The 144,179-nt window shown below is 42.9% G+C and overlaps 1 protein-coding gene and 1 non-coding gene across 2 annotated transcripts; both read right to left on the reverse strand.

The window, feature by feature from the left end:
* Nucleotides 1-18,016: 18,016 nt before the first annotated feature.
* Adgra3 (adhesion G protein-coupled receptor A3) lies at nucleotides 18,017-121,110 on the reverse strand. The gene is made up of 19 exons (XM_041643773.1): nucleotides 120,680-121,110; nucleotides 89,330-89,401; nucleotides 81,635-81,706; nucleotides 78,182-78,253; nucleotides 76,368-76,439; nucleotides 74,259-74,419; nucleotides 71,931-72,144; nucleotides 63,966-64,130; nucleotides 62,251-62,452; nucleotides 61,341-61,496; nucleotides 52,266-52,427; nucleotides 49,330-49,533; nucleotides 41,757-41,970; nucleotides 41,370-41,578; nucleotides 33,229-33,353; nucleotides 31,982-32,105; nucleotides 23,747-23,892; nucleotides 20,078-20,173; nucleotides 18,017-19,937 (listed from the first exon to the last, which is right to left on the reverse strand). The coding sequence occupies exons 1-19, from the start codon at nucleotides 120,889-120,891 to the stop codon at nucleotides 18,695-18,697; spliced, it is 3,921 nt and encodes a 1,306-aa protein (XP_041499707.1). The 5' UTR covers nucleotides 120,892-121,110; the 3' UTR covers nucleotides 18,017-18,694.
* Nucleotides 82,299-82,427, reverse strand: LOC121442292. The gene has a single exon (XR_005973546.1).
* Nucleotides 121,111-144,179: the final 23,069 nt, after the last annotated feature.

Genomic DNA, 144,179 nt, shown 5'->3' on the forward strand with positions numbered 1-144,179 from the left:
ATGTTTTGAATACTGTACTCCTAATACTTTGAATAAGATTTTGTTAAAAATTGAGTTTTCATTTAAGGTGTAATTAAGAGTACCTGAATATTTTAGTATATTAAAAGTAGAGAAGAGGAGGAGAAGGAGACTGACAGATGTGTCCACAGGCCATTCCGGTAGGGGTATTTTTCAATTAAGGCTCCCTCTTCTCAAATGCCTCCAGCTTGTGTCAAGTGGACAAAAACTATCAAAGAAAGGCCTTGAAATACTCCTTCCTGCAATGACTAATCGTGCAGGTAATCACACTTTACCATGATTATTCTAGCCATATCACACAGATGAATAATAAAATGAAGGTATACAAAAGACCATTATAGCAGGTCACTTGAAGGTGTTTGATTAGAGTCATGCCAAAACCCAAAGGGGCTGTTCACATCTGGGCACCTAAATTCTACAAGACCTTCAAAGTATTTTCAAGATTTATTCTTTGTTTAACTTTACCTATGAAATAGCACCTTACTAGGACATTTTTAATACTGCCATTTCTGCGTGGTATAACTACAGATAAAGGTAATAAAAAGTTAACCACCATACCTATTTAGTAATAACCTGGCAGAGGTAACAAACCATAGGCCATTTGGGACCCATAAACTTACTGCTTCCTCTCCTTAATAATGGGATGAATTTCTTCCTTTGGGTGTAATCAACTTTTATTGATATCTTGGTAGCAAATCCCTGAATCTCTAGGCATCATCTTTGTCTGACCCTTTCTGCAGGGGATGTTAGGAGAAAGGACCTACGATTGCTGAAAAAGAAAGCCATATCTTGTTACAAGATACAGAGAAAACAAGCTAGAACCAAGCTGGAGGCTTCCTCCCTGCTGACTGCGAAAAAATGATATAAGCAATCTAACCCAACTGTGAACCCTATGAACTACAATATCAACCTGACAGATAAAATGTCTCCAGTGGTGAATTAATGGCATGGCAGTTACTAGGGAAACCAGTTCCAGCCTAATTGTATTTGAGGCTTGTTCTGCAGGAGGTATTTCAAGTTTGGTACTGTAAACCTAGTCATAAAATCCATAGTGGGGATGCCTGAGGTGAAGAGAAAACTTACTAGTCTTGTTTACCTAAATTGACATGGTATCAATCTGCCTTATAAATATTTGTATTTATGCACATAAGCCAACGGTACTCTCAGCATTAATCAAGGAAGCGTCTCTTTACAATGAAGGTGGTGAATGCAGAGACTCTTGGCTTCTCAAGGTACTAAGGAAAATGGACAGTTGAGCATAAAACAGTTGTAACATGATACTACACCAAACTACCTCAGGCTCAGGGAGAATAACTACGCTTCCAAGGCTCAGGGAGAATAACTACGCTTACAAGGCTCTGGGAGCATAACTATGCTTCCAAGGCTCAGGGAGCATACCTGCACTTCGAAGGCTCATGGAGAATAACTACGCTTCCAAGGCTCAGGGAGAATAACTACGCTTCCAAGGCTCAGGGAGAATAACTACACTTCCAAGGCTCAGGGAGAATAACTACGCTTCCAAGGCTCAGGAAGCAGCATGGAAGGAATGGAAGAATGTAAGAGCTGGTAGACTGAGAAAAGGTGGCAAAATCCTAGCTTCTCTCCATGAGACAGCCATTGCTGTCAGGATCACACAGCAGCAGCTAGGGTCCACACTGGGCCTGTCATGTGACCAGAGAAATAGCTAAAATGATAGTTTTGAAATGGAAATCATTTAGGGAATCTTTGGTGGATGAGTAAACCACCTTAAAAACAATTTCCCATTGTTCTTCAGTGAAACACAGTAACCTGTTTTTGTTTTGTTTTGTTTCTGTCCCTTTGGTTGCTAAGGCAGTTTAAAGGAAAGAGGTTTATTTGGAGTACAGTTCCGGATGTCTAGGCTCACAACTGCAGCCAGAAATGTTCTTTGTACTGGCAGCCTTGAGGTAGTACAGGGCTCACGTGGCCAGAGGCAGGATGCACATGCACATTTCAGCCTTTTTCTCCAACCTCTATAAAGCCATTGGGATTCAACTGCCACATTCTATCCTATAGTTTCTTATGCTTTGGTTTGTGATCCCATATGAATTTGAGGGTAACAGGTTTCTGAATGCAAAACAACCAAAAATTCATTCACAGTCAGCTACGCAATGAATTCAAGTTGTTCCTACAACCCTTGCCAGGATGTATCATATGATTTCAGATTGGTCTGAACATCCAGCACTTCTACTCTGAGACACCATCACACCACCCCATATGCAAACCCTGAAGCCCCTCTGGTCAGAGCCAAGATTAGAACATGTGAAGAACTGCCACATTTTTTACTGCACATACAGGGTTTTTCTGCTCTTACAGAAACAATATGTTTCAAATTACAGAAATAAATACTTTTAATATTTTCTTACCATCACTCAACAGCACATATCAAATTCTCATGCCTTAAATTGTTTTTTTTATTTTTTAAATTTATTTATTTATTAAGGATTTCTGCCTCGTCCCCGCAACCCCTTCCCATTTCCCTCCCCCTCCCCCGATCAAGTCCCCCTCCCTCATCTTGCTCTTCATGCCTTAAATTGTATTGCTTTGCAATATTTGGTTTAAAAAGAAATTGCTGTGTGAACAGCAGCTGAATTGAGTTTCATTTAAAAACCCATTAAATTGGGCCTGGAGACATGGTTCAGTAGTTAAGGAACACATGCTGATCTCGCAGAGGACCTGGATTTGCATCCAAGAACACGCATGGCAACTTACACCTGCTGTCTATAACTCCAGTTCCAAGGGGTTTGGCACCCACTACTGACCTCCATGGGCACTGGGTGAACATTCAGTGTATGTACATACATGTAGGTAAAATGTTAATACACAGAAAATAAAAAAAAATATTTTAAAAATCATTAAATGGCTCTTTTTCCCCCTTTGGATTAAGAAAGAATTTCCAAAACAGACATTAACACACTGGTGCCATTTTGTACTAGTTCTTCAGTGAAGCAACATTCTTAGCAATGGCTACAGCAAGGTCAAAATACTGCTCAACTATCAAGTAGTACAGGTGTTTAATGTCCTCCAATATTGAGTGTCAGCCATGATTTGGTCTTTATAGCAGACCCATTCCATCATACCCAACTCTCTTTGGCATTCAGCAAATGGTAAGAGTGTTATCTAAATGTTTAAAAGTAAAATTTCAATTATTATCAGTCAATAGTTGATTTCTATGCCTATTCCACAGAGCTGTATACTTGGGGATCACATAAATATTTCTCAGAAGAAAAGGGACCCAGGTTAGACAGAGCTCAAACCATTTTCTAATCCAATGACTCAGTCAATCCTCACCTCCTCCCAAGGGTCCCCACCTTCACAAACCCACTTAAAACTCTACCTCACAACAGGGGTTAAATTTCTACATATGAGTTCCCAGGGTGACATACAAACCATATTCAAACCAGAGCAAAATATTTATGCATTCTTCACAAAACTTAGATGTTATGCAAAAGTAGAGATGAATCTTACTCTCGCCATTCTTTTAAAACAATGTTAAAAGGAAATAAGGATCAGGAGATATATTTATTTAAAAGAATGTTTTCATAAAAAGATACTTTTAGAAGCTTGGACAAGGAGATGGAGAGACGGCTCAGCAGCTAAGAGCACTGACTGCTCTTACAAAGGACCTGGGTTCAATTCCCAGCACCCACGTGGCAGCTCACAACTGTAACTCCAGTACCAGGGGACTGATACCCGTGGTAAAACACCAATGGACATAGAATAATACATTGAAAAAAAACCCAAACCCATACCTAAATAAGAAAAAATAAGAAAACAAAAACTAACACTGCAAATTACAAAACTGAGGTAAAAATTAAATACTCAGTATTAATGATGAGAAAAAACAAAAAAATAATAGTGGCTTCATGATAAAGTTAATACCAGCAAGAAGATCACTAATATTAATGTTTTTTAAAAAGGCATTATGAAGTAAAACGTAGTGACAATAGTGTATATTTATAATGAGGAGACGATGCGGAAGAATTTTATGATAATATATCCAACTCGGGGAAAACAGATGTCTCAAAATATTATAGCTCAACACACTGAACAAAGACACAGAGAACTTTGATGGATTTGCATGAAAATTTTGGTCGAGGCTCATCATGTGAGAGACATCTGTCACCTTATATTTCCATGTATAAGACAGCCTATCTTCAAAATCTGTAAATGACACCAACATTTTTGCTTTGTACCAATTCTATTGTGAAAAAATAGTAAACTTATTTTAGCATCTGTAGTCTTGAGTCAATAACATTTTCCTTCAAGTGTTTAATTTTAGTATAATTTTTATTCTGTAATTTCAATTTTCTGAAATAATCTTAGATATTAACCTATTATTGCCTTAACAGTTCTTGAATATTCTTGAAATTTTTTAGTTTTAGAAATTTTTAACTTTGCTATCTTTCCTTCTGTATACCAATTTCTACATTCTCTGTTCTGAGTAATTTTTAATAAATTTTACCTTCCCGTTCCTTTAGTCTACATATTTATAATGTATGACAATTCAATATTTTTTCTTAGTTGTAAGTCTACTATTAAATAAATATGCTCATTTTGCTTCAAGTAGCAAAATAAAATAAAACTGATACTTAGTGAAAACTGCTCAAAAAAAAAAAAAACAACTTTTGGAAGCTCAAAATGACTTCACGTGAAAACTTCCACATACTCCCAAATACTATGTCCTAGTTCTAATACGATTTGAATCCCAGACAAGTCCCTTCCTAGAAAAAGACCATGATAAAAGCATTCCAATTCGCAATTCGGGGCCTGTAAATTTAGTTGTCTAAAGCCTAACGTACACATTAAAACGAAGGAAAAATGTATAGATTCATTTCTCACTCCCACGATATTAGACATGAAACTTTAAAAAAAAAAGCTAATTGAAAAACTGGATGCAGAAACACAGAAGAAAAAACCACAAAGTGACAAAATATCTCTTCTAAAACCAGGAACAAGGCATTTCTATCACAGCATTTCTCCAAGCATCAAAAGTTGGAATGGATTCACCTTCTAAGTCCTCGAATATAGCAACAGAAAAGGGGAAGCTCATTATGTTAGTCAGGGTCATCACTGCAACAAACACCTGGTACCCAACTTAGGAAGACAGGAGGCTTCTTTTGCTTGGAGGTTCCAAAGAGTGTACGTGGCTAAGCATGTGAAGGGCCTCACCTGAAGGAAGACAAATGAGGGAAGATGAAGAGAGCAGGGCCCCACAGTTCTCTTCAAGGGCAGGCCACCAACAACCTAACACCCTTGTGAAGCCCCAGTTCCTAGTATTCATCACCGCCAAGCTTAGGACCAAGCCTTTAAGTAGGTCTTTCCGGAGACATTCTAGATGAAAAAAATACGATATTCATTTAGTTATTTCACTAAATATAGAAGAGGTACATAATAAAATCAAAATCTCACTCACTAAAAACAAAAATCACAAAGTTCACATATACACACATACCAACACAAAGACAGACAAACACAAGCAAACAGTTACGTCAAACATTAGAATAAACAAGAGCTGGCGATGTAGTCAATGGTAGAGTCCCTGCAACATTCACAAGTCTTTGGGTATAGATGTCAGCCTAGGGAAAAAAAAATTTCAAAGGAGAAAACATGGATCACTAGCAATGCAAAGAAATTTTAACAAATTTCAAACAGAATCAAATAAACCATAAGTCCAACAACACATTAAAGATATTATATACTATAACTCATGTTAGAAGGAAGTTTCCATATATGCAAATCACTTTAATATACTATTTTAGGAAGGAAACATAGGAAATACACGTCTTATTTTTGATGCAGAAAAAGTATTTGACAAAGTTCATCATCATTTCAACAAAAAAAAAACAAAATCAAAACAAACAAACAAAAACAAAAATAAAAAAAAACTAATATCCCCTCAACAAAGGAGAAAGAGGAGGAAAGGGTCTTAACATAATAAACTCTGAATAACATATGTCACAGAGAACATGAGAACCTATTTTTGAATATCAGAAAACAAGATAAAGAATCCTGCTTTCCCTCCTTGCATTTTGTAGACATTAGATTTATCTAGGGGAGAATGAATATATGCTTTATTAGATGGGATTATAACAAATGGTCTGCATGATCCAATTATGTCTGCCATTACAGTGGACAAGCCAAGACTTTGTCCGGGAGGCAGTAGTGCTAGTCTGGTGCTGAAGACCTTCAGAATCCTTGGAGAACCTCTGGTCTTCATTCCACATTAGAAGTCCAAAGAATCTGTGTTCTAAGGCCAATAAAAAATGAAGCAGCGATAGTACTAGAAGCAAGAAGATATCAAGGGCAGGAGAACCAGCCATCAAGGCATGAAGGCAAGCAGGCAATAATCAAAGTTTCCGCTTCTTGGATTTCCATTTATCTGAGCTGCCACTAGTAGATTACTACCCACATTTAAGGTGGATTGTCACACTAAACCGATCAAGCAAACCCTTCATATGGCTTCTCTGTTAGGTGCTTCTAGAGCTAGTCAAGTTGACAACCAAAACCACGGGAGCACAGTGTAAAAGTCATACCACAGGTGATTCAGCAAGAACAAGAAATATGTCGTCCAAATTCAAAAGATGTGAAATTAACTGAAGTTTTTTTTTTTTCTGATCTCATATAGAAAAACCCTACAGATGAGAGGAAGGAAGAGCAACGGAGGGAGAGAGGAAGAGAGGGAACAAAAGAGAGATGGAAATAGCGATGGAAAATAACAGGAAGGGATGGAGTTGAGAAGAAGTGTGGAGGTGCAGAAGGGAGAGACAGAGTTAATTCAGCAAAGCTGAGGGATGAAAAAAAACCCATTAAATAAAGTCAATTGACTCTCTGTATTTGAGGAATGAACAATCTGAAAAGAAAATTAAGAAACCATCTCCTTGACGATAACATCAAAAAGACTAAAATACTTAAGAATAAGCTTCACCAAGGAAGCAAAAGGTATGTTGCACACTGAAAACTGTAATATATTTTTAAAAAAGAGATTTAAATACAACAGTAAATGGAAAGACAGGTCTTGACAGGTTAAATATTGTTAAAATGTCAATATTAGCCAGAGTTAAGCATACATGAAATATGATACTTATGAAAATCTCAGAAGCTTTTGACAGAAAATACAAAATCTCAAGGGACTCAAAATAACTGAAATAACTATATACATCACAGTTTAGGTTTTAATCCTCCCAAATAAATAACCAGAGCTAAATCCAGTACCTCAGAAAGTATTTGAAAGCACGTTCTAAAGTGTTAAGTGAGTTAACATAATGTTCCAAGGGTCCTGGTCCTATCGAACTAGCATTTTTTTAAGAGGAGAAACTCCAGACAGAGTGAGGCATCAGGAATGTGCACTCTTCATAAGTTCCCAGAGGCAATGTCACGTGAGGATATCCAGATTGGCCACTATAGTCATGGAGGAAGAAACCAGTAAAGACACCTGCTAAGACACCTTGATCTTCACCTACTGTTTCTGGAACCATGAGAAGTAAATGGCTATTACCTAACCCGTCTATGCTCTTTGTTCTAGCAGTCATGGCCAAGTAATACAGTAATCTCCAGAGTAACAAAACTGGAGCTGGGTATGGCAGCACAGGTCTAAAACACCAGCATTCAGGACACAGAGGCAGGAAGATTACACACAGATATGAGATCAGTATGGGAGACATAGTGAGTTCCAATCCACTCAGGGTTACAGTGCAAGGCCATGTCTCAAAATAAGTAAATGAGGAGCTGAACAGACTGCTAAGCAATCATGAGACCTGGAATTTGAATTCCAAACACCATGTGACAGGCTGGATCTCTCAAACATCTCTAGTTCCGGCTCCAAGGGATCCAGCATGTTCTTCTGGCTCTGTGCAGACTCAGCACATACACACACACACACACATACACACACATGCACGCACGCATGCACACACACACACACACACACACAGGCACGGCCATGTACACATACATTCATACAGACACATGTTCATACAGACATATACACACATAAATAAACAAAATCAATCTTTAATAAATGAAAGGAACTAAGTTGACGATTACACACTACCTAATTTCAAAACTTATCAGGGAGCTACAGAAATCAAAAGAGAAAACACAGCACCTTATTTCTTACCTCATTAACGCCATAAAAACTAATTTGAGGTAGGTTATAGACCTAGATGTGTTAATATAATTGACCTCCCTGGAAAAAATTTGAGAGTGCACATTCATAATTTTATAGCTGGTAATGACTTCTTAAACATGACACATAAAGTGCTAGTTGTAAAATATTTATAATGTGCTTCATTAAAATTAAAAACTGTTACCTAGCCGGGCGGTGGTGGCGCACGCCTTTAATCCCAGCACTCGGGAGGCAGAGGCAGGCGGATCTCTGGGAGTTCGAGGCCAGCCTGGTCTACAAGAGCTAGTTCCAGGATAGGCACCAAAGCTACAGAGAAACCCTGTCTCGAAAAAACAACAACAACAACAACAAAAAAAACTGTTACCTATCAAAAGACAGTATTAACCTAGGCAGGGTGCTGTGCTTGACTTGACTTGGCAAGCTGAGGGAAAAGGATTCTGAGTTTGAGGATGATCTGGGCTATATAGTGAGATCTTGCATCAAACAAACACACAAAACAAGTATGACCTATCAAAATCATAATTCTGGGAGCTAGAAAGATGGCTCAGTTGCTAAAAGCACCTCTTGTGCTTGCAGAGGACCTGGGTTTGATTTCCAGAACCGTATGCTAGCTCACAGGCAACTATGAGTAACTCAAGTTACTGGGAATCTGATGCTCTCTCTAACATGCATGGCCACCAGGCACCAAGCACACATGTGGTATACAGACACTTGTTTAGGCTAAACACTCATACACATAAAATAAAAAAAATTCTAAAAACATTAACTTAAAAAAAAAAGACAAAACTAAGAGATTGAAAAAAGCTAGCCAGAGGCTGGAGAGAAATTAAAATAAGTATGTCTGATAAAGGCCTTGTAGAAGAAAGACTGAAAATCCAGGTGTTAAAGATGATCTTGATCCAAGTACCTAACGAAAGAGAATATCCAGCCAATCAGTAAGAATGTGAACACACGTCAGCAAGAAAATAGAGATTACAGCATTGAGAGTTTGGCGTGCTTTGATTATGAATGCCCTCGCCCATAGGCTCATATAATTGAACACTTGGTAACCAGAAAGTGGCACTATTGAAGGGATCTCAACAAGTGGACTTGCTGGAGGAAGTGTGTCACTGGGATTGTGCTTGAGGTTTCAAATGCCTTTGCACAGCTGAGTCTCTTTCTCTGCCTATAGATTAGAAAATAAACTCTTAACTACTGCACCAGTTCCTGCCTGCCCTCACCATGACAATAATGGACTAAACCTCTGAAACTGCAAGCCACCCTCCAATTAAATGTTTTATTTTAAGAGTTGCCTTGGTCAGGGTGTCTCTTCACAGCATTAGAACAGTGATTAAGACAGAGATCAAGCCACCTAACCAGAACAGCTGATGGCAATGAGGACATTAGACTGGTGGGTCTGGAGTAGTCATAGTGATCACATACCTGTCTCATAGTCTCAGTGTACATACAAGAGAAGAGTGTTCTCACATCCACCAGCAGAAAAGGTGAGAATGTTCGATATGGAAGGATAGTAGTTCTGGGGGTTATTTAATGGAACACTGCACAGCAAAAAAAAAAAAAAAAAATGGATTTTCCACAACATGGGTAAATCACCCAAAATTGAACATAAGTAATTGAACATAAAAGTAGAACAAAAAGAAGTTCTACCTATAAAATACATAAACACAAAGTAAAGTAACAGATGGAAATGAAGCTTAATATGGTGATTATTTTGGGAAAACCCACTGGCTAGAAGGAAACATAGTGAACTTTCGGGTGGCAATTGGATCTTTACCCTTGTTCTGTCATGGCAAGATGCATACATAACATTCATGCATTTTACTGTTTTACATACCACAAAAGAAGCAATTTTAAATATAGCTCCAAGGCAATTATTTTTCATACTGAATGAATTATAGTACTTAAGCATGCTTATGAACAAGTCAAACCCTCAGGAAATGAACCTTCTAACATAACCATTTTAATATAAATATTATAGATATGCATACTTAGAATACATGCTAATTGTTCTTGTCACAGCTGAATTATTTGCAGAGGTGCTTCTGAATCTTGGCTACACTAGTATGGATTCTTCAAAGAATTGGGAAACAGAGATAACATAGATACAGAATAAATTTATTAAAAGGAGCTAGTTCATTGATTATGAAGGCTAGGAAGTCCCAATCAAGGCCAGAAGAAAACTATAACTCAAACCAGGCAGAGAGACTCAATTCTCCCCTCCCGACCTTTCATTCAATTCAGATCTTGGTGGATGTACAATGTAAGGCACACTTGGAGGACAAGTCTTTTGAGTCTACTGATCAATGCTCGTGTCTGGACATTCTCTCCTCAGACATCCAACCATGTCAACTCGACACTTTCATCGCCTCAAACTACGCTTAATCTCCAAATAATGTCAGGAAGACTAACGAACATACTGCCTTCCTAACATGACACATCCATCATGCACAGAACTGGAAATGCACTCATCTCTCTTCCCAAAGCAGTGGTAAAGGCTTTGAGTTATGTTAAATCTTGATAAACTTAAAACCTGACACAAAATAAAGAGTATCTTTACACTGTGATATAAATTTGGTGCCCCGTGTTAAAGGAATAAGAAGACAACAAAGATATGTGACATAAATGTCAAACATTTACAACAAAATGAGGTCATATCCACTAACAGTTCTCATTTCTGTAACTGGTCCCATGGCTGTTGCTGATATTTTCCACTCCTGTCTTTGCTGAAGGGTACGGACACTAGCACTTACCTACGAATTCGCTATTGATCATAATCACGGGACATAATAAAATTATTACAGGCATACCCTTTCCTCCGTAGGGTAAAATCTGATGCCCACTTGGCAATCCGGACAGCTAAAACAGCAGCACGCTTTTTCTTATCAATTCCAAGGCAGAAGGGGCCCAAAATCACCAGGGAGAAGTGTCATTCTATTAAAATGGCAACATTCCTCCCTGTGGGAGGAAAACATCTGGGCCAGTCAAACAATCGAGGAGAGGACAGGAGCAATAATTGTGGGTCATGAGGGTAATAAGTTAGCGAGTGGTGTCAGACTCATTTGGAGAGCAGAGCCACAAACTAAAGACCTTTCTCCGTCTTCAGGTATAATGTGATTTGTCTCATTAGGCTCTAGGCTTACTGAAGACATTCACTTGTCCATCGTTCCACGATTCCCTTCTGAAACAGAGCTTCATGTCCTGTGTCTATCCCACCATTGACTCCTGGAAGTACACACTGACTCTCATTTCAGTTCTGCCAGTGAAAATTTGATCTGTGATATATCCCACCTCATACCTAATGTGGACAATATCCAGATGAATATCTGACTCTGAAACTGAGACAGAAATGAAGACTTCTGAGGGTTAGGGGAGGGAATTAAATATGACTTATATTTGTGAAGGATGTGGGTTATGGGAAAATGCTTTGGACTATCTGTGGCTGCCCTCAAAATCCCTATCTTGAAACTACAGGCTTCCCTGTGCCGCTGCTTGGACGTGTTGCATCTGGGGGCATAATTACGTCATCAGACTGGAACACTAATGTGTTAGCTATGGTTTCTATTGCTATGAAGAGACACCCTGACCATGGCAACTCCCAAAGGAAAGCACTTATTAGGGCTGCCTTACAGTTCAGAGGTTAAGTTCATTGTCATCACTGAGAAACATGGTGAGACACAAGCAGACATGGTGCTGGAAAAGCAGCTAAGATCCAGATCGGCAAACAGCAGGAAGAGAGTGAGACACTGGGCCTGCTTTGAGTATCAAAGCCTAACCCCACACTTCCTCCAACAAGGCCACAGCTCCTAATACTGCCTTTCCCTATTGGTTTATGGGAGCCAGCTTTTTTTATCCAATCCACCAGACTCTAAGAAGAGACTTGAGATGTTCTTCCCACAAAATGAGAACACAGCAAGATGGAAGGGTCTACAAGCCAGGAAAAGGACCTCACCACAGAACCCAAACATGTTCACACCCTCATCTTGGACATCAAGCTTTTAGCAAAATTGTTAGTAATTCCATAATCTCTGGTTTATTTGCCATAGCAAAACCAATTAGGTAATTATAGTCTTGATCATGAAACTGACATAAAAACTAACATTTCTATTTGGGACCCATCCCATAATGGATTAGTACTTTAAAGCAAGACTGTGTTCTAAGGATGTTGTTTTCCTGTTGGCTTAGCAGCTCCAACTGAATTTACTGCTGGCATCTGTGGCCACTCCACCTCCCACAGTCAGTGCCCACCACTCAGGCTGCGGCTTGATGAGATTTCCAGTCCCACAGACACTCGTTCTGCCGCTGCTGCAAAATGTAGTTTTTAACTAAGTCTCTATCACTCTGTTTACCAATAAAGACTCAGGAGTCAGACGTTGGGGTGAAAACCTGGTAGGTAGCTCAGAGAGGCAGAGGAGCAACCAGCTGAACTTCCTTTTTGACTAGTACCCAGCAAGAGAGTCTCTCTCTAGCCATCCCAAACCAAAAAGACCATGAAACTCCAAGTCCCTCCCTACTCCTTCCTGTGCTCTTCTGTGGTCTCTATAGCTAATTCCTGTCAACTTGCTATTCCTGTCGATTTGTTGCTGGCTCTACCCCAATTCAAGGCTGATTTTAACAACACAGGCACAGGTTTCACAGTGCGATCAAATATCCCACAAAAAAGGGAAGACCAGGTAAGACCAAAGTTCAGGAATTATCCTTTGGTCATCTGTTTATGACATTACCAAATCATCTGCCTTTCCCTCTCACACGTAATAGCCGGAGTCTACATTCCCTGACCTTTTCTGATAGGGATGACTATAGTGAGTCCTAGTTAAGGAACTATAGGTAGAAAAGACCCAAGTCCAAAAGATAACACCCTCTCAAATGAGCCACTGTCTGTTCTCTAAGAAAGGTCCTATTGAGGAGGAGAGGCACAAAACCAGTGAGGGGAGCTTCAGGGTTGTATATAACACATATGGCAGATTATTAATTCACTGAGAAATTATGTTAAGGCACCATGATGCTGCATTATTACAGCAGACTGCTTAGGTCCAATGAGAAAGACAAAGCAACAAAGCCATCAGTAAAAGAACTTTCACTAAGCAATGAAAATAAGTCATAGTTCATTACTGGTATAACATTTTGATTCTGTTGAAAAAAAAAGAATGGGCATTGCTAACAAAATACCACTCAGTGCTGGAGTTCATACTTTCTTATGCAATGGGTTGCAGGCTGGGTTGGAACTCATGACTACTAGTTCTGAAAACAATCTGCTCTTGTGAATACATTGCCTCATGTCAACGGTCTATGTTTGCCAGGCCAGAGAATGAACACAATGGTTATAAAACGGAAGCTTTTATTAGTTGGGTTTCTTACTGTTCAGACAACTTTCTCTATACCTTTTAAAGATACCTGTATCTCTGACAAAGGTCTTCAGCATCTTCTCAGACCAGATGGCAGCAGCAGATAATGGATTACCCCAGATGGCAGACGCAGATGATGGGATAAAACACACACATACAGGCTCTCTATCACTTTATAAGTAGGACACAAGCAGAAGGTCAATCTGTGTCTTGATCAGCATGAAGCAAAAGTTAACTTTGATGATACTGAGGTAGTATGTAGAATTAATGCTAAACACCCAAGGCTATGAAGGGGTAGTGGATGGTCACTGGCTACAGAAACAATAAGAACCTCTTAATACTGAAGAGTCTTATAAGTTCACAGTCAGCGTATACTTATCCGCATCCTCCCATCTCCAGCGAGAAGAGACTTGAGCAAAAGCTGCTAAGTCCACAGAGCTGGGGCTTGACCTGACTAGAGTGACAAGGAATGAAAAAGGGGCAGACACACAGAGAAGGGATCATAGGGTGGGCTATACTTGCTCTGGGGGAGCAGCAGCAACTAGAACATAATCTAGACCCTCAGCCCGTTTATCATGTATAACAGACAAAGGGGATGGCTAGGAAGACTTTAGCATTAACTTTCGCTTCACCCTGGGGGAAGGCTTTGCTACTCTCATGGGTCTGAGACACTGGGATCCCTGACACAGGGGTGCCTATGTTAAACAATACACATTCGCTGGGAATACTTCTTCCAATCTTGACATACTCGCTCAAGGCTCCCTTGACTTCCACAAAAGGTTGCCTGGAACTTTGTGCTCCATCAAGATGGGTACACAATAAGGGTTGACATAACCTATAAAGACTAAATCAGTGCACACTGTACATGTATATGTATATGGATGGATGTCCCATATCCTAATACTCCTCTTAGCTAGGAGATCAATGGCCAATAAAAACCATAATTGAGCAGTGGAGATCTTCTAATACCAGCTTCATTTTTGCCTACGATGAAATTGGAACAACAATCACAGTCAAGATTATAGTACTGACAAATCATGAACAATTACAAATTTTTCTTCAGAAGTTTACTATGGGTATACAAAAATACCTGTTGGGCTTATTATTACTTACAGTTCAGTAAAGACAAGAGAATTTGATCAATCCGCACGAATGCATCAATATAGATGTTAATACCCCACAGAAAAATAAGCGATGGAAAATCTGAATTGCAAGACCTGGATGGAGGTGGGGGGGGTCCCTGGACTTCCCACAGGACAGAGAACCCTGATTGCTTTTCGGGCTGACGGGGGGGGGGACTTAATTTGGGGAGGGGGAGGGAAATGGGAGGCGGTGGCTGGGAAGAGACAGAAATCTTTAATAAATAAATAAATTTAAAATTAAAAAAAACATTAAGTAGTTACAAATACACCATTTCTTGTATAAAAAAAAAATAGAAACCTTATCCCTCTGTATCTTGGGGCTTGTTCCCGGAACCGTTCTCCCTCAAAAAGTCCCAGATACTCAAATCACTCACAGATGGCACAGTATTTGCATATAGCCTTGTCAGTGCCTCCCACTTTGAGCACCTCCTATCTCATGCTCTGTCAACAGTACATCTGCAATAGATGCACTGTACTATTTAGGGGACGATGAGAGAAGGCCTGCACGGCTCAGAACAAATATTTATTTAAATTATATCCTATTCATAGTTGGCTGAATCTAGATGAAGAACAAGTACCTAGAAAAAGAAGGCTGACTACATTAAAATTTAAGTAAAAGCAGGTATGGTAGTGCACACCTACAATCTCACTCCTCCAGTAACTGATGCAGGAGGACCGTAAGTTCTTGGCCAGTCTGTGGGCATGTAGGACACGCCCTGTTCTAGGCTCTGTTTCCTTCTTCCATTTTTATGTTCTCAACCAACGTTGGTTGGGGTGTTATGAATTCAATTCAAGAAACGCACAAGTCAGAATTAGCATTATTCCTCCAGAATGAGCCCAATCAGCATCTAGACATATCTTCCCATTTACATCCACCATTTATATAAATAAACTGAACATGATTATGCTGCTATGGATATGCAAAACAGCACCAAGCTGGAAATCAGCTAATCGCCTATTAATCATCTGAAATTTTAAACACATTTACTTTAGCATCTGATTCTAGTAGTTTAATGCAAAAGTACTCATACAAAGACCATCTTTCTAACATTTAAGTTAAAAAGTAGGTCACTGAGTTATGTACATACAGATAAACAGTTGGCAAGATGGCTCAACCGTAAAGAACGCGTCACTAAATCAGACAACCTGAGTTTGACACCCTGGGCCTACAGGGTGGAAGGAAAGAATCAACTCCTAAAGTTTCTCTCACTTCCACTCATGCCCCCTCAAGACAAAATAAAATGTAATAAAGTATATACAGTATTTTAACTCTTGTTAGATGGCATGGTTTAAAGATTTACTTTCATGGAATAAAAAAAAAAACAATTGTATTTCCCTAAATATTACCAACTATGCTCCAAAATAAAACTCAGAGCAACTAAAGATGTGTGTATAGTCTGATGAAATTATACATAGCAACCTCCCACAGAACCAAAGATGGCACTAAGGACAAGAGCTTCACCATTAGAAAAGACATTTTCTAATCTCTCATCCCAGAGATGGCATTAACTCAGCAGAAATTCAAAACCTCAGAAATTTGTCAATCTCAGTTGTCAAATCTTTTTAATAAGAAAAATGAAGTGCTGACCTCCATCTAAGACTGAATTACCTGTTAACAGGTTACAATTCTATGAAAAATACAGAAATTTCAGCCAGCAACCATAAATCATAAATGAGAAAAATGGGGGTAAGCGGAATGCATTATTCATATCCTATGCATGACAATCAAATTTTAATTCCATCAAATACAAAGGATGCAGAAAGTCAACACGCATCCCTTTCCAGGTGATAACAACCTTCCCCACTTAGGCCAGTGTATCTGAGCACTGAGTGCAGTGCCCAGACTGTCACTCAACACTGAAATCTTCCATAGCAGGCAGAGGAGGCAGGAGGAGCAGGTACCCAAGGTCATCCTTAGCTACACGCAGAACTCAAGGTGAACCGGAACTACATGACATAACACAGTGGCTCAAGAAAAAACAAAAACCAATTTAAAAAGTAGAAGCTCCATTTTCTCCAATTACATGGATCTTTTAGAATCCCTCCTTCCTGTTGTTTGAAGAAGGTTTGTTTAAATTAGTAATACCCATTGAACGGCAAGAGAATTGCCTCTTGTTTCTGACGGAGAGGTAGAGAAGGAACAACAGTGATGTTCTCTTCATGAGCAGAGCAGCAACACAGAAAAACTAACCTCACACACTGAAGGATATCGGAAAAGCACGACTGGTAACAGAAAAAGAACCATTCACTGCTCTTCGGCTACTGTAATTTTCCAATACTTGGCTGAAAAGCAGACAGACAGAATGTGCAAACAGCAATCTCCTGGCCGTTTGCCTTGTTTCCCCGCCAGAAAGACATGCAATAAAGGCTTGAACAGAAGTGTCAGTTGTATTATCGCAAACCAAAACCAGTTGTTTCTCTAGCCACACACCACGACGACAAAGAGTAGTGTGGTGCTGAGGAGTCGGTCTGGAATGCGGCTGAGGATGCCCACAGTGATGTCACTGTCTCCGTGGCCGACATCTAAGGGAAGCTGCTTGCCTCTTTTAGTACTTTCTTGACTATGTGCTGTTGAGTTTGATTGGATTCAAACTGGAGACTTCTATCGCTGAGTTGTGTGATATTTTTTCCCCAGCACCGTATTTCACAGAAAATGAACCTGGTAAGACTGGGTTCTGACAGCTAATGACAACTAATGATGTTTCTGTATCAGAATTGTTTCCCACTGCGATGGACTATAAAGGGCAGTACTTTAGCATGGAGCAAAAAGCACTTTCAGTGAGGCACAAAGCATAAGTCAACATAGGGCTAATCTTGGAGACTCCAGAGAGAATGTGAGTCTCACATGCGAGCTTTCTGTGTATTCAATGAAGAGCAGGCATGTGGGACCCTCAGGCACACCAAAACAACCATCAAAAAAGTTAACTCGCAGCCATGGATGTGACTTAGTTGGGAGAATACTTGCTCAGTGTTCAAAGCCCTGAGTCTGCGTCTCAACACTATATAAACTGGACCTGGTGCTATGCATCTGTCATTTCAGCAACTGGGAGGTGGAGAAAGGAGTTCAAGGTTATCCGCAGGTATATAGTAATCTGGAAGTCAACCTGAGACACATGAGATCCTTGCGTGAGTAGAAAAGAAGAAAAGGTGGAAAAGGAAAAAGAAAAAAAGAAAAGAAAGTTGAATTGAAATATAAACCATTGAGAAGCTATGGAAAATAACACCAATAGGGTAAAAGTGATATGGCAAAATTATGCGATTTACACACAGGTTCCTACAGTATTCCCATTCTTAAAAACCATTCTGTGAGATCTTTTCAACCCTTATAACTTTTAAAACTGTATTTATGAAGCTTCAACTCAGAAATCCCACAGACATAACCGCTTTAATCAGTACAGTTGAGCCAACAGTACATCTGATAATTTATTTATGCCTGATTCACCTTGAAAAGACACCACTACAAAAACTTTATTAAAATAGAGCTAAAAATGCTCTTAGAATGTATTACATTTATTTATTTGTGTGTATATATAGGTGAAGGTGGAGGCACCTATGGACCAGGGGAACACTTGGGAGACTTTCCTCTATCCACCCTAAGGGTGCTAGGTTTACAACTCACAAACTAACAGACTTGGAGGCAAGCACCATTAAACCATGGAGCTATCTTACCAGCTCCGAAAATGCTTTTCGCAATGTAAAAGTAAACCATCGGCACAAAACCAAGCTTCTATTTATTTCATTAAACACAAGCCTGAAATGTTAAGTAGACAGAGCAATCTCTAAGAAATTATAGTTTCAACTTCCAAAATATCGTATTGGTGCTTTGACAAGTCAAACAAGGTTTTAAAGGATTTTTTTTTTAATTCTTGAAGAGGACGGGGTGACAATTTAGGAATATAAAATAAGTAAATCCCAAAACTCACAAGCATATTTGGATGTTCTGAATCCCTAAGGCAGCTGTAAACAGTTTGTCTCTAAGAGTTCGTAGCTTAAAGGAATGTGAGTATCACATTTGGACCGACTTTGTGTGGGAAGCCCCCACAAGGCTACACAGTCGTTTCGTGCTTCCATAGTCCAGTCCTCACATTACCAGTACTGTCAGTAGCTAGCAAGGGCCCCTCCTGCGCATTGCTCTTAACTGGTCCATTCTGCACGGCTAAGTTCAGCCCGTAAGATTTCTGCTGACTTTCAAGGTCAGCTGCAGTTGGCTTCCTCGGTGTCTCCTTCTTACTACTAGTTGAAACAGGCTTTTCAACATTCCGGCTGCTTTTGGGAAGTGTGCTACAAGCATCACTGCTGTCTTGTTGGGGTGGGTTGTACTGTCTCTCTCTATAGGCTAAATAAGCCCTCCGACTCCTCGAGTGTCCTTCATTGTTTCCTGACCGGCTCTTAGACAAGCCATTCTGCATGCTTCCTTCCACGCTAGTTGGGACGTCGTAGGCGTACTCTCGCAGGACTGTGAGTCTGCTGGCCCGGTGTCCTTTACTTCGGTTTTTATGGTGGCGGTTTGGGTGCATGTTTGTTCGAAACTGCACGTCTAAAGGAGCCACGTGCATTTTAATGTCGTTATCCATCGAGTGTTCTGTCAGACTGTTATCCAGCTGGGGTGCGGCATTCACAGGTAAGGCGTTGCTGTGGTACTGCGCTGCGGCAGCCTGCAAGTTCGTCAGCTTGCAGCCCTGGGAAGAGTTTTTGAAGCTGGATGCACTTTTGTTGGTGCATGAAGACTCTGCACTGCTATTGGTGCACTTGGGTGCCTCTCCATTAGGACCGCTTGAGTTGGGGGGCTGGACATTGACTTGCACTGAGTATGAGCTCCGCCCTGGGCAGCACATCATGATCCAGGCAAGTCTCACGTCCTCCCTGTTGACACAATGGTGCACCGTGATGAAGGCACTGAAGCTTAAACACGCCGCTCCGAAAAAGAAGCTGAAAACCAAGTCCAAAGGGTAATACAAAGAAACAGCCATGGCCCCAAACATCCACAAGGCCACATACAAGAGCAAAGTAAGGCTGGCTCCCAAAAGCTGAGACTGAAAACTGTGCTCATTTTCCAACGTGGATGTCGAGATGAGAGACAAAGACATGGAGTCCTGATGATTTATTTCCCCATTCTCGTTGGCTGCCAATCTCTGCTGCTCCTCTGTGGGCTCCTTGAGCTCATATTTGCGCTCAGGGTGTCTTTTTAACTGAATAAATATGCTGAGAAAGTACATACAGTTTACAAAAGTAATGAAACTGGCAGGTCCATAGAAGGCTCCCAAGGACGGTTCCCAGGCCATCCAGCAACTAGGAGAGAACATGGGGAATGAGTTTAGACACTTTGTGTTTCAAAGCACTTAGGAGCTGCTACCAACTGCGGTGCCTGCAAACTGCTCCAGAAGCAGTGGGCTCGGCATACAGAGAACACAGTACTACACAGTACTCACTAGGGTGCACCGGGCCGGCTGCCATAGTTCTTGATGTTCGCTGCTGCAGTAATGCCACACACTATGATGGGAATCCCGCCACCAATCAGGTAGAACCTAGGAGGGACAGTGGCTCGTTATCCTGTCTATAAGACACACAGACTTAGTACGACATCGAAACACTTCACAGGTCATCTGTGGAGGCTAATTACTCTCATTCCAGGAACACACTGGGACAACTTTCAGTAACTGCTTTTTTAAATGACGCCCCCCCCCCCTTGACATTTTTGTTCTGCCATGCTTTTTTGTTGACTTGTTTCTTTTGCGGAAAGGCTCTGAGCTGAAGAAAGCTGGTCAGCTGCTGCCCCCCTGTGGCCACGCAGAAGAACACTTGGGTCTAGGTAAGGCTTTAGCTGGTAGTATTTTCAGGGAAAGAGGCTTCCACTAAATTCAGTTGCTGAAGCAAAAATGTCAGTCTATGACACGGCAACTTTTAAGAGTCACACACATAAAATATGGTGATGTGTTAGAGCTTGGTTCATGCTCAACCAAGACCTCTACCACAAACTGAGAACAGGGAGGGCATCAGGACCCCAGAAGCTTCCAGAGGACAAAAACCTCTCTCTTTCCCCATGAAGCAAACAGTTGAAAATAAAAACAAGAAAAGGTGGAGAGAACACTCTGTTGATAAAGAGTCTGTCTTCTAAGTAGGAGAGCCTACATTTGATCCCTGGCATGCATGTAAAAGCTGGGCATGGTGGAACACACTTCTAATTTCCATGCTGTTGATCTGGAAGCAGAGAACCCTTGGTATCCTGGCCAGTTAGTCTAGCCTTATTCCTGAGGATGACACTCACAGCTGTCCTCTGGCCTCTACACACACCGACACGCACACACAAACATATAAACACAATCATAAATTAGCTTCGTTTAAGGAACTGTGGTAGACAAGGCACTGATATTCCTGCCAAGGAAAGCTTTGTTTGTAGCTAGGGCATCTGAATTCTCCGACCTCCTAAAAAGGCATTGCTGTCCCAGGTCGAGATCACCCAGGACAGCCAGAAGCCTGTATTACCCGTTCCTGAAAAGCTGCTCTAAATCATGAGTGGCCCACGTGAAAAGCTTGTCTGAAACATTTTCTTCATCATACTCAGTTATAAGCATCTCTAATATGACGCCAGTTTGCTGAAGTCACGAGCTGCCCTGGAAGTCTGGAACTATGCCTTCCACGTTTCATTTACAGTGAATACCAAGAACTGTGGCCCTCCTATTCCTGCCACACCAATTCCCACTGGCTTTCCTGGAAAACAGTCTTCTTTTTGCATTTGCTTTGCCTCACTACCCCTCCTGTAATGTCCTGTTAACAGTTCCTCACGTGCAGCTATGGGTTTTCAGGTCTTCTTCACTGTCTCTTCTGCTCTGCTTATACCCATGTTCAAATGTCTCCATCTTCTGACTTTTCCTGCCTGAACTACTTTCTACTTTTCCACACCCATGGACGCACATACCATCACCTACCTCATTTCCCGCTTATAGTGATGCACCAACTGCCCTTCATGCAGCAGCACTGTGAGGCACCAGCTGCCCCTGCATGTAGCAGCACCGCAATGCACCAACTGCCGTGCATGCAGCAGCACTGTTACACCAGCTGACCCTCCGTGCAGCAGCACAGTGATGCACCAGCTGCCCCTGAAATCAACAGCACTGTGATGCACCGGTTGCCCCTGAATGCAGCAGCACTGCTAGGTGCCTTAACTAAGCCCAAGACTCAGAGCCAGGGGAGCAAGCAGCAGCCTTCCACGCAAAAAGCAGAGGTAATGCTTGTTGGCCATTGCAGGGGCAGGGTGTCCTAGGGTTTGGATCTCATGGTGCTTTTCCTTAAAGCTTCATGCTTTTCTTAGGACCCAGAGGAAGACCGGCAGAGGATGGGATTTGCTGGACTCTCACTCAGCAAGGTCAACATTCTTCACACAAAGACAGGTACCTGTCCTCATCCTTTGGTGACTCTGCAGGCTGACTGAGCAAACTGATGAGCTCTGGAGTTATCTACTCTGCCTGGTGTTTTCTTCCATTTCTTTCCCCAGCCCACCCAGTGAAAACAGATGCGGCCCAGGATCACTACACTTCTAACTCCTCCCTAGACCTTGTTCACTATCAGGGCTTCGGTGCCAGCAGCACCTAGAGCTGAACTGGGTTGAGCACTAGTAAACCTCCCTCGTGCTTGCCCCCATACCCACCACAGCTACTTTCCCTGCAGCATTTGCGGCTGAAGGAAACGCCACCTGCAGAGAAGGCCAACTCACTGGAGCCATCCAGACTCCTTCACTTTTCTGACCCTCACACTCTTCAGTCCAACCCCAGCTCATCGCCAGTCCCATAGAAGCTGCCTCACACACCTGGCTCACACTCCCTGGCTTCAGCCCTCTCAGGGCCAACCCCAGTGACTCACTGACATTCCTATTTTCAAGCATCCCAATTTATACTCCACACTCATGCCACACTGTCGTAAAATGACACGGTAAGGCCACCTCCTGAGTTAAAGATTTCCTGCAGCCGTCCATATTTAAAAGGACTTATTCACCATGAAGCTCTTTGCTCTGTATTGCAACAATCCATTCCTGGAAGAGGCAGGCATCAGATGCACGACATCCTCACGAATATACAAAACTCATGAAGTTTACACAACTTACACAACTCAGGGGTAAGTTCCCTGAGGTACGACAGGCAGTAAGGGATCCCTAAAGCAGAGCGAACTCTCCAATAAGTAGCCGCCTGCCTGTTCCACATGAATTCAATCACGTAGCTTTCCTATGCTGGGGTGGGACAGTTGTGACACTGCGGTCCAAGTCACCCATGCTCATGTAGGTAAATCTAACAAATGCACTAGTTCCCCCAGGATGGACTTAAATCATTTATTTGGTTTCTCACTAGCTTCTATCTGATGTAAATTAAAAAAAAAAAAAAAAGACTCTCTAGGAAAATTAATCTCAAAGCCCTCTACCAGACTATTACCGCCCGAATTCCTGCTCCTGCAGGCCACAGACCCTAGGCTCAGCAATCTACAGGTCTCGGCTTCCTCTGTTATTTACAGGGGACCTCTACCACTATCTTAACCCCAAAGCCAGGCTCATGCCAATGGCTCGGCATGTGCCCTCCTCCCACACAAGTGGCTTTTCTCTGTATGTGCAATTCTCTACTTTCAAGAGGCCTGAGCAGGTATTCCACAGTCCACAGCCAGCTCTGCAGACTCAGGGGCAGGGGGTGTTGTCAGCCTTCTGTGAACCCACTCACCGTTCATCTAGAACCATCAATCCGTTCACAACTCTTCTTATTATAATGGGCAGGAAGGATCTATAACTCCAAACTCATTTTGTCTTTTGCAGGGAGAAGAAATTAATTCTTGAGATTAATTCTTGAGATTAAGATCAATGACACATGACCTCAAAAAAATTCAAAAAGCTAATATTCCATGACAATAGAGCTAATCCCACCTCCGTGCTTGCAAGCAACCCACAGTGGAGACGTAGATGCTGAAAACACTCCCGGCCAGTCAGTCCGGCTTACAAGTCCTTCCTTTGACCCCTAAAAGCCACACCAATGTTTCTTGCTGTTACAACTTATGATTGTGCTTCAACTAAAGCAAACACAATACTTAATGAACACTTGAGATACAGCGTAGGTTCAGGATACCTGAGCATTGGTCGTGGAGGAGCGGGTGGCTCATCAGGATCCTGGCATCTCTTAGCTTTCTTAGTGACTTGTTTATAGATGTTTCTAGCAGTGACTCCAACCCACAACACCGTGGCAAGGGTAGAATAATGAAGAATGATCCCAACCTATAAGGAAGATTGGACGACATATGAAAATTAAAAGGAGAACTGTTTTCTCAAGTCTGATTAAAAAGCATATGAAGGTATATTGTAATCAACTCCTTTTCACGCTCACGAAGAAATTAAGGCTGTTAACAGATAATGCAATTTATCAGTTCATCTTCTAACCATTACAGAAAGAAGGAGCAGAGAAGATGGAGGCAACAGGAACATAACAGCACATAGTACGTTCTTGAGAAAGATACCTGGGCTCTGATTGGGAGCCAGGAATTCACCAACAAACAGCACTGGAGACCCAATGGGCACAAAACCAAGGGCACAGTAGGCACCTGACAGTGTAACTGCATTGCAGCACGTGACACAGATTAAACTCATTTGCTAGTGATGATAGGAAGTATGCTGATCACATGACCTGTTGCATCACCTGGCTGAGGATGAAAGGGGACACAAGGCTCCAACTATTTTTTTTTAAAGAAAAAAAACACTCTATATCACCAGATCAAGGACATAGAACGTTTTTTTTTGTTTTTGTTTCGTTTTGTTTTTTTTTTTTTTATGAGATGGGAGTAGGGTGTCAGACTAAGACTCAATCTGTAACCCAGAGTGGCCTATAACTCACTATGTAACTGATATTAGTCTTGAACTTACAGCAATCCTCCTGGCTCAGCTTCCAGAGTGCTAGATTTATAAGCATGACATCATGGCTAGCTTTCTTAACTAATGACTTGTTATCTTTTCCAATGGTTGTTGTTCTTGCTTCTTTGCTTCTTTTGGATGTCCAGATCCCAAGACTAACTTCAATATCACTGTGTGGTGGAGGGTGACTCTGAACTCCTACAACCCCCTCGACCTCCTGGGTTCCCAAGTACAGGGTGTTTCCCCACACATGGTTTTACGTAGTGCCGAGGAATGAATCCTGGGACAGTACTTTCCTTCCCACAGTTACTACAGGTAAAGTTATAGAACTGAAAAACATCAAGAAAAATCTAAACCACACTGACACTGCCAAACCCAGGTCAGCAACAAAAGAACAAGAGCTGATCTGCAGCTCAAGCCCAGGGGCACAAAAGTCCAAATGGCTCTTAACCAGGAGAGTCTCTGCCCAGAATAAACCCTGTAGACTGGAAGTGCCAGGACAGGGCATCCCGATGAGCTGAACTAGAAAAGTCAGAAGTCATGGAGATCTCCGAGGGACAGAAATAGCTCCTTGGTTCCCATCAGTTTTGCTGACTTGTTAGGAAAGCCAAGTTCACAGATTAAAAATGACATACCCCTTTGTGCCGTCCGAAAAATAGCGTAAGTAAATTTGCCGCATAGAAACCAGTATATTCAAAAGGAATCACTGAGCTTTTACTCAAAATGATAGGGTTTTTTACTGCTGGAAAGCAGAACTGTTAAATACAGTAAGTGGTAAACATTTCAAAACAGGGGCAAGGCAGAAACTTCTTCTAAGGAGAAAAAAAAATAGTCTCTGTTTTCTATAGCATTTCTAAATTTCTACAAAAGTGTTCATTCTTCAGAATATCTTACACTAAAACGATTATGAAAATAGAAGTGTTCAGCAAGTCACATAACAAATAATCAATCCACAAGAACCAGGAAAAGAGAACTGAGATCCAGGAGTTCCCTGGTTGTGTGGTACTTTTCATCCAACACTTGGGCAGTGCATAAAGTACAACCCAACTACATCGGAGAGCTGGAAATTTTCTAAACAGCTTAGAAAGAATTAATCCACGGGGCATGTAAAGGGCTCATTAAAAGTAACATGTCATTACTGAAGAAAGTTACCTTGGACCAGAGAGAAACACTACTGTGAAAGTTTGAGGACCAGAGTTTAGATCTCCAGAACCCAAAAGAAAGCTGGGTGGGCATGGCAGTCACCTGTGCTCCCAGCACTCAGGAGATAGGTGATCCCTAGAACAAGCGAGTTAGATGGACCAAGGAGCCATGTCAGCGAGCTTCAGGCTCTGAGAGAGACCCTATCTTAATAATAATAATAATAATGAGGAAGAGGAGGAGGAGAAGGAGGAGGAGAGGGAGGAGGAGGAGGAGGAGGAGGAGGAGGAGAAGGAGAAGGAGAAGGAGAAGGAGAAGGAGAAGAAGAAGAAGAAGAAGAAGAAGAAGAAGAAGAAGAAGAAGAAGAAAGTAAAACAGGAAGGCAATATCAACTTTGGGCCTCTACACACAAGGGGACAATGTTCACACACACAAGCAATTGTGGGGGTGGAGAAGAACAGTTATTTCCACACTACATATGGGTATAAAAGTATGAGCCTCAGGGCTGGAAGCTGAATGCTGCTCTTGCACAGGAACCAGGCTCTCTTTCCAGCACCCATGTTGAGTGGTTGGTTCACAACTGTCTATAACTCAGTTTCAGGGGACCCAATAATTCTGGCCTGTGTGGGCATCAGCCTCATACACACATACCCCAAAACACACATACATGCAGACACATAATTTAAAATGTAATTAAATCTTACATAGGAAGGAGAGGGGTAAGCCCCACTTACGTTACTTACGTAGTAATATATACTCTGAAATACGTAAGCCGCTTTTTAAACTAAGTCACTGTAGCATTCACTGTAGCAGACACAAAAATCACCAGTATGATGAATATAATCATATGTGAACAGGCAGAAATGAAAAGAAACAGCTTCTGGGCTGTGGTGTACACCTTTAATTCAAGTGGATCTCTGAGAGTTTGAAGTCAGTCTGGTCTCCAGAGGGAGTTACAGGATAAAAATTACACAGAGAAACCCTGTCTTGAAGAACAACAACAACAACAACAAAAAAAAAAAAAAAACAAAAACAAAAAACAAAAACAAAAAAAAAGGAAGGGAGAATGAAAGAAAGGCTAGAATAGAATAAAATAAATAGTTTCCAGTAGTGATAGTCACATGGCCACAAAGAAATTTCTGTAAGCTATCTGACTTATGGCTCCTGGCATCACCTTGAGGTCAGCATCACTAACCTAAAGCTGCAGGACCAAGGTCCCATGAAGCCAACAGGCTCCTCACACAGGTGTGATGGTCGACAATGCCCTAGGCCTTAGCAGAGCACAGTAATGGCGGTGGGGAGATCAGATCAAACGGTTCAGCATCTAGTTAGGCTCTGCTGTGACACACCCCTAGTGAGTGATCTGGGGGAAACTTCATTTCTACAGAATTTGGTTTGCACACTTACACAACAGGCAGAAAATGCCTCCTAGGGTTAATAGAAAAGGTTTGCACACTTACACAACAGGCAGAAAATGCCTCCTAGGGTTAATAGAAAAGTTAAAGTCACAGGTGAAAGTAGACAGTGCTTCCTGTTTCCTGATTAGATTTTCCCTTCTGGCTCTCCCAGGCCAGCACAGCACTTCTCCAGATAACAGATATAAAAGGACACTGGAGAAGGGCAGCTGGCACTGTATTTGTAGATAATCATGGAACAGTAGAACAACCAAACAAGGTCCATCCCTTAACACAAAGCTAAGAAAACCAAAGGCAGAAAATGAACAATCAAGCAATGACCCAGTGGTACATGGTGAAGTAGAACACAGATTCCTCTCGGCTCTGGGACAGGCCCCTTCTACCCCCCTCTTTGCTTCCTCCAACTCATTCTGAAAATCAGTAAAAGGCAGCAGAAAACTGGCACTGATCTAGGAAGCCAGCAGCTGGCACCTCTTAACACTCTCTACCAATCTCTGTGGGACAGAATTGTGGACACCACCATCCCATGGGTAGAGTATGTGATTCCTCAAAGGGGGAAGAGAGGGCTGCATAAATTATGTGCATATGCAAAATAGCACCTAGAAATGAACACATCAGGGCTCAGTGACTGGGTGGTTGGTCCACTCTGAGACTGTCGAGTAGGTCCAAAGGAAAATGGCTAACTGGGATCCCTTTAGCATCCTCAAGCCCATGCTGGCCTGCTGGCTTTCTCGGTGCCACAACTACCTGCGGTTCTTCTCACCTGATCCTCTACTCTAAGCTTCTCCAGCTCGTGAGCATCCCTTCCCCCAGCTTCTCATTCCTATATAACCTAGTCACCTCTGCCAAGAGCTCTTCTAGTGCTCTCTTTAGTTTCCCTCTCTTGGCTGCCTTGGCTGGCACGCTCTTCCTCCTCCCCTCTCGCGCTCCCCTTCTCTTTCTCCTCACCTCTCCCAGCAAAGTTCAGTCTCAGTCTCCTTTCTCTCTCTCCTCTGGACTTTTCCTTCGTATCTACAATATAAACCCTCTTCTCAACCACACCTTGGAGCGGTTATGCTCTTAGTTTATTCAACTGGTGCCAAAACACTCAGTTTATACAGAGACAGGGTCTCACTGTGCTGGCCTGGAACTCACTGTGCAGACTAGGTTGGCCTTGAACTCAAGAGATTTATTCACCTCTCCCTCCCAGGCGCTTAGATGGAAGGCATGCCTAGCAGGATTTTAGAGTTGGGAGAACATAAGGGCCATGCTAATTCAGCCAGCCTGACCCATATTTTACAAGAGGAATACAGAAGCCTCAGCTAGGGTGAGAGACTAGTACAAGTGGATGAGGCAGGCACAGAACGACTTTCTCCCCACCAGGACCTGAACTCTTACCGTGTTCTGCACTCTTCACGCTCCTCCCAGACCAACCAATGGACTCCTGTTACAATGCAAGAGTAAGCAAGGAGCCTTGAGTCATGAGTACCAGACAAATGCTGCCTTGAGTGCTATACACTGAAAGCGTTCTTTATAAAGCTTTAACTGGAGCATTTGTTCTGAGGTACTGGGAAGTCCATGCAATGCCTCTCCTTTTCATTGTAGAGAGATAGTAAAACACCATTGGGTCATTTTTACAATGGTCTCTCCCTATTCATTTCCTTAATGAATAAATTAACGTGTCTGCTTCAGGAAACCAAGAAGCACTTGGGGATGAAATTGAGGACAGTTGAATCAATGAGTGTGGCCAGTTCTATTTACAGGAAATATGCTCGACAAGGCCAGGGGTTTAATTTCTATCCTCAAACACAGGCTGCTGCTGCTGCTTCTGCTTCTTCTTTGTTTTTTAAAGTAACTGGAGAGCACCTACTATGGGTCAGATCCTGTGTTGGTTCCTAGATAAATTTAGGACGAGCCAAACTGATACAATTCTCACCGAGGGGAAAGTTAAGTATTCAGTGGCAGCTTAGAGTCCAGAGAAAAGGGAACGTAATTAGGCACTGTAGGATTACAGCAAGCTCTGATCGTGGGAGATGAGGGACAGTATCTCTAAAAACTGTTAGTGATGGTGCTGCCCATGTAAGCCAGAAGCAGTGGCATGAATAGGGAAGGAGCAAGAACAAAGAAGCTGTCTTCTGTCTGTGCACTGTGCTGATCCCAGGTTGATTACCTGAAAATACGCTTTCAAGGGCAGAGGAATGGCTGACACAAGCACATCACACCGCCGAGATGTGACTGTGTCAACAACACAGGGAGCAGCACTAGATAACACTGAGAAGTCAGTACAAGACTGCAGCTACCACTAAAACTCAGACACGCAGTCTTCGCGGCAATTCTTACAAACACTCAAATACCTTAAGCTAGTTCTCAGGAATGCCGTGATGGATTTATCACCCACAGGCCATAACACAGCAAGACTGGGCCAAGCACGGCCTCTGTCTGTGTTAATAAATTTGTTCATCATGCCATAAGCATCCAAAAGTCCACCAGCAAGATAAAACGCAGACTTGACACCAACCCGATCTAACCATATAACCCCCATTCAAGGTACCATCACCTACCCTCTGTTCTTACTCTTCTATTTTCTCCAACTGCCTATCTTTGTTGAAAGTAGGTTACGTTCATCATTTTTTATCATAATAAGAAGAGCTATCAGTGTGAATATGACTTCTCAGCCTGTTTTTACCTAAGCCTCGCTGGCTGTGTTCTTCACTATTCACTGCAGGCCTAAGTTTCTCACTGTCTGTGACAGGCACTCATTCAGTTCCTCCCAGGTTCCTGCTACTGAATATAACACTCCATGAATATTCATACCCACGTGTATACTCCCACCCACATGAGCAAGGTCATTAAATCTAAGAGTGAAACTGAGGGCTCCAGTGGTTTGCAAACCTTTTACTTCCCTGACAGGATATGTCTCCTCACATTCAAACAACAGCATACATAGGATCCTGGGATCCCCATGTCCATCAGTCATACCTGTGGATTAGATGTACGCTCTCAGACTGAGAGCAGAGAGAAGAAGGAGCAGACAGGGCATGGCCAGAGCTATCTGGGAGAGAAGGGAATATAGCAAAGGTGGGGAAGGAAAACCTTGCCACTATAAATGGGGCAGAGGAACTGAAATAACCTGTGGGAAGTAAGCAGGGCCAGGAGGCATGCATGGGGGCTTTGAAGCGTCTAACGGGTACTTGTGAATAAGGACGGAGGGGGTCTGGAGACCAACATGGCTTGGATATGCCACCATATGTATATGTCATTGGAGGATCATGTGTCCCTTCTGCCAAAAACAAGGGAAATGATTCCTTTTGGCAGCCGGGAAACTGTTTCTTAAGTTCCTGAGAAATGCTGGCTTTTATCTAACCATGAGAAGTCCTTCTAGTCCATATTGAGCTGATTTTTCTAGATATGTGTCCTTCCTGAGACTTAACCTACTCATCTCCAGTGTCATGCCCGCACAGCTGCCATGCTGGTACAGAAAGCTCCATATTCAATGTTTTCTCTTACAGAGCTGCCTTGGTCATGGTGGGTTTTTTGAGGGGGAAAGCTGGCCTTGAACTCACAGAGATCTGCCTGCCTCTACCTCCTCAGTGCTAGCATTAAAGGTGTGAGCTGCTATGCCCAACTGGTCATATTGTCTTAAGACTGTAATAAGCAAGTAACCAAGACATCATGTCTGCATACTGGCATGAGACTGTTATACATTAATGTCATACTTAGTCTTTCCTAAACTTTCATGCCATTTCTAGTAACATGTGTGTGAATTATTTTTGTTTTTTAACATATATAGTCACATCACCCAACAATTTAACTATCACCTCAATTTGCAGGGAATACGATAGACGCACTGACTATGGGAATCAGGACTTCAAAATGATATTTATATTCTATGTTCACTGCAGCTCTACAATAGCCAAGGGGTAGAAACGGTTCCTAAGTACTTATAATAAATACAAAAAGGCCCTAAAATGGAATATTATTCGACAATAATAAAGAAGGAAATTGTGTGATATTCAACAACATAAACTTTAAGGACATTATACAATGGTAGAACGTTACATAACCCTGGTAGTCAAAGACCATGAAGCGACGGGAGGGGGGGGGGGACCCGACTGCTAGCTGTTGGAGCAACAAGAATACAGGAGCAGCTGTTGGGTGGGTACAGAAAGGTCACTCCCAGAGTTACACGAAGCAGGAAGTTTCCAACAGAAGATGCAGGGGCAGTACTGCAGTACAGCACACCTGTGGACTATGCACTGGGGGCAGATTTCACATGCTGTGTTTGATGTCGCAATTTCAAGCCAGGCCAACAAACTGCCCCCACAACACAGTCAACAAGTGGTAGAACTGAGATGCAAATCCACATAGTCTGACTCGTCATTATTTTTAGGTAAGCAAAGTACAAATAAAGAAATAAAACTACATTATCTCCTATTCCTACGGGGAGGAGAATAAGGTAACATACCTGAAGGCAAGAGGTAACAATGTAAATGCAAAAGTCGACTATTTAATTCTTTACATTTACCAGACCTAATGGGTTTCTTTGTGTTGCCCAATTCCTCTTGTTTTCATCAGTGGATTAAGCTATTTAAAATCTACAGTCAGAAAAAAAAATGCCATTTATCTTTCTTACTCAAAGGGACTTTATAAACATTTAAATGAACCATTAAGCACTGCAAAGGGTTTGACAGATAACAGGCAATTGCCAAGGACAGAAACAAGCTTTTAGAGCTAGTCATTAGGCTGGGAATAGGTACTCAAAACCTCAAGAACCTTGGTAGATTGCTTAGTGGGCAGGCTTTAGGCCGGGCTGCAGGTAAAAAGACATCTCCAGGGAAACAAGTTTTTTTGTTTTACATTTAACGAAAGTTATTTTCTAGAATCATAATATTTTTCCACCCTAAAACCTTTCAAGTTTGACTTACTGCTTGACAGACGCTGGCATTTCTGGTCTGGGTTATTCCTCCCACGAAGACCACGCAGGTCAGGAAAATATGAAAACACAAGTTCACGAGCATGTGCCAGCTCTTGAGACTGATCCGAATCAAGCTGTTGGGAAAGAGAGGAATGTGAACAGTGGCTCTGTGACGCCGGCAGCAGGGCTCTGACAAGCACCGAGGGCTTAAGTCCAGCTGCACAACAGGGAACATGTAAACACCTTAAATTTAAAAACCTTACTTACGGAACACATACTATAAATACAAATACACACAAACAATTTGAGGACCCATTTAACTTAACATTGTTTCTTAACATTTAGCTTTATGTATTAAAAAGACACTACGGCATCACAGTGCCCTCTATAGCTATGCAAATTCTCCCCGTTGGAAGATGGACAACTGGCACTAATGTCTTAAGAAGACTGGATTATGTGCTCGGCTCTGTGGAGACGTCTGCAGTGTGCCCATGGGTTTGGGTCCTGACAGAGGAGGCTAGCACACACAGCCTAAATGCCCAATGCCTTTCCTCCTGGCCTTTTGTAATGAAATGTTGAAGTCTTTCTTTTTCTTTTCTTTTTTAATACAACAGAATCACCTTTTGTTTCCAAAGCAAATGTCAAGAAATGCCAGGCATGTCCAGCTTAAATAGGAAAATACGTTCTAACAGAATCTTTTGTGAAGCGAGTTTCCTGTTTCACAAATCCTTTTAGTTCATTACTTCCAATCAGAAAGTACGTTTCCATAGCTGTGCCTCCAATGAACAGAATCCCAATCCTCTGCTAAAATGTCACCAACTTCCTTAAAAGTGCCATCTTTAAAGCTATCACAGCATCTCTAAAGCTGTCAAAGACAAGTGCAGACAGTCTACGACCTAGAGAGACCTCTACAGGGACCGTACAGATTACAGATCCACTCTCCTTCAGGCCCTCCTGGAGTAATCTGGAGCAACCTGCACCCGCCACTCCAGCCTCCGACACACACACCTCTATTCTCTTCCAGGTACCTCAGCAAACTGGAAAGGGGAGGATGTCTTCAACAGAGGAGAGAGGGAATGAGAAAATTCCTCAGGGCTGAAATTAGCTCTGGTGTCTCAGGTAGTAACTTTTCACATTCCAGATTGGCATGGAATGAAGACTAGTGCGCAGTCTGTGGTAAGGGCGCCACAATAAAGCCACAACACAGCCCCGCTATCCAAGTGCACAGATCTGCAATGGTCGGGCGCACTCTCTTACCTGTGGTGGTACATGTAACTGATGATAACTGCCAGGAGACATAAGAGGAGAATGATAGCCGTAGTATAAATCACAGGATGCAGGAGACTGGCTGCTGGGGTATACAGTTCTGACCCTGTCAGATCCTACGGGGACAAAAACAGTTTATAGACTGTTATGAATATTTAGCTACTATAAGTTTCTTGAATGTCTGAAACACATTGTTGACTAAAACCTCTGGCCCTGACATCTATCTCTTTGTATCAATCCAAGGACGAATGTCCCTTGCTATACTTTTTTATTTTCCTTAGAAAGGAAGAGTTTATCTAGGCTCCCAGTTTCAGAGGACAAGAGTCCATTGTGGCTGGGAAGGCATGGCACGGCCATAGGAGCAGGCATCCGGCAGATCACACTTCCTCTACACACAGAAAGCAGAGAAAAACAGTAGGCAGTGAGGAGAGGATATAAATACTCAGTGCCTACCCCAGTGATGTACCCCCTCCACCAACGCTCTACCTCCTAAAAGTCCTATAACTTCCAAACAATGCCATCAACAAGGTATCCAGGGCTCAAATACATAAACTTAGGAAGCCACTACTCATTCAAACCACAACGCCATCTATGGTTCGTATCATATGGACTTGTGATGTTCAGCCAGTCACCAGAGAACCTAAGCCTCGTCTCTGTGCTTAAAAAAAACAGGACAAATACCGCATACACTAAGTAACCTTTGGTAACTAATAGAAAGAATACACACTGGTATCCCATAAGATTTTAATGATGCTTTTATTATGAAACACATTAACCAGCTTCCTGAAACAGTGACCAAAACAGCTACGATAAATAGTCTTACAAAGAGAAAAGTTTTCTCTGTCTAATGATTTCAGCCCTAACCACTTGCTTCTCTATTGGGCATAGGGTAGCATATCATAGTAGAAGTACTCAGTAGATAAAAGGTGCTCGCCTAATGTGGGCTAGGGTACAAAGGGGACATGAGGACCCTAACGTCCTTCACAGGGGCCCTTCAGTCACCTATTGACCTCCCTGCTCCAACCCACTCTTCACCAGTTCTTTCATCTAGAGTGGACAAGCTACTAACCCAAACCCTACAAAGTAGACCTTTGGGGGACCGTTCATACATGTACACAATGTATCCTGATCATATCCACACCCTACTCCTGTCTATCAAACTCCCCCACCCACCGTCTCTACCAACACAGTTCTTTCCCAAGTTTATATCCTTTTAAAAGAATAACCTGCAGAGTCCAACAGTCATGTTCAACACTGGACTACGTCCTTACTTGTGCTCCATCTTGAGCAGGGTCCCATAGGAGGTGATCGCATAAAAGTATAGACTCCACCCTCCCTGACGCCTTTCACCACTTACCACTCTCACAGCCACCAGCTGAGACAACATGCCAGAGGACAGTGTCTCCAAGACAACAAAAACATCAGACATTAGGTTCAAGTTCCAAAACCACAAACAGACCAGATACAATGCAAGATGTGATTTCTGCCCTTGCAGGTCATTAGCCACAGGGGGAGAGAAACAGAGTCAGTCACCAATGGCAACAAGCCACTTCACACACACACACACACACACACACACACACACACACGTCTCAAGCATAATACGGACATTCTCTTACTCATAAAGAACAGGCATCGTAACCCTGCCTCCCTCAGACAAGACACCTGCACCCTTGGTCGTATGCAGCAGGGGGTCAATCTGTAGACCCAGCAGGTATCCCTACTACATTCTCCTTCCACAATGAATTCCTGGGAGTACGAAACGGTGGCTGGATGTAGGAAGGCGTTAATAGTGATGTATCCATAATCAGAAAGCTCTTGACAATATCTAAAGGAAGAAAAGCTATATGGAAAAGGATGGGACAATGGACAAATACTCAAGACAAATGGACGGTATCCTCAGAGTAGGAAGGGAGAGGGTATCCTTAACAGAGCAGGAAGGGAAGGGGCATCACCAGCAGAGCATTAGGGGTTACCCTCAACAGAGCAGGAAGGGGAGGGGTGAACATCTTCAGCAGAGCAGGGAGCAAAGGCAAGGACACCCTGAATAGGGCAGGGAGAGAAAGAGCAAATTCTCTACAGATGAGGTGGGAGCTAAGAATAGAAAGCTGTAGCTTTAACAAGACAGTATCAGATCATCTTAAATCCAACATCTTAACAACAGAAAAGTTAATGTCAACAACAAAACAGCTAATGGGAAGCTACGGGGGAAACAAAGGAAACTGAGTTCCAACCTTAGAATTCACTGCACCATGACAAGCTCCCACAGGCGACTCCTCCATTTAGCTGACATGCATGAACTGAAGGCTCACCACAGACAGGCACAGTGCTGAGCAGATATGCAGCCAAAAGACAGCAGTCACTGGCCTCAGAGCACACGGGGTGAACTTGGTAGACAGAAGGAAACAGACAGACGCATGGCCAGTCTCTGGCCTCAGAGCACACGGGGTGAACTTGGTAGACAGAAGGAAACAGACAGACGCATGGCCAGTCTCTGGCCTCAGAGCACACGGGGTGAACTTGGTAGACAGAAAGAAATAGAGGCCTCACCCATTAGCCTACAGTGTACACTTGTAAGGGGCCCACAATATGGGTCTACAGAGTAGGGACTTAAGAATGATGCCGTGAGAGGGAGACTCTTTAAAGTATGGGTAATGAACATCAGTTAGATGCCCTGAAAAACAGATATGACCGCCACTCCGTTTCTAGGAGAAGCAGCCATACCGGCATAGAAGTTAAGAGCTGGGGATAGACTTTCAGTATCTTGACAGAGCCACAACACTCTGTTCAGGCACTGGTGGCTTCTGGGTCTACTGAGCAACTGTAGGAATTGGGGCTGTTTTCTCCTATAAGACAGAGAGACACCATCATCTCACAGGGCACAGGGATGGACTGAAGAAGGATACGCAAAGATACCTCTCACAGTCCTGGGCAGAGAGCACCACACATGGTCTCAGAAGCAGGTGATAACTACAGAATCTAAAAGTACCAAATTTTGCTCACGAAAGAAAACTGAGGAACAGTGAATGCTAGAACCTCTGCTCCACCCCGTTGGATGTTGCTCAGGGACCTGTCGAAATGCAAAGAAAATCCAGTGGATAGGAGACCCAGAAGAATGTTTAGCGGGCAAACAGTAAATACGTCAGGATGTGCAGGGTGTGCTGTAGGCACTTACTAACTATTCAACACAGAATCATCCAAACAATAAAATCACCCTTAGATTTTCAGCATTTAGGGGGAAGGCAGAGGGAGCAGCATGCTGGATTGAGTACTGTTAGACAATATAAGAATCAGAGGCCACTTTAAAGGTTAGGTTCGTAGGAGAGGAAAAAAGCCAAAGATCAACAAGCAAAAGAGAAATATGAGTGTAGTTATTATAAATTACATGTTACAGTAATACAGACTGTAAAATAAAAATATGCTAAATACAATGTATAAAACCAGCACTAAAAGGAGAAAAAGCAAAACTATCATTCCTGTTAATAACACTGTTACAGAGTGAGTACATCCCATGTTCCTCTTTTTGTGTCTGGCTTACCTCACTCAGGATAGTGTTTTCTATTTCCATCCATTTGTATGCAAAATTCAAGAAGTCCTTGTTTCTTACTGCTGAATAATACTCTAATATGTATATATCCTGGGATAAAACCGGACTCTCTGAACATAACGGACAATGAGGACTACTGAGAACTCAAGAACAATGGCACTGGGTTTCTGATCCTACTGCACGTACTGGCTTTGTGGGAGCCTAGGCAGTTTGAATGCTCAACTTACTAGACCTGGATGGAGGTGGGGGGTTCCTTGGACTTCCCACAGGACAGGGAACCCTGATTGCTTTTCGGGCTGAGGAGGGGGGGGAACTTAATTAGGGGAGGGGGAGGGAAATGGGAGGCGGTGGCTGGGAAGAGACAGAAATCTTTAATAAATAAATAAATTAAAAAAAAATAAAAAATAAAAAAAAAAAACACTGTTACAGAGGACTGAAACCCTTGAGCTTGGATCAATACTATTTCCATGTGTGATACGCCCACCCCTAACCACCATGGTTGCTACTCCAGCTTGTAGAAGCCCCATTTCTTTTCTCCCACCTTTCTAACATGGGGTGCCCTGGGCAAGAAGTGACTGGGCTCACATTCCACACTCGGCAAGCATGGTACTGCTTTGCGCATCCGCTCTCTTCCCCATCGTTACATTGGAAAGGGTTCTCTTTGTGTGTAGCCGCAGCTTATATACTTTAAAAGCTGTGTGCAGTCCACGCAAAACTTTTGTACTGATAATGGGCATTTGGTGACTGAGTAGAAGTTGATCTTGATGAATCGTATGTTTACTTTTGATTGGCTATACATCCTCAGGAGTGGAGGCCAGGACTGTAAACCACTCCCGTACTCAGTTTCAGTATTAATGTCCACAGCTGACCAAATCCTTGCTACCAGTTTCGTTTCAGTTGTTGGGATGTTTCTCAGTTGTTCCTTGTCCTTGTAACCATTGGTATCATCAGTCTTTACTGGTAGTGGTTTCACAGTCTGTGTCTTGTACTACAGGGCTGTAGTTCTCACTTGTACTCTGGTGACTGAGATCTTGAGCCTGTGTATGGATTCTTGCGGACAGCTAGTGAAGGCAGAGCCCAGCCTGAGGGTGCCTGGGCATTATGAGAGGAACAAGGAAGTGGCACTGGTCCTTACAACTAGAACCGTGGTTCTCAACCTTCCTAATGCTGCAACCATTTAATACAGTTCCTCATGTTGGCATGACCCCTCACCATACAATTATTTTCATTACTATTTTGTAACTGCCATTTTGCTACTGTTATGAATCACAATGTAAATATCTAATATGCAGGACATGTGGCATGAGACCCCTGTGAAAGGGTCATTCAATCCCCAAAGGGGTCATGACCCACAGGTTGAGAACCGATGATCTAGATGATACCAGTAACAAAAGCATAGCAGGTTTAGTGAGCACTTTGCCCTCACAACTATTACTGAATGAGCTACTAAGGTCCTACATAGTGTCTACTCATATTTGCTCCTATTGCCCAGTGCTCCTTTGATTCTTTCTAACCCCACTGGCTAGTTCTGACATCAACCCAGCAATCCTAACTTCCGCTGATTTCCCCCTCAGGCTCTGGAAAGCTTCTCCATAACTAAGTGTACCAGACTGATGAAAACCAACCAGGCTATCATCTACTCTAGACAGAGCAGCAAAAAAACATGTTTGCATCTCACTCTTTAAAGCACGGTTCTCAAATGGGATCATAAAAAGGAAGCACATGGCTTATCTCCCAAGAGAGAAGGGCATTTAGACTTCACATGAGGACGTAAGAGAACGTGGAAGAAAGGAGGGATGGCATTTATGGCTCAATGAAAGTTTACAAGAAAACAAGCAACTTTAAGGCATTACCTCTAACTTAATTGATATTGATTACTGTAGGAGAGGTCTAATTTTCTGTTGTAGTTCACATAATGGACCCAAAGGCTTCATGCATGCTACATAAGCACTCAGAGATATGCCTACAGCCTTAAGCAGGTTTGATTCTCTTACATGCCTGTACGATGGATGAAGATGCAACTCTGAATTTTCCACCCTCTACTGTAACTTTACAACTTTACAGCAATCCATGATGCGTTTCCATTTTCTGCCTCTAGGTGGCAGTTACATCTCATAAAACAAGATACCAGAAAATAGGGGGGGAAAGATCTTAGCAGTCTTTGAAAAACTGTGTTATACATTTTCTAAAAGATTAAAAGTCTGAAAGATAAAAGAATAGCTTATTCCTTCTAGAAAAGGATTATACTAATTTAAATAGTTTAGAAGAACAGTTAGGAAGTTCAAAAATAGAAGCTTTCAACTCGTATTAGATTAAACAAAAACAAAAGTTCCACATAGTGCAGTATCACAGTGAAGCTTAAAAATGCAGTATTTTTTTGTGTTTCACTTATTTTGCTCAACTTCTGATTAATACTATATACATTTCAGACAACCTTGTATTTCCTGCTGTTTCTCCTTCAAACGTTATCCTCAAGATGTGAGTGGAAGAAAAAAAATTTAAGCCAAAACCAGTCACAATGCAAAATTGTGAAACCAAGTCTCAACTGACACACCTACCACCAACTCTTGCTACCTGGGATCATTGAGGAAGAAGAGATGGAAAAGATTTTAAGAGTCAAAAAAAAAAACAGGGAGCTTGCTGGGAGATTGTGTGTCTTGGCAATGTCAGAAGCTCCATCCACAAAGTCTCACCAGCATGGAGGCCCAAACATGAGCTGAACCAGGTCACCAACACAGCAACTAATGTGAAGGGGAAGGAAAGGCACCAAGTCCCAACTTGACGCACAAACTGCAGGCAACTATGGAATGCTGCAAGGTGGGGAAATAATCTTCTCCAGAAGAGCATACCAATAGGTTGGCTATCAGCCCTTAAAACATACACACAAGTAACACTATACAGCCTGAGCAGGTTGTATTTATGCATTTAGAAGCGTGTATGCATGCACACATACACAAACAACAATAATTAAGGGAAAAGAAGTTGCAAATTTGAAAGAAAGCAGGAAGAGGTATACAAAAGTATTTGAAGGAATGATAGGACTGCATTAAAATCTAAAAAAAAAAATAGAGTTGGCTCAAACTTTAATTAATGCCAATCCAGGGAAGGGGGGATTACTTTTTACTTAGGTATCTTGCATGCATACGGGGGGGGGGGGAGTTGAATGCTATGTGGCATGAGCAGGGGTCAAAGGATAACTGGAGCCAGTTCTTTTCTTCCACCATGTATGAGCTCCTAAGCTTGGCAACAGTCACTTTATCCACTGAGCCAGCCCACAGGCCCATTACTGCTTTAAGTAAAAGACAGTTACAAAACAGTGAAATGTGAACTTAGAGAAACCAGACACCTCATGAGGAAAATCATTAGCTAACAACACTAACTTAAAACAAAAAAGGATAAATATAATAATAATAAAAGTTGGTTCTAAAGATACACACCCAGACACCAAAGTCCCAAGAGTAGGTACGCTGGAGTACGGGTATGTTGGATATGGTAAGTGTATTGTTTACAGCTGTGTGCAAAGACTCATGCGCCACTGACAAGACAACCCTATCCATCTTGCGGCCTCATCTGCCAGCGAAGCAGGAAAGGCATTAAAACAAAGCAGAAGAAAGGAAAATGAAGGAAACACTGAGGAAGATTATTATAATCTGGGCTTGCCCTAAGACCATTTCTAGTGGTAATTGGTACCATACTAAAAAAAAAAAAAAAAAAAAAAAAATCAGCAAATATAAAATAAACCATGTTTCAAGATCACTTACACTTGGATAAAACACTGTCTAGATACCAGATTCACAGTTGGCGCTAAATAAAACAGAGAAGGCTTGTTCATTTCTGAGCTATGTCTCTCAGACCGGCAGTGATTCCTGTCTGCTCTACACACACAACCAAGATGTTAGCACCATGTAACAAATGCAAAATAGCTACAGCAGCAACTAAGAGGAGTCATTTCAGCGGGATGTGCTCAGGAGGGAGAAGACCAAGCAAGAACCTCGGCTTTTAAGAGACCTGATCCCATGTATTAAGAGAAATTAACTTTACAAAAACTAACGGGCAACAGCAATGGTGAATAGTGGGCAGAATAGGGCTGACTGCCAATCAAAGTGAAGACCCTGCTTCGATACCGTTCATGCAGTCACAAAAGTCAAAGTCATTACCATTCAGCCCAACGTTCATCCTCAACTCAAAAGGTCAGCACTATTGGTGTGTGGTCAGAAAGCCAGGAACAGGCGAAGCTATACAGCAATCTTTTGATACCCACAGTGCATCCTTTGGCAAATGAATTGCCCTAAGTCGACAACGTCGAACTGCATAAACAAACCCAAGGTATCATCATATTTTAAGGTCAGAGCCTAGCTAATCTGATTCCTTACAGGGCTCACCAGCGCATCCCCCACAAAACAAGGTCTCGTTCATTTCACTTGGTACTAACTCAATTTCCCTTGAAATCCAGAATCACCTCTCCCATAATTAAAGGGAGCCATTTATGTTAAGTTAAAAAGTAAATTCTGCATCTGAGCTTAATTATGCATAGAGAACCATTAGAATATTTAGTATTTATGCATCAAGCTAACAACGGCCACACCATTAGCACAGCGTAGTTGCCCAGGGAGCCGCACTGAATGGTGGTGATGTTCTCATCCGAGTAGAGTATACAGCACCCGTCTGACTTCCAGCCTCCTTGTCCGTTCAGCAAATCAAAGTCCCACTGCGCGGCAACAGCATCTGCTCCATGCGCGATTCGTCGCAGCGTCACATTAACAGGGATGTGCTGGGTATCCACGGTCACGCCATCTGGAGAAAATGGGGAAGCACGGTATTTCTCAAACCAACTTCATAAACAATCAGATGCCAACTTACACACCGATGGGCACTCTGCAAGATCTTTTCTCACCAGTGACTCGTTAACACAACAGCGAACAAAAAAGCCATGGTGCCCCCGCAACTGTCGGCGACCATCTGCCACACAGACCTATTTTTGTGAGGATCACAGGGGTCACGACTGTCCGCCGCTTGCCATCATCGGCCAACTTGGTGGAGTTTCCAGTGGCTGGGAAAAGCTTCCCGTTGCGGAATGCAATGAGTTGAAGCTTATAGAGCGAGTCATCGGTTGCTCTCACTTCTCGCTTTTGTTTCGGTGAGAAAAGGGAAGAAGGAAGCTGAATAGAGGCCTCCATGATGGTATTCTGAGAACAAAAAGACAAAAAGACAAAAAAAAAAAAAAAAAAAAAAAAAAAACCATGGTTCAGCATATGAGTATATCAAAACATAAACGATGTCAGGAAGCTGTGAAAATGTTCAAGTTATACGCTAAACATTCTAAAGGTGTATATAAAAAATTAACATTTAAAACAACTGGCAAGTTCAACAAAAAAAAAGTCTGAGCGACATAGTATGGCTTAGAACAAAAACATAATACACAGAAAAATCCAAGGAATTCATCCAAGCGTTTAAGAATAAGAAAATTGCTAATGTTCCTATGACAGCACATACAGCCCTAGCAGAGAGCATTCAACAGACCAAGGACTTCAGAGGCCACTCACCTTTACAATGGACAGGAGCAATTAGGAGGGACAAACTCAGCCAGGTTCACACAACAAAAGAACAGAATTTTAGAAAGAAAATAGGAGTTTACATTCAACACACTCTTATTTCAGCATCCGTTTCCTCGAGACTAAGAAACTGGTGCTCGAAGAAACAGAAAAAAGCTCAAAGTGCTGGTGGCCGCAGAACGCACTTGATCTCAGCCAAAGAGCAAAGAGGCTCTTTCTGTGTTTGCTGCACATTTTAAGTTGCTCAACAAAAACAATGAGATCTATACATTCAAGAGCTAACAGTTAACTAATTTGAAAATATTTACTAATTGGAGAATTTATCACAAAGTCATTTTCTTGGCCGCCAACCACTTTTCCCTCAAAGCCAATCTTCAGGGCACCGCACGATTTTTTTCTTGAAGGACAGAGGTAACTCTTTTACTTTAATAACACTTTGGTTCTGAGCTGCTATCTAGAGAAGACTGTACCAAATCCTAAGTCCCCACATAATTGTCCTGCCATGCTTGCAGCAACACGATCTCCACAGCAGGAGTCCTCTGCTCTCCACACTCCTCATGCTGGGCAAACAGGGCCCTAACCACCATGCCCCGCAATTCTGTCGCCTGACAAACTCTTGAATCTATCCATTCGACTTGCTATTAACAAGGCAATTCTGTTGACAATGGGAAAGGCACATCAGAGCACACGGCTAGAGGCCAAGAGAAAGACTTTACACGAGGTTGGAGCAGCATGCTCTTTGGTGGCAGTCATTCCGCTAGCCTCCTAGGTGCTTTCCCCTCTTCTGGAGAGCGTGCAGCTTGCACACATGCCTCATGCCTCGCCCTCTGCTCATTAGCTAGACAGGAAGGAATTGGGGCTGCAAATAACATTATTCATTTTTTATCACCTATAGACTACTTCCTGTCACTTTCATTCACTGAAAATAGCTCAGTTAATACATTTAAACAAGTCAACATGGCATGCTTACTGAAAAAGAAACTTTCAAGGTTCTACTGAAGCAAATGACTGACTTTATAATGGCTTAAGTGCTCTGCTTACAATGAAGGCACAGCAGATATCTGACAATCATCTGTTGGGTGTTGAGAAATTTACATATTGCTTTAAAATTAAAGATATCATGAAAAATATCTGTGAGAATTATTGTCTAAGAAAAACCATGCAAAGATTTCTACTGCTCTTAAAACTGTAGGATGAAACAAATCTCCTCCCCAGAGCTCAGGGAATCCCGCGGAGAAGAGGAGGCAGAAAGAGTATGAGAGCCTGAGGGGACAGAGGACACCAAGAGATCAAGGCCATCTAAATCAACCCAGCAAGGCTCACAGGAGCTCACAGAGATGGGGAGCAGCAAGCACAAGACCAACATGGGTCTGCACTGGGTCCTCTAAATAATTATTTTAACTATTAGCTTAATATTTTTATGGGACTAAGCTTGAGAGGGGTCTCTGACTCTTGTGTCTGCTCTTGGGAGTCTTTTCATCCTATTAGGGTGTCCTGACCAACTTCCATATGATAGTTGTTATCTCTTAGGAATCTGTTCTTTTCTAATGAGAGAAAGAAAGTTGATTGTGGGGGCTGAAGGAGCTGGGAGGTGTAGAGGGAGGGGTAACCATAATCAGAATATATTGTATGAGAAAAGAACCTATTTTCAATAAAAGGGGAAAAATGAAAAAATATAAGATGACATAAAAACAAAGTTTACTATAAATCCACTTATTTATTAACCTAGTAAATTTCTATAAAATACATAAATTTATCTTGAGTGTCTAAGAAGGTACCTAAAGATGAAAATCAAAACATCAATAAATTAAAAGTTTATAATCCTATATAATGAACATCTATTCAAAGTAAATAATTATAAAATTCATAAAATAATTTTACTAAAGAACTCATATTATTTGAAGGTATATAGAGCTCTCCAGGAAGGTATTAGTAACAATAAACCAAACTGAATTTTAAAACATCAGAACTAACATTTCCTAAATGAAAGTTGAAAAGGGGAAATGAAATACCTTGAAATTAAGGTGAAAAAAGTCAAATCCTAAGTTTGTAAAACTAATCAAAAACAATAAACAAAAAGTCCATAGCAAGAACTACAGACCCAGGGCCATTACGTACTCAGAGCTGCTAAACTCCCTCTCAAGCCCAATAAAGAATATTACCAAATAATTATCACAGGTTCCCTGGGATGAGAGAGAGAACCCTGGGGTGCTGAGAAGATGGATTGCAGTCGTATCAATAATGTCCAGCATTTATAGTAAGGATGTAAAACAATGCTGCCCTCCTTGAAAAGCAGTGTTGCTCACTACTGTTAAGAAGGCTATGAATCTAATTTTAGAAATCACTGAAGAACATTTAGTTTGTTACGCTTCTCATGACTGTACCTTTTGTCTGCTGGCCTGAAGGCAGGAAGCACAGTTTATAATTTCAATTAATCATGTGTGGGTTTTAAAAATGTGTGGATTACAGTAACGAGGAAGATAATACACATACAAATTACAGCTAACAAACCAGAAATGTCTCTTAAGAAGCTTTGAGAAGTGCACGATTTTGGCTTCTTGTTATCATTGTTGGAAGATCCTTACAGAGGACAGAGGCAAACGTGTTTTAGGTGGCTGCTTCATGCTCGGGAGACAAAGTAACACTGCTCACTTTCTTCCAACTTCTGCATCTCAACTTCTGAGCATACCCAGTGACCTCTATAAAAAAGGATGGGCATGAGCAGCTCCAACACAGCCTGCAGAGCTGGGTGTTATGGTTCTTTTTCCTCTAGGAGTGGGAGGACAGTCGTCAGGGACCAGTAAGAAAGAAAGTGGTGACTTAACAATAAGACAGAAACTCATGTTGTAATATCTGTAGTTCTGTTTTCACTATTAATTTTAATACGAAAACAGGTAAAACATATGAAAGGCATGTTATCATGTGCCTTTTGATATCAAGAGGCATGACAGACATTAACTCAAACATGAAAGCACTTTGGATGGATGTCAGAATCTCATGAGAGAATACTGGCTTCATCCAGGAGTAAAATTCAAATTTTAAGTAATAACAAATTTTCATAACGTTTATAAAATTCTAACACTAAAATCAGAGTGAGTCAAAACCACTGAATTAAAAACAATGAAAATACCAATTTACTCATGCATGCCTCCCTATTTACACATGTAACTGTAAAATGGCATGTCTTAACATATTTTCTTTCTGTGGATAACTGGGGGGTAAGGGGTGCCTTTAGAACTCAAATTGACTTTAACCATTCAATGGTTATTAAAGAATAGGTTACTTTGTGCTGGGCCCCATGTAGAACCCAAGGGTATCATGTCCTTGCTTTCAAACACTCAAAATTTAGAATAAGCGAAAGGTGACAGCTGCCCCGACTAAGAAGCAACAATAAAACTAACACTGAGAAAGCACTGTTGTGAATGCCAACATATTTACCTCCTTTCATCTTTTCAAAACCTTTCCAGTTTGGTACCATGTCATGAGCCCCTGGCAACAGCATGGAACTGACAGTTGGAGAGGCTAAGACACTGGCCTTCATTTATGCAGCTGGTCAGCAGGGAACGAGAAGACAAACCCAGGCTACCTAGCTGCAGAGACCACACTCTTAAAGACGGTGCATGACCTCTGAGAACCAGCTCACTATCAGAAGTCTGCCAACTCCTCCAGCAAAGGGACAAAGCAGCTGGGTAATTCTGTCTGAAGAAAGAAATGCAGTCTGCAATGGAACTCCAGAGGGAGGCCCAGCGTGTCCTCCAAGCAGGGAAGAGCTAAGCACACAACAAAGAGCTGAATCAAGGTAGGAAGAATGGAGGAGCCTGATACTGGTGTGGGAAACGGAGAGGTCTTTTGCTGGGATAATGACCCAGTGTCTGAGATGAGAGACATGAAGGATGTTCAAGGAAAACTGGGCTTCTGTTCAGTTATAAAGAGTCAACACTTAGTTACAGTGCAGCTAACTCAAAACACTGACTTCTAGCATCCCTCAGTAGGTTATTGGGAATGGACTCTGCTCCAGCATATGAACAAATCTAGATTATGGTAACAACAGCAAAAGGGACCAGTGGGGAAGGTAGGTAATACAACAGCCTTGGGTGTAACATATAGCAGTGAATTTCAGGCACCTGGAAGTCTTATCCTGGAGCCCACTGGGGCCAGACTTCAAATCCAACCTAGAGAAGCTGATCTGCCTGACATGATGATTCTTGTAGCCCCACACATAACCATGACAACAAGCAATGAGTACGGTCTTCAAAGCGTGATGGGGAGAAACCAAGGACCCAGGTAGGATATGAGAAGACTGGTAGACAGTGTTAGCTGAGACTTCTTGCAGGTGACATTTGGTCTTGGTTTTAACGTGTAATAAAGAGCTGGAAAGGTGGGAAGCGGCAAGGAATTCCAGCAGAAGCATTAGCCTAAGTCTGGCCTCAAAGAGGTCAAGGGATTAAGAAACAAACCAAGGGAAGTTTGTCATCCCTAGGCAGAGAGGAGAAGCAGTAACAAAGGATATAGAACAGGAGAGCTGAGGGCAAAGACACAAGTCAATGGCAGACTCGTCCAGAGAGTTGCTGTTCTTATATGGAGTGCGTGCATAAGGTCAATTTTGCACTGAGGTAGATTCGGGGGTAACACCACATAGACATCACAGGCACTGACACCAGCCACTCGAAACAGAAAGGTCTACATGAGCCGCCCAACAGAAACATCACAGGGCCAGGAGGCATTCAAGAGTGGTGGCAGCAGCTACATGGCAGAAAAGCATCTCAAAACTGTATTAACTAGCAGGACAATGATGGTACACAGGATCAGTGTTCAGTAGCCCAGATAAGCAAAGGACTTTAAGGACTGTACAGTGGTCTTGTAAATACAGGCAGCTCCTAAAACCTAGGATGACTTGTTCACTTATGAATTTTGACCAAGAAATACACTTGGCACCAACCATTCCTTGGCCTTTAGTCTAGTAATTGGTAGTGCCATGCCTTCTTGTAACACTGGGAGGCAGTAGCAAGCACACGTCCCCAAGGACCATGATGTCACACATGACATCCAGACCACATGTGCTGTTCATCTAGAATATACAGTAACTCAAGCAAATCCCTACATTCTCCACAGCACTATTTGAAACAAAAATCATTTTATCAGGACAAGTCCACACTATAAGCCAGGAGAATCTGCATGGGAAGACTAAATCTAGCTAGGGTGAGGGCAGGCAGGGATGCACGTACACACACGCAACACACACACACAAAAAAAATCTGCAAGAAGCAAACAAGTCAGACAGACACCTTCTGCTAGGTAAAGGTACTTTTGTTCAGGTTCAACTCTGCCCACACTAAAGAGGGATGCAGTCAATGACCGGATGATCAAGGAGTCTAGTTAGTATATTAAAAGCACATTTTAAACCATGAATAGAAGGAGTAAAACAACTGCCCAGAATAAATGTTTTGGGAAGCAGAGAATCCTGTGTTTCAGTGAAAAGCTGAAGTGCATTTCTCACTACTGACATCCAACCACCTAATTCTGGATCACGAAGAACATGTTCCTTCCTGCTCTCTTCACCGGAACCACCCATGAAATGGAAATAATGACACGGAGTGCCTTGTTCTCTAGCCACAGGATGATCTTACAGGAGAATGGTCTGAAATGGGCAGACTGCTGTCTTCACCTGAAGCGCTCACTGCTAGCTGCGCACACTCTCCTGACACAGGGCCAGGCTGTGAAGCTGAGGATATGGAGAGTGGCATCATTTCTCTCCCTTTCGACCAATTGTAAGACAACAACCGAGTCCTCCTCAATCACATGCCTATCTCTCAAGGGCTCTACCTACTGCTGTCTCAAAATCTCTTTACAAGACTGCAAGAAGCAAACAAGTCAGACACCTTTTGCTAGGTAAAGGTACTTTTGTTCAGGTTTGTTTTAGCCAATAAAAGATGTGGTAAGGTAAGTGGAGGTACACTTGCAGGTGGCAGGCTGGGTAACACATACTATCATCAGGCCAAGAGTAATAGATTCATCCTCTGAGCACACCACATGGAGGAAACGCACGGCACCATCAGAGGTTCGCGCCCATTTCAGATTATATTGGACAGCTACAGTATTTCTACATCCAATGTATTTGCTTTCCTTATGAAAGGCACCAAGGTAAACCATGAGGAAGTACATTAATTATCCATTCTCTGACTGGACACATAGCAGGAACCTTCAATGTACCATAGCACCTCTGTGATCAATTTTTCTGAAGGCATTAAAAACTCTTTCCCACACCATCTACGGAAAGACAAAAACAAGGCTCCCTGTAACTAAAAGCCACAGAGAACACAACAGAGCAAAGAAGGAGACACGTGGGTTCATCAAGGGCTGCCATTCTGCCACTAGAGTTCTTTGCTTCAATGTAGCTGAGGCAAACTCCAAAAGTCAGGAAATAAGCTTTTCTTTTCACTACTCAAACAACAACAAAGCACTTTTAATATATATATACATCACAGACTTGGATTTTTGAAAAATACATGTCATATATTTGCAATTTTTTGCCAAAAATTTTGACACACATCATGACTGCCTAAACAGCCAGCTTCAAGGCTGACTTCTGTAGATACTGTAAGCACACTGCCAGGATCCCACAATAATTGTAAGGCTGCATGAAAATGCTTTAATGATTTAAAATCAAAAAAGGAAAACCTTTATGTGATAAAAAAATTTCAATATGTAGTATTAATAAACCTGCCATGGCAACCAGAAAAACAGTAGTTTTTGATATTTCCAGATGGCAAAAGGTTGGGTGAAAGCAAAAATGTATAGGACCAGTGAAGTCTTCTAGTTCTACTCCTGTCAAGAGTTTCCTTTAAAACAGCGACACAATATTCCAAATATTCTCACCACCACCCCCTAAAAATAAAACAAAACAAACCCTTTAAGGAGATTTCTGTGTAAAGGCAAAGACTGTGTTTAAATCTAAGCACAGACAATTTTAAACATGCAGTGAGCACAGCACACCTTCAGTGCCAGGCTTGAGAACGTGCTGGAAACATTGCACTTGAAGCTCAGCTGCTTGTCCAGGTTTCCATCAGGGTCCCGTCGTCCGTAATCAGAGAGGCCTGTGCGGTCGGAGGCAGCCACTTTCTGGAACACTGAGCAGGTCATCCCTGTGAAGCCAGCAGCCTTGATGACGTAAGCTTCCAGAGCAATATTTGGTGAATACTGCAAAAGTCAATCAAATAAGAGTTGGAAAATTTAGAATAAAGGGGGTTTCAAAGATTTCACGCAAACACTTTCTCTGTCTGTCTGTCTGTCACTCTCTCACAGATATACATACACACACACTCTCTCACACAGAACAGTCTCTTCACAGACACACAACACACACTCTCAGACACACACACTCTACACACTGTCTCTCATACCCACACATACACAACACACATTCAGACATTACATGCAGACACTCTCACACAGACACACAATACACATTCTTATAGACCCACACATGCATGAAGACATACACACTCATGAATGCAACAACAGAGACACACACTCACACACACACAACACATACTCTCAGACACGCACGCATGCATACAGGCACACACACACATACACAACACACTCTCTCAGACTCACAGACCCCCCCCCCACACACACAGTAACACTCACACTTGTTAAAGAAGAGGAGGAGAACACTGAATCTGGGAGAAAAGTGGGAGAGGCAGGTGTAGAAAGGGTTGGAGGGAAAAGGAGGGACTTATGTAATATTTAATTATATCAAAATGTAAAAATAAAAATAACCTGAGAGCAGGCACTATCGTTCAGTTAGAGAGCATTTGCTTAGCACACACAATGCCAGGTCTGAAACTCAGCATTACAGATAAAATGAAATAAAGTAAAAAAACAATAACAATAAAACAATTTTAAAAAATATTACAGCTAACAACTAAAAATAGAAGATTTTTACTTAGACAATGAGCTGTGAAATTAAAAAAGGGGGCTCTCAATGGCCCTCTTAGTAACTCCGGAAAGAAGAGAAGGGGACACTAGTGACACTCAGGCTACCCACAACGTCTCTTCATGAGAAGACGCAGGCTGCCTACACTTTATTCACAGAAAGCAGGGGGAAAAACTGACTTTTTTTTCCCCCTTGAAAGTAAGGCAGATGCTGATCCAAATGGCAGGAAATAAACAGAGTCAAAAAGGAAATTAGGTGAGAATAATTGCCTAAAGCAGATGGCACCTGCTGACCCTCCAGCTTTAAAGGAATTCAAAAGTGACCTGAACTTAGGTGATCACTAAGATGTAAGAGCTGTCAATCCATGAGCCACCACGTCTGTACCCAGGAGGACCCCCAGCATGACTGCCATCCACCACCCAGGCCAGGGAGGGCACAGGACATAAGAAGGTGACAAGCGGGATGACTCGCCTTGCTGTCAGGATAATTATATCTGCACATCTTTTGTTTCATACACTAACCCGGTGAAATCAGCATTAATAGCATAACAACATATACTCCAAATTATTGCTGGGTCACAACACACAAAAATCCAGTACAGCTGCTGGTAAGTCTCACCCACCACCGCTGATACATGAATCTTCCTATGAGGAATAATAAAGCTGTCCTTCTACAGACTCTCTTCTTGGTATTCTGGGAACAGACCATCTTATTAGTTTATTTCCTAGAGTTTCAGATACCCAAGGCCATCCACTGTCTTGAAGCATTAAATGGAAACTTCTGGAAATAAACAACTCATAAGTTATAAATAGCTTTCTTCACTGTAATAATTGTTCCACCTTACGACGAGGTGTTATTATCAGTCCCTTACTGTGCCTGATGTAGAAGCTGAGCTTCACAGGTGTGAACACAGAAGACAGCATGCACGGTGCTCTTGACTCTCCATGGCTTCAGGCATGCACTGGGGTCTTAGAATACTTTCCCAGGGCTAAGAGAGGCAGCTGTGTGAGCAGATGTGTAACTCGGGGAGCCCATTTTACATGCTGAAACGGCCTTCACTCATGCACCACCACTTCTATTATACCCTTCTCTGGCATCAGGACCTGTGAGGTTTAGCTGAGTAATAAGTAAGGCTGTAAGACGGGACCAGGTGGAAGCAGCTGGGGAGGCTACTGATTGACAAGTCATTCTCGAGTCAGGCCAAGCATCTAAAGAGCCAAACTACCGTGAACTTGCCTTGGAGACAGAGAGCTACATTAGGCCTCTCTTAATTATTCAGAAAAGAAATTCTAACCTGAATGGAGCTAAAGATGTAATAATGTACAGCAAAAATCAAAATAGGCTCAGGAAAATGTTTACAAAAAAATGAGACACGGGTCAAAGTATGGAGCACTCAACTTCACTGTAATGGTGAGGAGCTGAAACCCGTGAGTCAGATCCGAGGACGACAGCTAAGCAAATAACACACTTGTTTATCACATTTTTAGAACATAAGTAAGCGATACACAAGGAAATTTACAAGTTCAATTTAGCATGAACATAATTTAATACTGTTTAACAGGCAGATTATTACATCGTGCCAGTAGCTTCCCAAGCGTTGGAGAGCATCCCAGTACTTTAAGACGAAACCCTAGGCAAGCTATCAGGCAATCTCCCAAAGCATCCTTCGGGGCTCAGAACTGAATCTCACCTTGGATGGACATTGGTGATATGCCAATAAAGCCTTAAAAACATTTGTGTTTGTCGTAGAATTCATTTCAGCGGACAAGACAGTGATAGTCATTCAAATTACATAATACGGAAGTATTTCCCAGTTACTGAGAAAACAGACTAAGATTACTCAGAAGCAAAATTAACTTCTCAAACGTTTCAGAGGAAGATATCCTGCGCTAAACAGCAACACCATGTTGAGGTAGAGAGAAGAGGCCCCTCGAGGTTAGAGTGGACATAATCAAATCCTCCTACGGGCCTCGGACAAGGTTGCACTTACCGTGGAGTACACGTGAGCCCCGCTGGCCAGGCGGTGTGTGGCAATGCGCTGCAGGCACTGCACAATTCGACTGCAGGCTTTGGCTTCCCTCTGCGCCAGCCACAGGACCCGCTCATCTGCCAACATGATGTTGCTCGCCACATCAACCATCACATCCCCGAGCTGTTGAGCAGACCAGAAAGAAGAGAAAGGTGTTAAAAGGCAGAGCAAGCTGTTGAATAGACTCAAAATAAAAAATAAATAAAATAGACAGAAAGACAGACAGATAAATAAATAAAATGTAAAGAAAAAATTAAAGGGTGATATTGGTATATTGTCTAAATGTACTATAAGAAAGCCCCACTTGCTTCTCATTAAAGCCCTCAGATATGAACAGCACGTTCAATTACGGTCATTTGGTTAATATTTAGCTCAAAACAGTACTTAAGTAGCCACTACATCACTAGTGACAAGACTGCTGTGCAGCATCTCAGAGGGAAAGAAAGGCAATTAGTTTAATTAAGGAGGAGCTGTGACACTGTCACAGACAGACTTCAGCTCATCACGTAGAAAACCATTAGGAACACTTCCTGTGTTAGCTTAAACGCTTATTAAATGCATACAACCTAAAATATCTCTTCCGCCTCCTGGCAAGTTCAAAATACCACTCATGTCCACCACTGCAAGTACCCAACGCGGACGTTGCACTCTTGAGCATGCACACGTATGACTTCCCCCCACTGGGAAGGAACTCCTTTATAGATCCCAACTCAAGGGGCACCAGGAAGCCCAAAGCCATGCGACCAATGATCCAAGGAGGTGCTCACTTCTCTGCCACTCCTTCCTCACATCTCATTTGCTCTGTTGCTTGCTCACTTGCCCCTCACAGGTATCAGCATATGGCAATGCCAGGAACAGGTCACTTGCTTACTGGTTACTGCAGCAAGTTACCACAGAAAAGGCACTGGGCAGCCTCATGGCTAAGGAGACCCATTGAAGTCAAAGGTTCATGAGAAGGACATCATGGCAGAGGACAGAAAAAAGAAAAAAAATGAAAAAACAATTACTGAGGATGGAGCAGAGCTTTGCAAACCAGCTGGTCCTCATACCGCAAAGCAAGCATCAAAGGCCTTAAGCTGCAATGCCAAACCAGAAAGCCGGGCTCTTTCAGCACACAGCTTCTGATCATCCCAGAAGATCCCAGCTAAGGCCCTCAGCCTGCTCTGCCTCCAATACGCTGCACAGCAAGTATGCGTAAGATGGCTGTGGGGGATTAGGAAGAGGTCCAGCCCACCTACCCCACCATGGTCCACTTTACAAAGAAAATAGGTCGATGGAAATGCACCAGATCCCAGCTCTATGACCTTGGGGCAGTAAATCTCAAAGTCCATAGTGAACAGATCTGTCAGGCAAGGGGAAGAGGCAACAACAGACCTGTATCTTCTCAATGGTGAGCACTAAGTTCCAGGATACCAGGCTCCTGAAAACAAGCCTGGCTCACGGCAAGGACACAAACTATGTTGGCTGTTTCTATCATTCCTTTATTCTTCTAAGCCGGGCGGTGGTGGCGCACGCCTTTAATCCCAGCACTCGGGAGGCAGAGGCAGGCGGATCTCTGTGAGTTCGAGGCCAGCCTGGCCTACAAGAGCTAGTTCCAGGACAGGCTCCAAAACCACAGAGAAACCCTGTCTCGAAAAAACCAAAAAAAAAAAAAAAATACATTTTAAAAATCCCCAATGGAGGCCTGATTCCTAAAACAGAAAGCTTTGTACTGGGGAGGAGGAGCAAAAGAGGACACTTGGTATTTCAGTGTTATCCTACCTTTTAATTCTTTAACTGGAAGAGAAAGCAAACCTGATCAAACCCCCTAGACTGTATCATTTTGAGGGCTCATCTTGGATTTCTTTGGGGACCACCAACTCATCAAAATGCTCCTTCACTTATACAACAACGTCCACAACTGCCCACCATCACCAAAAGTCTGTCTTCTGCTCTGATCAGCGACACCGGTAACGTTTTCCTAGGGCCTTTTAAATAGAGCCTCCGCTAAAGTGCCTGTCTGCTGCCCCTCCATCTTGGACCCTTCATCAGTCTGAAGCAGCTAAGAGCTGTCTTCACCTACAAATGCCCTAATCGCAGTTATGGTGATGTCTAAGAGGGTGGGAATAAGAGACTCGCTGGTAAGCAGACAGACGGGGAGAAGAGCCATGGCTAGGGAATAAAAGTGGTAAATTTCCAAGATGGCCAACCTCTTCCTCATCCTCCTGACTGCAGATAAAAGCCAGGCAGTTTAAGGCAAAGGCTTTATAGGCTTTTGGGTCCCACTAGTAGCCCCCCACCACCCTCACCCCCCATCCCCTGCTAATGGAATGACTTAACCAGTTCAAGGGCAACTAAGGATACGTCACAGAAAAGTTCTGAGCCAATCAACCACTGTAACTTTCTTCAAACTAATCAACCCTAAATTAGGGAGGCCATCTCTTGAGAGGTTATAAAACTCCCAGGTCTCAAATCTGACTGCATTTTCAGCTTCTGACCCATGTGTGTTTCCTAATAAAATGCCTTTCTTCAACTGCTTAAAAAAAAAAAAAGGAAAGCAGAGGCACTTTGCATATCGTTTTCAGATATCAAGACTTAATGCCTCAAATACAACCCTAGTTCTAATTATTAAAATTCCTAACTTTGTAATGCACTTACCACAGAGCATCACAGTGGTGGCCTAATTTTAATTCCCTCCCGTCGGGGAACTAAAAAATGTGTTACTCACGTGTTTAGTCCCTGTACAAAGCTCAGTAGAATTGTCAATGGCGATCAGTGGTCATTTACTCCATGGTTCAATGTTCATTAGTGGTGTTCACTTACTTTATCACTGAATAAACACTGGCTGACCGTCCCTCACTACCCTGAGCAGTGGAGACAGCACGAGAAGAATCACACATGCCCCATTTTCAAGCTTATAATGCAGAAAAACAAAACAAGCATGGGATTCTTCCCATTGAGAGCACTGCAATGAAGGACTAAGCAGAGTAAAAATATTACAGAAAATAATGAAATACAAACAGAACATTCCATTTCAGCAGACTCACACATTCTCTAGGACTCTATCTCCTTAATGTAAAGCATTAAGAGGGTCAGTTGGCAGAATAATTAGGATTGGGACACGCACAGCCGTGCAAAATTACAAGCGAAGCACTTGGAGGCCAAGGCAGAGGATTCTGTGCCCCCAGAAGCAGGGTAGGAACCTGGGAAACAGAGTGAGATCTGATGTCAAATGGAAATGAAGGAAAAGAAAGAAAAGGAGGAAGAAGAGGAGGGAAAGGAGGAACAAGAGGAAGATGGGGAACATAAAAAAAAGGAAGAGGGGCAGGGAAGCAGGAGGAAGAAGTAGGGGAGGAGAGGGAAGGCCAAGAAGGGAGACAGTAAGGGGAAAAGCAGGAGAAAGAGCAAGAGCAGACAGCCACCAGTAACTTGTATAATTTCATTCATCTGGTTTCATGTGAAACAGGAGAATATCCTGTCTTACACTTTCCTACTAACAACAGGTACTATGGCAGCCAGGGTCCTTATTTCTCAGTTCATGAAGGTGCCTACTGACTCTACATGCACCTTTTTCTGTACCTGTGAATCAGACACTGACAGAAATAGACTAATGAACTCCATGTTTAAATGCAAATTAAGAACGGCTAGAATAATGCTTTTTAATAGTCTTTAATTCTGGCTTGCTGTTACTTCAGGATTTTAAGCAAAAACATAACAGGCAGTGTGATGAAGTCCTCAGATATGCTCAGTGACCACCAGAATTGAATTGTTTTTGATTATAAAAACCTCAGAGATACCACACACAAAAGCATTGATTGCATTTAGGACAAAACCACTATGAGCTACTACAGACTAACACGATGATAATGAGATGTATTTAGTAGGGTTTTTGTTGGTTGTTTCTTTTCTGACTTAAACACATGAACTTTCTGAGGATCTGACATGAGGCCTGCCAGACTTGTCACCCATCCTGAAAACCTATGATTATGACACGAACAAAGAACACCTGCTCTGGCCCTCCAGATAATGCCAGCATCGGACAGGAACTCGTGCTAAGCACTGTAAAGGGGGAAATTACCTTCCAAGAGGCACAGAGCAAACAAGAGTGACGTGACGGCTTCAGCTGAGAATGAGCAAGCTTTCTCATTATCCCGTACCGAATGGCTAAGAACTCAGGAAAAGGATCTGTCACCAAAATATATCCTGCAGCAGATAACCACAAAATGCCCCATGCGTCTATGGTTCCGTTATGAAAAGACTTCAGAATTTGTCACCGCAGCAAAAAAAGCTACACTAAATAAAAAAGAATTCCTGAAACCTGACACATATGTAAAAAGCAAAACAAAATTTCAGCCTGCGTTAAGCAGCATGACATTTCTCCTTGGGCTCATTCCCTTGTAGGCCACTCCAGTCAGAAAAGGGTCAGAAGGAAAGAGTTCTTCTCACACTCACCTATCCCACTGAACTCAGAGGACCGACCAGGAACTCTATCAAAGACAAAACACACAGACCACATGTCTGGTGGCAGTAAGGACTCAGAGCTAATTCCGGCGATACTATATTGAGTGAGTGGTGTGTGTGTGTGTGTGTGTGTGTGTGTGTGTGTGTACTCCTGAGTACACAGGCGTCAGAGCTCAACCACAGGTGGTGTTCCTCAGGTTATCAACTAACTCCTGGGTTGTTTTTCATTGCTTTTGCTGTTGTTTTGAGCCAGGCTTTCCATTAGCCCAGAACACATCAGTTAGACTAAGCTGAATGGTGCCCCAACAAGTCCCAGGGACCTCAACCTGTATCAGCTTCCAAAGTACTAGGATTATAAACACCCTTCAGGCTAAAAAACAACAACAAGTAAACCCACCATAAGTTTTAGGGGTTGACCTCAGGTCCTCATGCTTATAATGAGAAGCATTTTACTGACTGAGCTAGAGCCCCAGCCCTTTTAATACTAATTCTTTTTCATTTTATTCTTTATTTGGGCATGTCCATACTACCATGTGAGTCTTTCTGTGTGTGGGGGGGGGGGGGGGGGGGGGGGGAGAGGGAGAGGGAGAGGGAGAGAGAGAAGAGAAGAGAAGAGAAGAGAAGAGAAGAGAAGAGAAGAGAAAAGAGAGAACTTCACAGAGCTGCCTCATGACTTCTGCTACGGAGATCCAGGATCCAACTCGGGTTTTCAGGCTTAGCAGCAGCCTTCATCACCTACTAAACCATTCTGCCAGTTCTAAAGTTTCTTTTCTCTTAGAAAAATTATGTATAAAACACGTTAAGTTAGCTTTTAAATACTCCATCACTGAGGAAGAGGAGGATGCTAGGAGGGGGAAAGTGGGAGAGAAAACTAAATGCACACATAGGCCGTATAAACAAGATTGATGATTGAAAACTGTCCAAGTTAGGTGAGAGGATAAGACAGGAGTTAACTAACGATAACATCCTCAAGACTCCCTAAGGTTTCCAATAAAATGTTCACAGGAGCCTAACCTCTAAGCGATAAAGCTCCCAGGAACAACACAATGCACAAGTTGAGAACGCGGCAGCAGTTCTCAGAGCCTGGACTGAAGAAGGAAGGCACTTGCAGCAGATCCCCAGAACCCATCCCAGGATGACAAGACTCGGAGTCCGGGCAGGGGAAGGACCGGCAGGACAGGGACAGCAATCTGGAATTAAGAACCCAGCAGATGCCTCCTCCAGGAGGCTCACACCACAGGTACTGGGTCCTTGAAGTAAGACTCAGCAAAGGAAATGAGAAACAATGAAACAAAGGTATCCACAGCCACCAGAATAGATGTCATTACATCCGTGTGAGTGCAGCTGAACAAATGGGCAACTATGGAGGCATGAAACTGTGCTGAGCGCACTCACAGGAGCCTGGCCCTGGGTGTGATCCTGCTCATACAGTCAGCTGGAGCACAGCAAGGGACTCCAATGCCAAACAAAACCTGCTCTTTACGAACCTTCTCACCAATGGACACAGAAAATACTGGTTTCATAAGAAAAACTCTTCCAGTAAATATGGAACACACACTTACACCCAGACAGACAACACTGACTGCCTTTCCATGACCACTAAATGTACCTTTTAGGTCTGTCGGAGTGATATCTTTCAAGTAGCTATCCTGGTACAATGTTCCTAGCTCGGACTGGTGGAAATCAACCATCTTTATAAAAAGGAATCACCTCAAAATATATTAGCTATGTACAGAAGCGTGGAATCACCTCAAAATATATTAGCTATGTACAGAAGCGTGGGGGCATACCCACTGCAAAGACCTTGCTGAGTAACTGAGAAATTCACTTACCTACTTGTCCATCTTAGGTATGTGCATCTCAGAGTATCTTAGCATAATCTAATGCATCAGTTGGTGCGGGAGAATTGTCTGTATTCTGTCAATCATGTTTTAAATAAATGCTGATTGGCCAGGCAGGAAGTATAGGCAGGAAAACCAGGGAAGTAGAAATAACACAATGAGAACAGGAGAATTCTGGAAAGGAGGAAGTTGATTGCTCCCACTCCTGCCCAGACCACGGAAGCAGCAGGATGTGATCTGCTTCACTGAAAAAGGTACTGAGCCACATGGCTAACATAGATCAAAAAAATGGGTTAATCAAGATGTGAAGTTAGCCAGTGAGAGGCTAGAGCTAATAGGCCAATCAGCTTATAATTTATGGAGATCCATGTGTGATTTTCTTTGAGGCCAAACAGTTGTTGGGTACTGGGCGGGACAAAAACCCCAACAACAAACAGGACCCTCCATATTACAAGCAGTAATTAACTTAAAACACAGTCCTTAACTCCCACGATTTCTATTCACTACACTAATAAACAGTGAAAGGCAACGCCTGCAGTTCCCAAAGGATCACACGGGATGACAGACGCCACATCACAGGGGACTATATTTATACTTCTAGGATTCAAAACAGGAGTCTATTTTTTTGTTTTGATTTCTAATAAGTTGACATCACATCTTTTTAGCGAATATTATAAACTTTACTACATTATCCAGAAATTGACAGACATAGCCTCCAAGCTAAGTGTTCAGAGAAGTAACTGAAGCCCGGCAGAGTTTTGGAAAGGGCATCCTTAGATTGGGATAGCGCTGACAGACAGAAAGTCAGGAGGTCAGACCCACGGTGCTGTCTAATAAATGCCTTCTGAGATGAGAAAATTTCATAATCCTGTAAAACCAGACCCAAGCTTTGAAACCACTACACAACATGAATTCTTGTACTTGTGTGTAGAAACTGTGTAGGCTAAAGGGGACCGATGCCATCCTAGGCCCATGGTAACTATTACGTAGTTACCCAACAAGATGCTGCCACCTGTGACATGGAGGTAAGACTATACATCACAAGCACCAGGCAACAGTTATTTAATCCATGGTGCCATTTACTGTTGCCTACAAGAAGGTTATATTTATGATTACTGCTGTCTGTCTACACTATCCAAGTGTGAATGTGTGCCGTAGTGTGTGGGGGGGAGGGTGCACAGAGGACAGTCTTCAGCTGTTTCTCCCTCCTTCCGCCTTGTTATGGGTTCCAGGTATCAACCCGGTTTGCAATGCCAGCAGTTTCACCTGCTGAGCCATCTCACAGGCCTGCACGTTGCTCTTTCCAACATGAGTACTGAAAAGCAGTTCTGCACATTTGCGTACAGCACAGGAGGAATACAGTTATCATGTTGCAGTGTTCACATTCCAAACACCACGGTAATTATTGTGCTAACTCGAAGCACTCCGCTTTCAGGAAGCAGGAGCAATCATGTGGGCAGCTACTCTGTGATTATCAGCACCAGCAGAGAGTAAGAGCACCAGTCAGAACCCAAGCATTTTCTTCCAGGGTTAGCAAAACTTCCCCCAGCGGGAAGTAGCCCTTGCCAAAAGCACGGGACAGTTTGTTTGAAAACCAGGGTCCATGAGTTCAGACAACCACGCTGCAACAGTCTCAGTCTCCGGCAAACCTGCCTGTTACCCGAGTTCCATTTATATACATATACCATTTTCCCTCCTTCACTAACTATACCCTACCAAGTAAATGCCAAATCTCCTAGGGATAGACTCAAACTTACTAGCAGCATCCGAGATTAGAAAATGCTAAGAGAAAAAAAAAAGGAAAATTGTTGCAATGAACCTGGGGTGTCATCCATAAAGAAATATACAGACTCTGTTTAGCTAGCAAGTTCCCTGCAGTTACACAAGATAGGACAAGGCTGGAAGTGAAGGAGGTACTGCAAAACACACTTCTGGATCCTTCGTGAGGACTCCCACGGCCTGTGTGCAGCTCAGCCCCAGCCTAGCAGTGTGCACTGATATGCCACTTCATTTTCAAGAGGCTTCAGTTCACACTCGGCCTAAGCTCTTTCTGCCCACCTTCAAATCCATCTTAGTTAAATGGCTGCATCTCAGGAGAAACAGCATAAATAGTTCTTAAAGAGCTCAAAACCACAATTTAAGCAAACTTTATTTGTGCCTCAATAATTAAATGACTTTTTATTGGCTGCTCTGGAAATCTGGGTCCCCCCCCCCCCCAAGGAATGCCATGCTAGCAAACTTACCATAGTTTTAATGTTGTCCTATTTAAATACACACCTTCTCAAAAATCATTCTTTCCTTGAACTGACTCATACAAGTTGTTTATGTCTAGAGGTGCCACGGCATTTCCTCACTTCTGGTACACAGGGAAAGCAATAAGCAGTTCCAAACAAGGCCCAGTTGACTAAAACAAAAAGAGGGGCATGTGGCTGCGCAGACAATGGGAATTCTAGATGCTACAAGAAGAATCTGGCTAATACGCAAGATGGTGGAAGCTGCGTTCCCACTTCCTCTGCTATTTATGGTTCCTCGGTGTCTAAGAGCTAACAGCTCCCCTCCATCTCCCAGATACACAGGTCCTAATCACTACTGGCACATGAGATTCTCAAGGGCAAGTTTGGAAATCAAAAAGTGTATGGAGTTCAAATACAGAAAACATAAACCAACCCTAAAAAGAAGCACTCAGCTAGCTCTCTCTCATCAGAGCTTGCCACTGGTTGCAATGCACGCTGCAAGTCTGAACTTAGGAACATACCTCTTTTGATTTTTCCTCTTTGGTAAATCTTCCAAACTTTTCTATCATTTCAGCCACAAATATAACATCCATTTTGTCAGAAAAGTTGGCCGCCTCCACCGTGTAAGCCAGCAGCTGGCGAGCTGTGGCTATGGCATTTGTAAGATTGAGGGGCATCTATGGAAAAAGGCAAAGAACTGTACATAAGGACTAACGTTGATATCATTAACTGTCCTGCAAAATCTTCCAAGGAATTAAAACCCATAGATGTCTCAAATGATTTTTTAAATTCAAGAGAAAGATATATTTTGACAAAAAGAAAAACAAAAAAATTAAACTCAGACATAAAGTAATACCTAGAGACACTCTAGGCTAACATACAGCCCTATCGACCCTTTGCTTATCCAGATAAAACACACCACTACCACCACCACCCCCCACCCACCCCCCGTTGTTCAGAAAAGCCAGTCGCAGTTCTCCAGCTGCGAGTGGTGGATAAAGCAGGAACCACTTCTGTAGTCCTGATCTCTGTGTTTTGGAGCACGGCCAGGGGTGTCGTTCAGCTAATTTACTGACTGATACTCTGAGAGCAGAAAAGGTAAGCTGGAACTGAGGAGCAGAGAAAACACCCAACACAGACACCAAAATCTGGCCAGGGGAAGTTAAAGAGACACACAGAAGCAGTGGAAATGAGGCAAGAATTCTAGGCGATCCCTTCTGACAAGGGGCTTATGGAAATATATAACGAGAAAAACCCAGATATGTCTGGGACTCTGAATGGTCCAGCAGCAGTAGGGAAAAGATGGGATACCACAGAACACCCTGGTCCCAAAGATATAAAAGAATGTACACCTAACACTCACTATCTGGCATTTAAAAAAATACTGTATTTCATCAGCAACCCAGGTGAACCAGAATGTCCCATAGTTACCTGATTAAACATATACAGAACTCGGGTGACGTCGTTTGCATACTGGCAGCGAGAATAATCATCATCTGCCCAAAAGCCCCCTCGGTCACACCTGCGCCATGCCTTCCGTTCATCCTGTGTGCTTCCCGGGTAGATCCCACTGCCATGAATGTTCCGGCTACACTGAAGATACGCTGTGATGCCTGCCAGCGTCCTGGGCCATCTACACAGGTGGAACAAAACCGTCTAAGAAAACCTAGCATGGCAGAGGTTAACAAGGATGGGAATGGCACGGGGGGGGGGGGGGGGGGGGGGGAGACTGAGACATGAACATGATCGCAGAGAAAAATCACAAAGAAACAAAGTCCTGGGAGAGTAAAGATCACAATACTTACTAAAGTTACTACAGAACCATTTATTCAGTCTATCACCTGAGAGTATTTTGACAGCATAACACAGTAAAATAATTTTCCTAAAATAGAAATCTAAATGCCACTAGCAATGTTCAAGGTAATTATATATATCACAGCCATGTATCACATTATATTCCTGTTTAATCAATGTTATTATATCTTTGGAATTATAGAACAAATATGATAAGATTTTTGCTCAATGAAAACAGAATTTGGTCTTTTGGACAAGGAGGGCCAGGAAATGTGAAGAGAGAAGATGCCATCACAGGTCCCTCAGGACAACCCTGAGAAAACACTGCTTGCACAACTGACACTATCTGTGGCTGCTTGGCCACGGGAGGGGTAAACTCCTGTGATCTGCTGAACGCAGTCTGACTGGCTGAGGCTACACTGAAGCTCTGCTTCCCTCCTACAGTCCGGGAAGTTTGGGCTGTGCTAAGCAGAGAGAGACTAAAGACCAGCACTCAATAGCAGGCTTGGTGCTAGTCTCAGAGGGGTGTTCCTGGGTGGAAACACAGCACCATGGGTACCGGCTGCCTTCTGAGTCTCCCGGAGAAGTCACTGTGTGTGCTTTACCCACAGATTCCTGCAGAACCGGCCTATCCCTTATCATTAAGCTCCAACTATTTCTACACAGAGAGCCTATACTAAGGTTTCACATACGAGACCTTGGAGTGAATTTCTGACACCTCCATCACAGTATTTAATAGAATTTATCAGTAAAAAGTTACTCTGCCAGGAGTCACTCCAACCTGGCGCATCGCCTGTCAGAGCTGGGAGAAAGCTTTGTATCAGAACTGTTCTTTTTTCTCAAATCGAAAATGAAGTTGTGCATACTTAATACAAATTATAACTGATGTGTAGCAGCGGAACTGCTGAGAGATCACTCATATCAACATAGAAACCATGATCAAAAACTCCATAAACAAATCAAGCAACAAGCAAACGACTTTAACACAGCGGTGGTTTAATGCTGCAATACCTTAAGGAGAATCAGAAGATACATAATTCATTAATCAATTAAGCATGGAATACACTCAAGAATTGAATGAAAGACAAAACCCAACATAAATGTAAAACATGATTACTTGATAAAAGACGTTGAACGTCACAAAATTAACAAATGGAGCACTTTACACTTTCAAGTACTAATAGAGCGCAATGCTCGTGAAAGACTTATTCAGTGGCATTAATGAATGCTCACACACACACACACACACATTTATCAAATTTTACTACTGAGGATGAGCGACCAATTATGTGTTTGAGAACGCAAAGCTCTGGAGCAAACCAGCCTTTCCCAGTGTTTTCCATGCCACTGACCTGAAATCACCTTTGTTGTTCACAACCCTCTCTGGTGGACAGTACTGGGCAGAGCTTTCTAATACCACAATATCAACAGTTCTTGTGTTATTTCCACGTTTGGTCTGAACATGACAGCCCCAATTTCCAGTAGATCCAGCCTGAATATTTGAAATGGTTAGGGCGCTGCAGAAAAAAAAGGAAAAAAAATTGTTAAAAAGAGAAAAACATTAGTGTCCTACAGATAAAGCAGAGCCACGAGAGGAGCAGGAACAGAGCACAATGGTTCATAACACAAAGGGATTCCAGAAGCACGATGGGACACAGACCAGCCAGCCCAGAGGTGAAAACACTGTTGGAAGTCACACCTTTTCAAAATTCCAAACAAAAAAGGACCACTATGAAGTGGTTCTTAAAAAATAAATATGTAAGGGGACACAGCTGGAGAGATGGCACTCAAATAGTTAAGAGCACTTGCTCACAAACCAACTGTAACTCCCAGTGTCAGATGGTCTAATGACCTCTTCTGGTCTCCAAGGGTACTGCATGCACATTGCGAACATATGTACATGGAGGCAAAGCACTCACACACATATAAATCAATCAATCAATCATATGTTTAACAGAAAATACTGTGTCAAAAAAGACTATGCAAAAAAACAAGTCATTCAGTAGGTAAAGGTGTGTGCACCATGCTGGGTGACTTTAGTTTTGAGTCCCAGAACCCATATGTAGCAAGAGAGAATCGAATTGCTGCAAAGTCTTCTGACTTCTACATGCACAGTGTGACATTCATATAAGAATACATGTGCATATGCTGAATAAATGTAAGTCTCAGAAACGGTTAGTAAATGGCCAATTAATGATTCCTAAAGAAGTATCTATGGGAAGCCATGCTTCTCCTTAGAGCCGTATGTCTCCATACGGTAAATTTCCATCTCAATATGAAATCATAATTCTCTAATATAAACCTATTAATTAAAGACCAAGTGTCAAAGCCTTCAATTAACCTCCTTTCTTCTATATGATCCACCATACTTTGCTGTTATGTAGACACAAATGAAAAGAAATAATTAGACATAAAGCATGTATCATCTTAATTAACTTATCAAATTATGTATGTCTGGAAGTGAATACACATTTGCCTGGTCTCCTAAATCATCAAGGGCTAGCTAGCATTCCAATAAGGACTCTGAGGCACTGTTACATTCTGAATCATCAAAGAAAATGAATAATAGCTTCCCTAAGTTAAGAAACAAGTCAACAGCTGTAATAAATATTTTAATGATGAGTGACATAAAAAGGAAAATGCTTTATTAAATAATCATTAATCCAAAGATTCTATGTTGTGCAGCTATACTGAAATAGGATGAAATACACAGAAACTGTGATGATAAAAACTCTACATAATCCAGGTTGCAAGATCAGCTCAAATGCCTTCAGTATGACATTCCTTTACTATTTACCTAACCCTCAGAAGAAAAATGTGTGGTAGTTCCAACCGGTAAGACAAATGTCAAAACTGAGCATAGTCAACCACAGTGGCAAACCCCTGCAATTCCAACACAGAGGAGCTGAGACAGGAGCATCACAAGGACAGCCTAAGCTCATAAAAACAACAAAAATATCCTATGTATCTACATGCTAATAAATTAATAGTTTGGCCACTTGAAACACAGTTTAAAAAATAAAATTAAAACTTAAACAAAAAATTAAATTTTTAACTTATCTTTTAATAAACACTAAGATTCCACAGGGGATGTGACTACCTGCCAGCCACTCTGATAATAATTATATCTCGGTGATGGAGGAAGGTCATTGGCCAATAAAGAAACTGCTTGGCCCTGTGGGTGGAGTAAACAGAACAAAATGCTGGGTGGAAGAGGAAGTGAGGTCAGAGACTCCACCGCTCTGCTCTCTGCTCTCAGGAGCAGACACCTCAGGGAGACGCCATACTCCCAGCTCCCAGGCAGACACACGCCATGAAGCTCGACCCAGGATAGACTAGGCTAGAATCTTCCCGGTAAGACCGGTGCTCACCGATTATTAGAGATGGGTTGATCGGGATATCAGAATTAGCCAGTAAGGGTTAAGGCAGAAGGGCCAAGCAGTGATTAAATGAATACAGTGTCCGTGTAATTATTTCGGGGCATAAGCTAGCCGAGCAGGCGGCCGGGGTGCCAGGGACGCAGCCCCGCCACCCCCTATTACCACATATGGCGCCCAACGTGGGGCAACTGCTTCCACAAAAAGCCTGAGACAGCTTGGGAAGTAATTCTAGAACAAAATGAAAGCATTGTGCCTGGTTTCTTGGTAGCAGCAATTTCTCGGTTCTACTCTGCTTGCTAGAGACAAGCAAGCGCCTCATCTAAGAGAGGCTTCCTGACTCAGCTTTAGCTGCAAAGCCTGCAGCTCATTAAGAGGTCCTGCCACGAAACACTTAAACGGTGTTGATGAAAAGCTGAATGCATGCTTTTTGGTTTTCAGCCGTAGCAGGAAAAAAGCTGAGCCGTTTAAAAATGCCGGCTTTCTGGGCTGTCCTGCCAGGACAAACTCTGACTCTTTTATGCAGGCGGTTTGTGCGGTTTGCAAGCACAGGCTGCTGAAGCTCGCTTGCTGGCTACAGTCAGTACCTCAGCCATGAGGCTGGAAAGCTAAGGAATGGGCTGGATCCAGCCGGCAAAGCCATGCCTTTAATCCTACTGAGATTGTTTGGTAAATTAAAGATTCATGTGGTCAGAAAAAGAGAGATATACAGTAAAGAGAGATTCAAAGATGGAGAAAATTTCTGAATGGTTTAAAGTATGTTAAAAATATATGCAGACTAAAAGTTGAAGTTCTTAAAGTAAAAAACAAAAAAAAAAAGGAAGAGAGTTGTTATGTGTGGTAGCACACGCCTTTAATCCCAGTGCCTAGAAGGCAGAGACAAATAGATCTCTGTGAGTTCAAGGTGTAGTAGTGTACACCTTTAATCCTGAGTGCCTGCGAGGCAGAGACAGGCGGATCTCTGAGAGTTCAAAGACAGCCTGGTCTACAGAGTTACTTCAGGTCAAAGATACAGAGAACCTGTCTCAAAAAGCAAAGAGTTAAAAGAAAAAATAAACAAAATAGAGGTTAAAACAAAGCTGCACAAAGATGGAAAATACACAGAGAATTTTGATACTGTATGCTATTGTGCTCTCTTTAAATTGTTTGAATGCTGAGGAAAGAGCCAAAGCTACTAAAAGATATTTGTTTATAAATGCTTCTGAACTAATCCAACATAGATATTTTGAATTCGGATCTAAGGATATGGTACTTTGGAAAGGAGTTTCTTATTTTGTTTTCACAGAGGATGAGACGCTGTTCATTTCTTCTATTCCGATTTGGTATGATGGACCACGCCCTCCTGAAGGGTTGGTGTGAATGCCTTCAGAAAATTGCTTCGCTCAACTGCCAACTGAGATGAAACTAGCACACAGGTTACCCCCTAAATGATCTGATTAACAGCGCCCCCATTCAGCAGGAAGCAGTTTGGAGAGAAATAACTGCGCCCATGTTCCCAAAAAATGTTTATAAATGTTCTTTTACATTTAAAGGGGGATATGATATAGGTATGAATAATTTGCATTAGTATAGATTTTGCTTTATTGATAGAGATTTAAGGTCAATTTTGCTATATGTATATGTATTTCTGATATTGATTAAGGTGTTGTGATTGTGTAGTTCATTATTAAAATGTAATGTATAATTAGGAAACATAGGTTGTTGATGGATAATCATAAATAATAGTCAAGTTTGTAATCATGTTAGTTAATATTTTCTAGATGTGCGTAGATATATTTTAGATAGGCATTCTTCATATTTTTCAAAGATTATAGAATATGGCATTTTAAATGTTTTAATAACTTAGGACTTTTCATGACAATGAGACACTCTGCTCCTGGCAGCACCAATCTACTTCAAGAGGAAGATGGGCATCGAAGAGGCTCGTTATGGAGTTTGATAGCCATCTGGGCAAGAAACTGCTCTTGCCTGGACTATTGGATAAACTGGACACAGAGAACCCGCAGAGAGAGGACTACTGAACTTGCCTAAGGTGAGATGATCTTTCAGGGTTCCTGATTCATGAAAGAGTCTGCGAGGCATTCTGCAGGACACAACAGATAGTGACTGAACTGCCTTTGAATTTTCCTGCTTTATGGAAATGTCTGCTGGATAGCATGGGCCTGAAGGCTGAAGATGGATGCCCCAACGGTACAGAGGAACTTTGGGTGACTGTCCAGGCAGCAAGATGTCTCTGTCATTTCTAGAGTTTTAAAAGTTGCTTTTTTCTTGTTTGCTTAGGTAGTATTGTATCTTTCTGGAGTCTTTTGATGGAGTTAAGAATAGTTAGTTAAGCCGGGCGGTGGTGGCGCACGCCTTTAATCCCAGCACTCGGGAGGCAGAGGCAGGCGGATCTCTGTGAGTTCGAGACCAGCCTGGTCTACAGAGCTAGTTCCAGGACAGGCTCCAAAGCCACAGAGAAACCCTGTCTCGAAAAACCAAAAAAAAAAAAAAAAAAAAAAAATAGTTAGTTATAGTTTTCCTTAGTTATGATAAAGATTATTGTAACTTATACTTGATAACTGTTTTGTTATATGTAATTTTGCTATGTTAAAGTTAAAGCCTTTTTTTTTTGTTTAAACCGAAAAAGGGGAAATGATGGAGGAAGGTCATTGGCCAATAAAGAAACTGCTTGGCCCTGTGGGTGGAGTAAACAGAACAAAATGCTGGGTGGAAGAGGAAGTGAGGTCAGAGACTCCACCGCTCTGCTCTCTGCTCTCAGGAGCAGACACCTCAGGGAGACGCCATACTCCCAGCTCCCAGGCAGACACACGCCATGAAGCTCGACCCAGGATGGACTAGGCTAGAATCTTCCCGGTAAGACCGGTGCTCACCGATTATTAGAGATGGGTTGATCGGGATATCAGAATTAGCCAGTAAGGGTTAGGGCAGAAGGGCCAAGCAGTGATTAAATGAATACAGTGTCCGTGTAATTATTTCGGGGCATAAGCTAGCCGAGCAGGCGGCCGGGGTGCCAGGGACGCAGCCCCGCCACCCCCTATTACCACATCTCGGAGTCCAATTAGGCAAAAGACACTCTTTTCTTCTGTGATTTTGACACAGTACTCACTGGATCACAACTGCCTAAAGGCCCACATCTCAAAACATGGTACCATCAAAAGGGACATGTCCCATTTGGATGAAGACACAGTGCTGTACTAGCAGCTGGCACCCTGTGGTGTCCAACAAATGCCACTGCCTCAGAGGACTAATGTGCGTCCTGGTGTAGGTGGTACCTTTCTGGGAATCATGAAACTATATACTACGCAAAAGTTTTTGTGGATAATTTTTAACAATGCTTTCAATGTCTAAAAGCATCCACTGGATTAAAAGTCCCAGGAATCTTCCAGATAGCATGTCTGGAAACAGGAGATTCAGGAAGAAAGGCTCAGCTTGAGTTTCCTCTTATAAGAAAACTACAACAATCAAGTCTTACAGATGAAGGATGGGTGACATCAAGAGACCTCTAAGGAATCAATAAGCTTCAGCCTCACCCTCTTCAACAACCACATGTTGCCTTTCTCTACACATTCTGGGGTAAAGGGTGCTCCATCTTTATATGAAACACTGTCATGTCAGTCAAGTGTTTCTACCAAGAAAAATGGTAGGCCAAGTAGTTTCTCTTAGAATTAATGTTTTGTGCTGCTGTAAAAGAGATTTATATATTCTTTAAGCATGATGTTGGAAACAGATTTATAAAGTAAATCCACTTTAGCCATACAACTTAGACTTTTAAATTAACCAAAGCTCTTTGTATATAGAAGAATCTATTATGTTTAAAGTTTTGTTGTTGTGTTGTGTCAATTATTGCTTATTTATACAATAAACTCCCTAACAGTGTACAATTAGATGAGTTTTGACATATGTATATGCCTGTGTAATTATCACCACAGTAAAGACAGTATAACAATGAATACATCATTTCTTAAAATTAACAGCACCCCTAATACGGAGTTCAGAAGCTAAGGCCGAGCCCATATTAAGCTTCTTCCTGCAGTCGGCAGCCGCAGCTCTGAACACATTAATGAAGTGTAAGTATGTGGATTCTGTACTAGGATGCACAAAACGTTGAGCAAAGCAGACAGAAACTAAAGACGATTTGATGGAGGAAGAAGGGATTGGCAATGGGAAATAATGGCTTTGGCCCAAGGCTCCTCTAACACCAGAAATACACAACTTTTGGAGCCTGAAAAAATAGAATACCAGAGTAAAAGTAAAAGTTGAGATGTCTTACACAGGGAATATATTCAAGGGCTATGGATGGAGCTCCGTGAAGAGTATTTCCCTAGCATGTGTGCAGCCATGCGCTTAAACCCCAGTGACACCTGCACTAAACACGCATGTATTTCAGTCACCACCTCAAGAGACACAGAGCCAGAAGTGGAAGGTTAGCCAAGCTGACTGTCCAGCCAAATAAAATTTCATTCTCCTAAGAGGAATAAAACAGAACCAGAAGAATGGAGTCATGGAATATGTTCCATGATGAGAGTGTAAATATTTTAGATTCTGTGAGCTAAGAAGCAATACAAACATGATATTCCATAAATGCTTAAATAATCATTTGAAATGTGACTGCTGAAAAATGTCAATTCTCAGTGGGCCAGAGTAAGCCGCAATTTGAATACTTTATCAATATTTTCTTCATCACACATTTATAATAAAGTCAGGGGTTTAACTCAACATGATTACTGTACAAATACTTTTTAAAACTATATTCATGGTGTAGGAGTCCCTTCTGTTTGTGTGTTGCTTTCATTGGTTGGTTAATGAATAAAAAAAAACTGACTTGGCCTAGTTGATAGGGCGGAACTTAGGTAGGTGGAGAAGACAGAACTGAATTCTGGTTGAAAGAAATCAGAGTCACAGAGAAGTCATGGATCCTCCACCTCAGACAGACGCTGATTAGAATCTTGCCGGTAAGCCACAGTCATGTGGCAATACACCGATTAATAGAAATGGGTAAAACTGAGATGTGAGAGTTAGCCAATAAGAGGCTAGAGATAATGGGCCAGGCAGTGATTTAATTAATACAATTTCTGTGTTTTTATTTCACGTGTAAGCTACCTGGGCAGCCGGAATGAACAAGCAGGCCCTCATCCTTACAACATATTCAAAAAAAAAAAAAAGTAGTCAGGAGTGATAACCCCTCCCCATGCAAGATGACTCATATACTGGAGTTGGAGACCAAGAGTGTAGAAGCATCTATTCTAAACATTAGAAGACATAAAATGAAAATATGCTTCCAGGAAAGAGGTACAGGTTTTCAAAAAAGAAACTGTAAAATAAAAAAAAAAAATGCATTCCTAAAATTCCCTGAGTTGATTTTAGGTTCAAAGAACCGTCTTTCTCAGCAAGTTTCTCCCAGCATCCTTGCCTTGGCTGTGTGGAAACTGCAGCTTACTCTAGCAAAAATTCCAGGCAAACTCTAGGCAGGCAAGTAGGCAGTGAGCAAGCCAAGGAGAGAGAACAAAGAGGATCTCTCACTCCCAGGACTCCCGAGTGATAGTACACACAATTTTAAGCTGTTTTTATACTTTATTGAGTTCATTCAGACTAACAAGCCATGGGGCTGACAGCTCAGAATTATACTTACACTAACAGTAAGTAGGTGGGAAGATAAAGTATCTTAAAACATAGCATTAATCAGAGGATGAAGTAGTGGAAGTGTGGTGATTCCTCAAAGAGAAATAAAAGTTTAGCAGCAGAAATGGTTAGCAATTAAGTTTGGCACTAAAAGTTTACATTTTCCTCTTAAAACTTTAAAGAAAAAGACTTCGACTTTAAGTGGTGCTTCTCTTTTATATTCAGCTTTTTCTTCCAAAACCGGATGAGGAGATGGTTAATTAATTTCCAGTTAAGCACTGCAACTCCCAAAGGGTAACAAACCCAGGGACACTATACCTCGCAATCAAGGAGCAGTTGTGAATCATGTTTTTCTCCACAAAGATCCCTTGAGACTCATCAGTCTCGACGATGCGCCCATCCTGATACCATAGCACTTGCATGTCCTGGTCTATGTAAGATGCCATGCACTGGAAAGGCAGGCTATCTCCTTCAAACACAACCTGGCGATGAGATGGCGTCATGTAGAAAGATGGCAGTTCAAGGGGAGAATCTAGAGAGAGAGAAACAAAGAACAGAGTGAACGGAAGCTAAAGCAATTCACGTACTACCTTTAGAAGCTAGAGATGCTCTGTGGAAATTAACAAAAACAGAAGCACAAACATTCCTCAGGACCAGCAGTCTAATGCTAGTACCAATGTGACTACTGAATCAAATCATAGCAATGTGCTCCCAGGGTCCCGGGGTCATGTCCTGGAAACCTGGTACCCAGTACAGCAATGGAAAGATGATGAGTCTCCTGGGAGGGTATGAGGGCACTAGAGGTGCTGCCCTTGGAAACTGGTCTCCTGGATCGAGTTGATGAGAATGAGCTAGTATAGCAGCCAGAGCCTGACTCCTAACAGTGTGGCCTTCTGTTTGAGATGTCATCTACTCCCATCATGATGCCATTATCATGAGGCCTTCATCATAAGCCAAAACACTACAGAAGCCTGATCTTGACCCTCAATCCAAAACTGAACTAGTAAATGAACCTCTCTTATTTAGAATGTTACTCATCTTTGCAAATTTTGTTATAACAGAAACAAAGTAACACAAATAGATCACGAATGGGAACAAAGCTGAAAATGGAACCATCTGACATTCATGTCCGGTATTCAGAACCCCTCCTTTCCAGGGATGTCCTTAACACCACCCGACAAACACAGAAGCAAAGAAAGAGGCCAAATCACAAGGTGCTGAGGTCTAGAGACCGGAGCTGGGGGAGAATAAATGTTTCTGGCTATCATTTTAAGATACATTTTTGAAGATCATATTTCCTTGGATTAAAATGCTTTCTTCTGCCTATAAAGTTATGCATATAGTAGAAAATTTTAAAACATTTAAAGAAAAATTTTAAAAATAAGTCCCTTATTTCAATCACTATTTAAAAAGATTACAACTCCTTCCAGTATCAGAAAAAGGGATTTTATATGTGTGTGTGAGTCTGTGTGTGTGTGTGTGTGTGTGTGTGTGTGTAAAAAAGTATACAAATACTACTGATTCATTAAAGACCTTAAAATACTTAGTTCATTAATCTAACACAATTCTGCTGTCAGTGGTAATGTGTGGAAATCAAAATTAAAAATATGCGAAAATATATACAAAGAAATTAATCACTGTGTTATTAATGAAGTGGGGAATTATTAACAAGCTAAAAATGCAGCTGGGATAAAGCAGTTACATGACAGTTACGGCTCCATAATGCACCAGCGGGGCTCTGCGTTATACAAAGAAGTAAGCGTATGCTATTTTAACTTTCAGAAAGTTAGCTTTAGGAATATGATGGCTTTTTTTTAAAAAAAAAATACAGGAAAAGGTACAGAAGTCAAACACTAAGCTCTCAACACCAGCCATTCGTGAACAGCCTGAAAGCAGACACGCAGTTTGTTCTATCTTGACTGTAAAATGACAATACTATTGGTAATAAAGAGAAAGGGAAAAAGACGAGATCATTTATTTCATGTCCATCATGTGTCACATTCAGTTCCTATTGTGCATTTTATCATCTCACACACAGTAATTGTGCTGTTTCTCTCATGTCTGCGGACACTTGCAAAAATATCATGACTTTTCCAATAACTGCATGTTACACACACTGAATAGATATGCCCAAAGTCATTCAACTATTTCTTTATTATTATGAACTTCAGCATATGTTTATATATATATATATATTCCATTGATTTCACCCTAAGATGCAGACACATACTGTTGAACTGTAGTTCAAAGGTCACATTGTGTGACTAAGGGTGTGACATTCGGACACTGGCCTGCCGTGTGCAAGGCTGGATCACCAACACAACAAAACACAAACTACAAACCACAGCCACAAAGGCTCTGATGGAACCCCACTCCGACCAACAAACACTGTGAAAGCATCCTGTGCCTGGATTCCTCCCACCGAGTTCTCCATTTGCCTATCTGAAACGGGTTCGCATGAATCAAGCTGTTCAGAACCAAGAACAGCTTCCCTGGAGGCCAATGGAAGAACTGTTTTCTAATCTGGCTAGACTAATCACTGGTTTACACTGAGATTAATTGTTGTGCTGAGATTCTGTCCGAAGAACTTCAGAGTCTGTCAAGAAAAATATGGTAGCAAATCAAACAGTTTGGTTTCTCTCTTACCGCATGTTAACAGCTCCTGCTTCACCCCTGTGACTGGCTGGGCCTGCAGTGACTTAGGATAAACACACCTGGTGTCCCGCACAGTGATGTTCCTCTCCTTTACCCAGCGATGCATCCATAGTATATTACAGTCACACAGAAGGTACTCAGTCTGAAATTCTCTGTAACGCACAGATTAAGACAACAGTGAACGGCATCATGTAGCAGCTGGGCTCTGTTCTGGTTCCGTTGTGTTGTAACAGTTAACCGTTTTTGTGTAAAGCACAAGGCGCAGCCTGTCAACTGGTTATAGTCCGTTTCCAACGCCCTCTTGTCCAGCACTCCAATACCTCCCACAATCCTAGGACTACTTATGACCAACGTTGAAATAAGTCAACAGAATGACATACTCGTCAGGAATCCTGGTTATCCCTGTTCTATGCACCGTGTCTCCCGACCTTGAGGCCCTTCTTCCGACCAGGTCCTAACCCACCCTATCAAGCCCTTTCCTCTTACTGTAAAACACTTGATAATAATTTGGGATCTTGAAGCCTTCCCAAATTTTACCACATCACTGCCATGTTCTTGGCCTAAATGCTGCCAATTCTACTGCTAATACTGGCAATGAAATAGGAACATAAAGGACTAAAGGACCATTCTGTGGTTACATCCTGGACATCTGAGTAAACTGTGAGCTTTAGGTGGGGACCACTTTATGGCACTCTTCTGCTATGCACTGGGTGACTCTACATAGAAGGCAAGACGAACAATACTTTAAAATCAATATGAATGCAGAAACCATAAATTTAACAGAACACTCTAATTTGGCCTTGCCAAAAGATTAAGTTATCAGCCCATTAATGTGACATTCCTTTCATTAAACAACGGCTACCATTATAATGCACAGGATGATGACTCTAGCTAACAGAACTAACTGTGGAGACTATCCCTGCCACCCTGGCATATCTAATAGAAGCAACAAAGCATCAGTACGAACTCAACCCTATTTGAGTTTAAGGAATGTGAATCTTAAAATAAATCAACAAAGAGCATAAATGACCACTCTTCTAATACATGACTTGCTAGCACATGGGGTCATCTCATAATTTTAGCCAAAACATCAGGAGAGGAGAAGGATACAGTACAGCACAAAAATAATGAATTTTAAAATATTTTCAAAAGAATGGCTTGATGTATTTCTAATCATAAATTCTGCCATGTAAAAACACTGCCAATGTCTCCCATTTCCTTGATGAAATTACTTCCCAGATTCTTATAACTAAGGCTCAAAAGCAAGGTTATCCTTTGCCATCTTATTTAATGTCAAGGGTGTGGCTTGGTGGTAGGGCGCTTGCCTGCATGTGCAAAGGCCTAGGTCTAATTGCCAACACTGGGGCTAGGGGCCAACATATACTGAACAAAGGCATCTGGTAAAGAAACAGTTCCCTGGAAAATGACTCAACCCAATAAATTATACATAATGACAATGTGATAAACAGTTTGACTGTGATTCTAACAAAAATCAGTATAATTTATAGGTTGAAATAGAATAATGATTATCTGGAAACAGAGTTAATTTTCCAACATGATTCCTTTGCAGCCTCTATTTGCGACAGACAAAATAATCTATATAATTACAGAGAACTGTGTGAATGTGATCTTACGTGGAGGGACTTCTCAATAAACATTCCTAGGAATATCAGTAACAAGCTGGACATTTAATGTGGAGCAGAAATTACGGGACAGAATTAAATCCTTTATGTATAAAGTTGTCCCAGAATGAGTCTTTAAGGAGGAATGAATGGGCTATGAATGAGCTATACTTTAGGCATTTAGTTAGTCAACAACAAAAACTTCTGGATCTGAAAATTAAGTCATGAGACACAACTGCCACCAGTTCATTCATTTTTACTACAGTTGGGAGGGACACATTCTCAGGTGATGGTCATCTTGGTTTGAAAAATCCCTGAGATTCACCTCACGAGCTTCAGGTCAGATACTGGCTCCCGTAAAAGCAAAAGTTTTGAAAATTTGCAAGACATTTCTCATGAAACCTCTTAAGCTACAAAACCATTGTCTGCCCCCCCCCAACTGAATATAAATTAAATACAACAAAGAATTCTTACTTACAAAGATCGCAATGAGCCGAGATAATCAAAAGTTCCTTGAGACAGTGAAGTAAACAAATTCCCTGAAAGGTTTCTAGGGGAAAAGAGGAAATAGGTTCACTTTTTAAAATAATTAGCAAACACATCACTTACTATTTGATATTGTCTCGAATATCCTATGATATGAACAAAAAGTAATAAGGAATTCATGAAAGTTGCTTGAATTCTTATACAGAAGAGGGGACGTGTAAATACCTCCTGAGGAGGGCAATGGTCTTCAGTGTACACTACACATTGTACTAGGCAAAAGCCTTAAAAATACCTTAATGCTAAGTAAGATTCTTCTACCCAGTATCAGGAAAACCTAACATTCCTTATAAATTCCCCACTAGAATGCCTGCACCAATGTTCACTTGGGATCATTCAGAAAAGAAACAAACATTGAAAGAGTGGTCTTCGTGGTCAGCAGCAACCAACCACACACCAAGACTGGAGAGATGTGGGCAGAGTAATAAGCCCTGGGGCTGGGAGGACTCGGTGCACAGGGCAACTAGGACCTCAGATGAGGTCTATCTCCTCTCTTGGCCTGCTGCCAGCCAAATGCTACACAGGGCAAACGGAGTAAACTCAACAGCAGTAGTGTTATAGTGAGATGGGCTGCGTGCTGGCTGCCTGATGACATGCTCAGGAACTAGAGTAAAGATGACACATGTCTTACTTGGGGTAGTGCTTCTGGCAGGTAGAGGTAAAAATAGGCACCCCATGTTTCTTTAACATTTGTTTGTTTTTGTTTGTTTAAGATAAGGCATTTTTCCATGCATAGGAAAGTATCTTATTTAAAATTTGACAAGTTACGGATATGGCACACAGGTAAAAAGAACAATATGATATTAACTTGTACTGCTGTAACCGTCAAGTTAAAAAGAAAGAAAATGGGCACTCAATATTGGTGGTAAATCTTCAGGATAGACAGAACATGCTCCGTGGGTTTCTAACATTAAAGAAGCATGGTGGTCTTTGGAAAACCTGGCAGCATCATTCAAAAACCAGGAGATCTGTTCTGTGTACCAGAGACAGATAAATTTAGATTATCTGAGAAGGGGAGATGGGGCAGAACAGAAAGGGCACAGGACAGAAGTGCGGGGGTTGTGAATACGCCAAGCTCTCCTCTGAGGTATGGACTGAATCCTACAGTGTGGGAGGGAGTGCCACCTGTGGAGAGAGGGCAGAAAACGATGGTGGGGGGAGTCACTGACACCCACACAAGGGGTCCCTGGGTTGGGATGGAGTCCTGCTATCACACAAGCACTAACATTCAGAATCAGTACACAATGGTCTCCAGCGAGATGGCAGGACTGGTGTGGTGAGAAGATATATTATAAATCCTTAATCTGAAAATCTGAAATCCAACATGCCCCAAAATATTTGAGCTCCATGACAACAGCATGGAAAATTTTATATCATGAAACTTGTGTTTCATGCAACTGAGCATTTAAAATATTGTGTAAGATTATCTCCAGGCTCTGATTAGGGGGTGATTATGAAAGAGAAAAAATTCTGCATTTCCATTTGCACCTCACCTGCAAAATATGTCCTTGTGCACAGAAGATCTCCTCAAGTAGGAAACACTCTGGTTCTAAGCGTGTCTGCTAAGGGATTCTCAACCCATCTTCTGAGGATACAACATCCCATGACCCAGTAGTAAGCCTCCTGTCTCTGTGGCTTCTACAAGGCCTAAAGTTGCTACTTAATTAACATGCCACTGATGTTCAGAAATTCCTCGGTACCTACTGGTTCAAATATCTTAAATTTTCACAGAGTAGAAAAGGTACTTACAGCCGAACCAGACTGGTGAGTCCTCGGAAAATGTCTGCGTTCAGACAACCTATCCGGTTGTTTGTCAGGTCCCTAAGGGAAGGGGGAAGGGATGACTTTCTTTAGTTTTCTTAATTAATATAGCTCTGATAGATTCCGATTCGGGTCATGAATGTTAATTCTCTTCTCTTCCACATCCCCCCTCAAGTGAGATACAAACAGCACTCCAGAAAATGGTTCTTGGTTTACCTTCCTTCTGGCACACACACACACAGGATGCTATTTAATTATATTTCAACCACTTACTTTATGAAATTATTCAAGACAACACTGGAGTAGTAAAACAAGACCCACTCTATCTTACTATGTGCTAGAACTCCTGAGATGCCCTGCAGAGTCAGTCAAGGGAGAGGACTCAGGACGTAGCCCAATCATCAAATCGCATTAACAAACATGACTTTTATAACCCCATCCTTTAGATACTCAGACACTCTAAGTAGAAATGATGAGGAGAAACACTAACTTAGTTTTGACCTCACAAATCTGTCATTCACTCTCAAGCCAGATGATTTTAACAACATCTGGATGTTTTTAAAATTCCTAGGGTAACAGCCTAGCCATTCTGCCAGCCCACCCTAATGCCTAACGACTCCTAGCACCTGCCACCCTCGAAATATTTCCTCTGATAAATCTATAAAGTGTCCTCCTTTTTATTTATGCATACTTATTAACTATTATTTATGACGATGTGGGGGAGCAAGCATAAGCACAAAGCACCCAAGTGACACAGCATCACATGGAGGTTGACGGACAACTTTCGGGAGGCGGTTCTCTCCTTCCAGGCTGTGTCCGTGGATGGAACTCCCACAAGGCTTGCCCGACAAGGGCTTTGCCTGTGGAGCCCTCTCACTGGCCCTGTGAAACTCTAGCTAATACTTGTATTGCTTCTGTGCTCTCTTACTGAAATTCACACCTGGAACAAGGAACACGCTGGAGTTTCCATTTAACCAGGGTGCTAGTGAAAACTGTGTAGAAAGGCAATGTCAAACTTTTCCCCGGCATGACTGGCACACCTTTCAATCTTTGTTTCTAACGCTGGGAAAAAAAAAAAACCAAACCTGTGATGAATCATTCCTTTTATCGGTTGTTACACTTTGAGTAACTGAATTCACTTAGAATATTATGGAGAAATTAGAAACTTCTGTAAACCAAAATCTCAAAAATACTCTTCTATTTCTTCTAAAGTCCACATGATTTTCCAATACAAACAACATCCTTTGCTACACTTTGAGTTACACTATAAAAGGGGGGGGGGGGTTAGAGTGCTCATTTCCAAACAAATGCTGCTAAATTCACAACACAAAACACATGCATTTGACGGTAAATTCAAAGCACAGAGCATGAAACCTGGGTCCCTCCTCCGTGAGTTTGCCCCTATGCATTCCAAGGCCACCCTAAGTTATACAGCAGAACAGGATGTTTTAGTTCTGGTTTCCCTCTTTTATGGCTAAAGTAACCTTAAGCCAAACAAAGCTTGCTCTCGGCTTGGGTAGCTCAAGCTCCTTACAATCTTAAAGCCAAGCATTTAATCATGTGGGATTTTTTAAAGTGGATTTTCCTTTTATTTCTAGGTTTTGCAGTTTAAGAAAATGAGGTATCATCTTGTGGGCTGTTGCTTGAACAAGCGTGTTTCGGTCCTATTCATTATGCTAGCTCCACTTCTTCTGAGCTTTAAGTGATGTAATTACCATTGACTCTTTGGGAAACAATTTCATTATAGCTTCCCCTACTTAAATGGAATTTAGGTATTGATAATGAGTTTTCATTTCGATTGAGGATCAACTTAAATTCGTTGAGAAAGCAAAGAAGAAAGTGTGAATGGGTTCGAGTTTCAACTACTCCTGGTAGTTTATCTTTCTAAAGCTACTAAATCTTCCTGACTCCAATTATCTATAACTACAGACCAAAGCATGGACACTGACAAACACTTTGTGTGGCCACTGAAATGAATGACCTGAAGCTTTGCAAGAAAGAGAGTCTGGGTCTATAAAAAACAAAAAACAAAAAACTAGCAGCCGTTAACTACTAACTACAGGGCTATCTTTCCATCCCACTAAGTCCCACGTAGGACTCCTTCAGCTGCAAGCTGCACGCCGTAAGCGCAATTACAAGTCAGCTGCTTGGAATTAAGAATGTATTTGCTGGCAGGAAGGAGACTGTAAATGGCAATTACCTTCCAAGACAGGAACACCAGAAGAGCACTTACTGTGCAAAGCAATGCAAGCAGGCTAAGGCAGAACCCTGCACAATTACCAGCAATTAACTTAAACGCTACTGAACAAGATTGTTAAACTTTTAGATGGAGGTACTTGAGACATTATTTAGGATAAGGAACTAAAGCAGGAGCCAGAGGTTTGCTGAAAACGTTGTCACCGAACTGTCTTTTACTGACAGCCTACTTCCTCTGGTCTGTATCTTGGCATGGAGGTGTTATAAGCATTGACCTTTCTGCTACCCAAACGGCTGTGAAGACAGTGGTGTGGACCACACGGAAAGACAGAGAATATGTGACGGCAATAGAAGGAAGAAGTCGGAGGGAAAACATGAACTGTAAGCAGCAGTTACTGGGAAGAATGATTAAAACAAGCTTGGCCCAGATCCAGTTCCTGACGGGGCAGGGCTTATCGGGGCTTATCATTAATTCTTCATTTATCTAACTACGCACAGACTCAAGAGTCCCTTTCCTTCATCCTGCTTCTTCTCCAAAAATAGTATCATTCCTTCTTGAAGAGTCTCGGTGAAGCAGAGTAATAACAAGTCGCTGTCTGGCAGCCAATCATTCCTGACTCTTTGCCCACACTGTATAGCACATGCACGTTAACAAACCTAATTCTCTCTCTTTGGTCAGTATTTTGTCATCAAAGTCCAGACATGGCACTTTGGAGGTCAGTCCTCCGGTCCACCTTCTCACTCACATCGAGAGGCTGTGAGCTGTTCCAGAGAAGTGGGCGTGCGTAGGTAGCCAGTGCACAGTAGCTGTCTTTACAGGGAACAGAGTGGAGGATGGTCTACGTATCTTTAGTGCAGGCACCTTCCAATGTGAGAAACTAGCAGGAGGTGAGCTTTCAGAGCAATAAAACAGACTCTTTATGCTCCAAAGTAAAAACACACAAGGAAATGGCAAGCCATTACCCCATTAATGGAAAGCCTGGATTTCTGGGATTCAAAAGATATACAGTTTGAATCCTGCAGTCATAGCCCGAGGATTGCCTCCACAGTAGTTACGGCTACAGTGCTGACATGATAATGCGTTTGTTAGTGTAAGAGAAGCACCCAAAGCATACTGATGGAACACTTAAATCCTCTCTGTTCTGCCGGGGACCTGGCCAGATGAGCCTCTTTTGTCAAGCTGGAGTTCACTGCTAGCAATAAAAGGGATGGTTCAGACTTCCAAGCAAGCAATTCAAAACTCACAATCTCTTCAGCGATGACAGTCCCCAAAAGGCACCAGGGGCTATCCTGCTAATCAGGTTGTTCCGGAGGTCCCTGCGAAAGGTAGAGGGTCAAATGGTCAACGTCTCATGAAATATTTCAGCATACACTTACCTGCCACAGATACAACCACCAGTGTGGGAGAAAACCACAGCAAAGGTGGGTAAGCCAAGATCTCCCCAGCAGTGAGTGACAAAATGTGAACGCAAATTTGAGACCTCTGACCTCAAAGCTTTCTGTTTCATCAACAAGAGCGGATGTCACTAGAGGTCCAGGGTCCTAATAGCACTCAGAGTTCCATCAGTTCTAACCAGCTCTATTGTCCTTCCCTTTTGCCATGTTTATGTATGCACGGTGTGCATTATTTGCAAGCATGCGAGCAGACATGGGGGTGCAAGAGCATGTGTGCTTGCATGTGTAAGCCAAGCTCGATGTCATAAATTGTCCTCAACAGCACTTCCTCCTTATTCTCTAAGCAAGGGTCTTGCTAATGGTCTGTCTTGCTAGTCAGCTTACTCTGGGGATCTCCTGTCTCAGCCTCCCCAGACTGGAAGCCCAGGCAGGCTGTCGTGTCTCACAGGCATTTATATAGATTATATTCGGGGTGAACCAAACTCTGGCCCTCCATCCCCCCCCCCCCCGTTTTAAATGTTGGGTAGTATTGTCAGCCCCGTGGTTTTCTCCAGTAAGGACTGCTCTCTCTACCCCTTTGTGTAGGAGGAGTGTATCAGCCAAGTCTTGCTTCATCAGACTCAAGCCTTCTTGGTCCTCCAGAAAATTTCAGGATGTGTGGAATGAATTTAGATTTTTTGTTTGTTTGTTTTTGGTTTTTTGTTTGTTTGTTTGTTTGTTGAGACAGGGTTTCTCTGTAGCTTTAGAGCCTATCCTGGAACTAGCTCTTGTAGACCAGGCTGGCCTCGAACTCACAGAGATCTGCCTGCCTCTGCCTCTCAGGTGCTGGGATTAAAGGCGTGTGCCACCATCGCCCAGCAGCCCTCCCTCTTCCAAAGGTAGCATTTTAACCACTAAGTCAGTGTTCCAGGACCACACACACATTATGTCTGCAATTTCTTCCTTACTTTGGTTATTAAGCACATCGGTAGTTGTGCTTATCGCAAACATCATTAAATCGAATTTTTTCAAAATAATATTTTTAAAATACGTACTCTGAAATTCATGCTATGTTTTCCCTCCCTGGGATTCTATACTGAAGTTCTCCATAAACTGAGGTTATAAATAAACACATTATAAATCACAATGCATAGCCCAGAGCAAAGACAGAAGAAGCCTGTATCTCCTGTCATTTTAATCTCCTTCTCAAGCAGACGAACATCTCCATGCCAGTACTCGACGACAGGAGGGAAGCGGTGAGTTCCACAGCCATGTCTCCCTACCCATGAGAAGGTCAGGCCTCTGAAGATGGATAATCCAAGTATGAACTAGACCTCTGTAGAAAGGCCAGTACTTTCGATAATTTCCTAGTATCATGTTCTTTCCAGTAAGTAGCCCACCCAGATACCCTAAGTAAGCCTGTGTGTCAGGACCAACACATAGCCTTGTCCACTGAGTGTCGTCTGGTCATCTGTCAGCAAGACAGAGGGCAACAAGCAGAAAGTCTTCTCCCCAAGTCCATCTCATTGATAACAACCTTGCCCCTACAGAGCTATTCTTGAGTCTCCTGTGCCTCCTGTTTTCACACATGGCTTGGCCACATGCGCACTGATGACCAAACAACAGAGATGTGCTAGGTGAAAGTTCACCAAGTCAGAATGACAAGTAACCGATTCCAGAGTCCCTTCCAGTTCCCTCGGGATGTGAAAGGCCATCCTGTAAATGGATCCTGGACTTTGACAATACCCACTCCTACAACATGGAGTTACCCTGCACCGTTCTCATCTAAGAACTATGGTTCTACCAAGGACAGTTGAACCCATGCCCAGGAAGTCTCTAAGACTCAGACACAGTCGTCTGGTAGCCCTCTCAAACCCACTTCAGCTCAGAAATCACCAGAATCCCTTTTCTACTTATGTTCAAGAAAAGACTCCAGAGAATAAGTCTCACCAAGTTGAGCACAGTGTCCTGGGTTTTTGTCCATCCCGTCTGACCATCTGAGAGGCACACTCCACATCACTGCTCTCCTAGCTCATGAAAACTGCTGAGCGGTCTGACTCACGCATGCTTTTCTTCTTCTCTTCTAAAAGCTTATTCTAATTGCCAACGCAGCCAAAATGCAATACAGGGGCTGCATTCCGGAAAGGTTTCCTGAGAAAATTCATATTCTCTCTCTCTCTCTCTCTCTCTCTCTCTCTCTCTCTCTCCTCCCTCTCCCTTGTTCCCTCCCCCCATCCCTCTCTCCCTCTTTCCCTCCTCTCCCATCCCCCCCTCCCACACACACACACTCAATCTGATAGGCTGGTCTCTGCTCACCATGGCAGAAGTCATTCACTCAGGTACTGTGAGCTAGTAGCTAGGGGCAGGACTTCCTCCTTCTCTGCTTCATATCTACCATGATATGAGATGCTTTCTCATACCCACCCAATGCTCATGTGGACTGAAAGGGGGCAAAACGAATCATTGCTCCTCATAAACTCTCATGCACAAAGATGAAGAAAATTTGGTCAAGTTCTTGATGTCAGGATTTACGCACACCCTTCACGAAGCAGGAATTCATTAAAAGGAACTAAGTAAATTTACACCTAAAACAATTGAAAAATTGATAACCAAACACGCCATGAAGCTGGTTATCATTAAAGCAAAATGCTGGAGGGAAGATTCTTTCAGCCTCCCTGCATGTTTGAAAATGAAGTTGAAAAATAAATTATTGTATACAACAATAATGTTTGAAATTACTCAGGTCCTGTGCAACCCCCGTGGCATTATGTGGCACAGACTTTTAGACATGGTTTGCACTGTATATTGAGCAGCCTTGTTAAGCAGTGTATCTATCCCCTCAGCTATTCTCCACTGCAGGTCATCTTCCTGAGCACAGTCTTGATCGTGTCTCTCTGTTCAAACCTCCAAAAGTTCCCATTACTCAAGAGGGAGGGAAAAAATGCAAATTCTTGATCCCTGAGACCTTGATCCCTGAGACCCTGTCCTTGCCCATCTTTCCTATGACCCCTTCCTTTACGCTCCTGCATTCAATCAAGCCTTCCCATCTTCATGTACTGTGGTCACATTTTGCAACATGTCTAGAAAGGACCATTTTCACATTAGACATGTAAATCAGTGACAGGAAGCTTCTCTGGCACACTACAGGCACTGGTTTCTATCCCTAACATCAAGTCCCGTAGGACCAGGGACTTGTAAGACAGACAGACAGGCCATGGTCTACTGTGGCCTCGGGGAAATGGGATAATCTACCGAGAGTACGTTGGTGGACAGATAAATGAAGGAAACAATAACCAAAGCTAAGAGACAAAATTACACGAGCAACCCTTAACTTGACAGACACTTCAGGCAACTATGGGAGTCACAAAATCAGCCAGCTATCCATCAAGCCAGACAAGGTGAAGAACATGGCATCTCACATAACATGAACACTTCTCGGAAACAACAGTGTCATGATGTCCATCAGTGACATCCATGTGATAACTTCTAATGTATACATCATGTACTGCCATATTCCAATGGTAATGTTGGGCAGCAAACTGTTAATCATTATTAAATTGCTGAATATGAGCAAACTGCTGATTTGGGAGGGAACATGGTCCTTTTCATGCTTCAGAAGTATGCAGGCTTTCATAATAAAATTCCTTTTGTCCCAACTTTCTTAAATGCATCAGATCTTAACAGGAGGCACATAGATCAGAAGCCTCGCCTTTCCAGGTCCTGCCTCCCACTTTCACACTGCACACCACAAGGAAGACGAGTTTCAGAGTAAATGACTCTGATTCCCACTTATTTTGAATAAACAAAACAAGCAAAATCTCTGCAAATAGAAATATACAACAGCAGCCCTACTTTTATAAAGCATAAGTTTCCCTTCTCAGATTCTAAGCAGCTTCTACACGAGGAACCGAGCAGCTCATAAATCTGTGGTCAGTGATAAACTGTGTGTGTTTCTACAAAATACCTCGCATGAATAACTGAGTACTGTAATATGATTTAAAGATACATTTTTTTCTTTAACAATAAAAATTCTTGACATATTATATAATATTTAATAATAGCCATATTAATCAGACACTGCCAAAGGATATTTATAGTCAGACCCCCTCATTTAGTATTTCTCTTCCCAACAATGCAAAGTGTGTCTAGTACATAGTACACAGTGGTCCAACTTCAGGATTCAGGGCTAACTCCCCTCCCCCCCACAAACCTACTAAAAAGAAGCCCAGGACATGTTCTTACAAACCTGAATGCCTGTGTTAAATGCCTAGTCTCATGAGGGAATGTCCTCCCTTGTGTGTGTGGACACTTGATCCCCAGCTAGTGACACTGTTTGGAGAGGCTGCAGAAGCCCTCTACGGGGTGGGGCATAGCTGGCTGAGATGTGTCATTCACAACTGGCCTTTCAGGGTTACAGCCAGTCTGCTGCAGATGGATCTTTCTGTCTGCCATCACCATGTGACTGACCACGGACAAGCTCAGCTCACACAGCCTCCAGCAGCTGTCCCTGCCTCTCAGCCTGTCCTAGCTACCATGATGTCCCTGCCTCAGTGAACAGTATCCTCTGGGACTGTAAGCCAAAAGAAATCTCTCGACTCTCTCCTCGGCAGCAACAGAAGAATCACCGCAGTGGCCTGAATGAGAAATGTCCTCCATAGACATTTGAGCACTCGATCCTCAGTTGGTGGTACTGGTGTGTGTGTGTGTGTGTGTGTGTGTGTGTGTGCGCGCGCGTGTGTGGAGGGGGAGTTAGGTAGTGTGGCTTTGCTGAATCGCTGAAGAACTATGACATCAGAGGAGTGCTTTGAGACCAACTTCCAGGCTGTCCCCTCTGCTCCATGCTTACAGTTGTAGATGTGAGCTGTCAGCTTCCTGTTCCAGGGGCTATGCTGTCCTCTGGCTGCCAAGCTTCTCAGTCACAGCCGACTCTTATCCATATGGAACCAGCGACCTAAAGAAACTCTTCTCTAGGCTGCCTTGATCATGGTGTTTTACCATGGCAACCAGAAGGTGAAAGCACTGGCGTCTTTAGGAATGAATACATAAAATAAGGAATGAGGTACCTTTAAATGCAAGCAGCCCAAGCCTCACCTCAGCTGGGTAAGGCAGTGCACACTTGTCATCCCAGCACTCAGAAGGCAGCGGGCTCCTGGCCAAGTTCAAGGCCAGGACTACAAACTAAGTCCCCGTCTCAAATGTAGTAATAATAATAAAATTATCATCGCACATTAAAGGAAATGGAGAAGCCGAGCAGATGTGGCTGGCTCCATACACCTCTCAGAGCCACCATCCCCCACAGGGAAATGCATGTTCCTCATTCATGACGTGGTATCCCCGGTACCCAAATTCCTCTGGGCACAACTACAAGAAAAAGAACCAAGGAACAAGCACTGTATTCTTGTATCTCCTTAGAAACCAAGAGCTCTTTCTCCAAAGCCCCTATTCAGTTAGGGGCTAGAGAGACTCTGGCGTCAGCTGAAACCAGATGACAAGTTATTCCAGTGATCCCAAAGTAACACACAACATTGACTTCAGAATTGGGAATGAATCACACTGATCAGTAGGAAACTTAAGAGTTTCCCTAGAGTCTGGCTTGTGTATACGTGTATTTTTTTTTTCCCTCACAAAAGCATGATGGTATTTTGGGATTCAGGTATAAATAGGCCCCTGGTTAAAACATTTAACTCATCTTAATACCCACAATGGCAACTCAACTTGTTTCAACTATGTATAAAGATTTATTATCAACAAAAGGCAGAAAATACAGTCAAAGACAAAGGAAGTTAAAATGATGTGGATAAAAGGCATCCATCACAGTGCAGCACAGAGGACTAGCCGTGGTGACTACGTTGTTAATGGTGCACATAAACAACCACATGAAGCCAAGCAGAGTGTTTCTCTATACAACAGACACCACCGAAAAACCGCAAGGGCCTGTATCCCTTCCTTTAATAACATGAATTTCTCCAATTATCAGCTCAGCAAATACTAAATGCCTCGCATTGTGCTTCATGCTGGATATCTGCCAACAACACTGTTTTCCAAGGAAGAAGGGTCGATGGGAAGATGTTGCATTCTCCATTCTAATACCGACTGCTGTGGATTCAGTGCTGTCTCCCCACAGCTGAAAGTCACTCCTCACCCCCCCCCCCCCCCCCCCGCTCTCTGACGCCCTGGGTCCTAGCAAGCGCAGGTTCCTTCATTCCTCCTGACAGTAAGGAAATTCCTTCCCTCAAACCCCAGGCACATCTCCACTCAGCCAAACTTATCCAAACACCCATTGCTAAAACAACCACAGAATGTGTACGAAGGACGAGTTGGCACAGTCAGGTCTGGAACTGAGGATGCAGCCAGCATCCTCAAGACTCATGGACTGTGAGGACTATGCCAGGAATATGTCAACAGAAACAGTAGAAGAAGAATGTAAGCACTATAAGTCCTGAAGGGCCAAGAAAGATTTTATGGGTGTGTGTGTGTGTGTGTGTGTGTGTGTGTGTGTGTGTGTTTGGTGTGTCCCTGGATATTCACATGCTTGTACACGTATGCATAAAGTATAAAGTATGCATATACTTATGTATATGTAATGCTGCATATTATGGATGCTGATAATTATAACATAGTAAAATGAAAAGAACAAAGTCATGAACAAAAGGACACAGAACTCTAGATGGTATACACTGAAGCAACCTTAGCAACCTAAGCAATCAAAAGCCATGGGAGTTTGACTGTGGAAGCCACTGGATGAATGGGGAAGAGAAAGCTGGGAAGAGAAGGTAATAATATCAGGAAGAGCAAAAAGAATTGAGAAAATAAGGCTAGACTTTAACTTCCCAGAAAGAACTGTGCATGCACGGTGTGGCTCCCTTATGTACTTTAAAGTTTTATTGTAAACGAGTGTGTACCAGGTCAGTTTTAAACAGGATCCTTGAACAGCATTCAGAACACAAGCAAACAGCATATCCATTCCCCCAAATCCACCAAAATGAGTGACTGTTTTCATGAGAAAACTTCTAAGAACACATGACCATGTTCCAAGATACTGATGGAAACACCAGTTTACTTAAGCAATCCCCCTTGATACACTTGTACTCTGTTTTACTTAGAAGACACACGTCGTGTTAGGAGGCACCGTTTGAAACCATCACCCCTGTTCAGCCAGCAAGTGGTCAGCAGACTGTGGTCCACGGCTTGTCTAGGAAACAGCTTTATTGGAAGAGATCCACACGAGCTCCTTCATTACCCCCGTGCTGTCGTGTACAACACATCAGTAAGTACTAACTCACTGCTGTCTAGATTGCTTTACCACTTCACGGGCACAGTGCGGACACTGTGACCCAACGGAGAGCCCACAGAGGCGAACTGGAATTACTGTCTGGCTAGTCCCAGAAAGCGTGCTGACCTCGGACTATGTGATTGCTTCTCCTTGAAATGTCACTTCCTGAACTTCTGCATAATAAAATGTTGGGAAATTTAAAAGAAAAAAATTGTTGGGAGTTCCTTCGGCAGGCTTACAATGAAAATACATTAATTACATAAAATAAGAAACGACCATGAGAGAATACTCACAATCTTTCGAGGAGACTTAACCCAGAAAACGAACCATTCTTCAGCTCAGATATCTTGTTGTTGCTCAGAATCCTAAAAATGACAAGAAAAAATAAATAAATAAATAAATACATGACTTGTCTAAGCACACGCCATCAGTATCAAGAGGAACTGAGCTCATTTTGATTAGATGTAGTAGAAGAAATTCTCAGACTTCGTTAACCAGAATTTCTTAGGCAGTTGGGAACAAGGTACGTTCTCTCCCAAAAAAGCTTCCAGATCTTGTCCCATCTTAAGTCAATCTTGCCACACTTCGGTGAAAATGAAAAGCGGGAGAAAACTGAACAGACAAAAACGATATTATCAATATAGGGTAAAGTTGGTCAAATTAGGAACTTAAAAACCTAAGAGAAAACACGCCAAGAGACCCCAAAATTACCTATCTTACAAAGAAATATATTAGAAAACCCATGCTGAACATGCTGGATCTCACCTGTAGTTTGAAGGTATGCAGATGTACTATCTATGTGTGTGAGTGAATGCCTGCTTTGCCTTGGCACTCACTGTCCCAGTGGCTACGCCATCATGGCTAACCTCACATGCCACGAGATTGTTCACTAAAAGACGAAATAAAAACAAAAACCTGCTTTCAAAGAGCCACAGATGGGCAGTGTCCCTGACAGACCTCCCCATAAATGCTCCTTCCTTTAGTAGTCTGGAATTTTCTACAGTGTTCAGCACCTGAACATCGGTGTCCAGAAACAAACTGAACATGCTACAGTATCTGGTTCAAGAGGGTGATGAAATCAAGATGGGGAGAAAATGAAAAATTCAAGTCAAGAACTCAGCAAGCTGCCTGGCAGCGGTGTGGCACTGCACACCTTTAATCCCAGCACTCGGGAGGCAGAGCCAGGCAGATCTCTGGGAGTTCGAGACCAGCCTGGTCTACAATAGTTCCAGGACAGGGGCTGGAGAGATAGCTCAGCGGTTAAGAGCATTGCCTGCTCTTCCAAAGGTCCTGAGTTCAATTCAAAGCAACCACATGGTGGCTCACAACCATCTGTAATGAGGTCTGGTGCCCTCTTCTGGCCTGCAGGCATACACACAGACGGAACATTGTATACATAATAAATAAATTGGGCTGGAGAGATGGCTCAGTGGTTAAGAGCATTGCATGCTCGTCCAAAGGTCCTGAGTTCAATTCCCAGCAACCACATGGAATATTGTATACATAATAAATAAATTAATTAACTATAATTTAAAAAAAATTTAAAAAAAAAAATGAGTTCCAGGACAGCTTAGGGCTGTTACACAGAGAAAACCAATCTCAGGGGGGGAAAAAAGAAGAACAACAACAACTAGGTAAACTGCCAGAGGACGTTAGCAATCAGCAATCAGATCTTGGAGATTTAGTTACACTTCTATGCAGAATTGTGTCCATGTGTATACCCTGCATGCCCTCGGAGGCCAGGAGTCGGCTACCATGGAGCTACAGTTCACAGGCAGTGTAAACCCCGAAACTGGTGCTGGGAACCGAACTCAGGTCCTCTGCGTGAGTACTCTTAACTGTGGAGTCACATTTCAGCTCCATCAGCCAGATTTGAACCCAAGCAATGTCTTCTCCGCCCACATTCCTCAACATGCAACAAAGTTGGCCGAAGCCACACAACTGTCATTTAGGGCTGAAAACTGCACCTCACATGGTGTTGCCTCTCAGGAACACCCTTTGCAATAGGCAAAAGAGTCTTTATGTGTAGACGTGGAGACTAATGAACAACCAGATAGTTCAGAGCAAGAACCCCAATCTTTATCACTGGACATCCAGAGTCTCAGCCCACGGTCACCAAAAATAGCATAGAGCACAAGACCAAGTGCATCCTGACCCTGACACCATGATCTGATTGTGACGCATATAACGAACAAAGGCTTAGGGCTACCAAAGGGCCAAGAGCAGGGGACAAATACAACTCAACAAAGCAATTTACACATCCAGTAAAGCTGCCACCTGAGGGCAAGGAAATGATCACATCAATTAAGAGCAAGCAACAAACTTAATACCACAGACAGAAAAGAATCTAGATGTAGCCACAAACAAGAAAAACAGCAAAGACCCAGAAGGCATGCATGGGCACATGGTTAGTATCTCAGTGACAAGGCTATCACTCTCTTCTCTGTGACTATTTATACTCAATAGTAGAAATTCTGAAACATCTACATGGAGACTCTTACATTCAGGGTTTCTTACTCTCCCTCGGTAAATGTACGAATGAATCTTAAGTATTTTTTGCTGTAAACTGAGATAATTTTGAGTATATGTATAGTCTCAGAAATAAAAGCTAAAAGAAATGCTGAGTGCTTTGAGATTCAGAGTCCCGTTTATTTATTTGTTTGTTTGTTTGGATCAAGCAATGCTCATACAGTGACTGACATTGTGACCTTAACATGCACCAAAAGAAGTAGAGAGAACAATCAGGTTCGGAGCCCAGGCATTAACCGAAACTCTACCAAGATGACTGGGGCTGTGCCAGTCACTTCTCTCTCTAATAGCCTTCGATATCCTTAACACTAAAAAAGCAGATATTAAGTCAAAATGATTACCGAAATCCCTCCTGCTTCTTTTATTTTCTATACTGATTTATGTTCTACTAGGCAAAGCTGCTAAGTTTGACCATGGCTAAGAATATGTAAGCATTAACCCAAAAATAAGGGGGAAAATACACACTCCACCCAGATCTAGATGCCATTTCTGAGTGAAGAAAGATACCGAGATATGGAAGAAACTTGCCCAGAACTGGTGGGCACTGACTGGCTCTGCTCGTGATGTGGAATAGCTTCAGCAATGGGATTGTCATTTCCTCAGTCATAAAGGCTTTACTGCAATAAATGATAGGTTTTATTGAGGAAAGTAAAAAGGAAGACATTTCATCACACTTAAAAAGTTATAACTGTAACCTTAAAATATAGTTTACAACCTCGAGTTAATATATTCCGTCTACACATTACTGGATGTGTTTAAGGATTTTGTGCAGGAAAACAGGATCGGAAAGAATAAATCTACTCTGCAGACAGCTTTTATACTCAATTTTGGAATGGGGGGCTGTGGAACCAGCAGGTGCTTAATATCATATATCACAATGCACCTAAAACCCATTCATAATCAATATTTTTCGCTGACGCCTTTGAAATTTCAAACTTGGCCAGAGTTATAGAGCTTCTATAGACCTATTCCCGTTCTACATCAATGATGTGAACAAGACACAATCTACAGACAATGAGCAGAATGTTGTTCAGCGTCCACCTCTTCAGTTCAGAAACTAGATGGAAGAGTCTGATAGCCACTGTCGCTGCGCACAAGGCCAAGTTAGCGCCCTAGATCATCTACACTCGGGTATAAAAGAAGAACCAGACAGATTTTAAATAAAAAGCAGATGGAATGATAGGGATTAGATGTCCTCAGACGATTGCTACTATTAGACATAAAATGGATCAGACCCTGAATGTTATCAATGGGAACCGTTCCCTGCAAGGCAAGAGTAGTCACAATATAATTTCCTTTGCGAAAGGAACTTGCAAACACACTTCCAGAGCACTACAGACCTCAGGAACATAGTGTGGGATGCTGGCTGCTAGCAGGGAAATCCAGGTTCGCAATCCAATGGGGTTAGGGAAGCGCACTGAATGGGGGTCGTCTTGCTTAGTTTTAATCGTCAACTTGACCCAACTCAGAATCACATGAGAAGAGCATCTCAGTGAGGTTGGGCTGTGGGCGTGTCTTTAGGGAAGACCCTGCCCACTGAGCATCCTGACCTGGATGAGAGTGGATGAATCAAGCAAGATGAGCACAAGCGAGCATGCACACCCTTTTCTCTGTTCTTCTCTAGCTACTTGAAGTTCCTACCTTGACTTCGCTGTGACAATAGAACTCTAACCCGGAAGTATACATTGCAGCAAGACCCTTCTTCCTCTAAATTGCTTTTGTCAGAGTGTTTCATCCCAGCACCAGAAATGAAGCTAGGACAGATAGAATGGGATGGCAGACAGGTTTCCCTGTTATCTGGAAAAGGACCTCTTAGGACCAAAGTGAGGATATATTTATGTAGATGTAATTAAGGACCTAGAAATAAGACCATTCAGGATAACAGCAGGCCCAAATCTAGTGAGAGGTTTCATTAGACAAGAAAATGCAGACAGGGCCACAGGAAGATGAAATCACAGTGCAAATCAGAGAATCCATAACAGAAAAATGAGCAAAGACTGAACAGGCAACTTGGTACATGTAAAAACGAGAGCAAACACATAACATATAACAGATCCTCAAGCCGCATTTATGAGGTGGTTGTAGAAAAAAATGATTGATCATGTGAGGCCAGGAGGTCAAGGACAAATGCCTCCTTAAAAGGACCCATGTCTCCTTAAAACAGAAAAAAAAAAAGAAAACCACAAAAGATCATGACTTTATTGGCGAATGTGCATCCTGAATCAGAAGAAAATATAGACTTAATCAAGATACTATACAGCACTTATTACCATGAGAAAATATAACCTATTATGGAGGAAACAATCACTCACATTTTTACAATGCATCAACCAAACCACTGTGGCAGGGAAACGTACCAATGAAAACACTTTGCTTCTTAGAAAACCCATCCTACACAGATGCATGCACTTAGGTAAAATATATGACATGCTACATGTCACATAACTATATGAATATGGCAAAATTATTGTAAAAGCTAATGGCTAAATATTACTATGTTATGTAATATTACCAATAATGGGCTCTTTTTTACCTGCCTACCAAATTAGTATTGACAATCAAGTATTGCAGATTCAAGGAGATAAAACTCCCTCGAGAGTCACAGGGATCAAGGCACAGGAGCTCGGGATGTAGGTTACTTGACAGAATGCTTGTCTATCACTCACAAAGTCCTAGACCACCTAAACTAGACAGGGTGGGACAAGCCTGCAATCCAAGCGCTTGGGAGGAACAGCCAAGAGGAGCGCATGTGCAAGGTCACCTAATGCAAAAGCGTTTGGAGGCAGTGGGGAGGGTAAGGCATATATTCACACAGTAAGCCTCCACGCATTGACAAGTCTAATTTACTCTTGTAATACAAGGTATAGTACAAATTGATACTCATCAAGTTTATTGTGTAGAATAACGTATGCCCTTCCTACAACCTTTCCCATAGTGTAAAGAAAGGAAAGCAGGCTTAGAGCCCGGTGAGTCATTTATCTCTTATGGCATACACCCAAAACCTTTATGGCCAACTGCCCTTAGCTAAAGTCAGGAATGAAACTCCTTAGAAATGAATGGCAGAGCTTTGGGGTTTTTTTTTTGTTGTTGTTGTTGCTGTTTTGGTCTTGGTTTGTTTGCTTATTTGTTTTCTGCTGAGGGTTGTTTGTTTGCTAGTTTGTTTTTCTGCTGAGGAAACCTTAAGCCCAACATTGCTCAACACTCTATCTAGTCCAGAGCCCATTATACCCAACTGAGCCATTTGATCACCAATGGGTCCACTCGATGAGATGAATTCATCCATTCATTTCTGCAGAAAGGTGTTCCAGGTTACCGTATGTTTTGGTTTGCCATTATACAACTCGTAAACTGCAGCCACGGTAAGATCTATACGGCGCGTGTATTTTTTCTTGTTTGACCATTACTGGTAAATCTCACAGACAGAAAGACAGCCACACTGGAGAACATCTACCCCTCAAGTGGATTTCCTCATCCTTCCTGAAAACCTCAGGACAAAGATCATACCAAAGCCTCCAAAACAATAAAAATCTGTGTGACTAGTTAGGCTCTGGGTGGTTCGCTCACACTGACGATCCTACCCACCAGCTGAGATCAGATGCTAACGCCATCACCAGTACAGAACATGTCATCTGCGGCCACTTCGGTGCCGCATGTGTCCGCTCTCACTAAGTCATCCAGCAGGGTAGCTGTTGGCAGATAGGGTCCAGCTGCAAGCCTGGAGAGAATCTTTCTCCTTTTCAGTTTTCTGAAGGTGCTCATTCCGTAAGCAGTGCCCAGTCCGTGGGCTGAGAACCATAGCATAGAATTCCAGCCATCTGCCCAGCACACAATGTCCCCTGGGCCGTCGCCACACTGACAACTTGTGCTGGGCCAGTCAAAACCAGATCATAGTTTCCAAGTCAGCATTCAACAAATCGCATTTCAAATATATGGATTGAATTGACGGAGTTTATTTTCCTCTCTATAAACTTTTTTTTTAATGAAAAAAAAAAAAACCAGATCATAGCAGTAGGGAGGCAAAGGTGTCTCCTACCCTGCGTCCTTCTTGCCTCTGCTTTCAGATAAGCTCAACTTGGACCCTCACCACCTCCTGTTTTCCTTCATTTTTCTTTTTCAGTCATTTTCCCCAGTAAATCATCTTGTACTTCAACCTCCATCCTGGCCTGCGGTTCCCAGAAGGCTCCCATGGCAAGGTGCTCACAACAGCTGTTCCATAATAAATGAAATGAAAATATGGCTAGGTTTAAGTTTCTCTGTTCACGGATCCTTCCCTGAGGACCACAAGACACAAAATAGGTAATTTACTGGCCTCTAGTGGTACAGAGAAGTATAAATCTAGACCCCTCTCTCCTTCCTCTGGGAAGCTCTGGGGAATTTTCTGAAAATCTACCTGATAATGTGTGGCTGTCTTCTTCTGTTGCTCCAGTATCCTACGATGCCTGTCCACGCTGGTGCCCTCCTAACATTAGGAGAGAGACATCTCCAGCTGCTAGGGAAGGAAGACGCCATGAGTTCATCAGGAAGTGCTGTTGTGGGCCCACGGACAATCTGGGGTTGAATTTTAAGTCTGGATCTTTAACTATGGTTTTATGTTTATACATCAAGGTCCCATTACGAAGCAGCACTGAAGTTAGAAGTTGTACAACAGAAGGCAGGACAGTCGGTGTGAGTGAGAACGAACGACACCACGCTCAGAATTTCGCAAGTCAGACAGGCTGGGTGAATCCATTCCTATGCCACAAAAAACTACGAAGCCACAGCTTTCTTAAGCTGTCATCTAATCGTGCTATCAAAGAAATACTGATGTTTCTAGAAACAAGATTCGACTGAGGGTGTGGGAGGAATGAGGAGCAGGAAGGTTGATAAACTAAACAAACTTTTAAAAACACTTCAGAGCCAGCGAAATTGTATTTCATATTTTCACGACTGAAGATACTCTTACAAACTCGTTTTTAGCTGGGCATGGTGGTGCATGCCTTTAATTCACCACTCCGAAGGCAGAGGCAAGTGAATCTCTGTGAGTTTAGGGCCAGCCTGGTCTACAAAGTAAGTTCCAGGAAAATTAAGGCTGTTACACAGAAAAAAACCCTATCTCGAAGAAACAAACAAACAAACAAAACTCATTACTGAAATCCCTGTTACATGTACAGTGGAATAAACAGGTTTTCCTCTGACTTCCACAAGCGCATCATGGATCACAAGTATACACCACTGGGACACACAGACACTCCCACTCAAAAAGCAAACTAAAATGCCATTTTGGAATCTTCAGAATTAATGACACAAGCAGTGTATGCCACAATAATTAAAGTAACAGGCATTCATTTAAAACAAAAGAACAAGAAAGCACTGATAAAAAAATGGTAAAACGTAAGAGAAAAGCCAGGTAATACTGGATTAAAACTTTTAAGCACCTTCTACCCAAACCCTGTGCTCCTGAACCTGAGCTCGTCTAAGCTATTTCTAAACCACAGCTGGGAAGGCGAGTGTTAAAATGATCTATGCAAACCCTGGATGGTTGTGACTTGGGACCCTGGATGAGAGGGATGGGGGTTGGCAGAGATGCTAAAGATGTGGCACCATTGTGGTGTGGAGAGAGAAACCTCCCTATTTAGAGAAGCCAGCTTTTGAGGGAAATAAATAATCTCTCCAGCCCCCAGGGCGTCTGCGATTCTGTCTCAGCCTTAGCTGATACTCACTCCTTAGCCCCGCCCTCCAGTTCTTACTCCGGCTGCACAACTTCCATCTTAATCCTTCTGCTTTGAATTTGCAAATAAATCCTCTGCTCAATTTTCCAGACCACTAATTTTCCACATCCTGACTGCTTCTCTTCCGCCCTTCAGCCCATCCGCTGACCCCAGAACGGGCTCCTTCACGTCTCAATCCCACGACTAACTACTCAGAACTCCCTTCTCATCCTTTCCCACGAACTAGTCTTGCCCTGTGGAGCTGCTATTCTTTTGGATCTGAAATACAAACTAGAATTCTCCCGTGTTAACATTTCACCAATGCTTCCAAAAGACTGCTTCGTTGCTGGCTCACAGTGTTGATTTTTTTTCTCAAATGTCTAATGACCCTGTTACGCCAAAATCTGTGGGTCCCCACGAAAACCAACAAAGGAGACCAAGTCCCATATGTAAAATCAAAGAGCCTTTATTTTAATCAAGTTTGCAAACTCGGTCTCTCCGCCAAGTCCAACATATTGGAATATCCGGAGAGCCCGAGCTCAATTAGAATTGGGTTTTTATAGTAGTAAAGGTAGGGGGTCTCTGAGGTTCAGGACCCCTGATTGGCTGACATTTGTCCAGGGGTGTCCTGGTGAAGTGCTGGCAGGTGTTTCTATTTACAGTGCTTGAAATGCCAGGAATTTCCTTTGAATGGTCTGTTCTTGGGTGGGAGTCCAGTAATCTGGGTCTGCCAGGTCAGGGAAAACTATTGAAACTCCATTTAAATTTATCGAAATTTATCGATGGCCAGAGTCCCAGGTGATAATGGTTAGAGGAAGTAAAGAACTACCTTTGTGCCCAGACTTAGATTATCATGGCTGGCTCTCACAACCCTTTCTGGTTGTTTGCTGGACTGATCAATACTGAGGGGCAGCAGAAGGGTTTCATTAGCATATATGAAAATGAGGGTAGACGGAGACAGCAAACCTCCCCGTAAGCCAAGTTTGAGAAGTCTAGTAATTTTGAGGGCGGAGACAAAAGCTGTGGGGCTCAACGGCTTCCTGCTGCAGTCTCCCGTTCTGTTCAGCCTTGGCAAATCACCAGACAGTCAGAGGCCAAGCAAAATGGTCCTGTAGCTGAGGCAAACTCAGATCACCATCTCCTCCTCCAGGCTCAGCGGTTCAGCTAACAGAGCATCTGTTTCAAGGTCATTAGTTCCTGGCTGGGCACTCACATTACCCATTTCTGCTGCCACTCCCTATAGCTGCAGTTCTTGGGGCTCTTCCAGGATGCTGTTGAGAAAATTCATTTTTCTAGTCAGTCGGCACATTCTCTCTTGGGTGGCAAGTCCCCTGCTCTGGAGTCTTCCCATCAATCTCATCCATCCGCTGTATTGACTCCAGAGTCCCCAGCGCTCCAGGGCCACAGGAGCACCTCTCCCATTTTTCAGCCCTGTTTGAGTTTCTGCTATCATATTCAACAGGATTTTGGACAGGACAGAAGTGAGAGAGAACAATGGGCGGGGAAAAAAAAAGGAAATTTCGAACATCTTTTTCTTAACAGAATTATTACTTTAATCACAAGATTGCCATGTGGACCAAAGTTAAGGTCCAAAAATTCTATGGCAACAATATGAACCAATATGGTGTCTCTGAATATAAGAATTTACTCACTCTGTACCATGGGTACGGTGCTGGGAGCTACCCCATCACCAAAGTGGATCACATGACCAGCTGAGGAGAACAATGTGACACTGTTTCCTGACTGTGCACTAACAAATATCTTGTTTAGGGTCCTGCTTACAGTCCCAGCCTTGACCCCAACAGTTACTGAGCAGGTAACACCACGACAGAAGGCAAACTCTGGCACACAACCTATTATTAAGGTTTGAACCTTAATACCAAGATCTGGCTTCATCGTTCTGTAAACTATTCTAGGTACTGAGGAAAGAAAATGAAAGTTGTTAGCGAGCATATAAGCAAACATGTGGCATGGCCCTTAAAGCAGACCGTTAGTACTACTTCAGAAGTTTCAAGCACATCACAACATCCAGACAACAGCCAGCCTAGCAGGAGGAGTTTCCATTCTGCAGTGCCCACTGATAGCTGCCAACTGGACAAGGCTACCATGTTGCCTTCCATGAGGTCTGCTACACCTGCTTAGTCACACCAGCCTTCACCACTGTCGAGGCTCATCTTTCCCAGTTTTAGGGTAGTCTTGTACGCTGTAACAACTAAGGGTTGTAGAGTGTACACACAGGCCCTACTACCACTGACAAGATAGCCAGAGACAGAACAAAAGTGCAGCTCAGCAGCCTGCCAATGAACTCTTTGACCAAGCGCTCTCAGAAACCCCTACCAACCCAAACAGAGGACACCCAAAGTTCTTAAGCTGGCCATCTCAGGTTTACTTATCCATGATGTGGAATATTATTGGTTAATAAAGAAACTGTCTTGGGCCTGCACAGGGAATAGAGGTAGGTGGGGAAAACTAAACTGAATGCTGGGAGAAAGGAGGCAGAGACAGAGAGAAGGCAGGCAGTCCTGATGGAAATAGACTCTGAAATATTTCTCGGTAAGCCACAGCCATGTGGCGATACAAAGATTAATAGAAATGGGTTAAATTAATATATAAAAGTTAGCCAAAAAAATTAATTAATACAGCTTCTGTGTGATTATTTTGGTTCTGAGTGGTGGCCGGGACGAACAAGCAGCCCGCTCACTACATATCCAAGAAATGTATTTTACAGAGCAGCCTGCAGGACTTAGCAACGTTCTCAAAGCCGTACAGAACACTTAACTTCAATCTGCCCAAAGTGAACAATTACGTAAAATGAGACAGCAAGTCAAAGACAGCACGGAACACATGATTACAGAGTCTGAAGATTAAAAGGTGCCTCTAATAACCATACGAACATAACCAACATCACCTGGGTACACAGTAAACCCTGACTCTCCAAATGGCTCATTAAATAACCTTTCAAGTTCCCAGGCATTTTTCTCAGAGATCCAACACTTAAAATAATACATTAAGGTCTGTTTTTTCCTCATTTGCTTTCAATGCTTTATTTAACAATTTCATAAATAAAAGGTAAAAAACATATTTTTCAGCCTTAGCATTAAACACTGTGAGTGTTTTATGAGTGAGTTTACATAGTTACACAAATTTTAGTTGATAAAGAAAATCTAAAAGGTTTTTAACGCCATACTAGATATCTTTCAACAATGTCTAAAAATGAAAAACTGTTTATTAAACAACACTCCATCATGTCTTACAAACACATTAGCTCCTTGAGCAAAGGACACTATTCTTCAAGGTGTCGGCACATCAGAGAGAATGCTAGAAACATGATATTTATGAATACAATAAAAGCACGTTTATTTGGCATTTTAATCAAACAGAAAGCTTTCCACTGGGGCTACACTGAGGTTCTTAAGAACTCAGAGCTTTGTTTTTTCAGCTGAAAATTTTGATGATATATCGATTACTCATTAGCTCAGAATATATCTTAGCAATTGCTCTGGGCTGGGTGACACCAAGGATAGAAAAGCAGACCTCAAGGACTGATAAATAAACACACACACACATACACACAGCCCGGGTATTAAGCACTATGAGAAGCTGGTCCAACAGGAATATAGACTTTCAAAGATGACTGAAAATAAGAGTATTAGGAGAACACATTTCTGAACTATATACCCTAGGTCACGCCCTCCCCGACTCCAGAAGGTAGGAAGTTCTGGGAGAGCCCGAAGAGCAAGATCCTTGTAGCCCAGCAAAGGTTGCCACCAACAGTTCCCAGCTCTGCGGGTCAGAAGTGCAGGCAGGGAGTGGATGGGTCCTGTATCAGGTAGAACCGCCACAGAAGGCCAGGGCAGCAAAGGCATAGAAGATTCAGGGCTCTCACAAGGGTGAGGAGAAGGGGCAGCCACTGAAGTGGCACAGGCAGCTGTACTCACAGGGTTCAGCTGCAATGTTCAGGAGGAGGGGAACTTAGAAGGCCACAGAAGACAAGCGTGCTTTCCTAGTGCCCACATTCCCAGGACAATGTACACAAGAGCCACACTTAGCCTTACACTTCCTATTGGCTGTAGAGCTGGTCGGACTCACGAGAGCCGTCCTGAAACTCTACAGCAGGGTTCACCAAACCAGCACAAGTGCCAAGTCCTTTAAAATTTAACAAAGACGCAAGAGATGGATAATAAATTTTACAGTATTTTTTTTAATTTCACAAGTTTTGAGTGACAAGCTCAAAACATAGAAACAGCAGCAAGATTTTCTTTATAAAACCCCCCACAGATGCTCTCCTCAACCAAACTCTAGTTGGGTGACTCAAGACCCTCCTCTTCAGAAGGCCTCAACCTTTGGCTCTGTGGCATGGAGTCCCCTTTAACAATGATTACGTTAAGTTAGAACCCCTACCCCTTCTCTTGCTATCTGATGGAATTTCTCATTTCCCTGCCTTCCCTCCTGACAGCAGATCACCTGGAAGAATCCTGTTAGGTCAGTTTTGCAACAGTCTCTCCCTTCATGTCTCCACTTAGTAATTTTCCATCCAATGACCCTCTACCCCAAACTCCTTCACAAGCCACCCCCATTCGCCAGTATTATATTAGAAGTTGAGCCCAGGGTCTCGGCCCAACTACCATCCATCAAAACGATCATGAGTAGAGTCTCTGCTCTCATTTTAACAGAGGTCATAAACACTTTCTCTTTAACTCACCAGTGAATGAAAAGAAGAATGCCGTTTCCTTTTTGGAAGGAGAGAAGGTAAAATTTCCCCAACTGAAGTTCTGATCATCAAGTCCATTTCAAGTGTAAAAACCCCCTTCTGCACTCCCCAGCTGTACAACAGGAAGAACAAGAATGTGTTTGCCCTCACTCTTGAGAATGTATAGCTCGCAGGAAACAAAAGCTGCCAAGAAGCCTCACTACACACACAAATTCCCTCCAAGGCTCGTCCCACACTGCGGCTTCAGAGTAGTAACCAAGCAAAAGGCATTGGTGTGTGTGGAGCAAACACAGGGACACAAAATTAGCTTCCTGTGAAAAGGCCTATCAGAAGGAAAAAGCCATATGCATCCAGCCTTTGTCCTCTCGTTTTCTTTAGCCTCGTTCTATTCAGAGGGAGGAGAAGGAGGGAAAGATGCAGAGTAAAAGTCAGGAGAAAGGGGGCAGGTGAGGGATGGATGAATGAGTGGGAATGAATATGGGATAGAAGCAGATCTTCAATCACAGACTCAGAGCCAGGGAAGAGGATGCTAAATGCTATCTAGTGGAGGATTAAAGCTTAGCCCAAAACAGCCTCAGTACCTACAGAACCCACCCTGACCTGAAAAGAAACTCTAACTAAAGAGTACACACACCACTGACCAAGCAACTTAGCATTTGGCCAATCAGAGCAGATGAACTTCCTATCAGTGAGAAGGCTGAAAGCTGCAGCACCTAAGACAAATGGCAAAACAAGCCAGTCAGGCTGTTTCTGTGGTGGATTCCTCCTCAATGGCTACAGAGATAAGCTGTACACATGCTGGGGGTGAGTGGGTGAAGAGAGTGCCTATACTAAACCATTTTCAGCGCCTGGTGCTGACCCTCCAGTTCTAGAAACTTCCCTACAGAAGTAACCTTGTAGAAGCAAACTTTATTTAAGCTAACTCATCTCAAGGGCTTTTTGGTTTGTTACAAAACAGTTTCATACAATAGTTTTTAAACATGACTGAAACCCACAGCTCCCTCAGAGAACTCAATATACATGCACATCGATTTTTCCTCATTCAGGTACTTGGTGATGAAGATTTATTGAGTGTCGACTACATGCTTGAAATCATTAGAGATGCTGGGGGGAAGAAATCAAAATAAAATTCCAGTCTTCACGAAGTTTATAATACTAGTGGGCAGGGGTACACAACCAAATCAGCAAAACAGTAATGTCCTGGCTGATGAAAAAAAAATCTCCTGGAGAAAAATAATATAAAAAAACACAGACAGTAAGATCTAGCTAAGATGAAGAGACCATCTTGAATGATAAGTGACAATTCTCACTGAAGAGTGGTTGGTTTTTAAGTAATTTTTATTACAGTGGCAGTGGCTGTGTACATGAAGAATAAGAAAAGTAGGCTACAATTCTTATGTACAGACAGCTAGGTTCACGACTTTACAAAGCCCTGACACTGTCTACTACATACTCAGGCGGGCGTGGGCTCCATAGACACAGATCCGATTGCAGCTACCTGGGATGCCAGAGATTTCTGCTACCGACTCCACCTTTCCAGCTCAGTCTATTTTCATATCCAGGCCACAATCAAATTCCTATGTATCTCAGAAAGATCTTTCACAGATCTTTGTCTAAATCCATACCTAATACCACACCTATATTGTAAATGTGTCACTAGCAACATAACACAGTCTAACCCTGTTTTGTCTGATGAACAAAAACTAAGAAAGGAATAACAAACAGCTCATGGCTGATACAACAGGATCAGAAGGCTAGCCTGAGGTACACAGGGAGTTCCAGGCCAGCCTGCTCTACAGAGTAAAGACCTGTCTCAAGAGCAAACATCATCACCATCAACACTGTGGGAGATCCTCAGTGCCTTGTTAGTCCCAAATACTACATCCTGATGCATGCAAGACTGTCTCTGTCAAAGATAGAGATTCCCAACCCTTTTGTACCTTGAGCTACTCCAGCAATGGGATGAAGCATCAGCACCTGAAAGGCAGAGCCTTGGAATCTATTGAACAAGCCTCCCTGGGGATTTGGATGTGCGCTTAAATGTAGGAACCTGCTAAAAAGCACATGCTCTATCATTCAACTGCAAAGGACACGACTTACACACTTTGTCCTAAATGAAACTGCCACAAACTACTACCAGCTGTTGGCAGAGCTTTTGTGACTTGTTTGTCACTATTGTGACTTGTTTTGTTAGGAGACTAAAGACAGGTCTGGGGAGAGGCTTGGTGGATAAGGTACTTACCATGCAAGCCTGAGGTCCTGAGTTCAAATCCCCAGTGTCTGCATGAAGGCAGTTGTGGTGGCACACATCAATAATCCCAGCCCTCATACAGAATATTGGAGGAAGAGATGGGAGACTGACTCCCTGGAAGCCCACAGCCAGCTAGTCTGTATGCAGGGGTGAACAATGAAGCAATCCTCTCAAACAAGGAAAAAGGTACAGACCCAAACCCAAGGCTGCCCTCTGACCTCCGCACATATGCCATGACACAAGTTCCTGAATTCACATTCACACATTCACACACACACACGCACGCACGCGCGCGCGCACACACACACACACACACACAGGCAGAGGGGGGATCATATAGTCAAAATACTAAATTCTAAGCAAATAATCATTTCATTTTTAATTTACAGAATTATTTTTAATTATTAGCTAGTAAGACATTTCTATGAGTAAAAGATTAAAAACTATAAATAGAGCCAATTCATTATTTTGAAAGTAAATAAGAAAGGAGCGATTACTCATCTTGTTTGTCCTGGATAAAGGAAGGAAGGAAAGACAGCTCAGCAGTTGAGAATATGAACGTTCACTGTTCTTGAAGAGGATAGAAGACAGTTCCCAGCACCCATGGGCACAAGCTCACACTCCAGACTCACACCCATATACGTAAATAAAAATAATGAAAATGCATTGTAAAAGAAGTAGCTTTAAGGAAACCAAGTGACAGATCAGGGGAAGCTCCTCTGACAAACACACATGAGCTACGAAATGAATGGGAATGACGAAAAGAGAGGAGGAGAACAAGAGCGAAGCTACAGACATCTTCCGAGGACAGATCTAGGGGCGATAGGGCCAAAACCTGCTAAAAAGCAGTCAAATAAAGTACTGCGTACTCATCGACGTAGGCGCAGGGATCACCACTTGCCAGCCTCACACTGGACTCTGAGAGCTACAGGGTCACCTCACAGACTCAGCTCACACTGCTGAAGGTCAGTCTGTCCTGTCACTCCTAAGAGGCTCCGGATGCCAACTGCCTGAGCTCAAACTGGGTTCCACATCTTGGTGGCTGGGTGACCTGGGAACCTTTTCCTTCCTCAGGCACGAACCAGGCCTCCCCATAATAACGACCCCATTAGGGAACTGTGACAGTAACTCCAACACTCCCGTACATCCCACAGGACCTGGCCCAGTCAGTAAAATTATGTTATAGTTAGCCTTGTTTCTGATGGCTTGCGTGTCATTCTTTCTCATTTAGGTTCCCCCAATGCGGTTCCCAAAGATCTGCGATTGCTGATTAGAGTCACTCCTAATCAGAGTCTTTAGGAAAGACTACATGAGAAAAGAGGACTGATTCGAACTGGGCTGTTGTTTTTTGTTTGTTTGTTGTTTGTTTTATTTTTGAGGAGGGGTTGCTATTTTTGTCTTTTGGGGTTTAGTTTGCCCCGTTTTGTTTTCTGAGACATCACACATCCCAAGCTGGCAGAGAGCTCAGTACTACAAAGCAGAGGATGACCTCGAATCTCTGATCCATCCCTTTTTCCCAAATGCTGGAATCACAGGCAGGCACAATCATAGCAGATACACGCACCGCTGGAAACTGAACCCAGGACCTTCTGCGTGCTGGGCAAGCACTCCACCAATTGAAGAACCCTATCGGGAATCAATATTTGGACCACGATAGAGCTCACTACTCTGTACAGAGCATAAATAACTACACTGGTTTAAAAAAAAAAAAAGAGGGAAGGAGGAAGGGGAATCATCTTTTGAGGGTCTGAGAGAAAGCACAATTGGATAAACACTTTTGAGGCAAGTGTGAGATGTGACACAGCCAGAGTAAGGCCAGTGCTAAGGAGGCGGAGTCAGGAGAATTCCTGTGGGAACTGGGGGGGGCGGGCATTTACTACCTAACAAAAATGCCTGTGATTCCTATACTGATGGATGCCCACACATTCACCAAGAGCTCAGAAACTGAAACAAGCAGCCTGGGCTACTCATGGAGCTGGAACTTAAAAATCTGTGTTCTTGTGGCAAAGGAAGAAACAGGGATATATCAGGGTTCATATACTAAACAGGCTTCGCAAGTACTCAAGTCTTAAAGACGGGAACCCTGAGACAGGAAAGAGATCCAGTTAACAGAGAAGCAGAGTTCAAGGTCCTGATGTGGGGATTAGCCCAAGGGAAGGAGGGCAGGTCTCAACTGGCAAGTGAGGGGCAATTAGAGCAGCTAAGAGCAGTGAATAAAGACAGGGAAGGAACCAGGCAGGCCAGACGCCAATCACAGCACCCCCACCCTGCCCAGTTTTCCCTGGCTGCCTCTGCCAAGACAGCCCCCGCGCTTACTGTGTGAATACCATCTAATGATGGAACGAATCCATCCCTTCTAATAAAACTACTGGGGCTTCATTAATGTCTATGCCTTTAAAAAACACCTCAGTGATCTTGTCAGGTTTGATTTGGTTTTGTGAGCTATGGAAATTCATAGAAACCTGGCATTTAAAGAGCTCTTAAGGAAAATATAGCTCACAACCTCACTTCCCTGTTAGGTGGGAAGTGAAGACCGGCGTAGTTGTAATGAGCTAAGGGCCACCATCCACACTTGGCAAAGCCGGTGCGAATTCCCTGAAACCAGTCTGCTGTTATTTCCTCCACTTCCTCCTTTCTTGTGTCATTATTAAACAGGGATCTTGGAGCTCAGAACCATGGGAAGGCTGAACCTCCCTGAAAACTTAGGTGGAGTGACAAAAGCTGGCTCTGCATCGGAAGAAGACAAGGGGCAGCTTGCCCCCCTCTGATGGTCTTAGTTGTCCCAGGTGTGCAAGGCAGCTGTGTTTGAGGAGTCATTTGTGATCCCAAGAGTCTCAGAATGCAGATAACAGAGCTCTACCAAAGCAGAATTGTCCTGGTCATTCCCACAGCTACTGCCAGGAGAGCAAAATGGGATAATAAACTTTTTCCCTTCAACTGTCGTTAGGACCTAAGTGTTAAGGGCAGTCTCTCAGCTCCTGTCTTCCCATCAGTCAGCCATCTCTAAGGAACCCACACCTACCCATTCAGTACACCGGTCTCTTTGTCAACCACTATACAGGCTTACACCCAACCCTGCTGGTAAATGGTCGCTTTTATGGTACAGCAATAGTCAGAACTGTTGGCCTGAAGTTACAGAGAAGGCCCAAAAGCCAGGCTTTGCAACCTGCAGCCTTTGAAACTGGGGAGGAGGAATTTCTGTGTCCAGGCCTCAGCCAGGGCACCTGTAAAACAGGGATGCTCCCTCTTGGAATCTGCTGCTTGGGAAGTGCCGAACACAGTAGCTACTACCCAACAAGTATCACGATGTCAGAGATCTCTAGAACCTGGAAATCAGCCAAGGATGCTGAGGTTCTAAAACCAAGGAGCTCCAAACACACCTTATGCTCCCTAAGCCCCCGCAGCTCAAGGTAACTCCCAAACCAATTTGAGAAGAAAAACCATTCGATCCTTTCAGGTGATGAATGTTCTGTGTCCACTACGGGACTACAGGTGTCCAGGGAAACATTATTTCTCTGGTGGTGGGATATCAGTGTGCCTGATACTTCTAGATCCAGGCTGGGACTTTCGCCCACACTGCTGACCCCCGTACCTGATGCTCAGCTTCTAGAGCCCTGACTTTGGGACGAATCGCACAAGAGAATCCCCTGTCTCTCCAGTATGCACACTGGATTGCACTCCTTATAGACTCTATATCCAAATGAGCCAACTGCTGTAACATCATTTCTATCCTTCCTTCCCTCTCTCCATCTGCATCCTACAGTTCCTCTTTCTCTAAAGAACCCTAGTGGCCCCGTGCATGAGCTGACTCAACTGTGGTGATTTCAACAATGAAAGCTACAGATCTCAAAAAGAACTCATACAATGGTAAGGGGTGTTTTCTGAAATCCTATCCTTACAAGAAAAGTGAGGGCAGGATCTTTCATTTTACTCTCCTCCCCTTCAATAACCCAACAAAAACTAAACTTACCCCTGGAAAATAAACTGAGTCATTCCAGAACATAACAGTAGGGCATAACAGGACCATTGCACAGGAACTCTTTCTCTGGGGAACTGCAAACCAATGTCTATCCTCCAGCACAAACCAACATGCTAGCCCATCAAAAGACATCTTGGGGAACCAATGAGTTTATCTGGCTTATTTACAAAATGTACGCGAAGGGCTGCTTATAGGCGTATGGGTGATCCCAAAGCTGCCACACCACTTCAAAGTCTCCCCTATGACGGATGATAACTTCCTTACAGCTGCACAGAGTACCCGCCCTCCTTTGTTTAGCTTTTCACCCTTTATACTATACTCTAGCACCTCCAAAGGCCATGCACAATTAGGACAGAACTGTATACAAATAGCAGGGGGGAACAGGATGGGAGCTGTCAAAATCTCAGGTGAGAATGCAATGATTTCTTTTCGCCCAGTCCTTCCTTCTCTGAGCAAAAACCAACAGTATACTGACCTTAGAAGTGGGCACAACGGCACTGATGAAAATGGTGGTTGTCAGGCCAAGGGGATGGGGCTCCCTAGCACATATGCCTCATAAACCAATGTAAAACAGAAACTCAAGAGCATGAAAACCGCCGAGCCAACCATGCTATTCCACCTCCCGTCCAGGAAGAGAGGAGCCTCTTTTCCACCCACTACAGGTCCTGGGTCCCCCACACCCTTCTCAGCTGCCACCCCCTGCTCACCCTCCCTAGGCACTAGGGCTAAGAACGGAAGAGCTCCCTATTTCTTCTCCCACAGCTGCTGCACACATCAACAGCAAAACGTCCGAATCTAAAAGATGTTATCATTACTAAAACACTAAACAACGTAAAAATGAACACAGGGAAATAAGATTATACCATTTTTTAAATAAATAAAATGAAGTATTAAAGTTCTTCACAGGCATGAGTATGATACATAGTTGCTAACTTCTAGCTGAGTTGATGGATAAGTTTTTCCTTTTTTTTTTTTTTATTTTTTTGTAACTGACCGGCAGGATCCAGAATCGCATGAGAGACAACGCTGTGGGCCATGTGTCAGAGGGTTTCTAGGCTGGAATAACTGAGGAGTGAAGAAGCATCCTACTGCAGGGCAGCCCCATTCCACTGACGAGGGTCCATGACAGAGTACATGCTGCAGTGTTCATCTACTTGCTGACTAGACGCAATGCGACCAGCCACCTCAAGCTCCTGCCACCATGCCTTCCCTACTATGACGGACTGTACCTTCAAACTGTGAGCCAGAACACACCCTTCCCTCAATATATTACAGCTTTGTCACGAATTCTGTCAAAAAAGTGTAACTAATACACCTCATTACCACAAAAAGGGGGGCACTCAAGCAATTTTTCCTCCAGAGAGTCCTTAAAAATCAAATGTAATAGAAGAGTTAACTAGGGTTTTTTGTTCATTTGTTTAAGCAAGAAATAATTTACAATAATCTAGAATAAAAGAGTCTATATTTCTCGGAGGTTCACACCACATGACACCTACCCCTCTATCCCAAAGGCCATTATCCTTCTTGGGTTTATCTTGGCAGGGAAACCAGCAGACTGCTTCGAGGGGCTTTCTAGCCCAAACCACACGAGATGAAAGGGTGGATTCTGTTGCTGAAATTCAGCAATATGGGAGAGTGGTATCAAATGTAGGCATCAGACTACAGGACCAGAATGAGAAGGAAAATGCTGTGGGGCTGCCAGAAGCTTTGCTCTCAGCAGCCTGAGTGCGCACAGGGGGCAGAAACTAGTGAGCAACTGGACAAGACAGGAGGAGGACTGGAGAAACACAGAGCATGAGGTCCAAGGAGCCCAGCGATGGGGCAAAGTGGACGTGCAGCAGGGTGCTACAGGGGACATTTGGGGAGCTTTGAAGAGAGGAGCAAGGATGTACCAGGGTATGCCAAGGACAGCTTCACAAACTATGCAACAAGTTGGGAGGGAAAGATAAGGCATGCTTCCCAGAAGGTGGGGAGCAACTGGAATAGGAAACAGAACGGTGTGGCTGGGAGAGACAGGCACCGCACCATCAGATAAAGAATGAGGGAGAGAAAGTTGGACTCTCACGTGGAGAATTTGTGTGTCTGTATTGATTTTAAAAACTTCCAGCCAAGTGCATGAGGAGGCTCAGGTCGGATGTTTTCCTTTTGTAACATTGATTTTTGTTTGTCATTCTCTAAGCCCAAGCTCTCCTTTCACAGCCCAGCCTAAGAATTCTAATGTGCTTGCAGTGGGAGCCTGGAATCTGCATTGCACCCTGCTTAAAAGCCGGTTGCTCATCTTACCTCGTGCCCACTTCCTACCTGCCTGCCTGCTAATGCTTGGGTTATGTTATGGGACTTGCCATGTTTTTGTGGAATGCCCACATTTGCTGTCCCACGCGCTGACCACACTATGGGTTCCTGTTGGTCACATTGGTCTCTATGTCAGGTTCAGGCACAGGAGCATTCAGTGTTTCTCTTTTTAGAGGGATCCCATTTCCCTGATATTCTCAAGTTCGGCTGGGAGGCGTCTCTCCCTATTCTTCAGTGAGATGGAATGAATCTGTGGTAGCTGAGCCTTAGAATATTCACGGCCGACTGTATCCATATACATAGACATTCATTCATATATATATATTAACATTTATATATATATAACATTTATATATATATAACATTTATATATATATATATGATGTAGGAGGGTCTTCTATCTATCTGTTGCTTTCATTGGTTAATTAATAAAAAAAACTGCTTGCCGCTCCTTTTACATACATACATATATATATATATATATATATATATAGAGAGAGAGAGAGAGAGAGAGGATGGACAGATACGCGCTCACATGACTACATACACATATCACTAGCAAGAGATGGCATATGTTGTAGATACATAATAGATATAACACCCTACGTAATAACATAAATTATGGAATACATGGACATTAACAATGAATTGGCTCACAAATAGAATGGTGCTATTTTTAAGAATACAAACAGCATCATGAAGCATGAACTGTTGGAGAATGCAAATGTAAGAGCTAGAACATGACACCTCCGAAGCTCAGGGTACCTGAGGAAGGAGAACAGGATCACTGGGGAGAGCCTCGAAGCTCTCTTTACTAATCCCAAGGGTGCGTCCATCTATGCTTACTGAGGCACTCTCTGATATACTTTTCACTGTATTTTTCTATTTAATACTTACTGAAAATCATTTAAAAACAGATAAGAGCCGGGCGATGGTGGCGCACGCCTTTAATCCCAGCACTCGGGAGGCAGAGGCAGGCGGATCTCTGTGAGTTCGAGACCAGCCTGGTCTACAGAGCTAATTCCAGGACAGGCTCCAAAGCCACAGAGAAACCCTGTCTCGAAAAACCAAAAAAAAAAAAAAAAAAAAAAAACAGATAAGAATAACAGAAAGGACATCTTCACCACTGCCCTGTGATCTCTTTTCGCCCTTTTCATAAGAAGTCGGGGAAAAACTACGCAGTCAAGAAGGCTCTTTAAGTCTTATCTTGATGGGAAAGGAATCAGCTTACTTAGCCTCCCAATGAAGCACGCCTAAAGAAGGGAAACATTAACACCGGTGTTAGAGACCCTTCATTATCATTCCACGGAAAGGCTGCTCAGAGTTTCTTTCAGTTAAATCCAAGGGGGATTTAGACTGAAACACAGGCCAGCACTGGAGTCCTCTTAACTGTCCGTCCCTGCAGCAAGTAAGGTGCTCCTGACAGATGGAGCAGAGCAGCCCCGGACAGTAGTTTGGAAGGGGCCAGCCACACAGTGGGATTACACATCCCAGATGACAAATATCTTCGTATTGTGTGCTGATGGAATTCTCATATGTATCTGTACGTACGTGTGTCTGTATGTATACCAATAACACTCAACGCATGTCCGCGGGAGGGTAGGCAGTGGCATCTGGAAGGAAATATCCCAGGAACCTTCCATTCCCTCCAACACCATGCTTGGCCTCCTTGGAAAAACATCAGTCCGCAAACACAATTTCAACAAGTGGGCAGGGCAGCCCTTTCACATACAGAGCTAACAAGCTAAAGGTTTTTCTCCTCTGTGAGTTCAAGGGTAGCCTGGTCTACAAAGGGAGTGCCAGGACAGCTAGGAAGCAGGAGCTACAGAGAGACCCTGTCTCAAAAAAAAAAAAAAAAAAAAGCAAGCAAGCAAGAAAGAAAGAAAGAAAGAAAGAAATCTTGCTATGGTGATATTGTCACTGGATAAAACCCTAAACAAGATCAATAGAAGTTCTTAACAGACTGCCAGGGTAGTAATTCAGCCTTCCTTGGACAGAATCCATAATTCGGCAGACCTGCCATGTTCTACCCCCACACCTATGATGAACATTCTGGAAAAATATGACAAATGTAGAAATATTATGGAATTTAAACTTAAGAAGGCAAAAACATGGGAAGGAATACAAAGAAGAGCAGATGTAAGATTTGTGTTTTATTTAAATTTAAGAAGCAAGAACGCCAGCGCAGTGAGCTGATAAGACGCTAAGAACTGGCACAGGCCTGAGAGCTGAGCTGATCCACAGCCGAGCAAGCGAGTCTCCTGCTCTGTGGTCTCAGGCCATGTCCACGGCACACCTGCCAACGGTGAAGTCAGCCACACAAGGAGGTCTGCAGACGCCTCTCGCAGGCCAGCCAAAACAGCAAGGAAACATGCAACAGGAATGCCTCCTACTCTCTCTCCCCTCCCTCTTCTGAAGAAGTAACTTCTGCCTCTCTCTCCCCTGACACTCTCTCTGTCTCTCTCCTTTCCTTTTCCCCCTTCCCCCTTCCTTTTCCCCTTCATAATCCACTAAATAAACACTATACCCCCCCAAAAAAAACTATTAGAAAATGTTCAGAGAAGTTAACGATACCCGAATGACTCTTCCATACATTAAGTTATACTAAATAAAGCAAATTAAGAACTAAATTATCTCTCTTTTTTCTTTTATCAGACCAGTCATTTATCTCTTTTTTTTTTTTTTTTTTTTTTTTTTTAGAGCCTGAGGAAAATCCAAGTAAGATAAGAACCTTCCTGCTCCTGCTACCCAGGGTGTCCTCCTCCTTCCCCTCCTGTCTGCTGCAAGAGGCTACAAAGCCCATTTGAGCCGTGCCTCCCCCCACACAGGGAGTACTGTCCAGAGCCCAGAATTGGTTTGCCACGTCTTCTTCTCCGGCGGTGTTCTCTGCAGTGGGGATCGCAGTTTTCACACTGCTTGAATTCATCTAGAGACTCGTTGTTCACACTGTGGTCACTTTTGGAAGATTCCAGTGACTCATCTTCTTGACTCCTGCTCTGAGAAGGTTCACACATGGAAACTGGACCTTGAGTAATGCCGGGAACCAATCTCTAGTGTTAAATCTCGGGGAAACGAGTAAAGGGACCATGAGCAGGGACCCTTTCTGTTTTGCTGCCCGTCCAAAACCAAACACACAGCAGGCCCTCAAGGGCCGGTGGGACAAATGTTGGCAGTTGTCAGGCCTTTCAAGTCCACTCACTCATCTCCACAGCAGTCTCCAGCACCACCCTGCCCTCACCCACCAACCGAACAGGAAATCCAGAGTCAGACACCATGCCTGGCTCGGCAAACGATTCTTCTCCTTCTCCTGTGAACAAGGCCCCAGCCTGCAGCTCTCTAACTTTCCCAGCAATGTCTCTTGATTTCATCCCTCTTTTCTGCACCGAAAACAGCTCTTCCCCCTCTCCTCGCCTCTCCCCCTCCCATCTCCTCTCCCAGCTGCCCTCAATTTGTTTCTAAGCTCTTTCTTCCATCTTCCTTTGTTGCAGCAGAGGACAGCTGGTAGCCACAATTAACCCTTAAGGTTACCGGGATACCTTACAATGTGTTTTTAATCACAGGTGACATTGGAATCAATGAAAATCACTACTGTCTGGTGCCCCATCCCTGAAGAACTACATCCGAACACAGGCCTCTGGTCCAGGTATGGGAATATTTAATGCTCCTGGGTGATGGGTATAAAATTTTCAACAGCACACACCCATCAGACTTCAGGAAAGTGGAGACAACGCATGCCTTCTTCACCATACTTCACCACCGTGTGTGTGTGTGTGTGTGTGTGTGTGTGTGTGTGTGTGTGTGTGTGAATATCTGGTGTGAAAATCCTGGAGAGACTCCATGAATAATGACATGACTAAGTGCTCCAAGTTAGAGACACTTGGGGCCACAGTGAGGCTTTGTGCCCAGGAGATGGGCGAGAAAGAGAAGACAGCACAGTCATGGCCAATGGAAAAAATGAATCCATCACTGGGCCCCTCAGCAAAGTCCTGCCTAGACCTGTCTTATGACCCTCCCTTTGGGAACTCTTACTTCCTCTAACATATCTAAAGCCCATAAACCATCTCTGTAGTCTGCTCTGTCTCAGCAGAATGTGGGCATGGGGGAGGGCATGGGTTAACTGACATCCTGAGAATCTCTACCCTTGGGCACTGCCTGAGGTACTTCAGGAGTTCTTTTTATATTTTTTTATTTGTATATTGCTTCTTCTATCTCTTATTTGTTTTTTAAGCCCATCTTTACAGGCTCCTGGGGACAGATGCAGTGACAACACTGGAACAAACATCTCCAAACTTTCCCAGGTCCTTTGTGCCTGGACCTGGCATACCACCAAACCCACCAACTGCTCTCCTGTATTCCTGATGCTGAAGGACTCCAAGCAGGCAAGAAGAAACAAGATTTGGGGGTGGGGTTATGCAAAACGTTGACATCATATCAGACAAACTTAAGGGAGGCATTCAAGGACCAGAAATGCCTACTTCTGCCCCTCATTCTTCACTGTTCCTGTAAAGCAGTCCTTGTAGGAATGCAGGTCGCTATATAAGATCAAGTAGGCCGAGCGTAACTCTAGAGGCACCTACAACAGCCATTTCTGAATCATGGGTCCCACAGCTATGCATTACTGAGCCAGACCAAAATAAACAGATGCTCTCAGTTGCTGTAACAGTGCGAAAGTCTGGATTCACATCCTTCTTTCAACCTCCACGCTTCCTGATTTTCCACTGTTGGCTCCTGAATCTTTGTTGACAATATGCTTGCCAATAAAGAACACTTGCTGTGTGAGAGAGGTCTCTCCCGAATCCTTCCCTTCAAGGCTCTGTGCACAGCTATCCAGGATCACGGACAGTGTGGGACAGAACATATCGCAGTGCTCCAGGGTGTGGTTAGCCCAAACCAGGCCTTGGGAGTAGCAAGAAGGGACAGGAGGAAAAAGGAAGGAGAAAAAGGCAGAGAAGACAAAAACAAAGTGACCTAAGACCAAACCAAGAGTCAGTGAGCGAGGACTTCCCAGAAGCTGAGCCAGACTGTGGAGGACCCAAAACTTCCCAGAGACAGATGCCAAGCCAAGGATGAAAGTTAGAGAAAGCTAAGCACAAACACGGCTCCAGGGACAATGAGAGGCACAGAGTCTAGACAGAAAAACTACAGAGTAAAACGGACAGGACTCCCTCCTGCAGACCCCCTATGACTTTTCGCTAGGACAGACTCTGCCTAGCAAAGAGGCACACCCAGTGGATCAGAGCCACCATAACAGCAAGAAGACACCTGCAGGGAGAAACCATAAACTGTGCTGCATGTAGGGCAACCAGGCTGGAGGCAAGATCTTGAATTCAAAGACTGCAACCTTATCGGTGGCTACCTGGGATCACCGCGGGTTAACTAAAGGGGAGAGGGGCTGTTCCACAAAACATGCTCATTTTTGTGACTATACTTCCTGCCTAGCCTGCAACCTGCTACCCACGTGGAGCGGGAGCTACGGGCCGAATGCAACTGGAGAGAGCAAGCCTGCTGGTTGCTTCCTTCTGGATCTGAGTCCCATCATCAGACAGAACTGGACGGGAATCCACCCAGTGGCTTCCCTTTCTGAAAGGACTCTCCTTTCCCCATTCTTTCCACCTTCCCCCTCCAACCTCCTTCCTTCACCTATTTTCTGAGGACACAGAAGCAGTGGAGGAGACCCCCTCCCCGCACCTACAGCTGCCTGCCCTCTTGCTCCATTTGCCGGGCTACACCTTGTCTCTTACCACTCTGCTGCCAAATAAGCCACACTCCACTTACGCTCAGCTCCATCTCTCTCCCCTTCCATCGCACTTCTCCTCTTGGCCACTGTCTCCAATCCTATTCAGTGCGCTCCCAAATTCCCCACTTAAGACCAGCACACCCTCCTGCTTGCTTTCACCCCAACTCGTGCCTTGTCCGTATGCTGGTTCTATCTCCTCCAATCCCTACTGCCTTCAAGCCACCCAGCCTGGCGTCTTTCACTTGTGTTGTATGGACACTGTACTTGAAGGCTTTCAAACCTGGTCTGTCTGTGTATGGCCTCTGGGCACCTCATCACCAGGCAGCTTCTGCCACCACGAAATATAAACTGTTTTGGGCTCTCATGGTTAGTTTTCTCGTTGCTCCATCAGCCTCAGTGGTTCCTCCAGGAGGGTGGTCTCCTTTCCAATCTCCACTGGTTCCAACAGCCCCTAGTTTCTGCCCACGACTCCCTCCTCCTTCCCATCTCTTTCCCAACTACTCCAACAAGGCAGGTCCGTGAAATACAGGGTGTGTGAAAGCCAGTGTCCCCAATCAATCATATACCAATGACCCAACACAAGATGTCCCTTTCAAGAGGGCTGGGAACCAGTGTTTCTTCTTATGCCTAGCATGTTCTCTGTCTTCCAATCCAATCTTTCCCTTCCTTGAGGTCAAACTCAAGTCCTTACTTCTTCCAGGAAAGAAAAAAAATCTTCCCAGTGACTCCATGACTACCCAGAATTCTCCCTATTTCAAGTCTCCAAAAACATGGGGAAAGCCTGCAATGTGGGAATTACAGGCATTCTCTAATAGTACCTTAATGCCACCCATTCCTACCATCCTGTCCTTTCTCTCTAACAATAGTTAGGTACCAGAATACAAGACTTCTACTTCTTGTACCTTATACTGGGCCACACAGAGATGTCTAAATAATTACCAATTGACAGGAAATAAGCATGACGTTTTATATAATAAAATCTCAAACTCATAGACTATTTTCATTTACCAAACAATCTAAGAGAAAACTAGACTTCACGCCTAAGTGACAATCTCTGATCTATGTATTCTCCTAGAACCACTGTGATGGCAAATGTGGAAAGGCACGGCTAAACCTGCAAAACACTCAACCAATGAAGTTCTCAGAACTTTTAAAACAACATACTGAATATTTCATATACAACATAGGAAGGTAGTAAATAATGTTTCCTGCAAAACTATTAAATACAGGTAATTTTAGTTCAACTTATATGTAATACTCAGAAATGCAATTTAATTCCTTTACAAAGGCCTATAAGAGAGCCTGGGAATAAGCATGATCAAGTCAAAGATTTTTGCTCAACTTCTTTTAATAAATACAGCTCTGCAAAACCCTATCTCAAACAAACAAAAAATACAGCCCTGAAAATGAGAGCTGTTCACACACACACAGTTACAGCTACAGGGATGTCAAATTCCTCACCAAGCAGGAAACTAGCCTCTGTCTTTGTCCTCACAATCCAAACCAATGACATTTCCTCTCTGCGGCAACATGACAACTCTTGAAAACCTTTGGCCACACACGCTTGGGGCCTAGAAACTAAATCAGAGAGCTCATCTTCTTGTGGGCATCCAAGCAATGGGCATTTCCTCCTAACGTTCCATTGCCACCAACTGCACAGCATCATAACTGGGTACTGCCTTCTGGGAGTGCTGGCACGGTGAAGCACACTGACTCCAACCCCCTCTTTGGCTCTCTGTGTCAACTATTTTCTTCAGTGGTCTTCATTTTCCCAGGATTGGCTCAAGACCTTCAGAGCCTGGCTCACAGCGAGTACCAAGGCTGTGGCCTTCCTCTGGGTCATGTGTGCTAGATATGCATACAATAGTAAAACATTTTCCATACTGCTTGGAGGTTTACTCAGAAACTTTCCTCCAAATACCTATACATCCCTCAGGAAGAATGGTTGTTTGTTTCCGCAGTGATGAAAATCAGCCTCAGAATGCTGTGTGAGCTAGGCCCATGATGCTCAACCCCCGACCGACACCCCACCCCCGCTCTTATTTTTATTTCTATGCTGTAATGAGATACTTGGAGATTCTCCAAACAAAGATATCTGTCCAGGTCCTCACTAATTGCCGCTACCTTTGTAACTTTATTTGGAAAACAGGTCTTTGCAGGCATAATGAACTAAGGAACCCTGACATGAGATGATCTGAACTTAAAGTGAACCTTAAATTCAATCTCTGTATTCTCATTTTGAGAGAGAGAGAGAGAGAGAGAGAGAGCCATCTAAGGCACAAAGACACAAGGGAAGAGGGCCAGGTAAACGCAGATGGGGAGGCCAGAATTCTCCAGTCATAATCCGAAGGGCAACAGATGAAAAAAGAATCAAGGAAGTCTATCCTGAAATTTGTGAAGCTAGCATCTTGGTTTTGGGTTTTGGTCTCCTGAACTGAGGGAAAATAAGTTTATTGTTTCAAGGAGTCAGGTGTGTAGCATTCTATAGCAGCCTTAAGAAAGAAAAAAAAAAGGCGATCCTAACTCCCACATAACATCGTCCACCAAGCTGCAGCTCAAAGCAATGAGCATTGATCTTGAAAGATGGAGAGAAACATCTCAACTGCAGTGCAAGATTCTTGGACCAGGACCCAGACACCAAATCACTATGGGAACTTGGATCTGCCAGTTACCCACAGTTCTTTTGATAGCTTGCCTAGAAAAATAAAATAAGTAGCCTCCTAAGGCCTTCTCGCGGGCCTGAAATACCCTAACACGCTCAGCATCAGCCTAACCTATCTGTAATTACTTCCTCCTAGTCACCTAAGTTTATTCATTTTATTTTCATCTAAACAGTTTCAGACAGAAAAAAGGACCATAATGATATTTCAATGGCCTTACTACATTCATACAAATCTATTGTAATTTGGAATAGGCTAAAAAGTGACTTTCTACAATATCACCAATTTTTTTCAACAATTTACATGCAGTTGATCCATTTCAGAAAAACTGAACATAAAAGGAATCAAGCTGAGTGTTACTCACTGGCTAACATTTGAGGTTTTATCAAGTCACTGCTTAAGTCATAACATTCATGGTTTAAGTCATAACATGGGTACACAGCCACAAGTGACTTCTCCAAGACAGGGCCTTTCTCCACCAGTCTCAGACTGTAATCAAGGGTCCAACACTTTTCACTTCAAAGCATCTGGTCAAAAACTAAATGAATACAACTCCTGCCACTACCAAATGGCAAAGACAACAAGTCTTTGAGTCAATGAGAGTCCAACACAACAAAGTCTACTTTACCCATCTTTATAAACCGGGGTCAACAGAAACACACGCCATTTCTGGTGTTAAATGTCTCCTTATGGGAAAAAAGAAAAGAAGAGAAAAGAAAAGAGAAAGTAGGAGAGAGAGAATGAAAACGAGCCAACAAAGGAGTTGACGACGCTATTTGAAACCACCCCACCACATATCCTTCTGTTGAGCTGGGCTAAATTAAAAATATCACTTTTAAGTGGTTTCGTAGATCACACATGCCTCTGCCTTCATGTGTGCCTAGTGGCAGCCTTGGTTCTTTTTTAAGAAACCAACCAAAACAACACAGAGGAACACGAAGCCCGGGGACTCATATTTCAGTCTGACAAAATATCCATTTGAAACATTCTGACTTAAACTTTTCCAAACCAATTTTCATCTCTCACAGAAAACAGAATCTACAGTCATTGGGCCAACGCTTCAGCCAAATTGGCACAAAGAACGACGTTTCCAAGACTAAACTTTTTCCTTCCAGGTGGAAACCTACAGCGAAAACCCAAAAGTCCCTCCATCCTCTGGAGGGTCGAGAACTTTCAATCCCGAAGTTCCTGATTTTCCAGTGTGAGCTCTCAGCCTTGAGTATGGGGCTGAAATGGACTTGAACAACTTTATCTCGCATTTTTCAGACATTAGTAACTTTACTTCAGAAGTTGTTCTTAAAGAGCACTAAAGCTAAGGCAGAAAACTGCAAAGTCTCCGAATGGGTTTGGGGACCACAAACAGCCATCCTAAGCCCAAGTGTCCAGCAAGCTCCACCTCAGGTGCAACCTCATTTTCAAGAACACTTCTGAGCACACATGGTGTTTCCTGGAAGCCCCAAGCCAGGATGAATGAGCTTTAACTGCACCGACTTAGTGTTTATTTGCATCCTCACGTGGTACTCGGCAACTGGAGCGGCGCAAAAGCAGAGATGGCATGGGGCGCGCCCGGGAACCCCGAAAACTTTTCTTTGCAAAGTAGCCGAGGCGGTTGGTATGGCAAACGGCCACCCTGGTCCCCTACGCTAAGCTTAAGGGCTTTCCCAGAACCACCCCCTGCCTGCCGCTGCGCGCACACAAAGGAGCATGGATACAGGGGAGATCCCCCCCACCCCGAACCCGTTCGGCGCACCTCCCCACCCCCCCGCAAAGGGCCAGGGGGCGACCTGTGTTACTCACAGGGTGACCGTGCGGTTGGGCAGCGTGTCCGGGGGCAGGACCTGCGCGAGCTCCAGGCTGCTGCACACCACCTTGCCCTCGGCGCCGGCCGCCCTGCCGGTACCCCGGGCCCGACCGTCGTGCTTACAGCCCGCTGGCAGCGCCGCGACCCCGCGCTCTCCTCCCGTACACAGAAGGGCGAGCAGCGCCAGCGGCAGCAGCAGCGGCTCCATGCCGCTGGCCGGGCCTGCGAGCCGAGCGGCGTGGGGCACCGGCCTAGCGGGAGGCAGCGGGGTGAGCCGGGCCCGGCGGTGGCCCGATCCTCCCGGCGGCCCGAGGACCGATCCTGCTCCGCAACGACATGCTCCTTTGTCCGCGACTGCGCTCGCCCTCCGCGGAGACGCGGGGTCAGGGCCGCCCGGGCGCAGCTCGCTGCTCGACCCGCGGGAGCACCGCCTCCTCCCGACCGGCTCCTCCCCGCGGGGCCGCTCCACCCACACCAGCCCCGCGCGCTCCCCGAGCCGCGGGCGACCCGACCCCGACCCGGGCACGCCCCCAGGTCCTGGCCGGAACTCCTGCACTGGGCGGAAGAAAGTTCTAGACTAGTCCCAGTTCCAGCCGCCCTGCGGCTCTGCTCCACGTTTCCCGGCTCCGCCGCCTTTCAGACAAAGCCGCCCTGTGCGCCCCCAGAGCCCTAGCCCGAGGGGATGAAGTTCCTTCCTCCAACCTGAGGAGGAAAAAGCCTGAAACCGATCATTCAGAAGAAAGGCGATGTTGGAAAGTTTTATCTGCCCCTTTATCCGCCAGAGCAAAAAAACAGGTTTCTTTCCAATAAACTGAACTCGGAAGCTGTCCCTGGCCTGCAGCGCCAGGCTATGGTCCAGATGAGGATGCATGGGGACCTTTAGACTGAAATTTCTGAGGCCACACATAGCTCAGATGTTAACCAGTTGGCACAGTAGTGATGAAGCAGCCAAGAAGCTGAATTCATTATTCATGGCCGCGACCGCAGACCCCACCCTAACATTTGCAAGACCAAGGCTCACCTACCCTATCTTTAAATTTTATAGACACTATACAAGCCAACAAAATGAGTTTTAGTCTCCCTTGAGAAACAGACTTCCTTAACAACCAGGAAGGGCAACTTGGTATTCAGAAATCTCATGTACTTTGGAGTTCTACCCTGTAACATATAAGTCAGAGAACATGTTATCACACACAGCCCTTGGCCTGTGCATCCCTTGCTGACTTTGCTTCCTGTGCCTGCTCCACTCAACAACAGGAGTGCATGGCATGTGGATGGATGCCTGGACCCATTCAGTCTGTTCCTTCCGACAGAAGTGAACATTCCAGATGTTTGGTCTACATTGAGAGAATTGAAGGAAGAGGGTCTAAAGCACCCCCCCCAAAAAAAATATTTCCAAGATCATGTCCCAGAAATATTTATTTGGCTTTCTCAATACTAAATATCCTAAGTGTATTTGCCAGACACTTAGATAAGTGTGAAGAGTGCATCAGTTGACTCTTTATGAAGACTGAACTATCTAATATCTAAGCCCAATAGTGTCTAGAGTCTACTAAAACACTCAATGGCGAAAGAATTATTCTGGATCTGTGATGTGGGAGTCCCTCTGTGTATTGCTTGTATTGGTTAATGAATAAAGAAACTGCCTTGGCCTGATAGGACAGAATTTAGGTAGGCAGAGAAGACAGAACTGAATTCTGGGAAGAAGAAAGCAGAGTGAGAGGGCACACCATGGATCTGCGACCTGAGGTAGGTAGACGGGCTAAAACTTTTCTGGTAGGACACGACCTCGTGGTGATACACAGATTAATAGAAATAGGTTAAATCAAAATGTGAGTGTTAGCCAGGAAGAGGCTAGAGCTAATGGGGCAAGCAGTGATTTAATTCATACAATTTCTGTGTGGTTATTTCGGGGCTAAGCTAGCTGGGAGGTTGGAACAAACAAGCCGTCTCCTTACAACAGATCTGGAACTTGAAGTATGCCTGGGCAAAGAGAGCTCCAGACCTGGTGGTAGCTCTGTATGGCTACATAGACCTTGAACTTTATCTACCATTCTGTAGGAGAATTTATTTTTATTTCATTCTTACTAAACTCAACTTTAAACGCTACTACTCACGTGTTGAACAGCACAGATCTGCACCTACAATGGGTAGGAAAAGTAGGCTATTACAGCCACAATTAAGTAGCTTTAACGGTATAACTGACTTTAGACACAAATTGATATGCTCTATTAAGATGAGGTTGGTCATGTTTCTGTAGAACTTACTTGAAGATGACGATTCCCTAACAAAAATGACGTCAGCCATGTCATCATCACCTGTTCTCCCCATAAAGATAAAATCTTCTCATAATAATTTGGAAGCTTTTAATTGCCATGTTGCTGTTGATACAGCTATAGACAGGCCTGTGAACCTAGACTGTAAGAAGATTTTGATACCTATCACAGAGGTGAATGTGTTTGACTCTTCTGAGATGTACTTAGCATAAACCTTCAGTTTGGCATCTTCTTTGTACTTCACTACAGTTGAAAACATTAAAGTATGAAATCAACAGAAAAAGGGTTGTCACACATGACACCGTTGACTCCAAAGACAAACATGGAGGAAATGTTTTTTTTTTAATGTGGATATGATATATTCTTGCAAGGAAGTCATTCAGAGCATCTTTTAAAAATAGCTCATTTACTCATTCTGTCAAGGTATCTCTTTCATTGCTCTCCTCCCCTCTATCTCCCCCAGACTTTATTGACTCCCCAAGGGACGACTTACCCCATCTGAGGAATAGATGGGGGACAGGAAACACGAGGCAGGAGAAAAGGAGGGAGGTGGAACTGGGGTTGGTATGTAAATAATAACTCATCAAGCTGAGCAGTACTGGGGCACGCCTGCAATCCCAACACTTTGGAGGCAGAGGCAGGCAAATCTCTGTGAGTTTGAGGCCAGTGTAGTCTACAGAGTGAGTTCCAGGACACTCAAAGTTAAACAGAGAAACCCTGTCTCAAAATACCCAACAAACAAACAAAAACCTCATTTAAAAAAAATAGAAACTGGAGCAGGCTTTAGAAATTCCCAAAACCACCTAGCAGTGGTGGAGCATTCTGGAGGCTAAGGCAGGACGATCTCTGAGTTTGAAGCTAACCTGGTCTACAGAGAGTTCCAGGCAGCCAGGGCTACACAGAGAAACACTGTCTCAGGAGGAGGCTGGGTAAGAAAAGAACCAAAAAAGGAAGAAAGAGAGAGAGAGAGAGAGAGAGAGAGAAGTTCACAACACTAGACCTTGGAATGTGTAGAGCCTCTTGTTCTTTAGAAGCCCCAAGGACCTGGGGTAAGTTCTTCATGACTGCAGAGGTCTCAGAGGGTAACACGGTGTGAGCTTTATACAGTCTCTTGCCCCTCAGTCACACCAAAACCTAAACTTGAATTAAGCTACTGTCACCCTGAGAGCTTCTAGTCAGACAGGTCCAGTGACAGCTAATCCCGCCTCGGGCCTCAAGCACTGGCAACATTTGAAAATTGTAGGGTTTCATGGGCCCTTTCTGAGTTCTCACTGTGTCTGTGACTGTCCCGTTGTAGCAAGGCCTACAGAAACTGAGATATTGCTTGGTAACCATAGAAATACACACACCGTCCAGTATCACATTGACTGTTGCTTCAAGGGCGATATGTGGGCCACATTCCAACACTTCAGTTTTAGAGGAACTTGTTTTGTAAGGCTTGTGAGAGATATCAAAGATGCCTTGTTCTTGATTTAAAAAAAAAAAAAAACCCTACTCACTGTGTATGTCTGCATGGATATGTGTAATGAAACCGTTTATAATCTGTGTTCACAGATAATATGTCTACCTGAATCTATTACTAACAATTTCTTCTACATATCTGCCCTCTCTACCAGATGACAAGCTTCTAGAAGTTTTTCTTACTCCCGTTTTCAAATCCCTCTCTCCCATTTCTCTTCCCACAATTATGTGCCTCTAGAAGCTGGATTGTTCAGATCCAGTCGAGGAGATTCTGTTGATTTAGGTCAACTTGGAACCGTGGTTTCCTTTTGTATGCATTTTGCCTTTGTGCATGTTAGCTCTCGCTGCTATAGTTTCAGCCCCACGATGCTCCCTATTTACTGTCTATGGATTTCACTCGAGGTTGCTGCCAAAAAGCCAATGTCAAGCTTTTCAGGCAAATCACTTATCCAGCCATCCTCGCTACAAAGGATAGCATGTGACCTATCAAAAGGAATCAACGATTATGTTGTTCTATATGGTATATAAATTTAAGTTTGCAAAATTTAAGCTAAAAGTTTGACAAGGTTTTAACCAAAAATTCTATTTCCTAGTTCCTCAGGCCAGTATTTCGTAGTGACTTAACACTGATGAGTACCACTGTGGAGTGTGCAGACCTTATAGTAGTTCCAGAAACTTCTTTGTGTTTTTATTTAAAAAGAGGTTAGAGGCTGAAAAGATGGCTCATGGGTTAAGAACAGTGGCTGCTATTCCAGAGGACTGTGGCCTGATTCCCAGAACACACATGGAGCTTCACAACTATATGGAATCCCAATCACAGGGGCTCTAACGCCCCCTTCTGGTTACCTTAGGCACTGCATGCAGGCAAAATACCCATACATATAATAAATAAATGAATAAATACACTTAAAAATAAAAATACAGAATATTAGAAGGCTAATAAGTAGTCTCAAAATGTCAGCTGTATGCATTTGTTAAGTGGTGGGGGAGAGAAGGAGAGAAAAGGAAGCTAATAATTCATCTTTCTCCCACGACTTCCATTTTCCCGCTTCTGGACATGGTCTTATGAGAACATGCTACCTCAACATGAAACATGTGTTTTATGATCAGACAAAAAAAAAACTCAAGGCAAACTGCAAAATCATAGAAGAATGTTGAAGGACAGAAGGCATCCAGCTCACTGAGACCGTGGTTGAACTGTCAATCAAACCTCTGGACTTCTTTCTCTCAATGGTGAGTATCCTCGAGTTTACATCGCCACTGTTAGTACTTCCTACTGCCTAGGGCGTTCCAGCACACTGAAGGAACTCAGAAGCATTTGTTAATTCACATCATTTAAATTTTACTCATTTTTATGTTTCACGCATCTGCTGCTATTGCTCAACCACATTGGCTAGAGCATAAGTTTGATTGAGTTAAGCATTTTGCATGGCCGGGCACAAATTCCCAGGTCATGTCAGCTAACATGAGATGACTAAAGTTCACGCTCCTAGGGTCAGATGGAAATGTGTGATATCATGGTCAAATTTACAGCAGGAAGGAACAGCAGTGCTCAGCACTTGAAGCGTCTCTCTAACACCCTTAGTCAGCCTCGCTAATAAACAGACATTCTCAGTTTCTTTTTGTGTCCTTGAACGTTTGTCTGTTAATTGTGACAGCTGTGGTTTTTTATTTTTAGTATTTTCATAACACGCTAGAATGTGTGCTTGGTCATTACCCGGGACCCAGCTGGATCAGTAGCACTATCTCAGATATCCTGCCGCCTTTGGCCCCTGCTCTGGCTCACCTGTTGGGAGACACAGTGACCTTCGGCAGGTCACTATTACTTACCTTTAGGAATGAGTGCTTAAACAGGCACAGGGTTTAAAATCTGATTTTTGTCCTGATGAGCCATGAATTCATTGCTTACGTGCAGCAGCCAGACTCATTGGAGTGTATCTTTGTGACAGCAAAATACTCTCTTTGGGTGACCAAATATTTTTCTGAAATGATATTTTCCTTCCCCACTGCAGTGTAGTTATTATCAGTTATAAATACAAAAGGGAAATATGAGGGAAAATTTAAGCAGCTCCACCATATGAGGAATTACTTTGATAGAACAGCAGTTACCATGAGTTTTTTATGGCCAGATAGGCTAGCACCATTCATGGGCCCAAAAGGCTCATTTTTTACTCATATCTCATGGTTGTTTCATATTTAAAAACACAAGACAGTATGATGAGATTTTTCAGCAGTGTCTTAGTTAGGGTGGTGAAAACATAGCATGACCACTTCAATTCTTATGAAGAAAAAATTAAACTGGGGCTGGGAAACAAAGCTGAGGATAGGCAGACATGGTGCTGGGGAAGGAGCTGAGAATTCTATGTCTAGATGCACAGGCACCAGGAAGAGAACTGAGATGCGCTTCCTCAAACAACTCAACACCTACTCCAACAAGGCCACACTTCCTAAAGTGCCACTCCCTGTTTCTATGGGGCCCATTTCTATTCAAACCACCACAAGCAGTTAAGAGCACTTCCAAAAGATGGGAGTTCAGTTGCCAGCACCGACATCAAGGAACAAAGATCCTCTCAAACTCTCATCCAGAGATTGTGTCACCCTCTTCTGGATTCTGCAAGCATCTGCATGCACATATGATGTAGAACAATGTTTTTGTACACTGTAAACATTGGTTAATAAAGACCTGGCTGGTCAATGACTACCATGTGGTAGAACATAGATAAAAATATAGGTTAATTTAAGTTGTAAAAGTTAGTTAGTAACAAGGCTAAGCTATCAGCTGAACATTTATAATTAATATTAAGTCTCTGGTTATTTGGGAGCTGTTGGCAGAACAGAGCTGACCCGTGATTCCGACGAAAACCTCGGCCTACTGTATGCCTACATACACATTTCTTACATGCACATACAAAGATAAAAAAACCAAAGAATTGGAAAAAAAAAACAAAGGGCCACAAATTGAAAAAGAATCACTATATCTCAATATTAAGTTACAATATCATAGACACTGTCTGGATTAACTCCTGTGTTTGTACCTCTGTCTTTGAACTCTGACACATCAATGTCCCCCACTGATGAGTGTGACTTTAAGGCTCAGGTCGAGATCAAAGAGCAAAATGAGCTAACAGATACAAGATACTAAGGACCACTTGCTCTTCTGGACAGATGGGGGCAGTGATTACTGACCATAGTTACAGCCAGACCAAAATCCAGTAATGTGTGCATGTGCTTTTTGAGTACACCACATGTGTGTCCAGACTAGATGGTTATATTAGAAGTCACTGGTCAAGTCAATAAGTACTGAGAGCTTCAAATGCCCGTTGTACGTTCAGCGGACCATGAATAGTGGGCGTCTCCTGGGCCTTCCCATTCATTTTTGTGTATAAATACTTTTCTCTTACATTCTATCACTTTTATCTGCTTACAACACCTACTTTACTTTCCCAGGTCTGCCAACTCTCACATCTACTTGCTCATAGACTTAATGTTTTTCTCTCTCTCAAGTCTCCCACATTTTTTCTTTTCTAGAATATAAGTAAATATCCTCAAATATTACTCAAAATACATAACAGACAGTACAACATAGAATGATAGTCGACTACAGAAATACCATGGCTTTTCCAAAGCAGTATTTCCTGCATGTCTGTGTCCCAAATATATCACAACTTGTCCCGTACTGCCCATCTGCATTATCTACATGTAACGTCAGTCCTACACACAAACCATGGTGTTTAACATCTATCAGCAGGCAAATAGCTATGAATGGAAGGCTCAGTAGCAGATTTAGCAAATATGGAAGTCCACCTAAATCTTTCTTTTCAATAATAGCTTCTCCAGGGTCAGTTTACATGACGAAAATCCTTTTGTTGAGTCAAGCAGAATGAGAAAGTGTGTTTGAAAATATCCCTTTGTCAACAAAGTAATTACTACTTTGATTTGGCCTCTGATCCAGAATATTAACCGCTACGCATCCTGTTTTTTGGAGCACACACCACAATTAGTTACTAGATTTTATTTTTGGTTTAGCTATTGAACTGGAGATCAGACCCAGTTTTTGCCAATGGACTATACCAGAATATTAACCACTATGCATCCTGTTTTTTGGAGCACACACCACAATTAGATATTAGATTTTATTTTTGGTTTAGCTGTTGAACTGGAGATCAGACCTAGTTTTTGTCAATGGACTATACCCATATCCTATTTTTTCCATGTTCTTTTATCACTTAGAGACCTCAAACATTACAATATCACAAAAAGTTTGTGGAAAGACTCTTCAAAACATTATAATTTAGATTCATTATATCAAATACGACACAAAACATCTTTAATAAGTCTTGATGTTAATATTTCACTTGCCTATAAGTTAATAAATTTAGATGCATTTTTATTTAAATATGTGTGTTTTATTTAAATCCAGAACTGTTAAAATATACAGGAAATACAAAAGTACACAGAACACTGAATTTGAAATTGAGAATCAGATTACTCTATTGACTGCATCCTTAGCTGGGTTGCCATGGGAAATTATGTACTTTGGTAACAAGTTTTCTTCTTATGTTGTGAGGACTGGTTTAAATTTAAGTTAATCTAACATTGAAAGCACACAGCACATGGCTTGCCCACAGTGGATGGCTCGAAATGCAAGTAGACCTGGAATCTGGCCCTTTCCTCATTCCAGATAAAGAAAGCTGAAGCCTACAGAAATTAAATGAATGTGTCCAAAGTTCTTGTTTCTTGAAAAGCCTGAAGCAGATATCTGGGGAAGCTTTGCAGCTGTGATTTTTCTCCTTTTAAACCTATAATCAGGCTTTCCTTTACACCTGATCAAACCCTGACTTACAAAGATCACTGACTCAAGATCTGTAGCACTGAAGGATACTGATAACCCCTGCCTTCTGGTCCACGATAGAAAGGCAAAGTAATGCCGGGATGAAATCACTGGGAAAAACTTCTGTGTAATGATAGCATGTCATCACTGCAAATTATGAAAATATTTTATCTTTAATAACACTATAATTACGCATATCAGCTCCTTTCCTCACTCACTCTCTTACCTCCTGTGGAATAATTACCCCGCATAGTATTAAGACTAGCCCTCCGCTAATAAAGCAAAACAGAGAAGTGAGGCACTGGAAAAAAAGACTTCACAGAAAGCAAGCCTGTGTTCTCCACGTTTACAGTTCTATCTGTGCAGCTCATTGCCCCGATTGCCCTCATTATTTTAGTTAAAATATCCGTCACTACACAATTAAAAAATGCACGCTAAGTTTGGTTCCATGTAACTAAGATGCTTTGAACATACAGTGCATAAGGGGGAAAACCTATGTCATTTGTTAATTTATTATTGGATCTAGATGGCAGTAGGCATTCCAAAAGTGATTTTATTCATTATTTTTCTGTTGCTGGGCTAAAATGCCCCGACAAAAACAGCTTAAGGAAATAGAGTTTATACTGATTCACAATTCCAGAGGGATAAAGTCATTCATAGTAGAAAAGGCCTGGTGATGGTCAGGGAACGCATGGTGACTATAGTAGGAGCTGCCTGATCTATCACATCTTCATCCACACAGAAGAAGCAGAAAGAGAGACTAGGAAGTAAGGGAAGGTTATAAACTCACAAAGCCCGCCTCTGAGGTTCCAGAACCTCACCAAACAGCCCCACCCACTGGACACCAAGTGTTCAAACTCATGAGCTTCTGGGGAACATTTCTCATTCAAACCACAACAGAAGTCCGTAAGAAATTGTTGAATCATGAATAGGTTAATGAATAAAGAGAATGGATACTATTTCTCTAACTCATTAACTTGTCATTTCACGACTATCAAATGTCCACAATTAAATATGTCCCTGATAGCTTACGCAAAACTTTTGTTTAATGAATTGGACTCTCAGCCCTGTTGAGTGTGCCTTGGAACTTATCACTCTTCTGAAAATGCTTCGACTGTCTGATGCTGCTGCTGCTAGATAAAATGATAAAACTCACAGTCGTCCGACTCCATAGCCAGACCCAATCAGGAAAATTACTCATGTATTTGAAAGCTGTTTGGCAGTAAAAGCCCTGTATATTAAATTCTAAATCCACTTAATTAACTCCTCTAATCTTCATTAAATAAAGCTCAGTCCACTTTGATGGAAATATGTAATAAAACCACCCTCGCTGGCAACTCATCCGGTAATGTGTTAAGTCTTGAGCAGATTCTGCCTAGGGCTCTGTCCAGCACTCTGACTCAGATCTGTACCTTAGTCTGGTTCCTTAGTTAGCTAGGAAGAGCCGCCTTTATCTTCGTTTTCTTTGTGTATTCAAGCCCTCCAGTCTGCGTTGTAACAGAACCCTAAAAGGAAGAGAAATGAAGTCAGAGTCCTCACTGTAGCAAGTCCAAATACTATCAAAACTCTTCCAATATCAACTGAAGCAATGTCAATAGAAGCAACACAAACATAGTTTGCAACTAGTTCAAACTCGAAAAGAAAGATGTTGGTCCATGTCAATAGCTTCAGGCATAGCTGAATCCAGAAGAGTTTGAACAATGCTCCCTTCTCTTTCTTGGTTCAGTGTTACCTTTGTTCTCAAGGAAGAATTAATCACCTGTAAAGGGGCAGCTGTTTCCCCGCACAGTGTCCTCACATTCTAAAATCCCCTCCAAGGTAAAAATAAAAACAAGGCAGAAATGCACACTCTAGCAAGATGATAAGGGTCATAGCTGATCTGTTTTGAGGTGCACATGCCTGAAAAGGGAAAGTATAGACTGGGTTAAATGAGAGCTTGCTGGAACAGGGGCAGGTTGCAGGGAGAAAAGGTTCTTCAAAGAGATACATGATGGTAAAAGAAAACAAAGCAAAGGTGTCTGCCATCCTGCTCTCGTTCCAATTAGCTAGCATGTGACATGGACAAAACAACAGGAAGAAGAAAAAAAAATGCCAAAGTGGTTAAATCTGGAAAACAAAGATATAGGTGAGCTTTAATTTGTGTTTTAAAAAACAATTATTTCTTTTTTAACATGTACATGGACTATGAATGTTATTTTAAGTATTACACTTAATTTTACTTATTTTTAAGACTAATGATTTTTTTGGTGTCCAGAGTCTACCATGAGCAAATCATTCTTTCAAAGAGTGCTTAGAGGGAAGGAGTATAGCTCAGGGTAGAGTATTTGCCTCGTGTGTACAAAGCCCTCAGTTCAGGCCTTAGCTGAGAGTTGAGAACAAATTAAATGAAGGAAACCCTTGGATGCTGCTTTGTGATGTGCTGTCAGTCAGGGAGAGTAAAACAGCACTGACTTCGCAGCTGCCGAGAGAGTTTTAAATTCTTCAGCCGTGGATAATGATCATTTAAAACTTACCAGTTATAATTGCTCATGTCTTTCCTACTAATTCCTCTCCTCCAAAGCAGAGACCAAAGCTTCTAACTATAAAAATATGAGTTTCACATATTAAAAAGCATGTCTACATATGCATATACGTATGATTTTTGTGTATATATGTATTATACCACAGAAAGACAAAACCTAGTAATTTAATCTGTTGAAACTTTAAAATCAGCCAAAGGAAATCAAAGAATAAATTGAGTTTTTTAGAAATACAATGTATACAAAAGTTATTTTTTAATATATAAAAAATACACTACAGCTAAAAGATGATTTGGGAACTAAGAACACTGGATGCTCTCCCAGAAGACCCAGGTTCAACCCCCAGCACCCACAATGTAGCTCACAAGTGTCTTTAATTCCAGTCCTGGGAGATCTGATGCCTTCTTCTAACCTCTAAAAATACATGATACACAGATGGTGCACAGGTACACATGCAGGCAAAACACCCATGTACAGAAAGAAAAAACAAAACAAGTTTTCTAGTAAGAAATTGGTCAATTATTTCTGAACAACTTGAAACATTGTTATCAAGCTCAGAGAATAAGAGAAACCATTGTTATAATATGAAAAATCCTTTGCCTCACCAAATAATTAAAATATACATAAGCAATCGTGCCAATCCATCATCAAAAACTTAGGCAAGACAACAATGTTTACCCAAAAAACCAGGAAAGAAGTGGACTAGACCAAACCTAGTAGTCTTCAGTAATAGGGAAATAGACATCTTCCTGCATGGCTAGAGGCCACACAACAAACTGAGACTACTTCTTCAGGATAACTTGGTATTCACGTCCAAAAAGATACAGAAAATACTTCTTTGTTTTTGTTTTTTGTTTTATTTTGATTTTTGAGACACGTTTTCTTTGTAACCGCTCCTGTCCTAGAACTCACTTTGTAAACCAGGCTGGCCTCAGACTCACAGAGAGAGATCCATCCACCTGCCTCTGGCTCCAGAGTACTGGGATTAAAGGTATGTGCCACCACTGCCTGACTCAGAAAATAGCTTTGATACAGAAATGCTATTACTAGAAAATTTTCCTTCAGAACATACCTTCATATGAGGACACTCGACACACAGAATATTGATTCTTACTTTGTTTTTTGTGTGATAAAATCTTTACAGAGCATCCATTATGGTCTTAGTGACTTGTCTATTGCTGGGAGGAGAAACTCAGAGCAAGGCAACTAATAAAAGAATTGAACTGGGGGCTTGCTTACAGTTTTGGAGGAGGAATAGTGTCCAATGAGCATCATAGTGGAAGTATGGTAGCAGGCAGACAAGCATGGTGCTGGAGCAGTAGCTGAGAGCTCACATGTTGAAACAATTACAAAGCAGAGAGACAGAGAGCTAACTGGAAATAGGGTGAGTTCTTGAACCCGCAAAGCCCTACCCCCAGTGCCACAGGCCACACCTCCAAATCCTTCCCACAGTTTACCAACTGTGGAATATGTATTCAATCATATGATCCTATGACAGCCATTTTCATTGAGAAAAACAAACTATTAAAAATTAAAAACAGAGCTTTTCGGCGCCAGGAGACCCAGCATTGGGGTGAGTTTCTGGCCCACGGCGCCAGCCTGGGACGGGGAGCTCGGGGGTTTCTTGGCCCCCTGTCCTGCTTGGGCTCTCTGCAGGGCCTCTACTCCCCGGGTGCTGCCTCTTTCTTCCTGGCCCACCCAGCTTCCGTCCAGAGCCCTCCCCACTTCGCCCCCACTGTCCTCTTTTGGCGCGTAGCAGCGCCCAGCGCAGCCTATCTGGGCGCTGGGTCCGAGTACCCGGGGCTCCCGGGCGGGCAGCAGTTCCTTTGTTTCTGTGGCCTGCCTGCACCAAGCGGGGTAGGCGCTTTGTCTGCGGGCTGCCCAACCAGCACGGAGGCCTGATCTTTCGGCGCCAGGAGACCCAGCATTGGGGTGAGTTTCTGGCCCACGGCGCCAGCCTGGGACGGGGAGCTCGGGGGTTTCTTGGCCCCCTGTCCTGCTTGGGCTCTCTGCAGGGCCTCTACTCCCCGGGTGCTGCCTCTTTCTTCCTGGCCCACCCAGCTTCCGTCCAGAGCCCTCCCCACTTCGCCCCCACTGCCCTCTTTTGGCGCGTGGCATCGCCCAGCCCAGCCTATCTGGGCGCTGAGTCCCAGTACCCGGGGCTCCCGGGGGGCAGCAGTTCCTTTGTTTCTGTGGCCTGCCTGCACCAAGCGGGGTAGGCGCTTTGTCTGCGAGCTGCACAACCAGCACGGAGGCCTGATCTTTCGGCGCCAGGAGACCCAGCATTGGGGTGAGTTTCTGGCCCACGGCGCCAGCCTGGGACGGGGAGCTCGGGGGTTTCTTGGCCCCCTGTCCTGCTTGGGCTCTCTGCAGGGCCTCTACTCCCCGGGTGCTGCCTCTTTCTTCCTGGCCCACCCAGCTTCCGTCCAGAGCCCTCCCCACTTCGCCCCCACTGCCCTCTTTTGGCGCGTGGCATCGCCCAGCCCAGCCTATCTGGGCGCTGAGTCCGAGTAGCCGGGGCTCCCGGGGGGCAGCGGTTCCTTTGTTTCTGTGGCCTGCCTGCACCAAGCGGGGTAGGCGCTTTGTCTGCGAGCTGCACAACCAGCACGGAGGCCTGATCTTTCGGCGCCAGGAGACCCAGCATTGGGGTGAGTTTCTGGCCCACGGCGCCAGCCTGGGACGGGGAGCTCGGGGGTTTCTTGGCCCCCTGTCCTGCTTGGGCTCTCTGCAGGGCCTCTACTCCCCGGGTGCTGCCTCTTTCTTCCTGGCCCACCCAGCTTCTGTCCAGAGCCCTCCCCACTTCGCCCCCACTGCCCTCTTTAGGCGCGTGGCATCGCCCAGCCCAGCCTATCTGGGCGCAGGGTCCGAGTATCCGGGGCTCCCGGGCGGTCAGCAGTTCCTTTGTTTCTGTGGCCTGCCTGCACCAAGCGGGGTAGGCGCTTTGTCTGCGAGCTGCCCAACCAGCACGGAGGCCTGATCTTTCAGTGCCAGGAGACCCAGCATTGGGAGAGCCAACATTGGGGAGAGACAGCGTTTGGTAGGCAAGGAGACCTAATCCGGTAAAAGAAGATCCATAGGGAGCATTTGGAAGAAGAGATGGGCCGACGTCAAGGCAAGAATTCGCCCAACAAGCTGAAAAGCAACATGAAGCTACCAGAAACAAGCGACCTCACAACGGGAGGACAAGAACCCCTTAATCAAGAGGAAGGAGAAAAGATTGACTTCATGAAAGTGATTGACACCCTTAAACAGCATGTAAAAAACGCCCTTATAGAAATGGATGAGAAATACAACAGAAAGTTTGAAGAATTGAATAAATCAGTGAATGATACCCTAGAAAACCAAGGAAAAACAATCAAACAGATAATGGAAACAGTTCAAGACCTGAAAACTGAAATGGAGGCAAAGAAGAAAACACAAACAGAGGGCAGTCTGGACATGGAAAATCTAGGTAAACGAATAGAGACTACAGAAACAAGCATAACCAGCAGAATACAAGAGATAGAAGAAAGACTCTCGGATTCTGAAGATACCATAGAGAAAATAAACACACTGATCAAAGAAAACAGCAAGTCCAACAAACTCTCATCACAAAACATTCAGGAAATATGGGACACAATAAAAAGACCAAACCTAAGAATAATAGGAGTAGAAGAAGGAGAAGAAGGGCAGCTCAATGGTCCAGAAAATCTATTTAATAAAATTATAGAAGAAAACTTTCCCAACCTAAGGAAAGATTTTCCTATGAAGGTGCAAGAAGCATACAGAACACCGAATAGGCTGGATCAAAAAAAAACATCCCCTCGCCATATAATTATCAAAACACAAAGCATACAGAATAAGGAAAGAATATTAAGAGCTGCAAAGGAAAAAGGCCAAATTACTTATAAAGGTAAACCTATCAGACTTACACCTGACTTCTCCATGGAAACCATGAAAGCCAGAAGGTCCTGGATAGATGTACTGCAGAAACTGAGAGACCATGGGTGCAAGCCCAGATTACTATACCCAGCCAAGCTTTCATTCACTATAAATGGAGAAAATAAAATTTTCCAGGATAAAAACAAATTTAAACAATACGCAGCCACAAATCCAGCCTTACAGAAAGTAATTGAAGGAAAATCACTAACCAAGGAGTCCTACAATGACCACAATACCTCAGACATCTAGAGACCCTTCACCAACACAAAACAAAGAAGGGAAACACACAAACTCTACGACTAAAAAAAAATGACCGGAGTTAACAACCACTGGTCATTAATATCACTTAATGTCAATGGACTCAACTCACCTATAAAAAGGCACAGGCTAAGAGATTGGATAAGAAAACAGGATCCAACATCCTGCTGTTTACAAGAAACACACCTCAACCACAAAGACAGGCACCTACTCAGAGTAAAGGGCTGGGAAAAGGCCTATCAAGCAAATGGTCCTAAGAAACAGGCAGGTGTGGCCATACTAATCTCTAACAAAGTTGACTTTAAACTTAAATCAATCAGAAGAGATGGAGAGGGGCATTTTATACTCATAACAGGAACAGTTCATCAGGATGAAGTCTCAATCCTGAACATCTATGCCCCTAATATAAAAGCACCCACATACATAAAAGAAACATTGCTAAAATTCAAGGCAGACATCAAACCGCACACACTAATAGTAGGAGACTTCAACACTCCTCTCTCACCATTGGACAGGTCAATCAGACAGGAACCTAACAGAGAAATAAGAGAATTAGTGGAGGTAATGAATCAAATGGACTTAACAGACATCTATAGAACATTCCATCCAAATAGGAAAGAATATACCTTCTTCTCTGCAGCTCATGGAACCTTCTCGAAAATCGACCACATAGTCGGTAACAAAGCAAACATCCACAGTTACAAAAAAATATTAGTAACCACCTGTGTCTTATCAGATCACCATGGATTAAAGTTAGAATTCAATAATAATGCTACCCCCAGAAAGCATACAAAGTCATGGAAACTGAACAGTCAACTATTGAACCATAGCTGGATTAAGGAAGAAATAAAGAAAGAAATTAAAGTCTTCCTGGAATTCAATGAAAATAAAGAAACAACATACTCAAACTTATGGGACACTATGAAAGCAGTCCTAAGAGGAAAGTTCATAGCACTAAGTGCCCACTTAAAGAAAACAGAGAAAGCTCACATTGGAGACTTAACAGCCCACCTGAAAGCTCTAGAAAAAAAAGAAGCAGACTCACCTAGGAGGAGTAGAAGACTGGAAATAATCAAAATGAGGGCTGAAATCAACAAAATAGAAACACAGAAAACAATACAAAAAATCAATGAAACAAAAAGCTGGTTCCTGGAGAAAATCAACAAGATTGACAAACCACTATCCAAGCTAATCAAACGGCAGAGAGAGAATTTGCAAATTAATAAGATCAGAAATGAAAAGGGGGACATAACCACAGACACAGAGGAAATTCAGAGAATCATTAGATCTTACTACAAAAGCCTATATGCCACAAAATTGGAAAATGTAAAGGAAATGGATACTTTTTTAGATAAATATCATATACCAAAGTTAAATCAGGACCTGGTGAACAATCTAAATAGACCTGTTAGTCGCGAAGAATTAGAAGAGGTTATCAAAAACCTCCCTACCAAAAAAAGCCCAGGACCAGATGGTTTCAATGCGGAATTCTACCAGATCTTCCAAGAAGATCTAATACCTATACTCCTTAATGTATTTCACAAGATAGAAACAGAAGGGTCATTACCAAACTCCTTTTATGAAGCCACAATTACTCTGATACCAAAACCACTCAAAGACTCAACCAGGAAAGAGAACTACAGGCCAATCTCACTCATGAATATCGACGCAAAAATCCTCAACAAAATACTGGCAAATCGAATCCAAGAACACATCCGAAAAATTATCCATTATGATCAAGTAGGCTTCATTCCTGAGATGCAGGGCTGGTTCAACATACGAAAATCTATCAATGTAATCCAGCATATAAATAAACTGAAAGAAAAAAACCATATGATCATTTCATTAGATGCTGAAAAAGCATTTGACAAAATTCAACATCCATTTATGTTAAAAGTCTTGGAGAGATTAGGGATACAAGGGTCATACCTAAATATAATAAAAGCTATATACAGCAAGCCGACAGCTAACATCAAATTAAACGGAGAGAAACTCAAAGCCATCCCACTTAACTCAGGAACACGACAAGGCTGTCCACTCTCCCCATACCTCTTCAATATAGTGCTTGAAGTTCTAGCAATAGCAATAAGACAACATAATGGAATCAAGGGGATTCGAATTGGAAAGGAAGAAGTTAAACTTTCGTTATTTGCAGATGATATGATAGTGTACATAAGCGACCCCAAAAACTCCACCAAAGAACTCCTACAGCTGATAAACAGCTTTAGTAATGTGGCAGGATACAAGATCAACTCCAAAAAATCAGTCGCCCTCTTATATACAAAGGATATGGAAGCAGAGAGAGAAATCAGAGAAGCTTCACCATTCACAATAGCCAAAAACAGCATAAAATATCTTGGGGTACATCTAACCAAGGAAGTGAAAGATCTATTTGACAAGAACTTTAAGGCATTGAAGAAAGAAATTGAAGAGGATACCAAAAAATGGATGGACCTCCCTTGCTCTTGGATTGGGAGGATCAACATAGTAAAAATGGCAATTCTACCAAAGGCTATTTATAGATTCAATGCAATCCCCATCAAGATCCCATCAAAATTCTTCACAGATCTGGAGAGAACAATAATCAACTTTATATGGAAAAACAAAAAACCCAGGATAGCCAAAACAATCCTATACAATAAAGGATCTTCTGGAGGCATTACCATCCCTGACTTCAAACTCTATTACAGAGTTACAGTAATGAAAACAGTGTGGTACTGGCATAAAAACAGAGAAGTCGACCAATGGAATCGTATAGAAGACCCGGATTTTATCCCACAAACCTATGAACACCTGATTTTCGATAAAGGAGCTAAAAGTATAAAATGGAAGAAAGAAAGCATCTTCAACAAATGGTGCTGGCACAACTGGAAGTCATCTTGTAGAAGAATGAAAATAGACCCTTATCTATCACCGTGCACAAAACTCAAGTCCAAATGGATTAAAGACCTCAATATCAGCCCGAACACACTGAACCTGATAGAAGAGAAAGTGGGAAGTACCCTACAGGAGCTGGGCACAGGAGATCGCTTCCTATGTATAACCCCAGAAGCACAGACATTAAGGGCAACATTGAATAAATGGGACCTACTTAAACTGAGAAGCTTCTGTAAAGCAAAGGACATAGTCAATAAGACACAAAGGCAACCTACTGATTGGGAGAAGATCTTCACCAACCCCACAACAGACAAAGGTCTGATCTCCAAAATATATAGAGAACTCAAGAAACTAGGCTTTAAAATGCTAATTAACCCAATTAAAAAATGGGGCACTGAATTGAACAGAGAATTCTCAGCAGAGGAAGTTCAAATGGCCAAAAGACACTTAAAGTCGTGCTCAACTTCCTTAGCAATCAGGGAAATGCAAATCAAAACAACTTTGAGATATCATCTTACACCTGTCAGAATGGCTAAAGTCAAAAACACCAATGATAACTTTTGCTGGAGAGGCTGTGGAGGAACGGGTACCCTCATCCATTGCTGGTGGGAATGCCATCTTGTGCAACCACTGTGGAAGTCAGTGTTTCGGTTTCTCAGGAAATTCGGGATCAACTTACCCCTGGACCCAGCAATACCACTCCTGGGAATATACCCAAGAGATGCTCTATCATATGACAAAAGCATTTGTTCAACTATGTTCATAGCAGTATTATTTGTAATAGCCAGAACCTGGAAACAACCTAGATGCCCTTCAATGGAAGAATGGATGAAGAAAGTATGGAATATATACACGCTAGAGTACTACGCTGCAGTAAAAAACAATGACTTCTCGAATTTTGCAGGCAAATGGATGGAAATAGAAAACACTATCCTGAGTGAGGTGTCCCAGACCCAAAAAGATGAACATGGGATGTACTCGCTCATAATTGGTTTCTAGCCATAAATTAGGGCCACGGAGTCTACAATAGGTGAACCTAAAGAAGCTAAGTAAGAAGGTGAACCCAAGGAAAAACATATAGTTATCCTCTTGGCTAAGGGAAGTAGACCCAATTGCCGGGGAGAAAATTAGGATCTTGGGGGTGGGGTGGGATGGGGGTAAGGGGAGATGGGGAGAGAAAAGGTAGAAGGGAAGGAGGGGGGACTTGGGGAATCAGGAGAATTGGGATAAAGGAAAGGTGGATAGGGGAGCACGGAACCACAATTCTTAGTTAAGGGAACCACTTTAGGGTGAGCAAGAGATTTGACCCTAGAGGGGCTCCCAAGTGCCCAACATGAGGTTCCCAGTTAGTTCCTTGGGTAGCTGAGGATTGGGAACCTGAAATGACCCTATCCTAGAGCAATACTGACGAATATCTTGCATATCATCATAGAACCTTCATCTGGTGATGGATGGAGACAGAGACAGAGACCCACACTGGAGCACTGGACTGAGCTCCCAAGGTCCCAATGAGGAGCAGAAGGAGGGAGAACATGAGCAAAGAAGTCGGGACCACGAGGCGTGCACCCACCCACTGAGACAGTGGAGCTGATCTACTGGGAGCTCACCAAGGCCAGCTGGACCGTGACCGAAAAAGCATGGGATAAAACCGGACTCTCTGAACATGGCGAACAATGAGGGCTAATGAGACGCCAAGGACAATGGCACGGGGTTTTGATCCTACTTAATGTGCTGGCTTTGTGGAAGCCTAGCCAGTTGGGATGTTCACCTTCCTAGATATGGACGGAGGGGGGAGGACCTAGGACTTACCACAGGGCAGGGAACCTGGACTGCTCTGTGGACTGGAGAGGGAGGGGGAGAGGAGTGGGGGGAGGGGTAGAAGGGTGGGAGGAGGGGGAGGGAAATGGGAGGCTGGGAGGAGGTGGAAACTTGTTTTTTGTTTATGTTTTTTTTCTTCTTTTCTTAATAAAAAAAATTATTAAAAAAAAAAATTAAAAACAGAAAATGAGTTTAATAAGTTATGGCAGAGCATACATAGAAAGCAATGGAGATCTAAGGAAAGAGAATGTGAAGAGCTATAAATGAACACCTTTGCATCTCTATGTGTTTGTACTGTGTGTGCATGGACTATCCCTGAAGGATGTAAAAGACAATATTGAGCTTGGCATTGGTGGCCCGCGCCTTTAGTCCCAGTCCCAGAGGCAGATGGATCTCTGAACTCGAGTCCAGCCTGGTCTACTAAGCTAGTTTCAGGACATACAGGGCTGTTAGATAAGAAGATAAAGGGGAAAAAGTATTAATAAAAAATTCTTCATGTCTGGGAAAAGGGTCAAAGACCTGGGAATGAGTTACATCTTACATTATGTTATGTACACTTGTATTAAATTATTTGAGTCTTTAAAAAAAATCTATGTGTTTACTTTTTAAAGAAAGATTGATTTTACTTTTTAATCAAAAGACATATTGATTTTTAAATAGACAAAACACAAACAATTGTGAGTACATTTTTCAACTTTCTGTCATCAATAGACAGCAAATGATCCAGAGTATGTTCTGTTTCAGGGGTCCTTTGAAGAAGGAATCCTCTTCATTGTGAGGAGTTATAAATGTAAGCAATAAAGGTACCCAAGTGGTGTGGGAAGTCCTTCTGCATATGTGTTGCTTTTTTTGGTTAATGAATAAAGAAGCTGTTTTGGTCAGTGGCTTGGCAGAATAGTGCTAGGCAGGGGAAAACTAAACTGAATACTGGGAGAAAGAACATGGAGTCAGTAAGATGCCATGCAGCCACCAGAGGAGACAGATGCAAGGCAACAAGCCTCATGGAAAATATAAAATAATGGAAATTGGTTAACCAAAGGCATAAGAGCTAGCTAACAATACGCTTACATGATTGGCCAAAGCAGTGATTTAATTAATACAGTGTTCTGTGTGGTTATTTCAGGGCTGAGCGGTCGGATATGAACAAGCTGCCTCCTACAACAGATTGGCACAACAACATGGTCGACTATATCCATGTAAAACCTGAGAAAACTTGGAAAGCAATTCGATACTCTAAAAAACAAAGTTTAGCCGCAGTTTGCTTTCAGATGCGCTTTGCTTGCTGGCAACATGCTGCAGCTCCTTTAAGAGAGGTTAAAAAAAAAACCCACATGGTTTCAAAACAGCAGCACAAACTGCTCTGGCTCTTTCAGGAGGCCAAGAACTGGAATGGCATTTGTGGGCCTGGGTGCTTGTATGCCCATTTGGGGTCAGGAGGAAAGTAGCTAAGACCATGCCCATTGCTCAGTGTTCCCCACTTGGGCAGGCAGTGGAATCAGGTCTACTAGGTGTGCACAAATGGGAGAGCTTGGTGGGTTCCTACCAGCATACCCAAAGATATTTACAGGCTGCACAATGTGCTGCATGGCATATTTAGCTATTACTCAGATAAAAAAAAAGTTTATGTGTTGCATAATTGTAACTCTTGCTTGATACCTGTTTTGTTATATATAATTTTACTATGATAAATTAAAACCTTCCTTTTTATTTAAACAGAAAAGGGGAAATGGTGTGGGAAGTCCTTTTGTATATCTGTTGATTTATTGGTTAATGATTAAAGAAGTTGTTTTGGCCACTGGAGAAAACTAAACTGAACGCTGGGAGAAAGAAGGCAGAGTCAGTGAGACACCATGAAGCCATCAGAGGAGAAAGATTCAAGACACAAGGCAGAACTTTACTAGTAGGCCACAAGCTTCGTGGTAAAATATAAAATAATAGAAATGAATTAATGTAAGAGATAAGAGTGAGCTAGAAATATGTATAAGCTAATAGACCAAGCGGTGTTGTAATCAATACAGTTTCTCTGTGATTATTTCAGGAATCTGGGCAGCCGGGAATGAACAAGCAGCCTTTGACAACATCCATTACCTTATGGGAGTCTGTTCTTTTTTTTTTTTTTTAAATGGGTTTACTAAAACTACCTCTTGGATTTTTTGGTGAAACACTGGATGGAGTTTGCATGAGATCTGAGAGAATTCTCAGAAGTAAAGGGCCACTCTGAAGGCCAAGACCCCACTGAGGCTCAGTTGTTTTATATATCTGAAGACCTCATTTGTCTTAAGGTTATTCTATTGGAAGTGAGAGTCCTTTCAAATTAAGTCAAAGAAGAGGAAACAGCCTGTGGATCTTTAATATAACTGAAAATACACCAGAACATGGAAACATGAAAGAAGACCAGAATACTGAAACAAAACCTGAAAGAACTATCCAGTGAGTTCTGAGATATGCACACATGTGAGACTCAGCAGGAACTTGGTATGGTTATTTGTTTATTTTTGTTGTTATCATCATTATAAAGAATGTTCTGGACTGTCAGCTGCTGGTGGGGGCATATCTTTAATCCTAGCATCAGGAGGAAAAGACAGGCGGATCTCTGAGTTCAAGGCAAGTCTGGTCTACAGAGTGAGTTTCAGGATAGCCAAGACTACCCAGAGGAACTCTGTCTTGAAAAATAAATATATAAATTAAGAAATGTTGTGGAAAACAAAAGAATGCAATGCCCAAGAACCTGTACCATTTTCCATTACATACACACACAGGAACATCTGCCTATATGAATACGCACACACCCTACCTATACACACATGCACACATACAGTACACATGTGTACACATATGCACGAATGAATCCACATATACACTCAATACACAAATGTACCATCTTTCTGCACATACATATGCATGTGTTCACATATGAATACACATATTCAGACAATATGCAATTGTACCATGTTTCCATGGTACACATTGTGTGCACATATGAATATACACATGCAGACACATATACTACACACACACATGTAACATGTACATACACCACACACAGAGAGGCATACATATATCTTAATAACACTTGGAAAACATTGAAGGCTGTAAGCCAGGAAAAGTTACATGGTATTTGCTTCATTGGGCTCAGGAATGAGATTATTGAGGGAAAGGGAGCTGTACAAGGGTGTATTTGAGGAGTGGTTAGGAACTTGTAGCTACAGATCAGAAATTTAGAAAATCTAAAGTAGGAAAGTGGGGATGAAGATGGGAAAAAAGTGGATACAGCTGAATCCTGTAGTATTTCAGAAATCCACAGGCTCATTTTTTTCAGTTGAGTGGAGGGAATGAGGGGCAGGAAGGCATTTAGTGTCTTGATTTGCCTGAGTGATTGATGACAACATTCTCTTAGCAAAGACCCCTGAAGGAAGACCAGTTTTCATAGGAGGATTATGCCGGGACATGCTGAACCTCAAATTCATTTCCAAGCCAGTGGCTATTCTTGCAAGGCAGCAGAGTGAAGAGTCTGAAGTTTCCAATGCAAGCTGGA

The sequence above is a fragment of the Microtus oregoni genome, unplaced genomic scaffold, assembly GCF_018167655.1.
Source record: "Microtus oregoni isolate MIOR12 unplaced genomic scaffold, Mior012 000090F_ref0000504, whole genome shotgun sequence".
NCBI classification, from domain to species: domain Eukaryota; kingdom Metazoa; phylum Chordata; class Mammalia; order Rodentia; family Cricetidae; genus Microtus; species Microtus oregoni.

Bases quoted from the DNA above. Each gene is read 5' to 3' on its own strand.
- Adgra3 (XM_041643773.1), bottom strand. From the start codon at position 120,891: ATGGAGCCGCTGCTGCTGCCGCTGGCGCTGCTCGCCCTTCTGTGTACG. The intron at 74,420-76,367 runs GTAAGTAAGAAT...TGTGCGTTACAG, and splicing joins CTCGGCTCATTGCGATCTTT to AGAATTTCAGACTGAGTACC. The intron at 64,131-71,930 runs GTATAGTGTCCC...TTTTTTCTGCAG, and splicing joins AACTGCTCCTTGATTGCGAG to CGCCCTAACCATTTCAAATA.